The sequence below is a fragment of the Meleagris gallopavo genome, chromosome 5 (genome assembly GCF_905368555.1).
Source record: "Meleagris gallopavo chromosome 5, MGAL_WU_HG_1.1, whole genome shotgun sequence".
Classification (NCBI taxonomy): domain Eukaryota; kingdom Metazoa; phylum Chordata; class Aves; order Galliformes; family Phasianidae; genus Meleagris; species Meleagris gallopavo.
The window spans coordinates 31,959,679-32,103,857 of record NC_139408.1 but is presented as its reverse complement, the minus strand read 5'-3'; the positions used below and the strand labels follow the sequence as shown (position 1 = coordinate 32,103,857).

Here is a 144,179-nt window from a genome sequence, read left to right as displayed (position 1 = left end):
TTTGTTCCTCTAAGTGAATGAATTGCTTAGTATTTTTTCTGCTGCATAAAAGATCTGGTTTCTTCCATAGAAATAATAATCACTTAAGGACTACTGAATGTAAACTGTCCAATTCTTCAGAGTTACTGGAATTCAAAATCTTGAGAATATTCAGGATAATTTTATGGTGAGTTGCTATCTGCAATCAATGTATATTTACACTTTCTCCATGCTCTCCAAGCCATGTAATAAGCTACCAAGCAAAAAAACCCTCTGTCATCACTCCTGACAGCTAAATAATCCTAAAGATGACAGAAATAGCAGAACATCCATTATAGTACTGGAGTTCAGTTTAAAATCAACAGCAAAACTGGAGGACAATTAAAACATGTTTAGACTAGTAAGAAAATGTAACCAATTCTCCAGTGATTCGGTCTGTGGGCTTTTTCACATTCACAAGTTGTTTAATGCAGCTGGTCAAAATATTTCAAATAAACACTTCCGATTTTCCATTGTAAAATGCTGATTTAACAATATCTAAATCTTTCCTGGAATCATAGAACAACTCAAGTTGGAGGGGACTTTAAAGATTATCTATTTCCAACCCCAAGTGGAAATGACTGATTTTGTCATGACAATTTTTATTACATTTAACAAAACTGTTCCATTTATTAATTTTAAAATTTATCTCAACCTTGTGGTTTGAATTCTATTTTTACTACAGTAAATGAAAATATTTGGTCTTCATAACAAATAAAACTAATGTGACACAAAGAAGCTATAATATGAACATTAGTAAGTCATTACCTTCACTCTTGGTCATATCATATGATCTTTTACTGTACTCACTAGTAGTCAGACCATACGTAAAATCATATTACCATTACAAACTTATTCTTGTTTCATCTTTGGATTTTTTTTTTATTATTATTTCTCTTTTAATAGGCTGCTGCTTCTTTGCTCTGAGCACCCTGGGAACCAGCTGTTTTATTGTCAAGCCCAAGTGCCTATTCTTCCATAATTATGGACAGTAGAAAATGTAAAGTTCAGTGCAAGCTCAAGCCGAAATTGGCATAACATAGAACTAAGAACAAATTTACAATTTATATGAATATGCAAGATGAAAAAATCAGCCTGTATTTTTATGCTTTTTTTTCCAGTAGTGCTGAGTAGAACTAAACACATATTCAGAAGCTGTCCTCTGAAAGGAATACTTCTCGTTGCCTCATGTGTAATTGTCTTGTCTTGAAAACATTGCTCTGAAAAATAACACTGTACTGAAACATGTTTACCTGAAATGCATTTTGTCCTGCATATAAATACAAATAAGATATTTTCATAGCACTCTGCAAACAATCTCATTGGAAAAAGAAATGGGATATCAAATCCCAAAAGCTCATAAAACTGAGATTCCTGTATTTAAACAGAAGAGAGATGTAGTGGGCCAGTGTCAATTCTGCTTTGATCATTGGGTCTCATCATTGTTGTTTTCAAATTGTCCTAATAATTTAAAATATACAGAAATTACATTTGGGCAACAAAGTTTGCAAAAGACTAGATTGAATTTGAAACAGCTGAGTGACAAGAGAGAATAGAACAAACACCTTAAAACATTATATCTGTGTCCCTGGTTAGCTATCAGATTCCTGGGAAAACGTAATAAAGATTACTTGTTTAAGGAAAGGTTGTAGCTGTCATTAAGCTATAAGCTGTCATCAGCTATAAGGCATTTAGCAAGTGGTAATGTAGCAATCATGACATGGAGGATATCTAGTATATGATGGAGGTCTTAAGACATTTTCTCAGTGCTTTGTGAAGCACATTTGAGAACTAGTCATCTTACAACCAGTGTGGAAGAGGAATCACTTGGTATCGTCACTGGTCCCAATTACACAGCACAGGATGTTTTAGATGCTGCATAAATACCTAAACAAAGCTGCCTCCATCCTGATCATGTTTTCAGCCCTAAGTACAAGAGGCAAATGGGAACAAAGAAGATGGCAATGACAATCATTTTGTCAACACAACAGCATTACATCAAGCTGCCTAATAGTTTGTAAAAAATGTAGTTTGTAAAAAATGTGTTCACAGACTACCAATCTACGTGCTACTTTGAATACTACACACATACCATGAGAATATCAGTAAAAGCAAGAGAACCCTTACTGGAAAATGAGAATGGTAGGTCCTAGAATCTGATGAAAACACTGTTTTTACACTGATCCTTTCAGGCACTGGATAATAGCAGTTGCAGAAGGTAATGTACCTAACAACTCTTCAGTTTAAGTTCTTCAAACCAGAAGGTCAGAATTTCAAAGAGAACAGTAAAAAAAAATGATTTAAGTACTTTATACAGCTTCTGCCAGAAATCTGGCTTTGCTAGTAAAGCACATTATACTGTATTAAACTTTTTTTTTTTTTCCCCCACATGAAATATCACAGATCTTTTCAGACTCTTTTGTAGTTGTCTTCCTGTTTACTTGTCTTTGGTGATTTTTATTTTCTTTTCCTGGGGTGTAGAAATACAACTGACATTTCATTTTATTCGTGTTTTTAAGCTTAAACTCTTTCAGATTACTTTTGACCCACTACATCAGCAGTACAATTTTGGACCATTTCATTGATCTTCTCAGCATGAAAAGATGTAGACTGTGGAAACTGAACCATCTGCCTTATTTGGAAAACAGCAACAGCAGCAGAAAAATAACAAGGGCCAGCTAAACCTTTAGTCCAAAGAGAAAAATACAGCAGCAGCAAATGCAGTCCCTGCTGTGAGAGAAGACTTACTGTGTCTAGTTTTTTTGACTCCCTTTTCTGGAACTGATTTGTTACACAGTGAAGTTACTCCGTACTAGATTTACTAAGAAAATAGAGTTAATAGAACTGAGCCAGCAGTTTAAAGATCAACCAGTAGGTTTTGTTTCATTCTTTTTTTGTTTGTTCCTTTTAATAATAACATAATATAATATAATTTATTTAACTAATTTTCCATACCCTCTCTCCTCAGAGGGGGGTAGGAGAGAAATAGGAAGAGAAAGGGAAAGGATGAGGAAGAGAAACGGCCTTTTAATTTTGAATGGGGAAGTTACTAATTTTGCTACTCTTACAAGTACCGATGAATTCTATTGGTCATACTTGCTTTTAATTCTTCTTCTGAAACAAATAAAGATTTTTCATGGCACTGAATGCCTGAAGTTGTATCATCATTCATATTATTCCCCTGTCTACAGAATTCCATTTGTTTACAATCATCCTACTTTCAGATATTTTCTGAACAAAGAACTTATATTCATCACTTTTTACATGTTCAGACCTATATTCAAAACTGTAAGAAAATTTAAGACTCTTTTAGAACAAAATAATGACAATATTTTCTATATACATAGAGAGCGAGAGAGACCTTGTCCTCATTTATGCACTGACAATTTTTCTGAATGTGTAAATCTTTTGGAAAAAAATATGATGTCAGATTTACAGACATTTTCCATGAAAGGATCCTTATGTGTTTGCATAAGGGAAGATATTCAAGCATTTCTTCATAGCTGATAGGAAATGTAGGAAAGCCAGTTTGACTTCACAATTTTTTTCATCCCCATTACTGTTTGTTAATTCTTTAAAATCCTTTTAGCAGAAATGCTAAGTCATAGCCTGAAACTGTGATTGAGCAGCTGGTGGGAAGGCAGGGCCAATCCAAGGGAGCTCAATGCACCTGAGTGACTGGAAGAGCTGGAGCCAGGATCTGCCCCTTCCCAGACCTCATTTAAGGGTTGGCAGTGGGGATGAAACTTCTTTCACTAGAGATCCTTGCCTACCTGTGGTCCTCAAAAGTTAAGTAGCTTTTTTTCCTTCATTCCTGCATATGTGGTTAATGTGTTTGGGCTTGTTCTCATTTGCTGTAGCTAAACAATTTGCCACCTGGTTATTATCACTATAGTTTCCAGCACGTTATAGTGTTATAGTCCTCTAACTGTATGTTATGTTTTTGTCATGGTTTCATGATTTTTTCATTATCGGTATTCCACATCATAACATCATGCAATGCACTGGGGGTTTGACTGCTGATGCTCAAGTTCCGGGTGCCTGTCCAGCGGAGAAGAGCAGCTACGTTTCCCCAGGGGCTTTGCGGTCAGCGAGGAGATATAACTCCCGGCAAGGTCACCTGATGCTCTCTCTTTTGCCTGCGCTGCTTCGCTTGCGCTTCTCTGCCTGCGCTGCTTCGCTTGCGCTTCTCTGCCTGCGCTTCTCGCCTGCGCTTCTCTGCCTGCGCTTCTCATCTCAGCGTTGTGGTAAGGCCGATCCACTATCAATTTCACATTCTCTCTCCTTATAAAATTCTGTTGATACCATATTTAGTAAATTACTTTGTTTTACCTCAGATTGTTGCCACTGTTTTCAATTATTTCGGGGTCCCTTATTTTCTTTTTTTTCCCGGGGGCGCGGATCCGCGGATCCCTCCGCCCTTCTAGTCACGGAACCGGGCCGAACCAGCCCGTAAACCGTTGACATTCTTGGTGGAGAATGCGGGCAACAGTTGCTTTTTAGCTTTTTGAACAAATCTCTCTCTCCGCTCTCAGACAGCTTCATTGGGAAAGTTTATCTGTTTCACCAGTACTGTCTGAAAGCGTGACCTTGAAAAGTCCAGGCGGACGGCCAATACTCTAGGATATTTGTAAACTTTGAGCCTTGCTATCTTGTTTCTGTAAAAGAAAAAAAAAAGAGAAAAAATGCTTTCTCTACTGAAACTGCCTTTTAAGGGGCTGCATGCCACTGTCTCTTCTTTCTTAATGCTAAAAACATACTGGGCCTTAATTAAGTTCACCACTTTGCTCTATGGAGCAATAGGTATATATAGCCAATTGAAAACATGGATGGAAATAACTATGTGGCATCTGCATATTATGTGGCATACCATTCCAGAGGGAGCTGCTAATTTTACAGGGTTGGGGATTTTTAAGCAGGTTTCCAGCCTCTCCTTTGAATTCTTTATGCGGATTTTCAATGCTCACCTGATCACGTTATTAATCTCCGTGAATGTACTGCTCACCATTTCACTTATTATTAGTATTTATTATATTTTGAGGAAGTCTGCCCCAAAACCAGTAAATACTGAGTGGCAGGGAATGTGGAGAGGCCTGGGTGAGACTTTAGAGAGATGGAAATCTTCGGTGTCATGGAACTTTACTCCAGAACACCTGAAAGACCCTGAAAATTTAAACAGATATTTGAGACAGGAATGTCGTGGCTCAGGAAGATCTGAGGAGGCCCAAATTGTTTGGGGCCTGGCTAATGCTTACCGGGCCTTATTCAATACTATCCTGGAGAGGGAGAGAGTTTGTGAAATTGAAAAGGAGAGTCTCAGGGAAACAGTGCAAAATGAGCGAGAGAGTCTCCTGGTCGAGAGAAACAGCCTCCAATCTGAGAGAGATGCCCTCCGAATTGAGAGAGACTCCCTGCAATCCAAACTCAACAGTCTTCAATCTCAACAAGACACCCTCCAATCTGAGCTAGATACTCTCATAATCGAACGAGACAGGCTCCGAGCTGAACTGGAGGATGAGAGCATTGGAACTGACCAACCTGATCAACTACAGGAAGCACCACAATTGATGTCACTTGCCCCTGTAAGAGGACGGAAAATGAAACGAATCTCGACTCAGTTAGAAGAGAAGAAAGAAGAGGAGAGAGGTCCAGAGGAGTGGCTCCAAGATCCACAAGAAGCACCCCTAAGTCCAGGAGAGGGGCCCTCAGTAAGACCACGGTCACCGGCGCCAATGAGGGCAACAAGAAGTCCCGAAAGAGTAAGTGGATTGCGCTGATTACGCAGCGAGCGCGGATGGGGAATCTCAACCGTCCAGGAATCCTAGAGGTGATCATGGACTGGCCTGAAGGCAAAAAGTTTGGAACACCACCAGCAGAAGAGATATCACGTGCTAAAGAGGCCCCACCATATAATGAACTACCCGAAAATGAGAAGACATATGCCCTATTCACAGATGGATCGTGCTGTATTGTGGGGAAACACCGCAGATGGAAAGCCGCTGTGTGGAGCCCCACACGACAAGTTGCAGAGGCCACTGAAGGAAAAGGAGAATCGAGCCAATTTGCAGAGGTAAAGGCTGTCCAACTGGCCTTGGATGTTGCTGAACGGGAGAGGTGGCCAATGCTTTATGTTTACACTGACTCGTGGATGGTGGCAAATGCTCTATGGGGGTGGTTACAGCAGTGGGAGCAAAACAACTGGCAAAGAAAGGGTAAACCTATTTGGGCTGCTGACCTGTGGAAAGATATTGCTGCCCGAATAAAGAATATGGTTATAAAGGTGCGTCACGTAGATGCCCATGTGCCCAAGAATAGGGCTACTGAAGAGCAGCAAAATAACCATCAGGTAGACAGAGCTGCCAGAATTGAGGTGGCCCAAATAGATCTGGACTGGCAGAACAAGGGTGAATTATTTCTAGCCCGATGGGCCCATGAGACCTCAGGCCATCAAGGGAGAGATGCGACATATAAGTGGGCTAGAGACCGAGGGGTGGATTTAACTATGGATGCTATTGCGCAAATCATTCATGACTGTGACACGTGTGCCACAATTAAACAAGCCAAGAGAATGAAACCTCTCTGGGAGGAAGGGCGATGGCAAAAGTACAAATATGGGGAGGCATGGCAGGTTGATTATATCACCTTGCCACGATCTCGTAATGGTAAGCGTTATGTGCTCACCATGGTGGAGGCAACAACTGGGTGGCTTGAAACCTATGCAGTACCCCACGCTACCGCCCGAAATACCATACTAGGTCTTGAGACACAAGTCCTGTGGCGACATGGTACCCCAGAAAGAATTGAGTCAGATAATGGGACTCATTTTAAAAATTCTCTTGTAGGTACCTGGGCTAAAGGTCATGGTATTGAGTGGATTTACCATATTCCCTACCATGCACCGGCCTCAGGTAAGATTGAACGATACAATGGGTTGTTAAAAACTATGCTGAAAGCAATGGGAGGCGGTACATTTAAGCACTGGGAGAAGCATTTGGCAGAAGCCACCTGGTTAGTCAATACCAGAGGATCTATCAATCGTGGTGGTCCAACCCAGTCCAGCTCCCTACATACCGTGGAGGGAGATAAAGTCCCTGTTGTACATGTAAAGAATATGTTGGGAAAGGCAGTTTGGGTTATTCCAGCCTCTGAGAAGGACAAACCTCTTCGTGGAACTGTTTTTGCCCAGGGACCTGGGTCCACTTGGTGGGTGATGCAGGAAAACGGGGATGTTCAATGTGTACCGCAAGGGAACTTGATGTTGAGGGAGTGCAGTCAGTAATTCCTAGTGCGTGTGTTTATATTTTGTTTGTATATATTAAGCATGATGTAGTGATGTGGAATAAGGGGTGGAATGTCATGGTTTCATGATTTTTCATTATCGGTATTCCACATCATAACATCATGCAATGCACTGGGGGTTTGACTGCTGATGCTCAAGTTCCGGGTGCCTGTCCAGCGGAGAAGAGCAGCTACGTTTCCCCAGGGGGCTTTGCGGTCAGCGAGGAGATATAACTCCCGGCAAGGTCACCTGATGCTCTCTTCTTTGCCTGCGCTGCTTCGCTTGCGCTTCTCTGCCTGCGCTGCTTCGCTTGCGCTTCTCTGCCTGCGCTTCTCGCCTGCGCTTCTCTGCCTGCGCTTCTCATCTCAGCGTTGTGGTAAGGCCGATCCACTATCAATTTCACATTCTCTCTCCTTATAAAATTCTGTTGATACCATATTTAGTAAATTACTTTGTTTTACCTCAGATTGTTGCCACTGTTTTCAATTATTTCGGGGTCCCTTATTTTCTTTTTTTTCCCGGGGGCGCGGATCCGCGGATCCCTCCGCCCTTCTAGTCACGGAACCGGGCCGAACCAGCCCGTAAACCGTTGACAGTTTTTTATTAAAATTTCTAACCAGAGAAAACTGTTTTAGAGTTTATTGATGTTTCTTGTCACCTATATTATTATGTGGTGGTCTTAGTTTTTGTTTTTGCTTTTTTTTTTTCTTTTTCACTTTCTTTTTCTTTTATACTTTCACTTCTTTGACTTTTTTTTTTTTTTTTTTTAAACACATACTATTGTGAAAGAAATCATTGCAACTGAAAATGAAACGCTGCACTGGTTATATTCTGGACCAACATATTATGCTGAAAGATGAATAGGCTCAAATAGCATGGCATGAGAAACGAAAATATAAGCTTATTGCTGGTGTACATTTTCATCATGGAGAGCTTCTCCAGTATTTCTTTTATTTTAATACACGAACATGTGGACTGCCATTGTAGTAAAGGCAAATCCACCTCTGCGAAGTGGACTCCATCCATATTGGCACACCCTTGACCTTTTCTGGTGATTCAGAGTTAAATGATATACTATGGATTTAATGCATTGAAAGTAATATGTACTAAAGAGATATATTGTAACAAGTTCATTTCCTTTATTTAAAACTGTGTCTTAAATTACTGATAGCGTTCTAGTCTAAACTGGCAAGTGGCTGAGCACCACAGTCACTTGCTCGCTCCTCCCTTTTCCCAGTGGGATGGGGGAGAGAATCAATAGAACAAAATAAAGCTCATGGATTCAGATAAAACTATTTAAGCTAGGAAAAATGAAAATAAAATTTATGACTACATATATATGAACGTATATATCAAGTAATTGTTCGCTATCCCTCAGCTGATGCACAGCTAGCCCTCTGAGCAGTGGAAAAGTCAGATGAGCTCTTGCTACCTTCTAAACTCCTCCTGCTTGATACCATGTAGTATGGAATGTCTCTTTGGCCAGTTTAAGTTATCTGCTCTAATTCTGTTCCCTCCCAGCTCTTCCAGCCCTTCACTGAGAATGGCCTTGGTTCTGTATAAAACTTCTTAGCAGCAGCTAGAAACATCAGTACTTTATCAACAGTGTTTTCCTCCTGGAACCAAAACACAACAACATACAACACATTGAGGAAACAACTCCAACCCAGCTGAAATTCAGACAGTGTTGTAGTGCATCTATGCACCTGTGTCTTCCTAAACTTGTGGACATGGACATGTGTTGTTTACACTCACAGACTGAGCATGATGACTTCAGGAGACTGTTACTTTGTAGCAGTTTTTCTCCTGTTTTCTGGCCAGTAAGTAGTAATGCTTTTGCTTTGTACTGTCAATTTAAGTAACTTTATTCTGTATAGTACTCTGGGGGGGGAGGGGGCAGGTTGGAGGAGAGGGGGAAGAGAATAAAATCTCTCAGAAGTCACGAGGAGGCAGTCATCTTCCCAATTTCATTATGAACTGTTACACAAAAATTACATCAGTGTAATTGGACTAAACATCAAATCTCAGCCTTTCTGTGCTGCATCCAACAACCAAGTAAAAAAAAAAAAATAAAAATCCAGCATTCATCCATTACACTATACTAGTGTCATACTTTCCTTACTGACTCTCAAAGAGAAGTCAACACAAAACAAAATTACTCTTCCTATGATGATTCACTTCCATCATCAAGTTCTGATCTGAAAACCACCATCAAGGAACCCCTATAGAAAACTGTTACTTCATTCCTGGCATTTTTGGGACCATCTAGATGCAAAGACACTCCTCACAACAACAAAACCAGCCTAGTTACTCGCGTAATACTAAACTGACAGTGCATTGTATCTGTGGTGGCAAGGGTAAAGCAGAGCTGCTGAATGTACCTGATAGGTTTCATCTGGTATGGCATTTTCATCTGGTATGGTGATATTTCTGCTCTCATTTGGAGAAAAATAGAGAAGCTATTTAAAGGTATGGAAGTGAACTGTTAGCCAGTGCTCTGAAAATGAGGGTAATTAAATTGTGTCAGTTGTTTTTCAGGGAATCTTGTCCACTGATTTCTACATCCATGAATGTAGAGACTTCCTCCCCCCCCCCCCCTTTCCCCAGAAAAAGAAAATGTATTGAACTTTTACCCTAAGTCTACTAAAAAATTGACATAGACATCGACTGCCTTCTGCAAAGAAGTGCCATTCTCCAAAACCTTGACAGAAATTATAACAGTACCTCATATTTTCCTGGAAGAGCCCTCTAAAAATATTCTCTTCCAATAATTATTGAAGCAAAGGAAAATGTAAACAATTCCACAATTAACAGAAAAAACTTAGCATGATGTAAAATAGTGGCCACAGAATTCTCCTCATTGGTCTTTTCCATCATCTCAGCATTTCTTGCTTTATTCAAAAAAATGGAGAAGGAAATTCAAAATCCCTCCAGAAAATTCCCAGACATTGGAAGCTGGAACTGAAAGACTGCCACAATTCTCAATGTGGCATATAAGCTTTATCATGATTTTTGAATAATACACATCTATCTGTTTCTTTATGAATCTATAATTATTCATATTGAATGCAAGATGGTGAAGTCCATTTTTCTAGTAAAAAAAGTTGTGCAAAGCACAAATGCATTTTCTAGCATGTTTTCCCCCAAAGTGTTCTTTTTTTTTGTTTGTTTTCAAATCTGGGTCTCAGATGCTCAAATCTCTTGTTCCATAGCTAATTTTGTCCTCTCAGATGCTAAGCAGCTGGGGTCTTTTCTTTTAAGGGAAAAAACGTCCTCCTTCTGCAGTGGCAAGAAACGGCAGTCTTTCACACTCCTCTGTGCCCTGTATAACTCAGTAGTTACAGTTTGCATGACTAAATTCCTTAGCGCTGAGTTATAATCTTCATAATCCTCTCTGGTGGCCTGTGCTTTATGTTTCTCAGGAAAAAAATACAAGTATTGATGACAATTTTTCTTTTTTTTTTTTTCATTAATGTTACTATCCCGTATTGGTACTATTAACCAATTTCATGCTCCGTTTGCTTTCCAGGCTATGATACTGCCATGTTGATGTTGAGTACGCGTCTTTTTTTTATAGACTTCTATTTAAAACCTTTTGTATGTTTAGCTCCATGTGAGATGTGATATTGATCTATGAGAGTGTTTTAGAGCATCTATCATAAAAATTTCACCGATTTGTAAGACAATCCATTCTTAAATTCTCAATTTCCTGTCAATTCCAATTGTTAACGCAAAACACACAACCAGGTTACAATTATAGCACATATTTTAAAACATATAAGGAGAGAATTCCTGCTGATGTCTAAAAGCTTTCCTTCCAGCCTTAGTCTTACCTGAGCTGTGCAATTTCTCATCATAAGGACATAAAAATGAGTAGGCTGTTCTGTTTAGAATTCAGCTGTTATGATTAAGACAGTCTCCCTCAGACAGGTCTAAACACATTAGGATCTATCTATTCATACCAGATGTTAATTTGTATCTTACTTGCTCTTTATTAAGTATTCTCACAGGCTACCTAGTGGAAACATTGGTGTTTTCCAATGACTTAAGGTAAGATAAATAAAGCAGATCTTTTGTTCTGGTTAGAGGACAGGAGGAAGATGGAAGGACACAGGATGACTACAAACAGTTAAGTGACAGAATCCAAAAGATAAGGAGGATAATCTGTTGACATGAACAGGAACATACAACTTTAAGCTTGAGAGCCAGTCTATGAAGAATGCGTGAATGCAGAATCCACAATGCAGATATAAAGACAGAAGTATCACTTGGGCTAACTGCAGCAGAAAAAAAACTGTGCAAGAATCGTGATTCCACAGTAGACTTACCCATCTTTCTGGTAAAATGGCATTGTATATGTGAGTTTAAAATTCTTCAATTTGCTTAGCTCTGTGGGAAACTTTGCATGACATAGGTGACAGAAATGGGATTGAAAACTGATAGGCTGGCAAAATGGTGAGTCATGAAAAACTCAAGTTTAAAAATAGAAAATTTGGGAAAGCCTTTCTTGCATATACTTCTACTACATCTGTGCAGTTTTCTCTCATATTGTCTACACAGAATAGCCATTGACATTAAGAAATCATTCTTAGACTGAGTAGTAGTATAGCTGATGTGCTAATAATTGGTTGTGTGAAGCAGTTCAGTGAAAAACTGATTAGTTTTTGCTGCAGGCTATGGAAAATACATCTATGCTATTTTACAATTTTCTACTGCTTTCTTTCCTTATGCTTTGGGACACTTCAACATCAACCGTATCTTAACTAGGTACTTGCTGGGAAAGCAGTGCTGAACTTTTATGTAAGATGAGGTTTAATCATGAGACAATTCATAACTGACACTGTCACTTTGTATGTACAAATATCTCTTCTGAAATATTTAATTTCTCTAAATAATTAACAAATTCTTATGTAATGAAGTAGTTTCTGAACTTTCTTTTTCATAAAGAAAGCTTTGAACAGGATTTATGTTCTACCTGTAATGTATGTCTTTCCATGTGCAAAATACAGACCACAGTTCAAGTTACTATTCTAAATCATGAATAAGATGTTTCCGCTTCAGAACAGTAGGTAATTTGCTTGCCTAATCCCAATTTATCAGGAATAATTTGAATCAGGAAAGAGAAGGCCCAGACCAATTTTTAGGAAAAGAGGCATAAAGGATTCAAATTACTATTTAATATTAAATATTAATTAGTATTAATCACTTCAATTGAAGCTGAAGAAGATGTTCTGCAACCTACTTAAAAGGGGGAAAAATTCAGGCTTCAAAAGAGAACAATTTATAAAAAAATTAGCCCCATATATTATCATAATATTATGTATATCATATTGTTATGTTTATGTAAATTATATTCATATATTTATTTCAGGAAAGCAGTATATTCAGAATGAATTCACAGGAGAAGTAGTGCAGAAATCTAAACAATGTGGGTGTTTTTTTTTTTTTTTTTTTTAATACAGCACTCTTTAATCTTCATAGAAATCTTTGATTCTAACTAGATAAGGATGCAGTGTGTTTAATCTCTGGTAGAACAACTGTTTAAAATGTCTTTACCTTTTTCAGCATCACAGCATTAACATTTTTCAGCATAACTACTTTTGTTTTCTCTCTGTCTAAATTACTGTGTTTTTTTTTTTAAGAGATTATTATTTTTTTTTTTTACAAATAATCTCTAAGATATGTCACATATATTTAAAAGAAAAAAAAAAAGTTGAAAGTATATAGAAAGAAGAAAATACAAAAGATTTTGTGATGACTTCTTCAGAAGAGAAAAGCAAGAAAAAATTCCACCGTAGTGATTTTTTTTTTAATTTAGTCAAATCAAAGGCAACAAGTCACCTTCACTATTTGACAGTATTTTTTTCCATCTCAGAAAAAAAATGTGATACAGAGAAATACAGAATTATGTTAAAGTTCATTCTCTAAAGAATGAAACATTTTCTAAAGAAAAAAAACTTGTTTTTTTTTTGGAAGTTATTTTTAAAAGAATGTATTGGGAGACATTCACAAGGTGTCTGGATATGGCCCCGGCTGACTGATTCTTGGCAACACTGCTGGAGCAGGATGGTTGAATATGCTGGCCACCACTGATCCCTTCCTAACTGAACCACTCAGAGATTCTTGAAATCAGGCTCAAATGCATTTATTTTTGTGTAGTAAACTTTTTGTCCTTTATCACAAGTTAAAACAAGTCTCATTTCTGTAGAAGTCTATAAGATTTCATCTGTATAATAGAGTAGCATTTTTAACACGTGGCTTTCTTATGCTCAAAGAGGGACAAAGACAGGTGAAAAAATCAATTCATTTGAATTACTTGACACTTCATTTTGTAGACTGTTTTGACAGCTATGTTAGCCTAGAAGATAGCCACCTAGAAAACTAAAATTATGTAGTAGGAATAATACTTATCAGCCATCTGAATGCTTTTTTTTTTTTTTTTTTTTTTTCCCCCCCAAGCAAGTAGGCAGGTCAAGTTTGTTTAATGACACAGTGTTTCTACTATCTTTAACTTAAATATGCTTTAAGAGAAAATGTGTTAATCTCTCCACTTTCAGAAGTCTTATTCACTGAAATGCACATCAAGATTAACTCAAAATCTAGTGGTCTTAAGCTTTCTGAAGATCTGTACCTTGCAAATTCTATGTTCTGTATTTCTATACAGAAGAAAAATAACAGAATTGGACAAAGTATCCCAGAACCAGAAGTTACTGTTGCAAAATTCTAGGAGCTATTCCCACTTTTCCTCTGATCTTTTACTCAGTAACTAATTTATTAGTTCATTGCTAGATTATTGTTGCATACGAATGCTCCACATATATCTTATCCCACAGTAGGGGTCATGGGTAAAGATAATTGATCATGCACTATACTTTCCAGCATGCTGAAGAAAAGTTTTCTTTGATGTGTACTTCTTGTAAGTTCTTTCCACTATTTAGATAATCCAAATAAGTAGAGAATTATTCTTAAGAGCAAGAGGGATTTTTGATCTCATAATCTCATTATCCACTTCTTGCAGACCTGTAGTCTGTTATTAATACACATTTAAAATTTTATATGAAATGTAATAATACTTTACTTTAATATGTATTTAATTATTTATTTAAATTTAACAATAATAAATAATAAAGAATTTATTTACATTTAACATTATTTCATAATAATGGTTAATTCATATAGGCCTGTTAGAAATAAATGTCAAGATTATTTATATCCTGCTATGTAGAGAAATATGGAAAGGCAAAGTGACCTGGTCAGTGACATACAACAAAAATATCCAGTGCTATCTCATGTGACATACTTTCCTATACCAAATGCAAAAGAAAGAGAAATCCAGCTACTTTTTTTTTTTTCTTCACAGAAATGTATTTTCTCTAGAAATTTTAATACTGTTTCACTTCACTTCTCATCCTAACCCAGAAGTCCGTTCTCTCTTTATTGATCCTAGATCTCTCTCTCTCTCTCTCTCTCTCTCTCTCTCTCTCTCTCTCTCTCTCTCTCTCTATTTTGAAGGTCAGTGCAAAGATTTCAGTAGTTGATTCTAAGTATAATCTTATTTTATTTACATGCATAAACTAGATTTCCACCAAGTATATAAGATCAAGCAGTAATAAACTATTATTATTATTATAATAAATTATTTTTCTTCACTCTCTCAAATCAATATTCTTTCTCAAGAACTCATATCAAATCAGAATATAAACCCTCTTTTGCTCAGCTTCCTCTTCAATCACTTTCTGCAGAACTGAACATATTTCTTTGAAACAAAATATTTATTTGCATATGTTGGAGAAACACATAAGTCTGTGCAGTAATACTGCATGTAAATTCTCACTGTAATATTCAGCCAGCATTAACTCAATGCATAAAATTACCTTTTCACTCTCTCTTCACAAGAAATTCTCCAAGGAATGTTACAGCAATATAAAATTCAGGCTATTGGTGTTCAAATCTTATTTCTTGCTCTAATTGCAGTTTATTAACCAACTTGTTTAGTATTTCAATAAATGCTCTAGGGAGAAATGTAATGAAGTTGTGCAACAGCTTGAACTTTTATTTCTAATGCTCTGCTACATTTGTTCAGAAGTTCTATAAGGAACTGCAGTGAGTCAGATGGTCTCTTCAAAAAGAGCGGTTAGAAAAGTTGAAAACTGTATATTAAATTAGTTTCACTGCAGTAGTTTAGCCTTGGCTAAGGGCCAAACTACCACTGAGCTGCTTACTCACTCATCCTCCTCAGCAGAACGGGGAAGAAAATAGTATAAGTCAAAATAAAGAAAGGGAAATGACTTACCAATTACTGTCACTGGCAAAAGAGATTCTACTAGAAGAAAAGTAATTTTATTTATTGCCAGTTAAAATATATTTTGGTAGTGAGAAGCAAAGACAAAAATTAAAGCAAAATCTACCCCCTTTCCATGTTCAATATCACATGAGACCCCTCCCCCACTCAGAGAATGATGCGAGGTGGTTGGGAGAGAGGTACAGTCAGTACATTGTAGTTTATTTCTGCTGCTCCTTCGCTCTCTCACTTCTCCCCTGCTTCAGTGGGTTCAGCCCATAGACTACAGTCTGTGAGGGAAAAGTCTGCTCTTTTCTAGGGCTGTAGAAGTTTGTGCTGTGCGGTCTGTGCACCTCTTTCTCTGTTCTGGGGGCTTAACACAGGGCATCTCCTGTGTTCCTCCCACAGTGGCCACCCCTGGAGCCTCTTCACACTGCCAAAATCTTGCTATGTATGCCTAAAACATTCACTAATGCGTTGTTGTAGTTTTATGGATATCTTCAGACTAAGGATATAATGGCTTAAAAATTATTTTGAAGATCAAGACCCAGAACATAACATCTGACAGCAATTATGAGAACTTACCTGAAACAGCTCTGAAATGTACATTTCATTTGTAGTTTATATATACCATTGAAGAAATTCTCCATAGAGCAAATACAGCACAGTCGCCCTCAGAAATGCACCATGAGACACTGGTATACAACCAAAAGTGGCATAACTATATTAAAGCTAAGTGAACATCCTTCTTTTTCTTTCCTTGATTGAATCTGCTTCCTTGATTGATGTGCTGCTCTGTACTCTGTGATAGATAAAGCAGGTCTTCTCTAATTTGACTGCCATGTGATATCTGTTATTAAATGACAAAAGTCATTTAATAGAGTAGTCAGACTTGTATCAAAAAATCACACTTGAACATTTTCTCCATTTTTCTAGAGAGAAGTAAAAATGAACTGTGAACTAATTAAAGAAACTCTGTTCAGAGACACAATTCTTACTCTATTGCTTTCATAACTCATATTTTTTGTATTATGTATTTTCCTATAATTTTTCTCTATCACATGACCTTTATTCTGGGTATAAATAATCAAACCTTAATAAATTCAAGTTAACATTGAAACTTGCATGCGTAGCAGTAACTGCAGAGATTTAGAATTTTTTGTAGCACTGTTTCTAGAGCCACCAAGATACAGACCTGAATGTCTTTATTAATAGTGTTGGTTAGCAGCAATTTTGTGTTTTTCTGGGTATAATTATGGCAATTTCTTAGTAAAAGTACACTTTTGTGATTTTATCTTTGCATCTGTATTATTTAGCAGGGTTCGTACACTTTTGCTCTCTAGTCATTAGCATTATGTTAACTTGGAACTTCTGTATTTATGGCATAAAAAGCAGAGTCCTTTTATTATTATTAATTATTTCAGTAACAAACTTCAGAGAGTGATCCCAGAAAAGCTGAATTTAAAAGGAACAAAGACAGAACTCCATTTGTAACCCAAACTAATTTGGAAGCCTATTAAGTATCTTTTGCAATCCTTTGTTTGGCAGTGCTGGATTCAAGCTTCCACTGTAGCAGCTGTGGTTTTGTTTTCCTTTTTGCCTTTTTTCATTGGGAGGGGTGGGAGGAAAGAGGGGTAATGACTTTGCTTGAATGAAGATATTTGTTACATAGAAAAGAGCACTTGAATATCCACTTAAAACATTAAATGAAATAATGATGCTGACTGAGCAGAAAGTGCTTGAAAGATGAATAAGAGATGTATCTCTGAAACAGTTATTCTCTGAGGAAGTTGAGTAGGTTATGCTAGGCTGAATAGAAAACTTGCTTGAAAGAGAAGAAAAAAGCTATAGAAGTAGAAAGAAATTGACTGATAATGTAAAACAACAATTTATGGTTCACATGTTTTCTCTGATGTCAATTTTATATTGACGTATATATAAACGTATTCTATATCTTTAGCTACAAGGTAGAAATAATAGATCATGTTCTTGTTAGATTTTATAATTTGTAAGTCTTCTGACCAAAATGGAAGTGAAAATATACATAAGCATAAGGCAAAGAAAGATAAATTTTAGATTAAATTGATTAGAATCACTTAGATGTTCATTGTTGTTCAGTTAACACAGTGAGCAGTAACTGGCACAGATATTGGGAAAAGTATATTTGGTCATCAGTGATAAAAAAAGAAAAAACAAAAAACTCTTAATCTCTTACATCAGCACAAACTATTGTGTGTTTATGTGGTAAATTGGGTCACAGACCTGATCAGATATAAATGGAAGAGAGGAAGAGAGAGGGAGGAATAATTCTCTGTCAGATCAGATCCTGCATCTGATTCACTGCTTTGTTGCATGAACAACTTTCTGACACAATTGAGTCATGACAACAGGCAGCATACAGGTAAAGAGTGAGCAGAAGTGATTAGCTACAGCTGCTAAAGTGATTGATGAGAAATTCCAGTCTGAGAAGATCTAAATTTTCATTATTATCAATATTTATTTATTCAAGAATTATATATGAAAATGTGATGAACCTTCATTAAGGATAAGAATACATACCTACCTTAGTGTTAGATCTTTTCATTCTGCTCTATTACATGTTATTCTCTTGCCCTTTAGCCTGAATTGCGCTACTTCAGAGTCTACTTAGTGATACATCAAGATCTAAACTGGTAAGGTAATTTAAAGCCTTCCTTTTATCTTCTCATCTACATGTATTTACCTTGTCAGGATAACTAATGAACTCTGGCTTCTGCTAGATCACGATATTTCTTTGCCTTTTATATACCAGTTTGAGTCCAATGCTATGAGCAATAAGACAAAAACTTTTTCAAATGATTTGCATCTAAACAAAATTGATGATGGCTTTCTCATAGATTCTAATGGATTGTTCAGCTGGCAACAATCTTACATTAATTTTTTTACTGATTTCTGTCAGTTGCAGAAGCTGGAGGAATGTATCATGAAGCGAATTTCTGTTCCATGTATAGATCTGAACTACAGGTCATTGTTTCTATCTAGGGAGAAATTGATTGGCTTTTCCTTTTCTTCTTCTCTTTCCCGATAACATTTTCAGTGAAAGATTCTTTTCTAGCCAACTCAGCTCCAATGCAAAAATTGTGCAGCCTAATGCACAATCTATAATACTTTTCCAATTGAAATTTTCATTTTTCTTTTCTTGTGCTTTAATCTGACATGAGATCTTTGATTTATCAAAAAATTAGGAAATATTTTCTCTTCAGATAGCAATTTTATACTGCTGATCATCTCCTGAATTCTTTTATAAATAAATGAAACCATCTATATTTTGGTACTTATGTGCCAGAAACTGATGAAAACACTTAACATTGCATTTGTCTTCTCAGATTTCCTGCTGCAGTGAAAAGGCAGAAAAATATAATTGAACTTCAGTGTAGCTCTGTATTGCCTTCTGTACAAGATGACAGAAATGGAACTGTCTATCTAGCTCCACACCAATACTTATTTGGGAGCCTTGTTGTTTTGTGTGATAGAAAACAAGTTATAACTTGGGATTTCACAGATCAGAAAATGCCATATAAACAAATGGTGCATATGAACTACCATATCAGAGTTCTTCAGATATTGTCAAAGTAACTTCATGCACAAGATGACTTAGGGTACTAGTGTTTTCTATTAAGGAACATGAAATGAACCATGGAGACACTTTGTATACTTAACTTTTTTAACCAGAAGCAATAGTTTGCTTGTCTACTATAGCATACTCAAAAGATCAAATAAAATAAATCCATGTTAGAGAGGTCTATGCAGGTTTTTGTGCCAGAGGTTCATCCAGTGAAAGTATATTTCTGCATTGGTGACAAGTCAGAGGGCTTAAGGCCATGTGTACATTAAGAGGGAAACATTCTCAAAAATGCTATTTAGACCTTTAAGAAGAATGATATGCTTCTCCCTGTGCAGCTTGCTCCCTGATAAAAGATGAGAGAGAAGAGTATCTGCCCTTTCTGGCAGTGGAGAACCATCTTTTAATATTCTCATATTCCAAGCCTATTTTGTCAAGATTATGGCTGCATATTATTCAGTAAGAAATGTTTCTAGTGTCCTTTCCTGCTCCTTGTTAAAATCTATACAGGGACAGTGGCAGCTTAGCCCCCTAGGAATCCTAGAAATTAACTATCCTCTGCTCATAGAGACAAATGTATCAGCTGTAACATAGATTTTACGGTTTTAAAGCTTAAATGGAGAATAACAGTGCTGCAGCGTAGGAGTGCTAATAGAGAGCAGGTATAATTTGGACAATTTGGTGCTTGCATTTAAAAAAAATGTAGATAAGTATCTAGAACTTGCAAACCAAATTTCTAATATATCACAAAAATTGTCCTTCATTTAGGGAAAAATTAAAGCCCTGATAACTTCTCACTAATAACATTTTTAGAGAAAGAAATAATGACAAGTTCTTTAATTTGTTTCTGTTTCATGCACATTTACTTTCTTCCAGAGATTGTAAATGCTTTTTTTCTGAACAATGTGTGGCTGCTAGAGTGGGCAGTGACTCTGATACAAGGATGCCTGATTTGTTCATCTAGATGTTTCCTTACCAGGCAGGGAAGCATCCCTCCACCCTGTCCTCTTAGCTGCAGAAACAACCTCCACTCTTGCAGTATAGTCAGAACAAAGTTTTGGTTTATTGTCTTGCTCTAGTCTGCAGCTGCAAGTACCAGCTGTCTGGCTGGTATCACTACTCAGTTCATGACTACACAGCTCATTTTACTTTTCTCCATTTTCCTGGCCCTAATTTTCTCCATGTTCCTCTCTTCTTCTTCCAAAGTAAGTATATTCATTGCCTGAATAATCTCAGCCTCACTGAGGTGCTGTTCTTGCAAGATTGTATTCCTCTACAATTAGATGTGGCATTTGGACATTTCTCACATCAAATCACAGAATAATCTTGTTGAAAAGGTACCTCCAGAGGGCACTGATTCCTCACCCCCGTGCTCAGATCGAGCCTATCAAATTTCCCTAGCCCAAGCCCAATCAAGTCCTGAACTCCACAAAGGCTAAAGATCACAATCTGTTCTTCATATTAAAAAAGTATCTTTATATCTAATGGGCTTTTCTTGTTTCATTCTGCCTGTTGTGTCTCACCCCACTGCTAGAGCCAAACACCACCACCTCTGCATCCTCCCATCAGGGAGTGGGCAGCAGTAGGGACTTCCCAGAGGCTTTCTCTTCTCCAGGCTGAACAAATCCATTTCTTTTTGTTTCTCCAAAACCAGCAGGTTTTGAGTAGGTACATTCTATCCTCCCAATTCCCTGACCAACCCTGCAGTCCAGGGTGAGACATGACAATACCTTGTCAGCTTTTGTCAGTTCTGAACACAGGTATCTGTCCCAGATGAAACCTGATCAGCTGAAAATGTGATTGGATGCATAGGAAGGAGAGTATTCAGGCCTACGGTCTTTTGATACTTGAACTTCCCATTACAATTAAGAAGAGAATTCTATGTGTATAGGAAAGGAAGATTAGTTACAAAGCTATTTTTAAAATGGCACAGATCACATTTAAATTTATAATGTCTCTTGGAATTAAAGTATAAATATTTATGAGCTAGTGCTATTTATTTCTGTGGGAAATTAATTTTTTATTTAAATATTTCTGAAGTAAGACTATTTCCTTGGATAATAGAATACAAATGATTTAGTAAGTAATACTCATTTATAATAAAGATATGACACAATAGTTTGCAAATAGTTGCTTCCTCTGCTTTTTTTTCCTTGTTACTATAATTTGTAATCCAAGTTACCCTAAAAAGGGTACTTTGTAGTAGGATAAAGCTATTCAAGTGATAAGCAAAGCCTTTAAATTATGGGAAATATTAGAGCAATTTTTTTTGTCCGAACAAATCAAGTTTAATCCCATAAGGAGCCTGCCTTCTTAGATATACAATAAAATCAAAGGAGATATTTTCAAAACCTGGTTTGTTTGTTAATGCGTTTCCTTCTTCATGTTAATTGCCACGGGACCTAAAGAAGACACTTACACTGAAGTTAATAGCAACTTCTATTAATTTCTTACATTTTTCTTTTTTCCGAACTTCTTTTCCTCTTACGGAAGAAATTTTCAGTTTTAACAGCTAGTGTCATCAGTTTACAACTGATTAAATACTACTTGATTACCACTTAATAACTGATAGGAATTAGTTAATAATGTGTTAATCTTTGTTCATGGGCAATATCATTAAAGTATGCATAACCAAAAAGTTTACATCCATCAATATGGGGAATTGGTTTGACATTAGAGGATAAAATGTAATTTACTTCAAGTCTTGCTAGTTTACACGCTTGTGATGCATGTATTATATGTGCTTTACAAAACTTCAGTACAAAACTGCTGTTTTGTACTGTAGTCAAAGCTTCCAAAATTCCTGTTTTAGGCTTCTCTTGTTCTGTGTAAGTAAACTGAGAAAAGAGAATCAGATGTGAAAGTGAATAATCAATATTTCAGTATTGATTTTTAAAAAATTAAATAATGTATGAAGGATACAAACTTGTCCACATACACTAATAAACATGTTTTCCCAGAAGACAAAAACAGGTAACAAAAAAATCTCCCAGTGCTGGAAAACCTTGTTTCCCGTATAATTTTTGATAGGAATTTTCATCTATAGAAACTTCTCTTTTTACAGCTAAATTTAGAAAAATTTGCCAGTCAGATACTAAAGACCACAAAGAAGAGTAAGATATCCATTTTCTTTAAACACCCAGTATGACAGAGATGATTTTTGAACATGGACATAGTGGTTCAGAAGATGGCACTGTACCCCCTGCTGACTTTAAATGTTGGTGTGGTGTGCTGCTTCTAACAAAATTTGCTTTCCTCTTCACTATTGCATATAACAAGGAAATGAAAATATTGATATACAAAACTGTATATCAATGGTTTGCTTCTCATCTACTGATGTGAGTCAAGTATTATCCTATTATAACTCATTACCTCTCAAGCCTTTTCCCTTTATGCTTAGAGTATGTAAAATCACCTCCACTCACATTAAAAAAAATATAGGCAAAAGAATTTCAACTTGAATAGTTATTTATTTATTTATTTATTTTGTTCTGGTCAGGCATATGTGATACTGTGTTATATTCATTTTGTCCACAAACACGTATCAAACTCATTAAAGAGGGAATCTGCTAATATCACCTCATCTCACCTCTGTAAACTAATTTGCTATTGCTTTGCCTAATAAATGAATAAAAGAATATTTACAATATTCAATAGTTTTCAGAAAGGAAAGTGATTCACTTGCTAGCTGTAATGCAGAAAGTGAAAAGATGTAAAATAACAGATGTCAGTGCAGATTGAATTTATTTTTTCCAATATGCTTTTAAATGAATGAATGTGAAACTGTTAATACTTGTTGTATCTCAGGAAGTTAGTTATATTTACATGACTTTGATGTCTGTTTTAATGCTAGAGCTGCAGTCACATATGTGGGAGATAAATGATGTTTGGCAGTTTTCCAAGAGAATCTAGTTGCTGTGAGCTTGTCCTTTAGGATGACAGCTATGAGCTTGTCATTTAGGATGACAGACATCTTTCCTATTTATTTTGTGATTTCATATATCAGATCTTTCCCCCCCCCCCCCACACACACACACACAGTTAAATATTGAATGCAAGCATTTCTATTTGCACTAGAGCTCATAGTCAGATAAATTTTTTGGCAGTGCTATATAAATAAAGGAAGAACAATGTGTTTTTACTGGAAGAAAGGTATTCAAGTTTCCCAAAGTAGTCTTGCATTGTTAAATACAGACACATTTTCTCTTTGATACAGATAAAGAAATAGATGCTAGTGAAATGCATGAAGGCAATTTGAAAATCTGGTAAGATCCACTAATCAGCCTGCAGAGGTTATAGTCAGAAAAAATAACATTGTAAGGAGTAACATTCTATTACTCTGTATCTATGTCCTGAATACTGTGAAGTCAAATATAGTTACTTTAATGCCAGTTGCATTTTTTTTCCAAAGAAGCTGAGCTGAATTGCAGTTTTCTTCCTACATATCCAAATTGTCATCTTACTTCTGTCTCCAGAATCCTCATTAGTAAGGGGAACAGAGAGAAAGTACAGCTTGCTTTTTTCAGATCCCAGATGGAGTTTGTAAATCTGACAGGTGTGGAAAAGAAATGAGTGGGAAAGAAAAAATTTCATACTTTCAAAAAAAGACAAAAATCTGTCTTGAGAAAATGAACACTGGAAAAAAGCAGAGCTGTATATTATAGCTATCCTGAGTGCAGTAACACTTGAGAATATAATCATACAAAAAATAATTTTAACACCCAAATAATCTGCAACTATAGAATCACAGAATCATAAAATCATTAAAGTTGGAAAAGACCACTAAGAACATTTAGTCCAACTGTCAACTCATCACCACAGTGCCAAACCATGTCCCTTAGTGCCTTTAGCACTTTTAGGGATAGTGACCTCACTGCTTCCCTAGACAGACTGTTCCAATACCTCACTATTCTTTCTGAGAAGACTTTTTTCCTGATAATCAACCTGAACCTCCCTTGGCACAGCATACAGCCATTACTCTTATGTTATTACTAGTTACCTGGAAAAAGAGGCCAATCTCTACCTCACTACGACCTCCTTTCAAGGAGTTGTAGAGAGCCATGAGGTCTCCCAGGAGCCTTCTCATCTCCAGACGACAAAAAAAAAAAAAAAAAAAAAAAAAAAAAAAGAGTCCTAGTTTCTTCAGTCACTTCTTATGAGACTTATGCTCCAAACTCTTCACCATTTTTATTGCCTTTCTCTGGATATGCTCCAGGGCCTGTCTTTCTTGTAGTGAGGGGCCCAAAACTGAACACAGTACTGAAGACTCAGTCTTAACAGTGCTGAGTACAAGGGGACAACCTCTTCTTCCTGTTGGCAACGTTATTTTTGATGCAGACCAGAATGCCATTTTCCTTCTTGGCTACCTAGGCACACTTCTGGCTTACGTTCAGCCAGCTACTGATCAGCACCCTTTTCCTAAGTATGCATTGGTGTGTTGTCAGCATTATTGTCATACTAAATTCAAAACACAGCATCACGCTAGCTGAAAGGAAGAAGATTAACTCTATTCCAGGTGAAACCAAGACACTGGATCTCTTTCTGAGCCTGCAAGCATGAAGCCACATTTTTTCAGATTTGGGTAGTAGATAAAACTGCACAGGTATCAAACTAGATAGCCCTCCATCAGTACTTATCTGCTTGCTTGCCTTATACCTGACTGTTCTGCTTACCTTGAAATTAATTAGACATATAAATATAGTTTGTATAAATAATACTTTTTGCCCATGGTCATTTGCAGATATTGGAATCAACAGAAAGAAAACCAGGTTTCACGCTGAAAAGCCAAGTGTTATATTATAAGTCACTTCATTTTGGTGTTTCTCAATTGTATTTGAAGAGCAAAAGGTAAGGAATATCATGATAAAAAAGTTTGAATGTATGACATTGAAATACATACAAGTGAAAATCAAATTCCCTTTAATAGTCTGTGAACATATATAGACATACATCTGATTTATCTCCAAACCCAAGCTAAACAAATAAACTGTACTGACGGCAACAGTAAGTGGAGATAAATCTGATACAAAATGTGAAATAAAGAAAACTAGTCCCTGTGGGATTAGCAAAAGTGTTACTGTCTATAAGTATATCCAGGTTCTTATCTTTCAGAACATGAGTAATTATTTTGACTTTTCTGGCATTATTACTGTTTCAGTTTAAGGTTATCCACTAATAATGCTTCTGAAGCTTCAGGGTTTAAAATAGTGCCTTGGCATGCTCTGTAAACAGGAACAATCTGAGGTCTGGTGAGAAGATATTTATTTGTTTGTTTGTTTGTTTGTTTGTTTATTGGTTGGTTGGTTGGTTGTAGAATGCACAATTTTCTTTGGAGTTTTAGCTGGTTTTCAAGGCACACATGGTTATGAAGAGGAAGAAGTATCTTCCTCAGAAGCATCAAGATTGATTGTAAAGATCATGAAAAGCAGGTTGCTGGTATATCTCGTACTATTAATGTGGTGGTGTCTTTATCCAAATGAAGTTAAGACATTCAGTAAATTCAGAATAGGAAAAAAAATCAGTGTTGATGTTACTCTGCCTTCTGTAGTTTAGAGGTATGTCTACCTCCCAGGATCATAAAAAAATTCACCTGCAGTCGGCAATTAGTGGGATATAAACAAATTATTCACTCCATCTTTCTTCTTTTCCTGCAGCTTTCTTTGATTTTTCACTGGTTGAGCATGCAGTTATTACAAAGAATGAGCAAGTATTTTGTGTCCTTTCACATATGGGGGTTTCTGGAGTTTTTGGAGCAGTTGTGGAACTCTGAAAAAAATGTTGGTACCTCACAAAAGCAAGGAGCCATTGGTGCATCATTATAAGAAGACAGATTACATCACTCATGTATTTCCTTCTATCCTATTTGGAAAGAACTGGAGTGAAATCTCTGATGATTCATTAATTTAAATATGTCTGGATTAAATTTTATTTTATTTTAATTTATAGGAATTTCCCTATTAATTTACTTGTATATATGTAAATATACATAATGCATTTATGAGTATTTTAATATAAACATACACACATGTGTATATACGTATTATATAGTAATATTTATTGTTTATAAGGATGGAATATATAGCATACATACAGTGCGTGTATAAAGTCTGGCATATCAAAAAAATAAATCAGTTTGACTGAAAGAAAATTAAATATGCTTCTATTGAAACTAAGCAATCTACAGAAGTATTTAAAGATATTAAGACAGGAAACTTCTGTTAGCCTGTCACTTCTGTATTACAGTATTGAGCTGGAATTCCTTTTCAAAAATTTTAGTATTCTACTGTTTTATATAACATTGGCCCATAAGTTATCAGTATTATATTTTCTTCTTAAGAGTTTTCTTACAGCGTGTTTCACTTGAGTTTTCATGCAGGAGTCAAATGCTTCTGTATTTGGAGTACAAAAATTGCACAGGAAATCTGAAATACAAAGAATGTTACATGGGACCAGGACGAATGTCTATTTAATCCTGGCAATGGGTGGTAGCAAATGCATAAGGAAAGAGTATAAGACACAAGGCATTTAACTGGTACTTACCCTTCTTGATTCTGGCAGAATAGGTGACCTGGGGGTTTAAAAGTAAAAATTATTTCTTAATATCTACAAGTGCAATCATCCTGCAAAAATTTTATTCTCCTACTATGTTTTAATAGATGAAAAAGATTTGTGATTATTTTTTACTCATCAATGTTTTTCTCTAAATATTAGAGAATGTTTTTCCCCCAAAAAAATGCCCCCCACAGCTGTGAGCTCGTAACTGGTGAAAGCACCAAGGAAGACTGATATGTAAAAACCTATTTCTATAGTTGGATACTGGCTCTTGGCAAAGCTTCAAAATTCAGATACAGTTTTTTTTCTGACTACAAAAAACCTGCTTCTGGGTCAAAGATGTGCAAGTACTTTCAAGGAATACAAGACTCATGATTTTGATCTTAGTGGAATGCAAACTTCTACAGGCAAAATGCCTATTGCCCATGTTCAGGAAAATCTCTGAGACCATCATATTCACAGTGAAATATTGAATTCTTAGATATCCTCTGGGGAAAAAATATGCTAGCTGTGAAAATATGGGTCCCGCTTCTGAGATTGAAAAGCATTACAATAATGTGTTTAGAAACTCTGGAAAAATCTTGGGGACTTGTTATGCTGTATTAAATACAAATTCCTCAGATATTTATTATGTGTGTGTTTTTGTTTTTTTGTTTGGTTGGTTGGTTGGTTTTTGTTTTGTTTTGTTTTGTTTTGCAACAATTGGATTGAGAAAACAATTTTTTAAGGTAGCACTTCATACCTTGTTGTCTTCAAAGTTGCAGAAGGAAAAGGAGATTTTCCTGGTTGAGTCAAAGACTTCTAATTTCTATTCTCATTTTGCATCTTTTTCTTACTGTAATCTCTTTAGAAACAGCAATATTATGTATTCTTGCAGAGTCTCTACTTGGAAATTTGTTATCAGCATGCTTCTAAATTTTTAGGTTTAATACACCATTGAAATGAAAAATGTCCTTATTAATTATAGAAAATGCAGCCTGTGTAGCCATGGTAAAATGTCTTTCGTAAACCTGGAATCTAAAGACACTGTGTTGGGATATAGAATGTATATTATACATAGATAGTAAGAACTAACAGAGTTACACTGGTTTTGTTTCCAACCAAAAAAATATATGTTCTAAAAATACGCTTAAAATATTACTTGGGCAGCCTCTAAAGGCTTGGCTTTATGTTAGTTATCAAATACTGTGATATAATTACAGTACCATAGCACGCTAACGTGAGAAATGGTGGTTATCCCTGCTGAAGCAAAGGCAATGGCTTGTTAGATGCCTTGAGAGGCTTCACCTTAATTGTCAGAATAAGAAAATTACATCAGATTTCTTTATATATTGCAATGGCATATTAAGTATAATCCTTCTTAATATATTAGTTATCTCAGACCTAAACCTCCCTGTTTCACTCTTTTTAAGCTCAGTTTTCTTGATAAGGATGCTATGCTGTTTTGTAGCTCTAAGATGAAATTTGTTTTAGTCAATCAATTATTGTCTTACACTACTGGGCTGAAGGCCCAGATGTCCACGTCAGCCTGTTTCACCACTGCTTCCTGGTTAGCTCATGTGCTTGCTTCAGTCTCCTGTGGCGTTTGAAAGCTAAGACAGCAACTGTGGTGTCCATTTGACAACAGTGTCTGTTTTCTGCAGAATTAACCACGGAGTCTCAGAACCCTCCACTCTCTTTCCACTTCCTTCTGAACTAGCCTTTTATGAACCAAAAAAGCAACATAGGAAGAGACTGAAGAAGAACAACAACACACTCCTCCTTGAAGCAAACCACATTTCAGGTAGGTCAATCCCACACGACATACACAATTTCAGATTTTTCTCCAAACCTTTCTTTTTGCTTCCCACTTCCAGAATGGCCAAGACAAATCTACAAATTTGACAGCAAGGAGAAATTCATCTACATTTTTCTCAAAATGTTGTAAGTGTTTGGGACAAACTGAGCTCTATTTCTGTAGCATTCTTCTTGTTTTCTCCAAGTTGTTGGGCATAGTGGAACCTGACATACAGAGAGGTATTTAACATTAAAAAAAAAAAAAAAAAAAAAAAAAAAAAAAAAAAAAAAAAAAGCTGGGTAACATGGAAGTCTGGAAAAACATATAACAATGGGCAAATTCTCTTTACCTGGGGCTCTCCTGCAGGGATGAGGAGCCAGCTGACAAAACCTGTCTTCACTGCACTATGCAGACTCTGAAAAACAAAACAAACAAACAAACAAACAAACCCTGAAATCCACAAAGTTCTCAATGTACTTATTTTGAGCTGTCTTAACCTCAGAAAGAACACCAATAGGTTATCTGTATATAATATTGTGCACTATGGCAGTGTATTCTTTGTTATCTTGGGGAGAAAGCTTTACTATCACAAGCACTTGCATCTGCACTGTTGCAGAGAAGAATGTTAAAGACATCCAGATAAAAGACGCCAGTTGAAAAGAAAAAATATACTTTAGATTTGGCTACAGGCTGTAAACTGTAGGGGTGATATTTTTGAAATGTAATGTATTTATAAAACGTTTTGGCTGAATAACAAAATATATTTTTTCAAATCTTAGAAATATTTTTCACTGCTATACAAAGAAAACTTTTACTTCATTAAGGAAAAATTAATAGAAAATTTGAGGAAGACTGTTAGATGCAGAGATAAGTAATCTCACCATAACTGGCTAGTTACAAGAACCCAGTGAAGTGAAAGTACTCCATTCAGAGCAAGGCCAGTATACCTTGCAGAATATTTATCATTGACATTGATGATGAACTAGACAAAAGGAAGCTAGCTGCAGTGATACGCTTACTCACATAATACTAACTTTTAAAATTAGAATTGGGATATTAGCAAGAGCATATTATTTTATGACTTTCTCTTCCTCAACCGTTCTTTCTATTTTAGGAGTTTTTTGCCTGACTACTTCCATCTACACCCCTCGGTGGGAACCAAACTTTGACAAGAGTTGCATAAGAGGGACAGTTTTCTTTTACCTAAGGTGGGATGGTGGGGCTGCTTTTAGATGCAAAAGCTAATACAGCAAATATCTAATTTTTTTTTTTTTTTCACTAAGACAAGATGGTGTCATTGAATAATGATTTTACACAGCTTATCTAGATGCTGAAGTACATGTAGGTGACATTTACCTTAACTATCTGCCTGAGCTATGCAGGTTGTAAATAGCAAGGTACAGTCAGGTACATTTAAGAACCTGAGATGTTTCCAGTGTGTGAGCTGACTGAACTCCTTGGTTTTCCTCTTAACTAAGGTCAAGCCCTGTTTCTCCTGATAGATTCTGTGGGTCAAAGAGAAATAATGTAGTTGGAAAGTATACAGTTTTCAAAAATTGTCTGCCTGTCTAAACTGTATTTATATCATCTCCTTCTCATCATTATTATTAAGATGCCTCAAATATAACCTTTAACTAGGAGAAAATGTTTCATGTACATTTTATATTTTAAATATGAAACAACATAATGGTTTCTGCTTTAAACAATATCAAGGCCTACCATCAATGCAATGATGAAAAATACATTACTTGGCTTTCTAGGAGAAGAAAAATTTAAAAAAACAATTGGAATTTATTTCATTCAGACCAAGAAGTTGAATTGAATAAGAAAGCTCTTTCTAAGAAAGGAACGTAATTTTATTTGTACAAAGCCAATGAAATAATCCCCAAGTGCTCTGTTCAACTATTGCAGTAAATTGTCCATTCATGTCTGTTTTTAATCCACTTTACCATAAAAAAAAAACAAAACAAAACAAACAACAACAACAACAACAAAAAAAAAAACCCTACAGCTGTACATATTTTTAAATAAATTTTAGGAAAGAATATTTCTTATGTTCTAAACTCCTTAAATTTCATACTCATCCCAATGACCTTTAGCACTGTTCTCCACACAGCAATGATACTAACTACTTGGAGATGATAAGTAGAAAGGCATGTCATGCAAATTATAGATAATTTTCTGTTGCATTCCCCTTACCATATTACAAATCAGAGCAGGATGTCTGTGGTCAAGTCATGCATGTTGTCAGGCCAGCCAGCATGTGGCGTCATGGCCATGTGCTGTGCACTCCCCTAGTAATCGTAACCATTACACATAGATCTTATCTGCTGCTAAAAAGAAGCCTGCAATTAGTGGCCAAGCCAATCACACCTAATAAAATGCTAAGGCCTTCCAGTCCTACAGCAAGCACTCAGAACTAAGCAAGAACTTTCGTAACTCTTAATGCTACCAAACCCACATTATTTATTTATTTATTATTATTAAAGTGCATCTTGTTGGGAGTGTTAAGAAAATGTCACAACTATTCCAAGATTTCCACTTTCCAAGGTTCACTCATACTCCCTACTGACTTGCTATAAGTCTGAAAGCTTCCTGAGATGCCACTGAGATGTCATGAAAGACAGTTCTTCATCTCATTTTCACAAAGCTGTTTTTAAAGCGGTACATGTACACCCTGTGATAACAAATTCCAGTGCCTTTATCTGAGGAAGTGGATAGTCCTAATCTATACTAATACTTTGACATTCTGCTTTTACATGCACACACACACGACTCTCTCTATATAACTTACTAGTATCTTAATTAGATTTGAATTAATAGCTGTTTATTTTGGATTTATTCTTAATTAAACACTGTAATTTTTAGTTGGAGATGAATTAAGGAAGACCTGAGTTTGAAGTTAAGGATATTATTTTTAATCTAAACAGGAAATGAATAAACATCAGAAGATGACAGTGAACAAACTGCTTTTCTTGCAAACATTAATAATTTCTATTAATTCTGTGTAGCAAGTTGTAACAAAATTGTTTTTGTTAAGCACCACTTGAACACCGTCACTTGTTTGCAGCAGTATTTATTCAGATTATCTTTAAATGTTATGTTTGAATATTTTCAGCCTGCTTAGTTTCCCATGTAGTACTACAAGGTGTCCTGTACAGTCCTCATTCAACCCTCTGATGGACTACAAACATCTTGCTCATCACTCTTTTATCTAGCTACTCATCAGTGACAGTCCTAGGCATTCCAGTGGCTCAGCTGCACAGCTTTAATAGATTTCAAACTTCCAGGCCTGTGTGATATTTAATTGTCCTAAATTTAGAGGTCACGTTTCAGGGAAGTAGTTTATTATGTGAAATTTAATTTTAAGAATATTTCTTATCTTGGGCACGAACCATTTTGACAGCTTCATTTGCTCCTTGAACAAAGGCTAAGATTTATGTTTGAATACTTGAATGAGTCTTGGAGAACCACCAAGATGTGGTTTAGCACAGAAGTGAGGTTAATTTGTACCAAGGTAGCATACTTTGTGTAGGAGAGGCAGAAATTTGTGTAGGATTCATGTAGGAGAGGCACAAAGGCAAGACCATGAAGACAGTAAGCTCTCTGAAGCAGCCTGGCATAGTGCTGTGGGCATTAACCTCCCAAAGTATTCATTTACATCTACCAGATACCACTTGTCAGAACCCTAAGGCACTCAAACAATTCTGTATTGTTATTAAGAGATCTATTTTGGGGTTGTTTAATGTTACTTATGTGTGAAAAAAGTACTTACTTGCCTATACCTGTATGGCATGAAGGCTGAAGCCTGTTGGACTAGTTTGCTGTGTTACCTAAATAATACATTTATCCTCATGTAGGATCAGAACAATGGCTGAGCACAAGCATGACACTTCAATCCAACAAGGCCCAAGGACATTTAAGAAGGCATTTTAGAAGAACAGTACTTATCATTGTAAATGCTTAAACATAACCCAAAGTCTATCAAGATAATTTAGCATTACTAGTAGCAGTTAACTTACTGAAAGTAAATACCGTCAGAGTAAAAGATGATGGTAACAAAAATGAGGCACGTTCGAAAGTTTGGAGTGCCTGCCAAAAACAAACAAACAAAAAATATAAAATAACCCTAGACTTCAACTTTCTAATTTGAAGCACATTATCTGCAGAGAACCTATAGGGAAAAGAGAATAACCACCAGAAAATGGTAGTGGAAGTAAAAGAAGAATAAATAAAGAAATAAAAGACTTAAGGGCTGCTAGGTGTCATTTTGATTGTGCCCAAATGCACATTTATCTTTTTTCTTCTTGGTTTCTGGAAGCAGTAATTTAATGACTTCCTCATCTTCTATGTTACTGATCTGCGTGGCTGTGGAGACATCATAAAGTTCAGAAGACTCAATATTTACATAGTAGATAAAAACACATGTCAGGGCAATCCCAGGTTATCCTTTTAAAAAGGATAGTCATGGTCTTTTTGAAGGATTCAACACTACAACAGTCTTGTACAGTCTTGTACACTACAACTGTCCTTGCTACCACCTGACACTGTTTGTGGCATTGCCTCTCAGAGTTGTGGCCTGTGTTCCCTACTTCTCATGGCTGGATACCTGAGCACAAGCCCAAGGATGCTGGAGATACAATGGGTAACAAGGATCACACTAGAAAGGAAGCTGTCTTTTTTGGAAAAAATATACTCGAACGATAGCAAAAGAGAAGGACACTGGAGGATGAAAATCTTTGCAAGTAGGATGGGAGGCACTAAAGCATTTGTGGGAGGCTGCTGCCTACAACAAAAGTTGATCAGCCTGTTTCTACGACAGCTGTGCAAAAATCCATTGGAATTAAGGTGAGTCACTTGGTGGAGTCGAGAGCACATTTCATGAGCAGCCTGCAGGAGCAGCAGTATGATAGACAGTAATTAACTGAGAAACTGAGGCCACTGGGAACAACTATCACTATGTCACACCAGAAAGTAGCAGACAGAATGATGGGAACAAAATTCACACACAGCAATCACCAACCTACAGTGCAATGTCAGTAAATAACAGAAACTGATTACAGTTCCTGTTAACAATCATACAACAATGCAAAGTTGTAAACATCACAAACTATGCTACAAAAAATATTTAGTATGTTTAGAGTGTTTGTTTTCATTCTAAATTGTTGTTGTTAAGCATGGTCACAGTGAGTGCAGTGGTGCCAGAAGTGTGACACGGAGACTGGACACCTCAAGTCAGGAGCAGAGTAGAGGGGCAACATTTGTTTCCAGTTGCGTGGAAACTTTTTGTGCGTGGTGCTCTGTTACAATTTAGCTGAGGTCTGATGCTTAATAAAACACGATGGTTGTGCCTTTCAAGAAGTCCAGAGCTGCATCAGCCACTCTTGCCCTCCTGGCAGAAGGTTCTCTTCGCTGCTGTAATGCCGTTCTATCTTTGGACTATTTAGAAAAGCTAGAGCCACTCCTACACTGCTGCTATTCTTTGACAAGCCACGAACACATTTCAGTTCTTCTCGGCAAACTGAATGGCTGCTTTATAAACGCGCTCCACTTCAGAGCCTTGTCTGTTTCAACTCCCTCAGCCCTGGCTCTGCCCTTAAGCCGCCTCGGGACGCTCTCTGCCTAGGGTTCCTTTGTTCCCTCCCGTCCGGAGATCCAAAACTCCCGGCCCAGCGTTTCGCTTTCCCTTACTTCCCAAACCAGCGCCCGGCCGGGGGCCATCACCGCGCCCGGTTTGCGGGCGGCCCGGGACGGTGGCGGGCGGAGCCGATTGGTGCAGCGGACGCACGTGGGGCCGCCCTCACGCCTCAGCGCTGGCAGCGCGGCGGCCGCCGCCGCGGGGGCTCCGTGCGGAGCGGCGCGGGGCACGGTGCGGTGCGGCTCGGCTCTCACTGAGCTCCCCGCTGGACGCTCAACGGCGCCCGTGCCGCTGCAACGAGTAGGGGAGAGAGATCCCGCCGGCAGGAAGGTGAGCGGAAGGCGGCGGTAGTCCGCGTGCCACGGTGGCCGCTGGGGGGGTGGAGGGGCTCGGCTGCCCGCCGTGTGCGGTGCGGGGGCTGAGCCGTAGCCGAGCTGCTGGGGCTGGGAAGTCCACCAGAGGAGCTGGGGGGAAGTGGGCTGCAAGTTAACGATTAACTCCGCGCCGGTACCTCATCTCGCATCGCGCCGGAGCGCGGAGGCCGGCGACGTCGGTCGGGGGGCGGGTGCGGGTCTGGCAGCGCTGCTACGGGCGGGGTGGTGTTGCTCTGCCCGGCACCGACTCGCACTCATCACCGTCATTCCTCTCGGTGAGGCTTTCAGAGTAATGAAGAGTGACGAGCACCGGATAGAAAATGTAAAGTGTTTCTTCTGGTCTTCTTCAGCGTAACTGTTAGGGAATAAACCTTACAGACCGGGGAAACCGCCATCGCTGCCTTCCCTGCCTTCTGTTACAGCTGGCTTTGCTAATGGAAAGTAAAAACTTTGGTTGTTTGCCTTCTTTCTCCTGTTGGGTGGCACCGATGCTGGTGGAGCCTGAAGTTCAAGGGGATATTTACCATAATTTAGAGAAACGTGCCATTCATCTATCACATCTTTTTGTCCTCTGTCAGACAACTGAAGGAGTTTATGTTGGATGAATTCCTTCCCTTGTAAAAGCACTCTGTCTTTCTGTAAGTACAAGCTTTTAGTATGTTTTCAGCTTGGCTGTTTCTCTTTTATGAGTCAGAAATATCTTCTTATTGCTTGAACGGCATCCGCAGTCCCATGACATTCCTTTAAAGAGTCAAGAATTCTTGCTCATATGGTGGGAATCATCTGGCATCTCTTTGTGTTTGACATTAGTAAGGGCAGGACTGTGTCCTTCTTTGTTGTGAAATACTGGAAGATGGTAACGTGGGACCCTGGTTCTCCTACCATTGCCTCAGCTACTCAAAGCTGCAGCATCTGAGTAAGGGAGGGATCTTGGCATCCTGATGCTTCCCTCTCAAAAGAGGAGTGAACAGAGATTAGAGAAGCAGAACCTTGCTGATACTTTAAAAGTCATATTTTACTGTTTTGTTTTTTTTTTTTTCCCATATCTCTGATTTCCAAACTCCTATTAACTCTTGATTTTTTTCTGTAAGCATAGTTGTTGGTTTTAAAGAGTCCTTAAGGGCTCCCAAGCATAGTCGGTTCTGAAGGAACGAACAAGAAATAAATACCTGGGATAGTTTGACGGTGAATAATTGTGATGATCAGCTGGTTTGTGGGTTTTTCTTTCTTTTTTTTTTTTTTTTCCCCACCTCCCCTGTGAAATGCAATTTTACAGCTTCTTGCCCCTAAAAGACATGATTCTCCCTTAGGGCTGGTGATAATCGACCTGGTAAATTACAAGAGAGAAGATCTCTTTCAGCAAAGTGTTTTAGAGCCCTTTCACCTGGGGATTGTTGTTAGGTGTAGCCATGCCACGCTCATTTCCCTTCTGCACGTTCTTGATTCACATTAAAAATAAGCTTTAAAACTTGGCTGCTACCTTTAAAGATGCAATAAATACAAAGGAAAACAAAGACGCTTTTTGAGCAGGGTAAAAACACTGTTTTAAGAGTTAGCCCAAGTTGCTTTATTGCAATTGCTTCTCCAGATGAAGGAATTGCTGGGTGAAAAAATTCTCTGAGTATCTGTGGTATGCAAAGTAGGAGATCTTTTAGCCTTGAGTGTTTGCTTTGGAAACAGGTTATAACTCACACACCACTGATTTTGCATCTCATTTGATCTATCTTCACATTTCTGAGTGTACCCTCTATATGCAGACTGGATCTGAACACCTTGAGTTAGGGAAGTGTGACAAGAATGCAGTTGTGTATGCTATAGAAGGCTCAAGGATAAATATTTACGTTTTTTTTTCTTCCACATTTCTTCAAGTGTGGAGTCAGATATCTCACTTTCTCTTGTGCATGTGTGACTTCTTAGAAAGTAAGGATGATATGAAAATCAGTTAACTGTAAAATCCTCAGTATGAAGTTTTGTTCCCTCCCAACTGAATGTGTTTTTGTTACTTAAGCTATTTATACTGGAAGCTTACTTCCTTAAATAGGAAGAGTTCCTCAACAGATACTTTCTGTATTTGTACTGTTAATGGATTGGAGTGTAGATTTTAGATATACTTTTTTCAAAAAAGTGTAGTTTTTAAACTGTATGGAATATAGATGTCTTGTTTCTGTAATTATGAATTCAATAAATGGAATTCAATAAATACTGATTCTAGAGTGCAGTAACCATAGGTCTGTTTTTGGAGGAGATGAGCTGTCTGAATAGTAATGCATTTGTTCTCCACTTCTCTTTTCTTCTTCTGTAACTTAATGTTCCTTTTCAGTGTACAGCTGGTAAGCTGGCATTGCCAAGTTCTGAAAAGTGTTTTAGTAACAGTTTTGGAAGACAATGCATCTGGATAACATGATGATTGACTACAAATTAATTTCTCCTGTTTTTAACCAAACAGAAACACTCTAGCTAATGTGTATACAGAGACAAATCAAGTCCTTCAAGAAAACACTTAATTTTCTCAGTCCTTGATTGGCAGTTGCTGGCAATGTTGAGGATTTGAAAAATGGTCGAACTTGTACTGTAGCCAGATGTGCCAGCACATTCATTAATATACTTTTTCTATGACTGCTGCATGCAGTACTGCATTTACTGAAAATAAATAAATAAAAATCTAGAATATTATAAAATATGAAAAAATATGAAAAAATACAAAAAATATGAAAAACTACTAAAATCTGAACTGTGGAAAGTGAAATCCTGCGTCAGTTGTTCTTTTAAATTTTGGATATACAAATTTGCACCCGTTAAGAAGTGAGTGACAGTATAAGCAAAAAGTAGTTCAACACTGTATCAAGTAGCAGACACTTCTAGCAGACACATTGGTAGTGCATAGGGTTAGTATTTTGAAAAATACAATACAAACTCAGCATTTAAATATTTTCAATTTTTTTTTCCTGTGCTACAAACTGATTTGAGCATGTTCTATTAGGAGATTAAGATTATTTTATTCAAAACAATTTCAGTTTACTGGGGCCTGAATTAAGTGTACAGAAATTCATTACTGAAATTCAGGTTTTGAAGATTTAGCTTAACTTGTAGGAAAATTCAGGAGAAAGCTGTAGTTGATTTCACTGGATCTTGACCAGACCAGCAGGATATGCTTCATCAGGTGGTGGTGTTTTACTTTTCTATCTCCTATGAGTTTAGATAGGTTTCAGACAATGCTTTAACATGTTAACACGAGTCTAGGTGAGATGAATTTATCAAATGCTAGGTTATGGTATATTGTCTATTCTTTAAATAACGAAATCTAAGATGAAGGATTTTTCTTACCATGACAACTTGGATCTTAGGAGGTTCCTCATTTCTACTTCAGTCTGTGCTTAAAACTTGAGCCTTATATGTCAGGTATTTCCTTGCATTATGCTGAGAGCTTACACTGCATCACATAAAGATTTGTGGTGTCTGTGTTTCCTGTCTAGTCAGTGGAAATAGTCAGGAGCATTGAGGGCATGAATTGGAGCGTTGTAGTGCTTCACAGAGTAGTTATGGCATTACTTCATTAAGTAGCATGGACAGAAATAACTTTCATGTGATTTGGAAATAAGCCAGTACAGTTTTGTGACTGCACTGTGTTAGGTCATGTTGACTATTTCTCAGGGCAGCGGTCTTCCTTTATGCCTGAAGTTGGTGCTAAGTTCTTGGGCCTAGTCCTGCAGATCAATTGCTTGGTGATGTCTCTTGATGTTTGTGCTGGGAAAGCTTTGTGAAGGAAAGAGACTTCATTTATCAGTTAAGTTTGTCAGGATGATGTTGGGACCAGGAATTTATTTTTAATGCCTAAATGGGATTTTACATTTAATACTTCAAAATAAAAGTCAAGCCCGTGTCTCTTATGGTATTTTCAATCTAACCACTTATCTGACAGAAGAGTAATGTATCAGCTCGTAAAGGAATAAGAAACTAAAGCCTATATTTAAGGAATCTAGTAAATGTGAGCTAAGTACATGGCATGACTTAGATTCTCAGAAAAATTAAGTAAAAGTCAAATAGTTTCAGGTTCTGTTAAATTGTTTAACAGTGTTTCAGCATTTGAAAAAAAAAGTATGTAGTTAAAATATATCAAACTAGAAGCTTTTTAAAATTTATTCTTTATAAACTACTAATCTTAACTTCCTAAGGAGAGAACTTTAAAGATAACAGCTGAGAGCTGATGTTTTTGTTACTATTTACTTCTTTCCATAAAAGCAAAAAGAATACTTTATATAATATACGTACACATACATATTAGTTTTAGTCACAAAATAGATTTTTTTTTTGGTGATTGATATTTTTGAGAGAAGCGGTAATAGTTTGGGATGGGAGAATAGGTGCTCATGATGGGCCTTGTTAATCTTTTGTCATGGTTTCAGGTGTGCGTATATCCAATACTACTCCTAATTACTTTTGTATTAACCTACTGATTCGTTCTTTTTACAAAAATGGCTACTTATGCATGAGAGCGTACAGGTCCGGAATTATGTATAGTTTGATCCTGGTGTCACTCAGGGTTAATTACAGTGCTCTTGCACTGATATTAGGTGGGTGACAAGAAGGCTTGCAGCTCTGCTTCCCCTTCCTCACCATTTGTTTATTTGGGAACTTACTCTACTCTGAGCATATTCAGGTAAATCACAGAACTGCAGGGATTGGAAGGAATGTCTGGAGATTGTCTAGCCCTCTGCTAAAGCATGTTCCCTACAGTAGGTTTCACAGGAAAGTGTCAATGTGGGTTTTGAATATCTCTAGAGAAGAGGAATTCACAACTCCAGTCTGTTTGAGTACTTCATCACCCTCAAAGTATTTATTTTTTTTTTCCTCATATTTGCAAGGAACTTCCTGTGGTCTAGTTTGTGCCCGCTGCTTCTTGTACTGTTCCTAGATACCACTGAAAAGAGCCTGACCCCATCCACTTGACTCTTGCCCTGTGGATATATATATGCATTGGTATGGTCTCTCCAATTAATCTTCTCTTCTCCAGCTTAAGCAGTCCCAGGTCTCTCAGCCTTTCCTCATAAGGGAGAAGGTCCAGGCCCTTAATCATCTTTGTGGCCCTCCATTGGACTCCCTCTGCAAGTTCCTTGTTTTTCTCATACCGAGAAGCCCAGAACTAGACACAAGAGCTCCAGATGTGTCCTCACCAGGGCAGAGTAAAGGGAGAAGATCACCTCCCTCAACCTGCTGGACATGTTGTTTTTGATGTACCCTAGTAAGCCACTGGCCTTCTTTGCCACAAGAGCACAATGCTGGTTCATGGTCAACCTGCTGTCCACCAGGACACGTAGGAATTTCTCTGCTGATCTCTTTCCCAGCAGGTCACTTCCTAACCTATATCAATACATGTGGTTATTCCTCCCCAGGTGTAGGTCTGTACTTGTCCTTGTTGAAGCTTGTAAGGTTCATCTCTGCCCAATTTTCCAGCCTGTCCAGGTCACTCTGAATGGCAGCACAGTTGTCTTCAGCTACTGAATGTCAGCCACTCCTTCCAGCTTTCTATCATCAGCAAACTTGCTGAGTGTGCATTCTATCCCTTCATCCAGGTCACCGATAAAGATGTGAACAAGACTAGATTCTTTCCTTCAGTATTCAGACACCTCTTCCATTTTCCATGACTTCTGAAATACAATAGAGAGTGCCTTCGCAGTCATTTCTGCCAGCTCCCTCAACACTGGTGGCCCCTTAAGGGAGCACAGATTTGCGTGTGTTACATTTGCCAAGGTGACCTCTGACTATATCTTCCTTGACTGAATGTAAAAATAAAAAGTAACAAATTGGAATTCTCCAGGAATATCAGACATTTGTTTATTTGAAGTTTATTTCCTATGGAAACTTGTGAAGCAGTGCATTGTAAAGATGTTGAGCTATGTTGTGATTTAATGCTTATTTCAAGCAGCAATAGCTGATGTGAATGATGAGCAGTTATCAAATTATAATACTCAAAACCATGAAGGAACTTTCAACACTAACTATTTTCTGTGTGCAGAAGTAGTGTGGATACTCATTCAAAAGCTAACTTCATATATTTTGGAATTTTTCTTTGTTTTCTATTTATTTATTGTGAACAGTGGAGTAAGGTGTTGCCAGCAATCTGGGTTGCACTTGGAATGCTATGTGGGGCTTCCCTACAGACTTCTTCCTCTGCAGGATTAATGGGGCTGAGGAATGCAGCTGTGCAACACCAGTAATGCTGTCCTAGTACTCAGAAGTGTGCCACTTGGGATTGCACGAGCACTTTCAACTGCTGAGGCTTTTCAGTACATCTGTGTACTGAGTGGTTAACCCCAATTTACTGCTGAAATAAATGACATTAAGAGAGTTATTTAAGGTCGTGCTATACTTCCATGGTAAACCTGTGTTCATAATCCATTTTCTATTTCCGTCTTTGGAGATTGCCAATGTATAAAACTTTAGTTTTATCTTCTTAAGCAATTCAGTGAAAGACTTGAACTCCGTGTGTATTTGAAGCTGTAGATTTATGCCGTGTAGAATTTTACTCTGTTGACAATATAAACTTCTTCCCTTTTGCATTTTATAATAAAAGTCAGTTAGGTTTTACAGTAAAACTGGCAATGACATCTATGGACTATCATATTTCCTGCCTTCCTTTGAGTACATCTGTTGTGCTTTGCTCTGCAGATTGAGTACTTTGTGTAGATAACCTGTCTGTGCACAAGAAGGAAACATTTCACAGGTGCAGCTATAAAAGTCACCTATGTGAATGCTTAGATGTGGATATTTCTTAAGGACCTGATCCTGATATGGCACCCAGAGTTAAATAAGCGCATTTATTCACTTCCTGCTGTTTATAAACCAATAAATCCAGAACTGTCTTTCTGTATGTTCGTTTCACTGCGTGGATGTATTGCATGTTCTTGAAACATAGGCTTGTTTGAAATTCCAGATGTGCTCAGTTTTGATAAGAAAGCTCATCATCATTTTTGCCTTTTTGTTTCAACTTTGAAAGACCATCTCTTCCAAGATGACAGCATTAGACAGAGGTGACAGTTTCCTTGTGGTTTTGCTAGAGAATCTTGTTGTTCTGAAAGACTGAAAGAAATGTGTTTATATATGTGTGTGTATACGTTTGTGTGTGTGCGCGCGCATATACACAAAGTATATATGGTATACATTTGTATATATATTTTCCACTCTCCCAGCAAAATATACACATATATATACATATATGCGTGTGTGTATATATATATGAATGCATACATACACGTGGGTATATATGTATTTATATACGTGTATGTGTGTTTTGCTGGGAGAGAGGGAAAAATATAATTCTTATTTCATTGTATGAGCTTCCCTGAGGTCAGAAAAGCAGAACCTTGACTGTGATGCAATGTATTATAATAAGTTCTTCTGAATGAAGTGTTTTGGAAGAGACAAGGAGATACTATAAAACTTTGAGAAAGTACAGTTGTCTTCCCTACGAAAATGGTCAGTATGAAAAGAGGTGAGAATTCAGTATCTCTGGAACATGAGCAGACCAGGATGTGAGTAGTCTTTTTAACAATTAAAGTGTGGAAGCTGATGGAGCTGTTTATCTCATTATGGAACCAGTAGCACTGGTTCAGCTGTCCTCCTCAACAAAGATTATTTCCATGACCTGGTCATGACCGTGTGTTATTCTGTCTAATCTCTCTCGCAACATTTTCTGCTTTTATAACATCATCTATTCATTCAGCATTTCTTATAAGTTCATTTTTATCTTTCAGTCCAATTAATCTTGTAAGCAATGCATCTTCTGTGGAGAGGGAAATGTTACTTCTTTTCTAGTTCTTCCCTTCTCTGCACTTTTCACTTGTCTTTCCTTTCATAAAGTTTTTTTGATTCTTCTGAGAGTTACATTCCTTAAATGAGATAATGAATTTGTTAGTGATAATGGACGAAAGGCAAGTGTTCTGGAAATAACACTGTGGTACATTCTGTACCACATTCTTTCCAGCTATGCTGCACTATGAAAGGAAGATGTGAAATACTTTACACTCACTGAGTAAATAATATCTGTTAAAAACAAACACGTTTGAAATAGCAGAACTGGATAGCTTTTTCCAGAAAGTCCTTGAATGAGAAGCTGAAAAAAGTATGTACAGAATAAGAAACTGCATTTGGGAACGCAGAGTGAAAGGAGACCACTGGAGTTTAATGTGAGATAGGTAACTAATGGTTGCTTCTGTTGTACTGGAGAAAAAAGGCCAGTGTGTTCCAGTGTGGAAAGGAGAACGTAGGAGTAAAAGTTCACTAACAGTAAGAAAAAGACAAATTTGTGTAACTGAGTGGTTGTTTGTCTCCAAGTTGGGTGCTTGCAAATATAACACAATATGTATATCAATACCATGCAAAGTACTCTATGTCTAATAAAGCTTAAAATTGAATTAATGCAGATTCAAAGGCAAGAGAAATAGATCCATTAGTTATCTTCTAATTTTTGATTGAAAGTATAAATTGATTTCATTCTAAGATTGTTGGTATCACAAGATACAGGACATTGAAAGGCAGTCTCCTACTCTGGTTAGCTTATTTACTTGTTCAGGAGGTCTGAGCTTTTTAAAAGGCTTCGGATACTGGTAACGTCTTTTTCATAATTATGAATAGTCTATTAAGAAAATATCTATTTGTAACTATTATAAAATTATTTTAAAGTACAAGGGATGCTCTGAAAGTAGTGTTTCCTATTTTGTTATGTTAGTGGTATGGTGATTGAGGTGGAACCTTCTTGCCAATATTCTGTTGTATTTTGTTGCCATGTAACAGATGGCAGCAGAGGGACCCTCCAACAAAATGGCATCTGATCTGGAAGCACATATGAAGCAAAGATGTCATTCCTTCATGTGGAAGAAATGGCACCCATGACATTCATCAACACTTGCTGAAAGTTTATGGGGACAAAACTGTGCATGTGAGAATGGTAAGGTGGTACATTTCAGCAGTGGCAAGAGGAATGTGAAACATGAGTCATGTTTTGGATAGCCATGCATGGGTATCACACTGTAGAATGAAGAGTGTCTCAATAAGTTCACATGCATGAATCATTAGATCATGACCAGGGAACTGTGTATAGAACTGAATACTGGTTTTGATGAATTGGAAACAATGGTAGCATTATTGGAATATTGCAGAATTTGTGCCAAGTGTGCCCCATGAATGATCACAGCAGGATAAACACAGTATGCAAGCTTGTCAGGACCTATTGAACCAGTATGAGATTGAAGGTGAATATATTCCATATCATATCATTACTGATGACAAGATGCAGTGTCATTACTGTGTGTTAGAGGCAAAATGATAGTCCATGGAGTGGCAAGATGTGAATTCCCCACTGAGGAGAAAATTCAAGATGTGGCTGTTGCTGTGCAAAATAATTTGCACTGTCTTTTAGAATAGAGAAGAAGGTGATCCTTCAGGGTTTCCTGGAACCCAGACAAACCATCAACACTGACTGTGACATCATGGCTCGGGCTAATCTGAAGGCTACAACTTCCAGAGTCAAGTCAGCAAAGATTGCCTTTCTCTTGCAACAGGGTAATACCAGGACCAATGTGAGTTTGAATTCTGTGGAGCACATTGCCAATCTTGACAGGATTGTCCTACCACATCTATTGTATAGTCTGGATTTGGTATTTTCTGATTGATATCTTTTTGGGCTGATGAAAGATGAACTGCATGGGTAAGATTATCCTAGCAACAGCATGATCATACAGCTCTAAAAGAGTGGATCACCTCCACTAGTGTGGAGTTTGATGAGCATGGCATGCAGGCTCTTGTTCATTGCTGGTGAAAATGTATAGCTAATGGTGGTGACTGTTGAAAAAGATGTTTTGTAGCTGAGAATTTGCTCTGTCAAATAGTATTACTGTGCGCTTTGTATTTGTTGTAATTTCCATAGAAAATAGGAGTCATTATTTTCAGAGTAACATTCATAAATTAATAATTAAACTTTGATAAATTACGCATTTATCTATTTTTAAGATCTCTGCTTTTTTAGAAAGAAAATCAACATGTAATGGATATGAAGAGATTTTGTGTGGGTGCATTTTATATTTGATTTCTAGTTTGAAAACTAGACTTCAAGTATGAGTTGTTTCATGTATTTTAAAGATCTGCTATTATGTAGAGTATGATGCTGAATGCAAGGAAGTCTTTTTGCAGGACTCCACTCTTTCCAGTACGCAGAAGAGCCTAGAACTAATGTGGCCTTAGCACTGTTGTGTTTTGGATTGATAATATAAGTTATGGTAAAAGAATTATTTTTTGGGTTGAGTCAGCAAGCATTTTTTTGTTTTGTTTTGTTTTTTGTTTTTGCTTGAACTAAAAACAAAAACTGAAACAAAAGGCATTTTCTTAACACTATATCTTTGCTTAATTCCAGATGGAAATATTTCAATTCTCTTGTTGTTTCTGTTTTTCTTTCTTACAGTAAGCGAATTGTCTCTCTCAAGTATATAAATGGTGCTGAATTGTCAAGCTGATTGAGCAACTTAAAATAATGAAATACACATCTGTCTATTAGGGCTATACCCACAATTTTCTGATAACATCCCTGCTTGGAAAACCTCTCCCTTTCTTTCTCACTTACTGTGGAGATGGCCATATAAAGATGGCTTTTTCAAGAGAGAATGAGACATCACTAGGAATAGTAGCTAAAAGCAGAGAATGCATTTATCTCTGTCATTCTTAATCTCAAAATCTCTTTCATGTGGATTAAGAAGCAGCTATCATACAGATATATTTTTTGATAAATTAATATCCTTGTAATAATGAAATGAAAGCCTTTTAAGAAATTGTCAGAATAATATTTATATCATGCCATGTGCCTCACGTTAATAGGTGCTAGTTTTACTAGAGTTGCCTTTTCTTTAAAAGCTATCCAAGTGAAATTTTCTTCACAAGACAGAAGGTTATCTGATACTAGGTCCTTAAGACATGTTTCCTTGTTGTATGAGAGGCTTGTATCTTTGTTGAGACAAATGTATAGTAGGTGTTTTTGTTGCTGTTTGTTTGTTTGCTTTCATATTTTTTTGAGATTAGAAAAAAAAAATATATCCAAAAGATCTTTACCTTTTCTTTCCTCTACCAGAGCAATTTTAAAAATTCAGTTGACTTCTGTTCAACACATAAGCAGGGATTATACATATTTTAAAGTACTATAATGCTGATAGTATTCCACTTGTTAAAGCTTTTAGTGCTATTGGAACCTTGACTAAAACATCTGAATTTCTGGAAAACTACTTCAGCTACTGTAGCAGAGAATGAAGAGGAAAGTGTGCATAGATATGTGCACATATCAGATCCATTTATGGATCATGTTTAGTGATCTTCCTTTTGAAACTTCCATGCGTTGTGATTCTGTGAATCTGCTGCATTTGTTTTGCTGGATATAGTCTATTTATATTTTGGTTCAGCATTGCTCCTCAGATATCTATTCTTAATCTATGTTGCACATTGATACTCCATGTGAAAAACTTGATCTTTTTCAAAGCTTGAATTCTTACCTTCAAGTTCCTGTTGTGATTTTTTTTTTTTTGCTGTTATTTTTTCCATGAAACTGCTGTGAGCTGAAGAGTTAATCTGTTCCTGAAACCTGTCATAATCAAATCTTAGAAAATTGCAGCTATGAAACTTGTTTTAAAAATGGTTTCCTTTCGACTTCAACTTGCATTCACACAGTTCTTTATGCATCTCACTGAATTGTAATTGGTCTAAAAAATCTCTGTGCTGAGCCATTTTTTCTTCCCTTTCAGAAAATAACAAAACAGAATTGTTTTGCACAAATACAACTCCAGAGCTGAGCACATGGTACTCCTAAGTCTCAATTGTTCTTACTGCACTTGTGAGAAGACACCAAAGCAGTAAATAATATTATTGTGCAGCGGCAAAGGCAGCTCAAGGACAATAAGCATTTGAATTTGCTCTTCAACCTGATGTACATAGTCTGCTTAGTAAGGCTACATTAGTGTAGAATGGAAGAGCAGGAACTTTGTGGCAGTTCTAAGGCCAGTAGCGGCTTGAGTTTATACGTATGCCTTCTTCAGTTTTTTTGTCTTCGACTTACTGGTTCTCTAATACTTTGCGGTAACTGATGCATTTACAAAACTTAGGAGTACAACATACATTGGAATTCTCAGGAAACATTTGTCTTTTACTTATTCATGCTTGCATGTGTCAGAATGCAGTAGAATCCTCAATGTGAACTCAGAAATATAAAAGCATTCAAATAATATCTATTCATGAGCAGAGGTAATCTAAATTATAATGTATTTTACCTATGTTGTTGCATGGGGTTGCTGTGAAGCAATCCTTCCAAGCTGGGTAGTAGTAATGTCAAGATAACAGGAAGTTCTATACCTCTTCAGATGGTAAAGGAATACCTGTATTTTGGACTGGTGGTTTTTTGTTTTTTGTTTTTGTTTTTTCCTGCAAAATAAGGAACTCAGGTTTGAACTGCTGAAAGAACTGGGGCAGATGTAGTTTTCCTGGCTTCCTGACTACCAAGATAAGACTCTTAGAAGGGCAAGTCATTCTACCTGAGGACAGAGAAAACCTAGCTGTGTTAGAACAACCTATTTCTTCCTATCTGTCCATCAGACATAACTCTCATCTTCTTTGCATTGCAGGAAAGGAGAAAAGAGAACTGGGCAATCTGTCCATGAGAGCTACAGAGTCTATCATGATTGGATTTGAAAGCATTGTATGAAAAAAATCATTTAATCTACTGGCTGAGGATTTATATGGCCAGAAAATAGGGCCAAAGTCTACTCTTAATTCAGGTCTGGGGTGCTCTCCGTTATGAGAATAGAAAACAAGTTGTGTGGACTTGAAGGGATGGTGAAATTCCTCATCCAACATGTCTTTTATCTACACCCTTATGCATCCATATCTTGAAGTTAGATCAGCTTCAGTCATGTGTGCTGCCAGCTTCACTCGTATGTGCTTGCAGTGCTGTACATTTTTCCTGTTCCACCTCCTTAAATAAAACTCAGGAAAATAAGGCAAGTAACGTGCTCATTGAATGTATGTTGTTGGGTAATAGTAAGGATGTTTTATTATGTCTTAAAAAATCTGTCTTGGATGGTATTCATATCAAAATTGTCTTCTAAGGAAATAGATTTTTGATTCTCATTATATGAAATATTCAAAAACTATATCTACTAATATATTTTGATTGGAAGAAATAAGCTCAAATGCCTGATGAGTTAAGCATTTTTCCTGGAATTCAAGGTCCATAAGAAGTGGCAGATGGGGTCACTTCACTGTTACTTCATTTACAGAGTACACCCAAAAAGTCAACAGACTCAAAGCTGCATGAATCAGAATGATTAATGTTCCAGGGTTATAATATTCAGATCAAATACTGTTTTCTAATTATTTTTTTTTTTGCTATATCACCTGGATAGTTTACAAAGAAAAAGAAATTGTTGCGTAGTGAAGATTTTTAAATTGGGCGTTTTGATTAACAATCTATTGTCATACGTCAGTTAAAGTCATTATGTACTTTTTTCTATATATTCAGGTCATGCGGTGAAATTGGGGAGTTTGAATTCTATTGAAGTACAATATACAAGTAGTCCTGTACAGAACAGGATGTGTAGGGGGAAAAAATATCAGCAAATGTGTAGGAAATTCCAGAATTCAATTTTTTTTTTTTTTCTTTCAAAGGCTATGAATTTTCTCAGGGCATTCCTCAAATGTATATCCAAATAGTGAGGCCAGTAGTTACAGCTTGATTAATTTGGAGTAGAAAGATGTTGAAAAGAATGTGCTACTTGTGATGAAAAGCAGTTGTTTATTGTGGGTTTTTTTTTTTTGAGATTATCATAGAAATGCTAAAAATATGTTGATGCCCCCACAGACTTGTATGCATTTAGTTCTCATTGTGAGTTTTGTAATTATATGAAAGTCACAACTTTACTGTAAATGACAGTTTTTGAATCCATTTTCAAATAGACACTATTTGTGTTTAAATTTCTCTCATGGAGTTCTAATGGGTTTGTAGAATTTCTAGCATCTGGAAAAGAGTCTGTCTTTTTATAATGCTTGTCAGTATCACCATTTGTAGTCTGTACAGCATACCATCTACTTCCTGCTGTGAAAATGCTCAGCTATTCTAGCTTAGACGCACATGACCTATGGGTGTTGGATACCTCTATCCTATGCATACGACCTCCAGTCATGCTTATTTGTCACAAGTGTAGACATTGACCCAGTCGTTATATTGGAATGTGTATGTAACAGAGGAATGACTGACGGAGCAATGTAATTGTGATGCAAATAAAACATGTATTCTTCAGACATGAATGTTATACCTTGTAACTGTTAAAAAATAGTCATTTTCTGGGCTGATAGGTGTCTATCATTTTCATCTGTCAAATGTTAGTTGATATGATTATCAAATACTAAATAGAAATTTTTAGTCTTTTTCTAATGCTATTCAAACTAATTTTACATCATCAAAGGGACAGTATTTTCTGTTTTTAAAAGACAAGTTCATTAATTTTTATTATGATTTTAAGATACTTGTGCATATCACATAGGTACACAGCTTGGTGGTTGTGAGTTTGAACTCTTAGTAGTGGTGTCTCAAGTGATAAAAATGACATGAGTAGGTAAGCAGGATAAAAGGATATTAAACAGGCCTATGCATAGCTTGTTTTCCGTTCCCCACCACATTTTTTTTTTTCAATAATCATGAAGTGATTATGTGTTGTTGTTTTTTTTTTGTTTTTTTGGTTTTTTTTTTTTTTTTTTTTGTATAGAGAGATTTAGGAAAGATTCTTGACATCATCTCCTGGGAAAAAAAAAATATTCGGGAAGGAGGATACCTTGTGGTGTCACTAAAACATTTTAGACAATCACTAGCTATAAATGTGTGCTGGAGTCCTCCCCAGGAGGGACTCCATCTTTTAAAATGCTTTCCAGACCTGTCTTTCTCAATTTCAATTAGTTGAGGTCCTTCCTTTTCTTTTGCTAACTTCTAGTCCTACCCTAGGAAATAAGTTAAATGTTTTCAGAGTTATTCTACAATTAGTAATTCTTAACAGGTAGTTTGCCTAGCATGGATGAGTAAAAGCAATTAAGCAATCTTTTTATGCAACGGGAAAGGGCCAAGAAGAATACACTTGTTTTATCAAGTAGATGTAACAGTGTGTGTACGTAAAATGACTTATTCATTTTGTGCAAGTGCACACTGAAGGTTGAGCAAATGTGTGTGAAATAACAAAATCTTTCAATTCCATTGAAGTTATTGTGAAATATAATCTCAAAAAATTTAGTGATTGTTTTTTTTTCATAGATAAGCTGCAGTTGCATGTTTTCATGGAAATGTTTTTATAAATAACCAGCATTTTGAGAGGTTAATTGAACAATTAAGGTATAGACTGTCTTATCAGTAGTTACTTTTACTAGTAATCTGTGAAACTACATGTTCAGAGAAAATGAGTTCTGTTCATCCTCTGTTGCAAGGATATGTATATGTGTACGTATACGTTTGCACATACATTTGAAGAAATTTAAAAACTAGAGTCTTCTTGACTTTCAGAAGATTACATGTACTGAAATAGAATCATATTGAACTGTGAAGCGAGACAGTTTCTTGCATAGCTCTTCTTTATGACCTGCTCAGTGTATCTTCTAGCATGAGGTTATGCTTGGAAGATAATGATAAATATTGATAAGGATTATTGCAGTCTGAACTGTTATTTCTATTACACTTGAACAGTTAGTGCTTTTGAATAAGAAGGGATTTTTGTTGACACTAGTATGATGTCTCAGGCTCTGTAATTATACTGTTGCCGAAGTGGGCATCCATCTCATCATCTTGATTTAGAGTGCCATGACTGACTAGACATAGTCGGTCCTTTGCTTCATGTTTAATCTGGATTTCTTGCTAATGTCACAGAACCCTTTTTTTTTTTTTTTTTTTTCCTTAATGTACTCCTTTTATTGTGTCATTTTTCTGTCTCACTATATCTCAGCACAGAATTTGTCAGAAACTCTAGGAATATTCTTGTGATACTGATGGGTGTTTTAAAGAATATTGTTCAGTTTTCTTCTGTACATTGAGGCTTTCATACAGGAGGCATCCTGGCTAAGAGAAATAATGTAGTCTTTCCCAGTCAAAGTCAATTAATTTTGTGGAAGTCTAGCAACCATCTCTCTAAAGAGCTGTATCTTCTGATCTGAGGTCCTTATTGCCTTTCTTAAACACAAGTAAGCACAAAGTCTTTGGTTCAATGTTGTAGTTGCCAGGTGCATGACAGCTGCCTTCCTTGTGTTCAGTCTCTGTGCTAGGTAGTCTGTTATGTAATTACCTTTTCATTTGAAAATTAAAAACAGCTTATGCTATCTATTGCTGCTGATTAGGAGATGATACAACTGTGCAAGCTATGGTTGGGATGCGCATGGAGTAAGTTTCCTTGGTCATGTTTCTCTGCTGTTGTTGGTTTTCTGCCCTGTAGTGGTAGCCTCCATTCTTATGTGACTTGTAGACTGTTACTTAGTTACTTAAAACTTCCTGAAAGTTTTTTTTTTTTTTAAAAAAAAAAAAAAAAGCAAATGCTGTTTGCTTGATTCCTTCATGTATTTTTCCCTTTTTCACCATGAGGGTGTAAATAGCTATGCAATGAAAGGATTAAGTATAGACTTTGGATCTTTCTTGCTTGTTAATACATTTACTCAAGATGTTGCTAGTGTACCTTATCTTTGAGCAAATAGTTACTGATTGTTTAGAGCCTTTCATCAGTTCAGCAGCATCAGGATGAGGTTATTGAGAGGAACCAGGAACAAACACAGCCTGGGATGGTCTGACAGTGCTGTGGGCTCACAGGCAGCCCTCTCTCATAGCCACACAGATACGGGCTGTAGGCTCTGCTGGGGTTAGTGTGGAGACCTAGGCCTGAGAAGGGTAGGAGGAGCCCCGAAGGAATATGGTCAGGGACAAAAGGGCCTTTCAGGGACCTATACAAGATTTTGGAAGCTAAATTAAGAGAACTGTTCAAAATGCCTATTTTAAATATGAGGATTTTTTACATGGGGGGGAAGAAAAATTAAAGGATGGCAAAAACACCAGTGGCTATCATATATGTCAAAGGCTGAATTGATGGGGTATACATGTGTGTGCATATGTATGCATACAAAAAAAAAAAAAAAAAAAAAAACAGAAATCATGAATGTATTTATAATCCTTTTGGACAACATATACTGAAAAAAAAAAAAACTATGATTTATTTTACTAGTACAAGCATCCTAAATTACTGTTCCTTAACAAGACTTGTTTTTCTGCTGATGGTACTATATAAATAAATGAATGTGTAGAGAAAGTTTTATGAAAGTATTTTCTCTGGAGTATGTGAATAACATATTCAATTTGGGAGAAATGATTTCTGATTCTCTGTAAGATAGAGGGTAGACTAAAAATGGCATAATTTTGTACTGCTTTTTACATCCATGAAACTAAATTCATTTGGAGTTGATTAGGAAAGATAAAACGGAAATGTGTCCTGACTTTAGAGAAGTGATTTTGTCATTTCTCTGGATGTCACATAGTGATCTACTGACGGAGGTGCTGGAGATGCTTCTAAACTCTCTATGAAATAACTGAGTTGTACAGTTCTGTATTTTTGTATGTTTGCCAGATGGCTGACAATGTAGGTTGGAGTGTCACGGTTGCACATTGCTTGCTTTGTTACAAAAACAGAAAATCATTTATAGTAAGAAAGTGGTGATTATGGTATTGTAATTATATTTTTAATATCAAAGTAAACATACGTTTTACAGAGAAATTATTGAATGTTTATACAGTATTAAATTTTTAAGTCACCAATTCAGATTCCATCTGTTTGATCAGACTTATTTTTCTTAATATGGGCATCTATATCTCTTGTCAGTGCAGGCATGCATGTGTTATCTAGTTGCTGAAGAGTTTATACAAATTAATGTTTCAGCTATATGAATGCATGTCTCCTCTTGCCCTGAAGATTTCACTAAGATGTGAGGATTTAGCTTCTGCTAATATTCTAAAGTGCCAACTTTTATTCACTGAAATGCACCTTCATGTTGTAAAAGAAACCAGATAAAAGAAGGGGAAGTATTATGTTAGAAAATAATGAGCCATATGCAAAAGCCGATACAGTGATGACAGAGGGTGGGAGAGGAGATAACAAGTATGAATCATAAGTAAATATATCTCTGCTGAACTGGTTGTTTCTGGGATTCTGTGCATTTTAGGGTTGGACAAAAATAAATTTACAGACGGTAACAGTTACTTAAGCTAATGCAAATCCATTGATATTATTCAAATGTGTAATGAAAAACACTTTCAAAAAATTAAGAACTGCTTCTAAATGAAAACAATCCTGAAGATGAGAATGAGTCATGGGTTTGGCAACTTTGCTTGTCTCATTGTGGTGATGCCACATGCTTTCCTTTGAATTGAATTGACTTTGAAGAAAGGAATCTGCAGAGTTAAGGGTGTGGTTTCAATACTGAGTTAGCAGAGTGAGCTGTAGGATATTGCAAGAAGTGGTGCATGTTCTTAGCAATTCCACTGGGCTGACACTAATGATGTGCAGCTGCAAATTTTAGCAGAGGACTAGTATTCTGAAGAATCAGCAAAACACTAAGAGATTGAGGAAGCCGACCACTTTATTTGACATCATCCCACAGTTAAACTAGCATAAGCTGGTGCTGGCAAGCAGCTTTTGGCTGAGGACGAAACTCAATTGATTTCTTTGAAACAGTTTTTCTTACCTGTAATTGGATGTGTCTGTCTTTGAGCAGTTGTATGGCATAGTGGAGGCTTGGATTTGCACACATGGAGGATTTTTATAATGACATTTATACTGTAGGAAGAATATTGTATTTGAGATAAGCCTGCATGAATATGCTTGGATTCCTTTTCTAGGTTGACCAATAAAATGGGATACATGGCTGGCAGTTTTCTCCTGCATTGTGTTCAGGAGCCTTGGTTAAAGACGCCAACTTTTTCTTCATATTTTTCTGGCAGAAATCATTTGTTGGATAAAAAATTCTAAGAATGTATGAGATATGTTCTTGTTCTTTCAATTAGGTGCAGTTTTATCTAAGGATGTTGCCAAGAAGCTTATCTTTTTTTTTTTTTTTTTCTTTTTTAGATGGCTTTTGTCAGTAAACAGTTTCAAGGTTGGAGATGGTGTTATAAAGAAAAAAAACTGTTTGAAGCTCAGAACTGAGTGCGGGTTTAAGTTGACTTTGGCACAGCATTATTGCAGAGGGTTTGTTGCTGTGGAGTTTGTTAATAATTATACTTACGAATTCGATGTGGGGATGTCCTTTGATCAGATGAAAATGTGCATTTCTGAACTCAGTGTCCTTTGGTGCTGCAATTATCTTTGTGTAAACCTATGAAGATACATTGTGAGATTACATTATGTAAGACTGCATAGCTGTGCACACTGCTTAGAGAGAATGTTAATTATTCACAGGTAGATCTTGAGTGAAACTAAGACTGGAAGGATATCTGATACATTGATTAGTCTGGGATCAGTTTACTGAGCGGTGCGATTTATTTTAAAGCAGCCCTCCTGCTTTGCACAATAAATGGTTAGATGCCTGAAGGTTATAAATATAATTTCTATATGAAAGAAGAAGAGATTATTCCTAAACTTCTGAAATTAATGTTGTAGGATTTTGTGTTGCGTGTCTTGTTTTATGACACTCCTTCTACCCCTTAGTCAGATTTATCACTGTTTCTCTACCTTCTCATGATATGCTGTGCTGTCATTGTTCAGATATGTAAAACATAATTCCTGAAAATGAAAGCATTAAGACGATGGTATTTCAATTTCTTTCTTCTTAAAGATGTGATAGAAGGAACTAAAGAATGATGGGTTTTAGTTTTTGGCTATTTAGGTTCCAATTCATGTCTCTATGTGTTGTAATACTTGCTATATCAGAATTAACTGTAAAAATGTTACTGTGCATTGTACAGTTATCCATATGTTGATTAATATACAACTTCTCTTCAAGATATTTTTGACTAAAAGTTAATAGTTTTTGCATATTCTTAACCCAGATGAAAAATTTCATGTATTCAAGAAATCATCATTAAATCATGGAATCATAAAATGGCCTGGGTAGTAAAGAACCATAATGATTATCTAATTTCAACGCTCTTGCTATGTGCAGGGTTGCCAACCACTAGAACAGGCTGCCCAGAGCCACATCCAGCTTGGCCCTGAATGCCTCCAGGGATGGGGCATCCACAACCTCCTTGGGCAACCTGTTTCAGAGTGACCATTCTCTTTGTGAAAAATCTCTTGTAATATCCTGTGGAATGGTTATATACATACATAGTACTTTTTTTTTAAGTCAGGTTTACAAGGACTTAACATATGACAAGATGATTTCACTCCATTGCTTACATGTCTAATGGAAAGTCACCAAATAACTTTCTAAAATAGAATACTAATTTATGAGCAACGATCAGTGGTTGAAATATGAAGCATCAAGGAATAGAAAAAGCCATTAGTTTCTAGCTTTCTCTGACTTAAGCGAGACATTCATTTAAAAAAAAAAAAAAAGTGGAGAAAAAAAGTGTGTTGAAATCTACAAGGGCTATTTGCAGTAGTTTTTCCGTGAATTCTGACAAGTGCAGAGTTAAGCAATTGAATACATTTGGAGGAGGGGACAGGGAGATAGAATTTCTAATAATTTCAGAGATGGTAATATCCCTTGAACAAAAGCGTTTTTTGTAGTTTCTTCCATTTGTAGGCTTTCTGAAATTTTTCAAGCTTAATTGGGCTCACTCATTTTTGGAACATATGATACTTTCTATTGGTGGATTCATGGGATTTGTTGTTGGAAATGTCTTCAGCTCATGTTACCTGCCAGAAAATCAAGTTAAGTGCCAGAAATTACCAAGACACTACCAACAGATGCTTTACTACTACTGGATGGTTCTTCTTTTCTCTCAAGTAAAATGCTGGTATAATACTTTACAGAGATTTTATTATCACAGAACTGGGTGGTGGAATAAATCTTCTGACATTGGACAATAGTTACTGATACATACCAATATTAAAATATATATATAAAATGCATATTTGCACATCTATTTTGAATGATAGAAAAAAAGATTTCTACTTACCTGAAAAAATGGAGTCACCTTGGATGTGTGATGTAGAAAACTTCACATGGCATTATGTCTCATCCCACTGTATTGCTCTGTCAGTGTAGACACCTGTAAATGTGGAAAGGCAGGCTTGGAACTGGACATGAACTTAGTACTGGAGAAATAGCCTGAAAGTAGTAAACACAAAAATCCCTGGTTAAGTGGGAGTAGTGAGTGTCTTATATATCACATGAGAAACTAATTGAGTAGTAGCATTTCTTCTGAAAAGGATTTGAAGAATGTAGCCTATGACAGTACCAGTTGAACATCTTTTGCTGATCTTCCAGAAAATATTCACATATGGCAGTTTCACAATAAATGGAAAGGTTAACTGTAAAATTTATGAAATATATATAAATAATATAATTATATTATATATATTATATATAATATAATATATAATTCTTCCAGTTGACTTCACCTTAAAGAAACTGTGAGTCCAGACTTGAGGATGGTGGTTCAAAAAAGATATATGCCTATGAGAGGCAGTCTGGAGAGGCTAGGTGTCTAAAACCAGAAAAAATCCATGAGGAATGACCAAATAAATTGAGTTCAGTCTGCAAAGAATAGTCTAAGGGCAGATGCAATAACTGGCCTGCTATGCAGAGGTGTTAGTTCTTGCTGTTATGAATTTCCTGATATCTTGAAGTAATAAATATTAACTTTCCAGAAATGCAAATGTGATATCTATGCTGCTCTGTTATAACATCTGGCGTTTCCTAGCTTCTCTGTGAAGTTGTTTGTGAGGTTAAAAAACATTTTCATGGGGTGGTGGGGGAGCGAAGAGGGGGAATTATTTGGGAATTATTCCAAGATCAGTGTTCCCAACCAGTTACTGGTTGCTCTTTAATAAACCAGTTCTTGTTTTGAATGGTGTTCATACTTCCTCAAAAAGTTGTGACTTTCTGTTCTGGGACCCTTCTAATGCTAGCTCCTGTTAGTGTTCCCTAATCTGCTCACTTTTCACTCATAGAAGCCTGTGTGCATCCCTCACTGGGGCTGTCTTAGAAGCACACCTAGCTGTCCATACTGGGCCCAGGGAAAATTACATTTAGGTAGCCCTGTTCTTCTCAACTGTAATTAAAATTCTAAGACAATCTTTTATAGTTTGAGGGGGGAAAAAAAAAAAGCCAACAACTGCCTAACTCCTAGCTATCTGTTAGGAGCAGATGGCTTTTTTTTTTTTTTTTTTTTTCCTGCAGTCATTTACATAAAGGATTCCACTACAGAAATCTTACATCTCTTACGTTTGAATTTGAGTTGTTTTCTAGCTTGTAGTACCATAGGTTTATGACCAAAAAATTAGAATTTTGTTGTGAACAAGCATGGCAGATCCCATCATATTATTTTCTGAGGCATTTGTTTCTGGATCTGAAATTCCTTTTTTTTTCTTGTTGTTTTTTGGGACCAAAACAACAAAAATTTTGATCTGGAAAACACAGTAACCTATCTGCCAGTATGTCGTCTTATACCAGCTCTTTTATAGGTTTGCATATCTCTGGGGGAGAGTTTGGGACACAAAGTGTCTAAAGAAGCTGGTGATGCTACATTTTCTGCTTTTGCTACCATCTAGCTTGGTGATGAAGGGAGGGGAACAAAACTTAGGAGTATTCCAATCATTTAAAAAATAAATACAAAAATTCATCATATGACAGAGGCCCTGGATAATGTAAACTCATGGTAGGAAATGAAAACTCTGTATTCCATTCCCATTTTTTTTCATGAATACATATTCATGAGAACTCCAGATGCTTTATAGAACATTTTTAGAATGTTTTTAGACTACAGGTCCATGTGAGTTGCACAGAACTCAAATCATTTTACTTTGGGATGAAAGTTTATAAGAGTTGCCTGTGACCTGAACAATTCCTTCCTGCACTGGGTAAAGAAACATGTCAAATACTGATATTTTAGTGGCCTATTTCTTCTATCCATCTTTACTACTCTATATTTCACCAAATTAAACTTGATTGGGTAGATAGCTTGCTGTGTAAGTAAAAACACACTTTACGTGTCTCAACTGCCACTTAAGCAGTTGGCTGCACAAATATATTCACAATGTCTCAATTTTCATATTTTGAAATTAATATTTATTCGAATGAACAACTCATCAGTGAGAGCTTATTTGAAAAAGCAAATTGGGAATGTGACTGAAAACAAAAACTCCAGAGAATGAGTTTGTTGAGTTTGCTTATTTTGTTTGTTTGGTTGGTTTGTCAGGTTTGTTTTGTTTTTGTTTTGGTTTGGGTTTTTTGCTTTTTTCTGTTTGTTTGGAAAACATTTCTTCTCTTGTTTCTTATGTCACTTTTTTGTGAGTTTACTACTCATGAAATTCAACATGTTGAGAATTAGTTTCCTCAGTTCTGCCTGTCTTCCATTACCTCAACAGATATTGTTATTTTCCTTTACGCTTGCTCACATGGCCCTGTGAAGCATCTGGATGCAGAGGTAAGTCAACTGCTTGTTGGAGATGTGGCAGAAAGCAGTCTGAACTTTTGACTGACCAAAAAAAATAAAAACAAACCAGTCCTTATTTATTGTTTTGAAGTGTATGGAATCTCTTAAGGTATTTTCCTATCTTTATTTAAAATGTTTTTAGAAATTACCTTTAATCCCTATCTCTTCCTCCCTTTTCAAGATTGTGGACTGGTTGGCTATTTCTAGAAGGAGATTTTAGTGATACAAAGGCCATGGAGGTGAATTGTAGCAGAGAAGGATTTGAGGTGATGCAGATGGGCAGAGTGCTTCAGGCATCAGAACAACTATGTACGAGAAAATTTTTTCTGTCTAATACCATGGATAAAGCTGTGAATTCAGGCATCCCATTCCATAAAATTGCAGTGGCTAAAGTAAAATGGAATTTTCTTTCTTCAGACAATAGCATCACAATAATTTAAGTGAAATCAAGTATGTAGAACAAAGTATGTGAGACAGGGAATCTGGGTTCCCTTTCAATATTCATACATTTACTGAAATGTTCTACTCCCCTTTTCTTCAGAGAGGTAACACTGGGAGCGTGAACTCACTGTCTTCTGAGTGCTCAGAGAGCCTGTAATAATACTTTGTACTTTCAGAGCATGTTTCCAGTTGTTTTTAATTCTTCATAAATACTGAAATGAATTCTTCTATTTACTTTTTGAGGAAATGTGAATTTATTCAAGATAACTTGGACAAAAGTACCTTTGGTGCTGAGGACGAAGCAGCTGATACAAGGACTGTCATGTAAAAAATGGAAGAGCTCAGAGGGAAAAATGAGGTTTTTGGCACATTATATCCAGGAATAGGGTGTTTAAGGTACAATGTGTAGAGGTCAGTGCTTCAGTCCCTCAGGGTTATTCTGATTCCCACAACTTCTGGGTGAGATCTATGTAATAAAATTCAGAGAGGACTTAATGAAAGAAAAGGTCAACCTGGAATAAATTGCCTAATGTTTTAGAGCTGTGTATTTAAGAGTTAGATTCTGAGTCCTGTATATAAATATGAGTCCATCAAAGGAACCACCTCTGTAAATTGATCCATAAAGAGTAGCTATTTTTATGTATTTCTTATTCATATATTCAGGATGTTTGAGTCAATCTCTACATCTACAGGAAGTCAGCATTTGGAAGTTGGAATGATGGCTTCAATAACCTAAATTGTATTTTCAATCTCTGTGCACAAAACAAGCAAAAAACAAACAAACAAACAAAAAAACCTGAAAAATAAGCAAAAATAGCCCCACATTGATAACAGGTATACATGTGTTAATAATCCAGGCAATTTTAGGCAATTTTGTCTATCTTCTTTTTTCCATCTCTCTAGAAAAGATAATTGTAGTAAAAAATCAATATGCAGTATTTAAATTATTTATCCATATATAAATATCTAAGTTATGACTAAAAATGAAGACAAGAAGCTGCGGGAGGCTGTGTGCTTTAGTGTGTGGATTTTGTTTGGTGATTTTTTTTTTAATTTTTTTTTTCATTGGTTTAGTCTGTTATTGCTTTTGGGATTGCTTGTTGCTTTTTTTTTTTTCTTTGTTTTGCTTGTTTTTTCTCAGAAGCTGAATTTTCCCTATTAAGTCTTCAGCAGTATCTTGACACTAAGTCAAACACCAAGAGACTAAAGATGAATTGCTTTTCTGGTGGTCTAAATAATTTCCTATGCCTCATGAAAGGGTTATATTTTCACTTGTAATTATTGCTTCTCTTTAAAGTTCAGTAGGTTTCTGATGGCTAAAATAACTTGAACATTCATTAGAATAGCATAGGGTGTGGGGGAAGATACTTGCATTTTGAAGTATGTGAATCCACGTGCACCCATGGAAAACTGGTAATAATTTTAATTCCTCATGGAACTAATGCCGAGAACATAATGTGTAAATAAATCTGCAGGTACTGCGTGAAGTTTTGCATGTACAGACAGTTTTTATGAAAGAAAAGGTACTTTTGTTGGAAGATTGGAGAAATGGAGACTCATTCATGCGTTTCCTGTTTAGTAGCAAAACAAACAAACAAAAGAGTACTAGAATGTTTTATTTAAAAACAAAGGTTAAAGTCATTTCCATATGTATCCACTAGTAAATATGTAAGTCTGCTTACTTACATTTAGCTGCTGATTTCTGACTTAGTTTCTGTTAATTTTTTTTATCAATAGGTGTACCTTAGAAGTCTATTAGTTAGTAGCATGGTTAGTTTATTTTTTGTTGGACTTTTTTTTTTCTGCAGTAAACAGTCTTTTGTCTCTAGTGTTGGTTCCCACAACAAATTCAGAAATCACATCAAGTAAGCTTTATTAAATTAAGCTCATAATTCTGGCATCTGAGACTGTTGCAAGTAAAGTATTGAGAAAAGAAGGATCGAAAAATTCTAAGCACTGAGTGCATACTTTGTCAGGGGTTCCAACTGAAATGTTGGGTATCTACGACTGTTCTTTGTGTACGATTTAGGGTGGGTGTATACAAAAATAGCTTAATCATAAAGCTAAAAAAAGCATGCAGATACAAACTGCAAAATTTTGTTATTCCATGTCATGTTGTCTTTGTTTCAACTGAAATATGAGATCTGCCTTGTGATACCATCAAGCTGGATTTTATATAAAAGTTGGACTTGCGCTGTTCATACATAAAAGCTCCTCCATTTATCTGCCAGATTAAACATATGTATATACACAGTGAGATGCATGAAATTCAATATGTTTTGTATTTATTTTGGGTTATTTGGTAATTATTCTAGTTTCTTAGAGGAAAATCTATGAAACAGAATTTAAGTAGTACTTCTTGTTTCTCTGGCCTGCCTCCTGCTCAGCAGAATCCTATTAGCTATATACAGAGAGAGTCATCCTTGAAGTAAATCTTGAAGTATTACATGAAAGCTGGTGAATCTATAAACAAATAATATTTAGTGCTGCAACCAATTTTAGGTAAGGAAAACTGAAAATAGGGCACCCTAATTTTTGTGCAATTATTCCTTTCTTTATAAATATTTGGTCTTAATCAAGGAAGCTTTTGATTCACATACAGTCTTTGAAATCACACTTCACTGTATGCTGCATGAATCGCAAGAAAATGTCTGAGGACAGCTGCAGCGCAACAGTCCAGTTGTAAAACTTACAGCATCAGATTATAGCTGTTAGAGAAACCTTTTTTTGTAACTCAAGTATATCTTTACCTGAGAATTTATTTTGGCTTTCCCAATGTTCCATTAGTTAGAAGTTTTTTAAGCATTTGAAGGCCCGAGATTGAAGTTATTTTTGTAATGATTATCAGTCTTTATCTCAGCTAGAAGGAGCAATGTGTGACAGAAGTTGTAGTCACGAATAGTGGCCTTGAATTTAAAAATAAAAATTAAAATTAAAAAAATATTCCTAATGTACCAACAGCATGCTGCTACAATATACACTTCCATAATACAGAAGAGCAGAAAAAGTTTGATATGATAAGCAGAAGAAATACCATGATCTCTTGTAAGTATCTAGATGGTAGATTTATTTTTATTCCTTTTCCATGCTGATATATTTGTTGTTACATGACAGGTAAATTTTATAGTATTAGTTAAAAAAATCTTCTCTCTTCAGAAGCCAAGCATTCATTTTTCAAAATTTTTTCTTTGAAATTGGTCTGGAAGTTTCTTTTGATAAAGGACAGTTTAAAATAAATTGATTTTTTTCTAAGGATGAAGTAACTTCCCTCTATAAGCTCCATAGGACCTTCAGAGGGACAGACAGGGTAGGAAGGGAGGGGGAGTTGCCCTTTATGTTAGGAAGTGGATAGATTGTGAAGAGCTGTGTCTGAGTAATAGCCTTGACCAGGTTGAGAGTGTATGGGTTAAAATCAGGGACTGGTCCAGTAAAGGATATCTGGTGGCTGGAATCTACTGCTGGCCACCTGATCAAGGGGAGCCTTTGGCAAGGCCTTCCTGCTTCAACTCCAGAAAGTGTCGCGCTCACAGGCTCTTGTTCTCATGGGGGATTTCAGCCACCCGAATATCTGCTGGGATAGTGGCATGGCAGGTGGTAGACAATCCAAGAGCTTCTTGGAGTCTGTTGAGGATAACTTCCTGGTCCAGGTATTACACGAACTGACCTGGAATGAAGCCTTACTGGACCTGGTGCTTACTAATGCAGAGGAGAACATTAGAGATGTTAAGACTGGAGGCAGCCTGGGCTGTAGGTGATCATGCCCTGGTGGAGTTTGTGATCTGGAGGAGTGCAGACCAGGTGGAAAGTAGAGTCAGAACCCTGAACTTCGGGAGGCAAGCTTCCTGCTACTCAAGGAACTTCTGGATGGGCTTTCCTGGGAAGCTGGCCTTAAGAACATGGGAACAAACAGTGCGAGTAGCTGTTTAAGGACATCCTTCTGTGAGCGCAAGAGCAGAAGAAATTGTGCAGAGGTGGGCAACCAGTATGTCTGAGCAAGGACCTTCAGCTTTAATTGATAGAAAAGAGGGAAATGTACTGGAAGTTGAAGCAGTGTTGTGTAGGAAGAATACAGGGATGTTGTCCGTGTATGTAGAGATAAGATCAGGAAAGCCAAGGCACAGCTGGAGCTGAACTTGGTAAGAGATGTGAAAAATAACAAGGGATTCTATGGGTACATAGACAGGAGGAGACAGACCAAGGAGGGTGTTCCCCCATCTGATAAATGAGGGTGAAGAACTGGCTTCCTTAGACATGGAAAATGCTGAGGTGCTCAATAAGTGCTTTGCCTCGGTCTTCACTGGTGATCAGGCTCCTCATGTCTGCCAGGACCCTGAACCTCTAGATCTGGGTGAGAGAAGTGTATTCCGTCCTAGTGTTACAGTGAAACAAGTCAGAGACCTCCTTGTGAAACTGAATATACGTAAGTCCATGGGGCCAGATGAAATGCATCTCAGGGTTCTAAGAGAGATGGCAGATGTGGTTGCCAAGCTGCTTGCCATCATATTTAAAAAATCATGGCTGTCAGGTGAAATCCCCAGTGACTGGGAAAAGGGAAACATTCTTCCTTTCTTAAAAATGAGAGTAAAGGATGATCTGGGGAACTACAGGCTGGTGAGACTCACCTTAGTGCCTGGTAAGATCATGGAGCAGATTCTTGTGGTTACCAGTTAAGGCACATAAAAGATAAAGAGGTGATCCACAACAGCCAGCATGGCTTCACCAAGGACAGATGTTGCCTGACCAATCTGTTGGCCTTCTATGATGGAGTGACAGCATCAGTGGAAAGGAGAGGGGCAACAGATGTCATCTACCTGGAATTCTGCAAAGCCTTTGACACGGTCCCTCACCACATCCTTCTCTCTAAATTGAAGAAGAACAGATTTGAAAGATGGACTGTTTTGATGAATTAAGAACTGGTTGACTGGTCGCAGCCAAAGAGTTGTGATCAGTGGTTCTATGTCAGAGTGGAGACTGATCACAGGTTATGTCCCTCAAGGCTTGGTCTCTCTCAAGACCAGTGCTCTTGAACATCTTCATCAGTGACATAGACAATGGAACTGAGTGCACTCTCAGCAAGTTTACAGATGATACCAAGCTGAGCAGTGCAGTTGATACATTGGAGGGAAGGGAAGCCATCCAGAGGGACCTGGGCAGGCTGGAGAAGTGGGCCCATGTGAACCTAATGAGGTTCAACAAAACCAAGTGCAAGATGCTACACTTGGGCCAGCAAAATCCCAGGTATTTATATAGACTGGAAGAACATCTTGAGAGAAGCCTTGTGAAGAAGAACTTGAGGATCCTGGTGGATGAGAAGCTGGACATGAATCAGCAGTGTGCACTGGCAACCTGGGAGGATAACTATATCCTGGGCTGCATTAAAAACTGGGTGGGCAGCACCCAGAGGGAGGTGATTGTTCCCCTCTACTCATCTCTTGTGATGCCCCATCTGGAGTACTGCATCCAGGCCTGGGGCACCCAGCATGAGAAAGATGCAGAGCTCTTGAAACTGTTCCAGAGGAGGGCCACTAAGATGATCAGAGAGCTGAAGCATCTCTGAAGAAAGGTTGAGGAAACAGGGCTTGTTTAGCTTGGAGAAGAGAAGGCTCTGGGTAGAGCTCACTGGCCTTCCGGTACTTGAAGAGAGCATATAAGCAGGAGGGGAAATGACTGTTTACATGGGTTGATAGTGATCGGACAAGGAGGAATGGTTTTAAACTAAGACAGGAGAGATTTAGGTTAGATATTAGGAGGAAGATTTTTACTCAGAGGTTGGTGATGCACTGGAACTTGTTGCCCAGAGAGGTTGTGGATGCCCCATCCCTGGAGTCATTCAAGACAAGGCCGGATGTGTCTTTGAGCAGCCTGGTCTAGTGGTTGGTTATCCTGCCCACAGCAGTAGTGTTGAAACCAGGTGATCTCTGAGGTTCTTTTCAACCCAGGCCATTCTACTATTTCCACAGCTGTACAGTTTCCACAGCTGTAATTCTGAAACTGGGGCTTACTATTATATAGTGTTTTGTTCTTGAAGGGTTTTAATTACTTCCTGAAATAAATAGGTTATTAACTAGATTTGAACTAAGTTGTGAACTGTCACACCTCCATGAATATGTATTCTGGAAGCAAAATCATAAGAGCTTATCGTAAAGAGATACCAATAAAATGTTGAGACTGAAAGCAGTGAGACACTTATTTGCTAATACTATGCACACTAACATAATGATTCCATGACACTCTTGGCTTTATAATCTGATCTGACCAGAATTTATCTGTTTTCCAATGATAAATGTGTGGCAAGTATCATCTGTTAGTATTTTCCTTCAAGTAGAATTTATTACTTCACTGGTTGAGATATGAAGGTTATCACTTCGGACAAATGAGATCCTCATGTTGGACTGTCCTCTAGGAAGTTTGATGGAAATGCTTGGAAGTGCCACTTGTGTAATAAAAGATAAAATATATATCTTCACTCTCCAAGTAAGGAAAAAGCTGAAGATGGTAATGTGGGAGCTTGGTACTAAGAAGTACAGATGATTCTTAGAGGGGATCAGTGACACTTATCTTAAGACTAATGTAAAGGAAGTAGAAAATTTTTAGAATGGAAAATCAGAGTTGAGAAGTTAGAAAGAAGCTTGTTCATTTGAAACTTTCCAGAATCAACAACCATAGGGCAAATGATTTCAAAGGTGTACAAGGATCAAGAAAAGAGAGATCCACCAGTTACCAGAGAGAAAATTAATGAAGCTTTTAAGCAGAATGAAGTCAGAAGGTGTCCATCTGAGAAGACTTTGGGTCACACTGAAGTGCTAGCATGCACTGCTTCTGCCCAAAATAGGTTTAGTTAGATTGAACTGTGCATAATAAGAAGTACCTCAGGGACAACACAGATATTTAGAAAATTCTACCTCAAAGTACACAAAATTCTGTTGTAAACACTTTAATGCATTAAAGACTTTATTTGAAGGGTCAGAGTTGCAAATGCCTTTATAAGATAAAGGGAATAGTTTTGGTCCTAATAGTTTTTTATTTTGATTTTGTTTTAGAGAGTGTCAGTCTGCTATATCTGATCTACAATGAATGCCAAATCTGCAATCAACAAAGAAATTTTTGCCCCGCATGATGAAAGGATGCTGGGAGCTGTCCAAGTTAAAAGAAGAACGAAAAAAAAGATTCCTTTCCTTGCTACGGGGGGTCAGGGTGAATATTTAACATATATCTGCCTGTCAGGTAAGATTAAAAATTTTGATATCCAGTTGTCTGTTTTAGTTTATCTTCAATTAATTGATTACATGTTACCCATAGCTGTGCATTGGGGTCTGACTTGAATCTTAGTAACGTAAGCAGAGAATTATAGCATTCGGAATGCAGGCTACTAATATTTGTGCTGCATAATAAATAGATTAGGTAATTTCTTTGTTTAAAAAATATTCTCTTACAGTATAACTGCAGATTATGAAGAGAGAATATTTGGAAAAATCTTTTCCTATCAAGTTTAAGATATTTCTTGGAGGGATAAAATTTATGTTGTACGTGCTTTTTAAGCCCTGAAATTTCTGATTTGAAGCAAATATATTTTCCTCTTACTTTCATAATTACATCTGTGTCAGTGGGTCCTTAAAAATGAAACTTTCATCCAGAATATTTTTAGCTTGTTGATATACAGAACCTCTGTTGGTCTTCAATCACTTGACTTTAAAAAAGGTGAAGGAGAAAATAGATGCTTTGAAGGAAAAAATGATGTAAAGACCTGTTTTGAGACATCACAGGTTACAGGGAGTAATGACCTATTTGTCACTAAGCTGTTCACATGAATCACGAGTTTCTCCGAGGTCAAAACAGTACTAGTGACAGTCTGAATTTCAGTTTTGTAGAACAGGCTGGGTAGTAGTTGTACGTTTTGCTACATACTTTTTATATTTTCTAATGAAAGCAGTGTCCAGTTCATTTACTTTAGTATATATATAATATATATAACATATATATACATTGAATTAAATCCTCTGTAGTTTTGGTGTCTGCCAACTAAGTATGTGTGAATATATATGGTATCCTAAGGTGCTGTAGTCATGTTTTTAAACATCAGTTGCTTCCTTAGAGGGTATGCATCTTAATGGAGGTAAAATCAGTAGTCAGAGGACAAGTGCTCTGTGGAGATCAGTAGATTGCCACTGTGTTTGAAGTAAATGGAAAATAGAATTTAACAAACTGTCAAATCTTTTTTCACTGCAAAGTAAAGTAAAACTCTCAAAATGTAGAATTTATAGCAACCACAGAATCGCTGGGTTTTGAAACACGGTGCATAGGTGCAGAATTTATATTTTTATGTTGCCAAATAACATTTGTGTATGTATGTAAATATGTGTATATTAAACATGAGCTGCACAGCATCTGTACGCTCACACTCATTGCAATTAGGCAAAACAGACTTAACATTTTCCACTTGCCATTTTCCCCCTTTACAATAGTTTAAAGAAAGGGTTTGGGTCAGCTAGGATTTTTCCTGGATTTGTGGTTGGGATCCTCTTAGGATGTATGGGTTGGAGGTTTCGATTTCCTCACATAATGAAGAAAAAAGAGTTCTAATTTCTGACTTGTTATGGAACAAGGCTCAACTCGTTTTCTTTTTGGTGGTCAGTTTTTAGAAGTTCAATTTATTTTTCCTGAGTGGTCTTATTTAAAATAATAGTTCTATTTTAGGACAATGCAGACATGTTCATAGTGCACATGTGACACATCTATGTTCATGAATAAAGGTTAGAGGCATGAGCTATGCTTACAGTTTTATGTAGGTGAATTTTATTCATCTGATTGTTGGTTTCTTAATTTATTTTATCTTTTTACCATTCTGAGGAACTTAACTTCTCTGCTCAGCCATTCTCATGTTCATGTGTAGCAGCCAAAATGGACTTAACGATGTTAAATGATCTTAGATGCATCTAATGTCTTTCTGCAACAGGACGATGTGTCATGAGTAAGACCTCAAGCAGAGGTCTTGATTTCAGAATAGTTTCTCATTAATGACAATGAGAAGTATTCATAGTTTAAAAAAAATTACTGTGTGTTGGGTACTAGAAATCTGCATAATTATATTAGGAGAGTCGTATGTGGCATGGTGTTAGTGATGTTCTGCAGGAGTATGAAACAAATTTTTATTAAGTATCATAGTAGTCTATGGTACCAAGCATATTGTACGACTGGGAATTTCAGTAGATGACAACAAGAGACTGGGTCTACCAGTCTGTACTCACATTTGAGGGCAGATTTAGAATTCTAAAGTGATCAAAAATATGATCAAATGCAATAGGATCAAGCGCAATTAGTCAAGAGTAATTGATGACACAAAACTAAAGAGTAGGTAGTAATTGTTTCTGCCACTACTGTTAAAGGAAGTTGAACTAATAACGATCTTAGTTGCAGCAAGGAGTTATTTATTTTTTTTAATTTATAAGTTACTGTATGAATGGCAGTTCCGCTGTATCCGCAGTCAAACATGAATTTTATCTTGGGGTTGCTGAATATACTAATATACTCTGTGACCATCCATTTATCTGTGATTTAGTATTAAGTGTGAGAAGCATTGGTGGAGAGCTCTGAATGTTAGTTTCCACTTAACATGAGTGTTACTGAGTGTTGCAACAAATCTGTAAACCTTTCACTCTTGTCCAATTTTTTTTTTTTTCCCCAGGTTTCTTTATATTAGGTAGTTAGTGACTAAAATATCTTCATGTTCTTAGTTTCCTTAAACTGATTCAATCTGTCTTTTGCTAAGAGAAATTTGATAAAGTTTAAAGCTGAATTCATCAGTTGAAAGAATCCGCTTAAAAACTAACTTTTTAAGAGACTTATAAATGTTTGGGAATACAAATGTGTCTTGCCTAGTTATAGTTTAATTCAAGATTGAGCGCAGAAATCTAGATACCAGACATTGTAATAGCTGCTTTTACTTTCTACTGAGTTTGAAACTGAAAAATTACACAATTTTTTATATTTAGTTGTTTTGTTTTCTGTGTTGGATTGAAAATAGATTATAACATAGTTGTTGTCTACCTGCTTTTTTGTAAATGAGGACAGAGACCCTGAGCAGGGGCAGTGCACCACCCTCATCTTTAGGATTCCAAGACAATATAGCTGGTGTACTGAAGCATTAAAATAATCAAATGCTAAACAAAGCAAAATGGGTGAGTAAGGGAGGTTCTTCCTTCAAAATTGCATTTGTTGTATATATTGGAGTCTGTATTTGAATTGGTTAGAAGGAAATAATCATTAATGCTCCAAAAAGGTGTACCTAAATCCTGACAGTTATGACTGAAGGCAGGAAAGAATGCTGGTGCAAAACTGCTTACTGCACTTGTGAAGACTGAACAGTTGGATTACCTGCAACCTTCATGCCCTTTGTATTTACATGGCTGACAAAGACAGACGGGCAAGCATAGCCAAGGGAGATCCTAACGGAGTTATTTAGCTGCAGAACTGCAAGCAAGGAGTAGATAGATAAGAAAAACGGAGGTGAGATGTGTGGTTGTAGGCAGAACAGTGAATGTAAAAACTGGAATTATCATTATTAAATATAGGAAATTATTTGACATAGAGAAAAGGCAAGAAATTCAGAGCTGAAAGTGGGAATTTATCACCTCCTCCACACTAGCAGACCTACTAACGGTTATTGGATCAGATCTAAGTTTTCATTTTATAATCATTGTCTCATATAATTCAAACAAATATGTTTAGAAAGGCTCTTAAAATTATTTAGACTGTTAACTGAAGTATAAAATACTTAAAAGGTCACTTCAGAGGTATAGCATGTAGGCAATATTTTCTGAAACTAGTTCTGTGTTATTTCCTTTGACATGATATCATTATGATTTCTTAGTAACTTTGAATAATAAAAGGGGTTTTAATTTGTTATAATGCATTGGAAGTGTTCCAGTTTGTGCGTATGGAATTGGCATCGACCTTTTCAGAACTGAAAGTCTGTTGCAGTTGCAAATAACTGAATGAATCAGATAGTTCCTTTTGAACCTGAATTCTTATGTGTCATAACTTAGCTGTACCATTTTCTTTCTTGTCCTTCTTGTTAAAATGTTGGAATTTGTGTGTAAATATTAAAAGATAATATTGTTTAAAACTTAGGGTGGAAACTTATATTTTTTTGTTTTTGTTGTTACTGTTCCTCTCTTTACTGTCTCCAAATTAAATTAAAAATCTTGTCAGTTCAAGAATTTATTTTTAGTGACTTCTATGTGAAACTGCAATTTTCTGAGAATAATGAAAGAAAATCAAAAAGAAAGGGGAGAGGGGGAAGGGGGAGGGGGAAGGCATAGTATACCAAAATTAGGTGTACATGCAGGGGAAGAGCATATTTATTTTTTCTACTTTCACTAAAATTTAACCTTATTGACCACATCACGTTTTTTCTCAAACAAAAAGTTAATAAGCTTTAGAAGAGATTTGTAGTTACCACAGTGTGCGGGGGTGGATTTTTCCCTTTTCCTGCTTCAAAGTATACAGAGAGACAGAGATACACTTGTTAGCTTAATTAGTTCTCTGAATACCCTCTGTTTGAGCTCTTAGAACACTCTTCAGCTAAAATCTAACCACACCACTTGGTTTCACTTTTAATAATAGCTTCATATTCTGTTTTTGTCTCCACCAGTGATGTTATACTGACTCCGCCAGTGGTGGTATAAAGTTGTTTTTCAAACATAAACTTGTTATTCCTTTCAAAGTGACTGCTCATGGAATGGAAAGTTACTTGAAAATGACATATATCCCTCCTTCCTTTGAAAGTAAGTTAATGTGGCTACCAGAAATTGGCCATAATTTAATGGGAAATTCCAGGGCAGGTTTTTTGCAATTGATTTTTTCAGTGTGATATTTGAAGTGAAAATTGAAAAGTAGTGATAAGGCATTTTTGATTAAAATAATTCACTTTCTTGTGTGTTCTTACTTTTCATGTCAGTTTTGATCCTGTGCTGAAGTTACCATTCCCTAATTTATTTCTTTAATTTTTTCCTTTTCCCATTTTCAGGATCTTATAATGAAGAGAATTCTCAAGGTTTCTTTTTCAAGAAACTAGAGTAAATTTCATTTTTTCACTTTTTTTCCAGGAGAATTTTGTAGGTACTTTGTCATATGGTGTAAAGAGTTGTTACCGGTTATTTTTCTAGGGATATTTTCTCTCTATTTAAACATAGTATTAAGGAGTGAGGGTAATACTACAGTGTTGATGGTCCAGCATAGGCCACTCACTCTGGAGGGGTAACTGGCTTGCTTAGGTGTCAGGCTTTCCGTTGTATGTTTCATTACTTATGCGAAGTAGAACATAATTTATCTTCTGCAAGTTCTGTCCAACCTGGACAGCTATTTGATGGCTACTGCGAATCAGTTGTAGTGGTTGCTATAACCTCATAGGCTTAGATTAGTACAACAGGCTGAACATCAGGTCTTGTATTGATTATGTGAGTTTTATTAGGGAAGACGTTTTGGGATCTGTACTCAGTGCAAGGGCTGCCAGTTACATACAGTATCTATAAGGTAAAGAAAAGTGTGGCTACCATTACCAGTTCTCTGCCTAAGATTTTTGCGATTTTATCTTAAAATATCTGTTAACTTTCTGTTGGTCTATGAAAAAACTTCTCCAGAGTTCGATTCTTATTGATTAAATCAATGATGCAGTTCAGTAGTGTGAATGGAGTTGCATTTGGTGGTTTTCCACACACGTGTAATTCAGTTCCAATTCAATGGCAAGTTCTTAGCATTTATTCTGATTTCTGTGCACTGATGTTCATGTGTCTGTATAGTGAGTTGACTATCTGCTTACAGAGGCTTTTTGTCTGAAGTCGTACAGCTGAGCTAGTGCAAGTGCATGAATATGGCTCTCTGGCCATGGGAAACATGAATAATTTCAGTTGGCTTCTGATGTTATGAAACAATTAAGACTCACATTATATTTGTGGAAAAAAATGAAGCACAGTGATAAAGATACTATAAGGACAACTTTTTGTTTTTTTAACGGTAAGATCAGTGAATAATTAGCGTAGGCAACTTTGAAAAATTGTTGTATAATCTGTCACTGGAGACTTTAGCAAGAAGTTGTAGAATTGTGACAAGAATTGCATAAATATGACAAGTTTTACATATAAATGAAGAAGATGCTCTATGAGATCAGTTGGGTTTAGTTCTAGATCAGTAAAAGTACTGTTTTCTCATGCATAAGCTACTGGTTATTATTTTCCTAATTGTATGGCTTGATATGCTTAGATGTAATTGTTGATATATGCCCCTGTAAAACATGATGATAGGCTGGTGCTTGTATTTGTTGCCAGGCAAAGTTAAATCCACTGATGGAGTTAATTTCAACAGTTTGTTGCATATTATACAAAGAAAAATGAAAAGCTTACTAACTCCTGTGGAATTAATATTAAAGCCTTTTCTGCATAACAAATTCTAAGTGGAAAACATGCTTATATCGCCAGATACACAAGAATGATTAAGGCTTTTCACTAATCCATTTCCCCCTTATTAATTTTGCTTCAGAAAGGAAGTAGAATCCCTTTTAAAAGCTATAGAAGCTAATATGCCTCTTCAATATCCTCACCTTTTATTTACCAGGGTTTCTTTCAACCTTAATTAGCCACATCAGGAATTTGGATGAATTTTGACATTTACTCATGCCTCTACTTTTCTGTTTAAAATAGCTAAATCAAAATATACTGATGATTGTTCAATTATTTTAAAACTTTAACTAGAAATGTAGTTATGCAGAGGCATAATGTTTTCATTAATCTGTCTATGGAGTAAACAAAGGCCATTGCAGCTATGTTTTACTTGTAAGAAAAATAAAACATCCAAGAGATGTCTCAGAACTTCTTTAATATGAGCCTTTAACGTTGCACTTATTTTGCTTTGAGTTGAAGTATTAGCTGAGAGGGTTTTATTGTGGTTTTTTTTTCTTTTTTTTTTTTTCTTTAAACAATACTTAAACATCAGTTTTGTAATGTGCTTAGTCCTGCAAATGGAAATCTTTCATAAACTAGAACAGGGAGAGGGAAAGATAAAAATTGTGAAAAGCAAATGAACAAAACAACACAAGCAAACTTCTCTTCCTCCCAATTCTTCCAAGGGAAAGTTCCTAAGCATCACTGTCATATCTTGGTTATAGCTTTAAGACGAAGATTTAATTATTCAGTTACCTTTAGGATAAATGTATGTCTTCAGTGTTGTACTGCGTGCTGGTATTCATTGCTCATACTGGCTATTAAGTTGGCCAAAGTAGAGTACTGATATTTTTGTATAACTTGACATGATTTGACATTTGAAACTTGACATGATTTGATTCAGGCAGTGGACGTGTGTGTCTGTATAGGCATATATTGAATATATACATGTGTATGAAATATAATTCATACTCAGCTACTAGCCTCTGTGCTTGCTGAAACTAGCAGAAATTGTTTGTAGTAATGCTGGCTGATTAGAGCTGGTGGTGCTCAAACATAACCTGTGTCATGTCATGGAAGACTGACACTGCTGACAAGGGTAATGTTAGTCTCAGAACAGCTTTCCTGTTCCATGACAGCCTACTGAATTTGCCACAGTGTTGTTATTGCAGGTGCAGTCAGTGCTTATATGAAATTGTTAAAGTATAATTGCTTTCATCTACTTCTAATTGTGATATTGTGATAGATTGTAATACTGAATGCTGTTCTTAACTAAGCCTTTTTTTTTTTTTTTAATCAGAACTTTTAATCAGGATATTTTTTATATCCTAGCTCTTTGGTACTCAAAGGGGTTTTTAGAAGTCTAAATGCCACTTTCTCTTAAGGCTTATGACAAGTTCCATTTTATAAAGGGAATTTCCAAAACGTCCTCTGAGAGTCTTTGAAAATCTTTGAGCAATAAGATCACATAGGTGGACAATTGATTGTTTTTGGAGTTATCTTTCTGTTCTTCATTATTGATCTTTGTGTCTATTTAAAATTAGAAAAACAGGAGTTTTTTTTTTTTTTTTTTTTTTGACAGAAGGACTAATTTATTGATGGTATTCAGAGTAATACCCTTAACATATATTGATGCTCTGAACTTTTCTGATTGTGTGCAGTTGTTCAATTTAATGTAACCAAAACTTTGCATAAAATGTTTGTTTAGGTGGAAATCCTGTTTTAGCAAGCCTACAGAATTGTCGATTTGAAAGCATATAGTCTAGGATTTGTGATTTATTTCTTTATTTATTTTTCCCTTAAAAGTGAAGGAAGAATGTTTATATGCTCCTGTCAATCTATCTCTATGTACGTCATCTAATTTACATGCAGGAAATATTTTTTTTTTTTAGTTTTAAGCTGCATGTTTACAGTCGTGCTTCTGATTACTGCTTGTTGTTTCATAGTCTTGCCAGTGGTTTGTTTTTGCACTTTGATCTTTTATTTTATTCTATATAAATTTTTCAAGATAGAAATATAGCAGGTAGGTAAAGCTTGGAAGTTAACTCTCATGTAATCACTTTCAGTTTTATGAGGTGATATGTTGATCTGGCAATCTTGCGTTACTGCCTCTTATTTTATGGAGAGTTAAGTTTTTTGTGTTGTTTTATCCTCCAACTCATGCACACGTGCACTTCTTGGAAAGATTTCCAAAACCCCAAAATGTGATGTTGCAGGGGAGAGGGAACAAAGCAAATAAAAAACCTGGATAAAAATCTAGAAATCTGTATGAGATAAGTAAGGAATCAGACATAATTTTGCAATAATAAATAGGGATAGACTTAACACTCACATATAGGAAGTGTTTATTGATGCAGTAAAGTTATGTGTTAAAAAAAAAAAAAAAAAAAAAAAAACGAACCAGCCCGTAAACCGTTGACATGAACAAACTTCACAAAGTTGTATGTTGGAGGCCTTATGTTGTCCTTTTACTAACAAAAGAAGCTTAATGAGGTTATTCTTGGCTGGAATTTGTAGCCTTTCCATGGGGGCATCCCAAAATTACTAAACGTCTTACAGAAAGTAATTAGATTGCAGAATTCCTTTCCTCCATTGCAAAAGATGATGGCGAGTGTATTTCTTTATCCATTCATTGGAATTATTTGTGGTGGGTAGATTTGCATTCCTAAGGAGATGGAAGTAGCTTCCCTCAGTGAACACAGCATATTTTGCTGCACTTTTTTTTTTTTTCTGCTCAGAACATGACAGATGCTTGCATCAAGTTTACTGGCAGGTTAAAGTGTTTGAATGTCATGCTGTCTTTGGAAGTAGTTTGTTCATTCTCTGTCCAAATGAGTGTGTTGGTTTTTTGTTTTTTTGTTTTTTTTTGTTTTTGTTTTTTTTTTTGGCAGAGTTTAGTGTTATCTTATATGTGATTAAAAAATAAGAAAAAAGAAAAAAAGAAAAAGAAAAAAGCAGAGCTAAAAATAAGAATGTAATCTACAATGTTTTATAACTTTGCCTTCTACTTCGAATATGGCAGCTATGGAAATATGACCTATGCGAGTGTCTTCTGATTGCTAGTTTTTGTAGAAATCATTCTCACTTTGCAATAGCAATTCAAATTGTGTTTTGCTTTTAGGCAGGATTCAGTTTGAACAGTTCTCCGAAGTTTCATGGTACTGGAGTTTAGCATTACTGCACTCTGACTCATCGTGATACAAATTGAACAATTTGTATCATATGGAGTAGGAAACATCTGGAGTTCTCTCCAGTTGTATTTCAGAAAATGTTTCTGTCAATTACTATGTAGCTTTCCTCTGAGTTGTAACAGCTAGAAGCTCTCTTTCTCCTAGACCATTAATTGCAGTGTTATGAACTCATATAGGTAAACATCAGCTTAAAATCTTATCCTGTTACTGTACTCTAAGCTGTAGGGACTAAATCCACTAAGTTATTCATAATTGTTCTATTTGAAGTCAGTACCATCAAAAAATTTTCCGTGTAGAGCAGCCCATAAGAAGTACTTTAAAAAGAAATTGCTAAGCCAATTAGAGCATTGCATCAAGCTCCTCTGTCATTAGGTAGGCTTTCATTGTTGCTTTGTCAAAGATGAGGAATGTGTTAACTAATAAGTGAATTAAATATGAAACAGATCAGGATTGATAACTTCATCTGCTGTTGTGATTTGATTGTGACCCAAGGTCATCCAAACTGCTGCCACCAAAGCTTACATACTAATAACGAACAGGCTAGTTATGACATACTGCAGTATTTAGAGCTAATTCTTCCCAATTCTCCTCTAGTGGTGTAATATCTGAAAATTTCCAACTAGCAATATATATATTTATGCATATATGCTATCTGAAATAATTGTCCTGTATGTACGGAGCCAAAGCTCCATTTTACTTACATTAAGATTTTTACAGAAGTTGTTTTGTTTAATCTGATTATGCATGTCCTCATAAGAAGGAAAAAAACAACATATGAAGGGTGGGGAGCTGAATGAGTATGAAGTATGCAAAGTTTTTTGGCCTTGTGCCAAGGAGGAGCTGCCCATTTGTCTAAGCTAAAACAATCTCTAGTACTGTTTAGCTGGAACTGCTTCACAGAGAGAGCCTGCCCCACCCTTTCAGTGGCTCTTTTGCTGTGTTTTTTTAGAGCTCTGCAGTATGTAATAACCTTTTGTAGCCTCAGGGGAATGATTACGTTACAACTGTACTGCAGCTCAAATTTTCCAGTGTTAGTGTTAGGAAAGAAAAAATCTAATTTTCTTCCTATGGGGAATTTCACCTATTTCACCTATGAGATGAAATTTTCCTCATAGTCTTTGGACTTTTTCTTTTATAGAAGCTTAAATATTTACCTTATCTTTGAATGGTCCTTGTGAAACACAGATCGGTTCTCTACAAGCAGCTTTTTTGAGATGACTACTGTTAAATTACAGTACACGTGAATATAATAAAGCCTGAATTAAAAAAATTGCAAAGCTTTACAGATATTTCATTTAGTATGTCAGAGGGTAGAGTCTCAAAAAACAAAAACAAAAACAAACCCACACAAAAAAAACTTGAGCAATTTTAAATGGAAGCCTGAATCTTGATGATTTGGTCTCCTTGAAAGTTGTTTGACACAAGATTTTCTTATTCCTGTTGAGATGTTTAAGTTAATCAAGGACATTAATAAGACTTAAGGTAAACTCATTTTCAGGGGATTAATCTGAGGTATCATTTTAATCTGAAACATAGTCATCATGTATGTAAAATTCCTCAGGCAATTTTATGCTCCAAATGCAAAATCTGGTTGTTTGTCTGTATTGCCTCCTTAGATGTGTCTTCAGAGGAGACACTCAGCTGGAAGGGAAGCTGCAACATAAGCTTCTTGCTGGATGAAATAACTACTAAATGCTGTTCATGGATAATATGATATTAGCCCCTGCTGTGTTAGTTTTCTTAAATCTCTGCCTCTTGTCTCTGTGTAGTAAGAGCTATTTTCTGTGACTGGATCATTGACTTGGAAGGTAACAGAATTTTTAAATCAAAGGATTATTCTCTTACCAATAACTTTGGTTTCAAGGCACATATACAATATATACTTTTCCCAAAGGAGAGGAAAAAATGAAACTTTAAATAAACAAATATTTCTAACCTCCAGTTATTATGTTTGTTCATCCAATATCATAGCAGATTACTAAAGAAATCTTGATAGCTCTAACAGTAGGTTATCTGAAATTGTCTAAAATTAAGTCTGAAAAATTTTGCTTGCCTTGTTTGTTTTTGGCACCTAAGATTTTTTTTAAAACCTACTTGAAAATAAGAGCTAGGTAAAGAACTTATGAAAAACTTCTCAAATTATTATTATTATTATTATTATTTTGTATTTAGGTATTACAATCTTTTTTTTAATAATAGTTTTCTTAAATTTTCTTAAAGAAATTCTAATTTAAGTGAATGCAGCATACAAATATGCACAAATGATTCTTTAGCTGTATCGTCTACATGAGAGAATTTTGATTACTTACCCATGGTTCACTGTGTAATGCAAACTAGTTTGGAAGCTAAAGAGCAGAAATGATCTTCAACTACGGAGAATGTAAAATTTGAAAAGGCTTGAAGAGATTGTGAAATTTATCATGAATTGGAGAAGAAAATGTCCTACTTACAGCATTTGAAGGATTCTAAAATTATAGACCATTGTATTTGTTAAGATATTAATTTGTTCAGTTAGACTCTCAAACACTGATATTTATTGCTTTATACAAAGATAAGCTTTTGGTTTTCTAGCTAGACACTCATGTAGCCTTCTAAAGTATTTTTTGTGCAAACATCAAATAGCTTATTTTCTTAGCAAGAAGGAGGGCTAAGCTTTGCCTAAGGAGGCAAATGATGTGTACAATATGATGATGCCATTTTGAAAGACAGATGTTTAAACCTGTACTGCAATCCTGTGAGACTAAAGCATTTTAACATTAACATCCCGTGGTAGTGGCTTTTTTTTTGCATTCCAGTTCACGAGGAAAAACACAGATTTCATTCATGCTCTAATTGTCTTTTAAATGGAATAAAAACTATCTTTTTTAGTTGTGTTTCACTACTTATGTTATGCTAATTAAATAGCATCTCAAAAAATTAATGTGTAGTGGGGCAATTGTGTTATTCAGATTGTCTGTCTGCTAAAATTACTCAGAAAAGCAGTGTAAGCAAGTAGAATTATTGCCAAGAGTTATATTTGTCATTCATTTAGATAACACAGTCTCAAAATCTTGAGTCATCAATTGTGTTATTTCTTAATACCTCTTTGAATTCAAATCTGAATACAGAAAATCTTGTAATTAGAGATCTTTACAGAAATTCCACAGCTGGAGACTGACAGCTGGAGAAAAGTGTGTGTGTGTTGCTGAACAAATGCTGTACTGATCTAGAGACATTCTGTGTTGGATATTCTTCTGTTTTGTTGAATTTTTGCATGACTTCTGATGTCTACCAGGTAAAGACCATTCAAAGTTTAAAAGCAGTGAATCCTGGAAGTATTGTAAACAGCTTAGTTTGACAATTATTTGCTTTTTCGAATTAAAAAAAAAAAAAAACGGGCAGTGAAAACTTGTCTGAAAGTTGAACTCTTAGGCACTATATGAAAATTGTCCTTTTTTTTTCCCGTAAGTACAAACTTTGAGCTCATATATTTACAGATGACATTGAGTGAGAATTCCATGTCAAGTTCAAGACAAGGTTTATTTCCCCTGTCATTTTGCACCTGATCTGGTTAGTGTATACCCATTTGACTAAAAGATTTGGGAGAAATTGGAACAACAATGCATCAAGCAAGACATGTTCCTCAAAATATTTCCAACAGTAGTACAGCATTGTTCTTTAATCTGAGGAAAGGAGGGGATAAGGAATGGTCCTTCAGATACTTCTCTAGTTATACGTTAGGTAGTCAATACCATGTTTGTGTTAGAGGTGTATTCGTATATGACTCTGCTAGTCTTTTATAAATGCAGTACCACTTTAAATCCTAACAGAGTGCCTCAGTCTTCCAGAGAATGGACTTGTCTAATGAAACTTCTGTTCCCCAAGGACATTTTTTATAATCAAGTTATTAGTTGTAGTACAACAGATTACTGTGAAATCCATTCTTTATTAACTGAATCAAAATATTAGCGTTCAGGTGTGTAGTTTGTACAATAACAATCTTATTTACAGTGGACTTACTCTTAAATCCATTTTCTTTTAGAAAGTAAGTTAACAGCTATCAGCAAGTTGAGAGACTAAAGTTTGCCTTAGGAATTAAACATGTTTTTGATAAAAATCTTGCAATGACATTCTCTCAAAAGACATGAAGTGTGTAAATATGTTTTCTGAAGCAGGAAGAGAAGGAGGAAAGATTGCAAGGTGGGCAGATTTCATAGGTTTTCTTTTTGCATCCTTCAGTTCAATTTCTATTTTCCCTTTTCTAATCTTGTCTGTCCATTGTTAGGCAGCGTAAGTTATGGATGTATTTTTGTTATCAGTCAGCTTTGTTGTGCAAGCAGTTAGCAATAGCCTACACTATAAAAACTTAGGAGGTAAGTTCTCTTGAAAAGCAGGAAAAAAATGTGGGTTTATAAACCTTGAGAACTGTGGGAAGTAGGAGGGATGATATTTTAATGGAATTTCAACAGTCCATGTTATCTTTTTTGTTGTTCTTCCACAAACTTTTCCGAACTCAGGATAAGAATCTGTGAATGTTTTAAAAGAAAGATCAGTCTAGGGAATACTTCTGTGATTTTAAATTTCAGCCCCTTGGATCTCTAACTGAAGTTCCACTGAGTTTGGAGATAAGAGGCTTAAGGAATAGCAGAAGTTAGACAGGTTTACTGCAACTTTACAGAAAGATTTTATTGCGATAAAAAAGACAACTTGCTGGAGAGGAAGGAAAATACATACTTCTGCAATGAAATTCTATCAGCATACTTCAGTAGAGCGATTTGTTTATTTCTGAGACAAGCTGCAGGAAAAAAAAAAACAGCAAAGAAATGAACTTGGCATCTTCTCTTCTAGAGAAAGAGAAAACTCCATTGTTTCCCATAAAAACCAAGTTTCAAAACCTATTTTGAAATTCTTTTGCTTTGAGGTAGACTTCAGCTGCTTACTGTATAGCTTACTTCAAATTCCCACAGAAGTCTGAATGTTATAGCATATATCAAATATTATGGCAAATTTCAATTCTTTGAAAATAAAACCTCATTTCTTTTCATAATATTTAGTAATTAAGCACAACTATTGTCTTCAGAAAGAGAGAGTGTGGCGAGACTACATCAGCTGAAGACAAAAAAGTGAGAACAAGACAAAACAAAAAAATCACCCTCCTTCCAAGTATGTTTTATATTTGTTTCCTTAGTGTTAGTTTGGAATGTATCAAAACACCTCTCTTTATTGATATGCTTAACTGTATTACACAACTGTATTATACTGTTCTTGAGGGGAAAAGTATCAGAAGACACAGTTTTTTTTCCAGGAAAACTTTGAAGATAAATGAAAGTGGCACTGACATTTCTCAGAATAAAAATAGCTGTCTAATTTTTTATCATGATTCTATTAGCCCATTAATTGGAAAAGTCGATTGAAGGACTACTAATTCAGCAGGCAAAAAGCCAGATGATCAATCAAGTCTATTTTCATGAAAATAACGTATGTAAAATTTAAATTGCTTTAACTTTAGTGTTAAACTATGATATGAATCTATGTTGTTATACTTCAAAAAGAAGAGTTGTTTCTTTCTGTGGCTGCCTACTTTTTTTTTCCTGTTGTAAATAGTTTGCTTGTAATTTTCCAGCTAATAACTGTTTAAGCTCAGTCTTTGTCATATGCTTAATGAATTTCATAGACCGTTTTTCCACTTTGCTTGTGTACCTGTTCAGACCTTTTTGTTCAGTCCACTTGCCTTCTTTTTAAAATCTACATGACTTTAGACATCCCTGATCACTCAATTAGGGGATTTAATGTGATTTCATACTATCTTTCCCCTTTCTGCATTTCTAAAATGACTTCAAATGCTGGAAAGTATTCGAAAAGTCTTGTTTCTGTAAGTATTTCCGATAAAAACTCTTGTGGAAAATTTCTTTTTGTATTCTTATTCATGAATAACTTTAGCAAGCATAAAGTTGATTATTACTTGCATTTTTATTTGTTTGTTTGTTTTTTTCATGGCTAGGTAATAAGATTCTTTCTGCTAATATGTATATTACCTCTTTCTAACTGTGTTCTGTCAGCTGCTTGTCTTCGATTATCTTGGACTGCAACATCTTGGAGAAATTTATATCACTAAACATAGTTTCTTCTCTACAAGTTAATTTTCATTTTAATTTTGTGCACTTGCTATCTATATGTGGCTATTCACTAGTAACAAGCCATTGTCAATTTGCCTCTATTTCTGTTTAATTTAACTTCTAGATGTTGAACTTTATAGAAGAAACTGCCTTTAAAAAGAAAACAAACAAACAAAAAAAAACAAAACAGATATAAAAGTATCATGGTCATGTCAACCTCTTTAAATTCCAACCCAGACTAGATATAGAGGATATAGAAATACAGAGGATTGGGTGGCCAGCAGGGAGGGGAGTTGATTGTCCCTCTCTACTCTGCCTTCGTGAGGCCTCATCTTGTACTGCATTTAGGTCAGTGGCCAATACGAGAAAGACAGAGAGCTTTTGGGGAGGTTCGAGAGGAGGGCTACAAAGATTATTAGAGGGCTGGAGCACCTGCCCTATGAAGACATGCTGAAGGATATGGGCTTGTCCAATCTGGAGAAGAGAAGGCTGCGGGGTGACCTCATTCAGCCTTCCAAAAGGGAACCTAAAAACAGGAGGCCAACTCTTTGAAAGGGTAGATAATGGCAGAACAGGGGGAAATGGTTTTAAGTTGAAGGAGGGAAGATTTAGGTTGGATATCAGGGGGAAGTTCTTTACCAAGAGAGTGGTGAGGTGCTAGGACAGGTTGCCCAGAGAGGTTGTAGATGCCCAATCCCTGAGGGTGTTCAATGCCAAGTTGGATGGAGCCCTGGGCAGCATGGCCTAGTATTAAATGTGCAGGTTGGCAGCCCTATCTGTGGCAGGGGTTTGGAGCTTGATCCTTGAAGTTTCTTCCAACCCAAGCCGTTCTCTGATCGTCTTTTAACTTCATGTGATTATTCCACCTCTTTTCACCTTTTTTTTTTTTTTTTTTTTTGCTTTGTTTTATTTTTTAAGAAATCCTTCCTTGTCTTACAGTCAGACATGCTCATTAATTCTCAATACTTTATCTGCTCCATTGGGGCATATTTTGATTTTGCTTCTCTTTCCTTCTATATCCTGCTACAGCTGCAAACCCAGACTTGTTTTTTAGCACTTCCGTGAAAATTTGATATCCTGACATTTGACATTATTCTCTGCTCAGAAGGAATCATGTGGAGTTTAGAATTCCAGTTTTATTCTTTCTGCACTCTATGTTCAGCCTAGATGTCTTTCTTGGGTTTTCTAAACTCCATTCTGTGTTTATGAGCCTCTAATATAAGGCCAGAAATGATTGATCAGTTGACTTGTGTAATACTCAATTATCTCAATCCAAGCATTTTCTCATGAGTTCTGTACAGGGGATCATATAGTAGAAAGGCAAAGAAATTTTTCCTGAAATATGTTTTGACCATAAAGATTGATTTTTAAGAAGTCTGGAAAATCAAGAAGGAAGAAGTTAGGAATATGGTAGATTTATATGCATAACTCTGAACAAGTTGTCATTAGGATATATTTGCGTGAATGGAATATTGGAAATAGATTTGTTAGATTGTCTTAAATCTTTGAGATTCAGCTATTAACTTCTGCTATAGCTAGTTCTGCTTGCTTTTCACTTGTTATTTTTATAATGTAAATAGGACTTCTATTAGCTTTACAGTTGTTCATGCTTTCATTTTTTTCATATGAATATCAGTGCAAATAATTCACTGCTTCTCTTTTGCACAGCGCTCTCCATAAATACTGACATGTATACATAAAAAAAAAAAAAAAAAGAACATTACATCACCCATGTTTTGAGGTTTCAGTGAAGGACACATGAAAGAATACGAATTCATTTCCCTCTTGATGTATTCAAGTTCATGTGTTTTAAAACTAACTTCAGATCTAGCTCTTCTATTTTTATAAGTAATCTCACAGCATTTCTTTTAAAAGCTTGCAGATAAAAATTGAATAATATGGTGACTTATTTTTTTCCATAAAACTCTTATCCTTGATGGTGTAACATCTTAATAACAGTTTGTCAAAAATGTGTCTATACAGAAAATTTAATTTTAGAAAATGCAAATTATTTAGGCCTTAAAATGCTGCAAAATCAGATAATTCCTCCTACACTATACCAGGAATACATCAATTTGAGGGCTGATTTAAAATTAAGTAGTTTACATAATTAGGTAAAATAATTTTATTTTTATTTTTTTCATTTTGAGCATTATATGCTTACCTGAATAATCGGGCGATATTCAATAAATTCTAGATTTTTAGCGTAGTAGACACACATGCAACTTTGTCAAGTTACGTTCTGACCATGTGCTTTATCTGTCAAAGCAAAGTGACTCAGAGTACACAATTTCCTAGAATAGGAATAAATTGAGTGAAATGTCCTTTATTTTAAGATGCTATTTTTACTGAGCCAGTAGTTTCATGATGTAGTTAACAATATTCTTGAAACAAAGACAGTTACCACTAAGTTGCTAAGTGACTGTAAATTTGCATGAGGGGGAAGTATTACTATAAAGACTAGACAACCCACTTTTAATATTTCTAGTTTAAAACAGAGAATTTCTGACTTCTCAAGTTCAGTCTTTTGACACTAATGTGGCAGCAACTGATGCAAAGAACAGTTTTGTCCTCTTGGACTCTAGGTATGAAGAGATACGTTAGAACACTTGAGTCATAATGTGACCCACTGCAGGATTACCTTGCACAAGGAGCTTTGTTTCCTTGTTACCCAAAGAAGTTGCCTTCCACTCTGAAATAGGAAGGCCTTCTTAGTGTTGTAGTAATTTTATTGGTCTGGAAATGCTCTGTGATGGTTGGTTTGATTTTTTTTTTTATTTTATTTATTTATTTTTTTAGCACTGTAAAGCACAATATTTATTAGAAGTCTTGGGACTACTCATGCCTTCTGATAAGCTTAGAGTTTATCAATCCTGAGGAAGGTACACCTGTGCCACAGTTTTTCTCACTTCCACTTTTTGGCACATCTTTGTGTAGTACCAGTATGTAGTATCTCTGTGTAGTCTGTTTTAGCTAATGATACTCATAGTGATTTTATTGGAACAGAATCTGTAGTAAGGGAATAGCAGACATAACCTATCTTACAACAGAGAAAAAGTCACTGGGAGTGGTGGTGGCTACAGAATATTTAATATCAGATTAAGCAAATCATCAAGATACTATTTCTGGATATTTCAAACATTTTGAGGGTTTGTATAATTTTCTTCACATCTGTAGTACGAATATGGATGTGGTATGGATGATAGAAGTAATAACTTAGTTTGCACTACATTTGGTGTTGACCACAATGAATTGAACAAGAAGATGAAAACAAACAAAGCTGATTTACAAAGCTGATATAAAAACATGCAAACTCTGCGTTGGTAGTAATGATGTGCAGAATCAGACTCTATAACAACAAAGTAATTATAGAAGCAGGAATTTAATCAGTGCTGTACATACGTCAGGTGCAAGGGGGATAGCTCCTCCTAACTTGCACATCAGGAAAAAGCATGCTACAGATATAGGCTGAACTAATAAATAATCAATAGTTTCCAAGAATTCACATACATATTAATTACATTCCCGAGAACCCATTAGCATGTGGTTCCCCCCCTCCTTCCCCCCCCCCCCCCCCCCCCCCCCCGCATCTGCATAGTGAGTCATGAGGGTCTCCTCTTGGTGGTCGTGGGATGAAGAATCCTCATCTTTGTTGTGAAGGCTTGTAGTTTTTCTCTCTGTTAACTTTTGACCCTGTGGGAGGGGCAGTCCCCCTCAACCCAGTTTCAGCTTGCTCTGTGGACATCTAGTCATCTCACTGCCAGATGTCCTCAGGCTGTTCTCAAACCCTTATCTTTACGGCCTTCATCCCCCTCATTATTCCAGACCCTGTGTCTGCCATCACTTATTTTTCTAACAACTTCTACATTCTTGCTTCTATAAACTATCTCTAACTATCTTCCCCATCCTTAATTCCTGTGAAGCCTTTTTCTCACTTGTACTCTTTTGCTACGGGACCCTTCTCACCCTTCAGTAGCATCTAGAGTCTGGAAAGAGTCATAATATTTGAACAGCAAAAGATGTTTATGTACATCTCTAAGAAACTGGGTGCATTTTGAAGGCAAATATTAAGTTATATATGTATGTTTTTCCTTTACAGAAGAGTATCTTTAGAACAGTTTCATTTCTCTAAAGTAAGAGATTTTTCTAAAACAACTATGTTGTTATCCCTTGATCTTTTGTCTTCTACTCCTAGTGTTTGACATACTGCTGGTGACAGTATTAACGGCTTCTAAAGATTTCATATTTTTTTTTCCATCTTCGGCATGTTAGTTGTTTGATATGCAGTGTCAGTGGAAATTGGTGAGGTGCCAGAAAGCATAACCCACGCAAAGGGGAGTGGAGAAAGGGAAAAGAGCTATGGTTCATATCTATAGCAGCTGTATCCTGGTGATAGTACAGCTGACGTGCATAATTAGATGAATACTACTATATCCAGTTCCACCAAGTCTTATTTTATTTATTATATGCAGTATCTGTATTGGCACAGAATGTCTTTAAAGTTATTACACAGCTGGATAGTTGTCTGGTGTTTCATTGCATTGTGTTCAAACTTGGTTATTGCCGTTCCACACAAGCTGTAAGAGGGATAAAAACACCCCATATCTGAAAAATATGTTATTAGTTTTAAGTTAAGATATTTATATTTATTTTGCTAGGAAACATTAGCCTCTTCTTGATGTAACTGTATTCATACAATCCAAGAGTCTAGAAGTTAATATTTTTTCCCATCAGAAATTCCTAATCTGAAGACTACTGAGCCACTACTTCATCTAGCTCTTGGGATATTCATTATACTCTGACATACTGTCTAGAATATCTTTAAAGATTAGAAGGCTTTTACTAATTATCTTGTAGGGTCCTGTTATTCTGGTTTCTATTTCACAGTAAGTTAAGAAGCATTTACATTCAGTTATAGACTGTATATAAATACTAAAAACAAAAACAAGCAAAAAAAAAAAAAAAAAACACAACATATAACCAATCACAAACAACGACAAGCCCTACATCCTGTTATCTGGAGTCTCCATCTCTGTGATAACTACACAGTATCTGAGGTCTTGTAATGTTAAATTTTGTATGTAAGATCTCTCACACAATCTGTAACCTCAATCTAAAGAGAAGCATTGTCTATCATACTTCAGTAATTAGATTCAATAATTTTCTGCTCATTCATTGCTGTATTTTTTTAAATCTGTAGGGCCATCCACATGATAAGCATTTTGGGCTTTATGTTATCTGTATTATGTATTCCAAAAGATCTCTGCTTGTGACATTTGTGTAAACTTACAAGATGCAGCTCCTGCTTGTGCCGTTAAATCCTGGTTATTATATTTTCATTGTAAGGGTTAAATAAAAATAGCAAAAGGACTTATACCTGGGCTATACAACTGCAATTTGTGTAGCATTATGTGGTATGTTATCTCCAATATTAAATTTCAAAATAATTTATGTAATACAAATACACTGTGAATTTGCTGTGTTACTTATAAAATTACAAAGTTATAATATGGCATTCTGGTTTAATTGTCAACCGGTAAAAAAAGAAAACCAAAGCAAATGGTAGTATTCGGTGTTGGGATTTATTACTTGTTCACAGAAAATCTACTGAACAAAAGAGTTGTTCAGTAACAAGCAAAGCCCTATCTATAATACTAAGCATTTTCTAATCACATTAGAAACAACTGTATCTGATAATTGTTCAGTGTGAAAATTGCTCTAAATTTCATATGTGGAAGGCTAAGAAATTCTAGAAATTTTAAGTATATATTAAGATTGTTGACTTTACACTAACAACTATGAACTGGAAAAAATGTAAATAATGATCAGTCAAAGATCAGCTTGTTTCTACTCTGGGTACTTGAACAAGCTGGTATCCTGCGAAGAATATGATCTTTTGAATCCATGTTTATTTGCTTCATTTTAGAGATTTATGTACAACTCATGCAGCTCTTTACCTTTTTCAGAGAAAGAGTATTAAAAGAGATTTTGTGGTAGTGAGTTGGAATCTCAGAAACTTCAAGCAGTATTCCTGTATTTCTGCATGTGATTCACTGATCAGTAAATATTCTAGTTCTTGAAAAGTAGTAAATGGACTGTGTGCTCACAATCAATGCACACATTATACAGATGTTCTCAGGATCTTGGTGTATTTTTCAATCTCTTCATCTCACCCTAGCAACAAATGTATGGGAAAATGTTTGAAGACTTTGGCTTATGTTCAAGGAAAGCTTCCATGTGAAAAGAGAGGAGACTGTATCTGAGGAAATCAAAACATAGGGAAGACCTGTTGATTAGTTCTGCTCTATTCTTAGTTTTCTGGAAATTGATAATGTTGCAATAATAGCCTTGTTTAATAATTTTTAAAGAATTGACCTGCAATAAATGTCAAATATTTATGTAGAAATTCTTAAATGCCTACTGTACTTATAGTGGTATAGAAGTTGAGGACACAGTACAAATCAGACTGGATTATCATTTTTATTTATTCTGCTAGACTAGAACTTTTTACCTCTCTTTTTACTCCCCCATTTTAAAATCATGTTGTATCTAGGGGATACTTTTTCTTCATATATTAAACACAGTCTTTTAATCAACATCATAAAGCTACTACTCAGACTATTAATCTCTAACAATGACACATAGTATTTGCCACAACACTGGTATAAGTACTTATTATTGTTAACTGTTTGGGTGAATTTGATAATATATCCAGTAGCATTTTTTTTTTTTTAAGCTTATTAAACTTTAGTTATCTATTTCATTTTGATACTGTTTACTGCAGTTATATCAAAGTCCTAACTGCCAGTACTGGTTTGCTAAAGGTACTTTAATGTTCTATAGTCAAAATTTTGCAATAGAAAGTAGCTTCTGTCAAATCCAGTAGTAAAAGTTAAATTAGAAGCTCCTCTTGAACAAAAAGTGTACCAAACTATAGCTCCAAACTTGACCATTCACAGGAATAAATTGTCCCCATTTTTAATCTAGTGTATTAAGATGAAATAATATTATATTCTTTGTTAAGTGACAGAGTTCTTGTTGCTTTTACTTTTCTTTACTGAAATAGATTCAATCAAACATTAAATCAATACGAAGGTTGTCGCTCAAACTAGAACTTAGGATTCATAAGCCTGATTTTTAATCTACTTACTCATCTTCTGTAGCATAGATCACTAAATACCGTGCAGTAATTTGGATTTGAATTGGTTTTTAGTCTTCTATTATCCAATTTAATTCAGATGAGATGATTTGGAACAGTCTTGGTCATGTAAGACAAGGAATTTGCCCATTAATGTAACAGGGGATGTGTCTGAATGCAAGGAACTCAAGGAACAGGTGTGAAAGGAGTCTTCAGGGCCATTCTCAACACTCATGACCTCAAGATCCACAAGGAGAGATACAGGCTGGATGTTAGAAAAAACATCTCTGAAAGAGTAATTAGGCACTGGAGTGGGCTGCCCAGGGAGGTGGTCAAGTCATGGTCTCTGGAGGTGTTAAAGAAATGTTCAGATGTTGTCCTGAAGGACGTGGAATTATTGGAAGGACTTGTTGGTAGGAATTATTGGTGATATGTGGATGGTTTGACTGGATGATCTAGAATTACCAACCTTGGCGATTCTGTGATTCTGTAAGTATCACTCCTGAGATTTTGGTGGCAGCTCAAGAGGTTCCCTTCTCTCCCTCTCTGATAGTAACGCATTTTGTGCAGTCGTGTACTCACGCGATTGAAATATATTTCATTTTCCTGCATATCTTCAGCTTGCTCACTTCAGTCTGATTCTTACTTTGCCTATGAAACCCAGAGTATGCAACATAGCGCATTATGAGGCAAGGTGAGAACTCAGTTGATAGCAGAGTCTGATATGAGCCATGAAGTTATCAAGCTTCTAACCATTCTCTGCTGTCTCTGCTCTGGAGTTTTTACTCGGTTTTGCTACATAATATGAACAAGCTGATTCCAATTATTTGTTTAGAGTTATATTTGAGATCAGTAAGGTCAAGTGATGTCCTTGATAAACTAGTTATATATAAATTAAAAGTAAAATAAAAATAAATAAAAAAAACAAGTTGTAAGTTGTAAGAACAAAGCAAAATTTATGTGACTGAGATATTTTGCAAGCAGCAAGCAGTAGCCATTACCATTATTTCAATATTTTCTTCAAATATGTTTTTACAAAAGACAAGAAAAGCAGTTTGTGTTGAGTCACCCTAGGGAATTTGTCATATACACTAATATGTGTTTGGAGGAAGCTAGGGGATGCAGATGTCCATTAAGTAAAGATTGTTAGGAAGCTGCTTAGCATTCTCAGCCTCAGAAGGGTAGATCACAGTCCAAATAAGTGCTCCATGCTGGTGACTCCAGCCTCTCAAAGATGATTGTGTCACATTGTGAAGATGATATCTGTCATACAGATATTTAACCTTATCAGATTTGTGTGAAATGTGATTTATTTCCTTAATCTATTGTTCTTTATTTGCAACTGATATAAGATTTAGTATCTATTGACATTGTTTGTAGATGATTTCAGGTCTTCATTTTTATATTTATTGTAATAACTTAACTAACTTAATGTAGTATTTATTGTAAAAGTGACTGTAATATCTCCATCTTCATCTTCCTCAGGAGAAATGTTGTTCCAATTGGAAGTATTAACAAATTAGAGGAGAACATATGGCATTATTAGTTTTGCTGTCACATTCTAATCCTTGTGAATATCTTGTGGTAGCATGCAAGTACAGAACTGCTTCTGTCTTAAGCAAAAGCGTTGCTTCAGAATAATGTCCCTCATCTTGTGTTTACACGTGAGCGCGATGCTAATGTGTGTGCTCTGTGGGTATTAAAGAAATCCATATACATAGCTCACACGGGAAGTAATGCCTCCTATTTATTTCCATGGAAACTACAATAGATACAAAGAGCACAATAACACTAACTGATAGAGGAAATTCTCAGTTACTGAACATTGTTTTTCAGCATAGTCACCATTAGCAATTTCTTCAGCACTTAACAGGAGGCTGCATGCAGTGCACATAAAAATCTGCATGGCTGTCCAGAACAGGCCTTGTCTTTTATGTCACTGTCATTGCTCAAATACACCACCCGCTGCCACACTGTGCTTTCATCCACTGTTTGGTCCCCATGTTCAGGAAGTGTCAATAGGCACCATTTTTTTCCACATGATGGAATTCAGTTACACGTCTTTGCTTCATGTGTACTTCCTTGTTAGATGCTATTTTGTCAGACTACCCCTCTAGTACTATCTGTAGCATGGCAAGAAAATGTAACATAATATTTATAGGAAGGTTCAACTTCTACTGCCATACTACAAACATCCACCACTGACATTGTGGGCTAACTTAGCAAAATAGGAGGCATTACGTAAGAAACAGCCCATGTATTTTGGAGGTCTTTGTTACTGTACAGAGACTTTCTGCAAGGTAGAAGGCCATTTAAAATTAAATGAATAGCTTTTCTCTGTGGGCAGTTTGGAAAACACAGAAGGGTGGAAGAGTTTCTGTCTATATTTTCAGGTCCCTTTTTAAATGTCTAGTGTAGGGAGATAATTGCATTTCATGTTTGTTCAGAAGAAATTGATGTGGCTCAAATATTTGCTTGAAGGTAATCTGACCCGTTGTTTTTCTTCTACTTGTGTCAGCCATGTACTATACCTAGTATTCTGGGAATAAGCCATCCCAATTGATTGCAAAATGCAACACTATGAGAAATACCTTTGAAATATACCTTTAAGATATAACTTAAAACAGGAGTTGGTACTGTACAGTGATCTTTGAGAACTTTGCGATCTATTTGAATGTTTCTTCAACCAGTCTGCTCATCAGTACCATAGCTGCTTGTATGTTTCATTCTGTTGAGTTTGATTACGGAGACTGAGAATGTAAGATAAAGCCCTTTCAAAGTGTATGGGGCTGCTCAGCTCTCTTCTCCTGTAATTTTACTCCTTGCATCTTTTCAATCCAAGTGCCTTAGCCTTTTTTCCCTGATGTTATTTGTAGATTCTATAGCTATTCAGTTTACTCTGGATCACATTAAATTTCTTGTGTTGGCAGTCTTTGCAATTATGCTGCATTCTGTATATCTCTGATGAGGCTAAATTGACTTCTAAAGAGCCTTTGAAGGCCTCATTACCATCCATTTCTGTCCTGAGATGCTATAATAGTCACATATCCCTGAATTTCTAGCACTGCCAAATAATTAAGTACTTGATTACCTGTCCTTTTGCAGTATAAATTTTCTGGGATAATGTCTGTATCTTTTTGTTTCAGATAGCATATTCTTTACAGCTGTGATAGGAGGCAGTAACCTTGTAACTGGGATGCAGAAGTAACTGTAGGATAACAGTTAGACCAACTGATACAGTAATGTACTGCATACATGTAGCTCTTTTTAAGTGGCAAACAAAAGTGCTTTTTGGTTTGTAGATAGTTTAGGATTTAAGTTTCTTGTTCAGATAAGAGCAAAACATTTCAGTGTCCTCAGACATCGGAGGAGGACAGTGGAGTTCACTTGTGTGAGAGTAGCTCTTTGTCAGCAAATATTGTAAGCAACTGTTGCAGTAGTTAAACAAGTCAAATTACCCATATTAATTACTTTAAGCCAGATTGTCCCAAACATTCTGTTGTCTCATTTATCATTTTATGTATAGATTCTGAATTCTAAAGAGAAAGCTGCTGCTTTATAAAATGTAATGACAGAAAACGTGCCAGGAAAGGAAGAGCTCTTTAAAAAGTAAGTATTAAAAAACAGTGCAGGACTATTTTTTTATTATTTGCTCTTTGATTCCCGAAATTTTTGTATGAAGACATAAAAGAGGAGAATAAGCTCAGTTTACCTCTCCCATTTCTTTACCCTTTATTTACTTATTTTCAAGGGGAAACAAAGTAGATTGGCTTTATTAAAGTGTTTTATTCAGCAGCAAAATGCTGTTCTGAGTTTCTTCACTGAAACTGTAATGTTTACAACAGTTTACAAGCTAGGAATAATTACTAAATGGAAGCTGTTGCAGAAATGCAATAAATGTTTCTCATGAAGAGGATGAGCCTGAAGAATAGGTTGGTTTTTATGTTTTGTTTTTTCCTTTTTAGGTGTTGTCTTCTTCCTACTATTCAGGCATACTTCAGCACTTTAAGCTAATTAATGCTGGTAACTTTTTTAAACATCTATCTCGAGAAGATTTGTTTTATTCTCTCTTAGATCTTGGTCTGAAGGAGCTTAAAAATTAAAATGTTTTTATTAATTCCTTTCTCTTTTTTAAAAACTTTCTTTACATACATGGATTTGTGACTTAAAAGCTTCCAACCAGTTTTCCAACTTAGTTGCCATGGGAGGCAAGGGTCACGCCTGCCAGTAGTTGTTGAAAATATGTTGCTATTGTAAACTTTCAATTGTAAAATAAATCTTTATAGCATGGAACAAACTTTTCGACTCTTTTAAGCAAAATTAGAAAGTGAAATAAATGCCTAGAGAACTTGCAACTTACCAGCCTTCTGCATTTTCATTTTTAACATTTGTTGCTTTTCAGTTGTGTTTCCACTTCATTATATTCTTCTGGAACTTATTATTGAATAAACAGATTGAAAAGAAAAAAAAAATTACTATGAGTAGTTGAATTTTCATTGACAAATGTATGCATTTGCAGGAATTCATCTGTGAAAATTAATATTTTATTTTACTTCCTCTATGGAATTTTTCTTAGTAATAGAATTTCCTTAGGAATATTTCTATTGCACTTTTATCTTTTATGATTAATTTAGTAAATAATATTTCTGACTTTCCTAGAACGAAAGAGTAGGGAAGGATGTCATGTCTCCTTAATTGAGGAGAACAGAGATAGAAACCAGATAGAGATGTAGCATTTTTAACTTGCTTTGAATTTCATCTGTCTGCCTTTTCAAAATGTGTGCTCATCTGAAAGAAACAAAACATCTACATCATGGTTCATAGGTGAAAATCTTTTGTAAGATTTCTCCTATTAGACAATCATATTATTTTTTTATTAGTAATTGTAAATCACTGTAATAAAAACAAGGTCTTGGTATATAGTGTGTTGGGGTCTTCCAAGCTGAACAAATCACACAGTTATTTCTTCCTGAAGCAGGGCATGGTTTGACACTCTGTCCTTGAAATCTTTCTCAATTTAAGAAAAAAATATTGTTAGATCAAGTGTATAAAATGATGACCTAGAGCTTTCGTCCCGAAACATCAGCCAAAAGTGTGAAACTCTAATATTTTTTGCTGGTGATGACTGGCTATGAAATGGAATGGAAAATGAACATATAAGGAAAAACAGATTATGCTAAATCTTCCTCTCTTCTTTTCCTTTCATCTTGACTAGAGAAGCTTGTCATGATGTTACTGCAGGTCTTGGATTGGAAAGTGTTACAACTCTGAACTTTGCAGACAGAAGTGATATATGATACAAGTGCACTGTTCCATTAAGCACCGAGAAACTTTGATATACTGGGCTCTAATCCCAAACTTTCCAGTTCTGGTTCCTTTTCACCACTCAATATCTTCAGAGCTTCAGAGAAGGCAGCTAAGAAATACTGCTTTTGATTTTGTTTTATTTTCTCCGGGTCAATGACGTGTTTAATAACTTGCGTGGAAGTGTGCAATAAGCAGGTTTATATTGTATGCTGTAGTGGAGTTTGACTGAATAACTTAGTCAATACTTACCTGTAAAGAAGGATCAGTCTGTCTCTGGTAAGTCTGTGGTGTTTGCAACATAACAATGCTGAGAAGGATCCATCTAGCCATGTTTTCTTTGACGCTAGTTCATATCATTGTATGCACATATTCTCCAGCTCTTATTGAACTTTATATTCTTAAGTTCATATTGAATTTGTTGTGAGCATCCTTTTTGTGAATTCATAATCATTGTTAGTACTCAGTTTTTGTAGTGTTTTTACATCAATAGTTCCACAGTTTAATTATGAGATATCTCTTTAGTCAACTCTGCTTTTAGTGTTTTAGTGTATTACGTAAAAACTGGGATGATGGCACCTACAAAACAGTCAGTTAGAAAGGGAAGTTTCTATCAAGATAAAACTAAAATTTCTTTATCCTTGTTTCTGTAAGTATTGCCCAATGTACTGCAGCTAGGTCATAAGCTTCTTGATTTTCTTTTTCAAATCTTATTAGTTGAGAGTGGCAAGATTCCAACAACATCATGCTGTCAGCAAGTTGGACTTTATTTTAACCTTTCCAGATCAATTAATTTTCCTTATAAGGAAATTCAAGAGTAAAGTCTAATTTATTAAATTTGATACTTTAAACTTAGTTACAATTTTTTTTTGTATTTATTCTGAAACTATTGGTTGTAGATAGTTTTCTCTTGCACGTTTCTGTACCTCAGTGTAGAATGGATGATTTGAAGGTAGTTTTCTTTAGATTAAATGTTGAAACAGGCATAAGAAACTGAACTTGATTTCTGCAGCAAGTGTACTACTGATCCTAGTTTGCTGTGGATACACACTGTAAGCAACTTCATTTCAGAAATCCAATTTTCAAGTAACTTGAATGTTATTTTGATCTGGCCCTGTCTGATTCTTCTAGTGCATGTTTGGAAGAAACAAAAGCATTTTCAGTTTGAAGCATGCTTCCAGAAAGTTTCCTGTAAGACATGTACAGCACTAGTATGGACTGGAAAAACAATACTCTATGAGATGAGCAAATGTCATGAGACAGAAAGCTGTACTGTCAGATTTCGCTTTGGAGGACGTGCATTTCTTCAGGGGTGACTGTATTTATAGATCATAATTTCAAATGTATGTTTTTAGGAAACCCTTGGGAATTTGTTGCATTTTTTTCACCATTCAATCATTGCCACACATTTCAATCATTGCCATTATCAAATTTTCCTGACTATATGTTGGTCAGGACCTCATTTCTTACCACAGAGGAGCTATAATTTAGTCAGAAGGATTAAGTATGGGGCAATAATGAGCAGTTCATCCATTTTAAAATAAATCTTTCTAATTGCAATGAGCAATGATTATATAGCGACAATAGTAGGAACAAATCTGCAAGGTATTACGATGCCAACTGTGCTTGTTGCTTATTTTCTTTATGTTCTGATACATGATGAGTCATGTAATGGAATAAAGGTTGATTATTTTTGGCCGTCTTTCTGCAAAAATATATATATACTTCTGTGTGTGTTTTTTTTTTCCTTATCTTGAGTTTTCTATACTATCCATTCACTTGCACTTTTGCTGGTCTTTTTACAGTAGGAAGTGGATCAATTTAGGTCATGCAAAACACATTTTAAAGAAAAAAATTCCTGGCTATCTACATGGACAGATGAGACTTCCTGAAATGTTTTAATTCACTTCACCTCTGAGATTCATTTAGAAAAGGTTTATACTTTTTATTTTACATAGGTGCTCTGAGATTCATTACTTTGCAGATGACTTTGAGTCTGTTGAAAGAGAATTGGACTAACAGTTCAGATGCTAAGTATTTAATTTTTTGTTTGTTTGTTTCTACTCTCACCCTTACAGTGAAATCCTGTTAATAGAAGTGCATGCAATATTTATGTCTCAAGTAATTTAAAATACTATGCAGAGCAACTCAAAGCTATCTGCTCATAACACCTTCAAGTAATATCTCTTCTTCTCTTGCAATTTAAAAGTCCTTTTAAGACTTCTAAGCATAAGATATAAGAAAGGATTAACATTTTGTTTTAGTGGAGTAAACGCATATTTATTCTGTGAGATTACTGGTTCTTCTTGTTTGTTTGTTTTGTTTTGTTTTTGTCATTTAATGGACTTCATTTAAATAACTGACTTCAATTAAAATAATATCTGATAACTTAGCATTGCAGTTTTTGGCCCACTTGTTTTCCTTCCTGCTTGACCTGTTCTTCAGTCACCTCTTGTATTCCTTCACAGATGTTTGTGAATTTTTGGGTTGGTTTCTGGGTTTGTTAAAATTAATTTCTTTGTAATAAAAAATGGTTAGCACACCTTTTTTTTTTAGTTGCTTGTATTGAGAACTGAATGTCATACCAATGTGAATGTACATAGAAAAGTGTCTATCAGTTCAAATTGTGAATATGAAAGCATTTTTCCACTGCAGCTCTTAGGTTGTTGTATAGCAAGAGATAAGTATTTTTAATTGAAAAGTTTAAATAGAATCCTTTCTTGCACCTGCTGTATCTGATGTATCTGCTGGGCAGTCTCTTCTACTAAATGTTAGGTGATTTAGTATAAAATCAGAAAAAAACCCACAGTTCTGTAAATCATTTTTCTAAAAACAAACACTTCTGTTGCCACAGTTCTTTTTATGGAAGGAACTATGTAGGATCTTAAAAGTCATTGGACAGTTTATTTCAAAACACAAAGGTTGTCAAGTTATCTAAGCAAACATAATTCAAAAATTATTTCCTAATACAGTACATTTTATGAGATACTGAGAATGAACTAGAACTTTAGTTTGTCCCTCAGGACACTTAAACATTGTTTTCAGGATGGTGAGGTAATTTCTACTGTACTCACTGCATGCAGATGCACATCTGTTAGATTGTGTGGGAATTATGCCAAATACCATTTATTAAGAGAAATACTTTTGTGATACAATCTTCAACTAGTTGTCTGTGACTGCTTGTTGTTGAAATGACTAGAATGTGATAAATATCTCAAGCCTCCTACATGAATATACACCATAGTCAATATCTTCAGCCTTGATTTCCAAATTGGATTGAAGTGAGATTTTCTGAAGTACGCATGAGTGCTTGCAAAGCTGCTTAAAGTATCTTGTTCAGCAACAGTTGTTTACGATACTGCCCTCATTTTAAAGAAAAGAGAGAGAAGAATATTGGAAATGTAGGTGTTCCAGAAGAATACAGAAGGGTTCTTCCTGACTCTAAATAAAGTCTGCCATTCTTCCCACTGTTAACTGCATCTGCTTACAGAACTGTGCCAAAATGGAGAGCAATTCCTTTGGTGTTAATACCTTAAGCTATATTGCTATCATATATGAAGAATACATTAAACAAGCCATTAATTTATTACTACAGTGCTTCTACTTCCCTAGCTTTGAAAAATTTGATAGGAATGAAAAATGAAAGGCTGACTTTTGACATGTTCTGAGGAGAGGGAATTAAAATGATTTATAAAGATATGGATTTACATTGTTCTGTGAAAAGTAAAGAATGGATAACCAGGTATAAAACTAAAAGAAGGGGCATTACTTAGGGGAATCTGTTTGTTATTAATGCCCTTTTTCATAAGTTTGAAAAATGTGTAGGTATTCACTTAGAATATTTCTTCTTATCTTGCACAACATAAAATATTTGTTATCATATAGATATTAAAAACCAAAACAATTTTTTTTTTCCTTCAAAGACACAACTAAGCTGTTTTGACTAGTCTTCTTGGAGAATTATCACATACATTTAAGTAACCATCTTTTGGGATTAACTCATTTTTAATAATATTTTTTAAATTTATGGTTTTTTTATTCAGCAGATAGAGAGAACTTGCATATAGAAAGAGAAAATGTTACTTAAATTATAGTGTGAAAAATAAACAGCTAAATAGCTATTTATTTTAGAAGAGATAGGCAAGGTAGGAGGAGAGGGAGAGTTTCCCTCTATTCTTTTAATATCCTGTATTGTTCAGGTAACTGATATGGAATCTCTTCCTCTTTCCCACGTTTTCTTTTGGTCAAAACTTCTTTCCCGGGGGAAAAAAAAAAAAAAAAAGCCTCAGTTTTTTAAGAAATACATGCAGAAATGAGCTTATCAAAACTGTATGCAACACTACAAAAATCTTAGTGAGACTAGGTATTTTCTGCTGTGAGCAAATATTTCTTTCTTTACCTGAAATTCATTCTGGAGGAGGCAGTGTGTGTACTTAGTATCACTGTCTCCTCAGAGCAGCTGCTTGCCTTAGATAGCTGAGGTGTGAGAACCATAACAGATCTCAGGTTTGCAGGAAGTTGTACAACCACAGTGATAAGGCTCAAAGTTCTATAAGGAGGAATTTAATCTCCATATTAAATCAGTATATTATTGAAATTACTGTGTGAAAATATAAAATACTATAAATTTTTGTATTCAAACTCAAAGCTGAAATTGATAATAAAGCTTACAACTACCATGTGAAGCTGACCATAAATAACTTTCAAGAAGTCCATGTCATAAGGTGATATAATGTATCTGGTTCATTATTTAACACATAAATATGTTGGAATGCACCAACTTACTTAAACCTCAGCTGCTATCTGAATGTTGCAAAGCTACTTTGAAAAATTTGGGATGTGTTGTTTTCTTTGAGACTCTATACAGTTAGAAGAAAGTGATATGTTGTGGGTTTCCTTAAGCATTTGAGGCTTTCCCTGAAGTTACTCTTGCTTTATTCTCTGAATATGAAAACTCAGACTGTAGGATGGGGAAGCAATTAGAGGCATAGGAAAGTCAGTGTTGTTCTGAGGTCAGAGGTCAGAAACTCCAGATCATTAAACTAACTGCTAGCCATAGTTTACCAGAATTCTGCCTGTCAGAATTTTAGTCAAGGAGCTTTCACAAGTGTATGAAGAGGTTGCTTCCTTGGAGGCTGAGAGTGGGGCTTGCTGAATTAGACTGAATTGCACAAACAGAACTCTGCAGGGAAAAGGCAACTTCTCTGTATGTAACTCTGGAGAACTGCAAAGTATGGAGGAATAATGATTTCTTTCACGATCTGTTTGTAACCTACTTTCTATCTTTGGGAATGGGCTTGTAAAATAATTATTTTTTTTAATTGTGCCAATAATATTAATAACTCATTTTATCTATTTCCTAATAAAATCTGGAGTCACCTTAGACTCTCTTGAGTGCATTTTAAAGGACTTATTTTTTTTTCCTGTCATTAATTGTTAACAGATATTTTTACACAAATTTCATTACTGGTTATTCATGAGCTGGGGGATAAACATCCACTGCAACTCTACAGGATGAGACAGAACATTACATTGGTGGGTAGTTTTGGATTGTACTATGCATATATACAGTACCTTCAGTAAAAGTAATATTTTAGTGATCTTACCTCATTTGCGCTACTTTCTTTTTCTCAAGACCAAGAGACACAGAAGCAATAAAATGTTGAACTACTTAAAAAATTAATCTCTAAGAACAATAGAGCACTTGTATAGTTTCCAGGTATTAAATAAATATAACCTTGTTGTAATGTGAACAGTTGCAACAATCACTAACTGCTTCAAGACTTTGTACATTGATTTATCCCTTCAATAGTTATTTCAGTCACTAAGGATTTTAGATACATGCTACAATATGATTGGAAATTTTGTGAGGCAAAAAAACCATTTGTCCTATGAGTACTAATTACCTTAAGAGTTTAAAAGTTATTTAGCATACATACTAATCCAAATTTTAAGACCATTCGAAACTGAACTCAGATATCCAGAATCAAGACTTCAAGTACAGATGTTGCTTAAGACTTTATTGCAAGGCCAAATATTTCAACGTAAATATTTAAACAGTTATCACTTCTTGTTATTTTGTCATTTTCATACAGGATAGACATGTAAAGATATTTTAGAAAGTTGACCAAAAAAATGAAGTATTCTGGACTGCAGACGAAATGAATTTAGACCATTACTTTCATCTTCCTTAGCTTTCAGCGTGAAAAGTTATATTGATTAGGTGTTTAAGATTCCAGCCACATGTTGTACAGAATTCTAACTTATGTCTGGATTTCAAATAAGTGTGTTTCAGAGTTCTTCAAATCATTAAAGCAGTGACTTTCTTGACTTTGTCACAGTGGGATTTAAAATTAATTATTTCTGCCTCTAATTTTCTTTTGAAAAAATATTTCACTTAAATGCATCCCTCTCAAATTTCACCCATGTATTTGAAATAATGCTGTGATGTATTTTTATTTGTGATACAAAATAGTAGTGTCTTCAGTTTCAGAAGTAATGCTCTTTCTGGCTCATTGCTTTTTGATTATTTGTTAATCTAGTGATGTGTTTTCATCTGTGTGATTTGGGTTTGTTTCTGTTTGTTTTGTTGTGGGTTTGTTTGTTTGTTTGTTTTTTTAAAGTAAAATAGTCCTTAATTTGTTCCATCAGTAATTGCTGTAAGTTGAATTCTCAGACATTTTCTTAATTTACTAATAAATGTATGTTCCCTTCAATTAAATGTATAAACAACTCTATTTTATTGAATCTAATAAGAATGCTTTGTCCACACTACAACTTGATATTTTGAAGGATTAATATTCTATTAGAAAAAAAAATCAAGCACAAAATGAAAAATCACTAAAACCAAAAAATGATTTTAGTACTATCTTTTATTAAGGTAAAGATAAAGATTGTGAGAAATTCAGTAAATACTTCTGTACGTCTTGTCTGGAAAAGTGTGTGGCTAGGTGCATGTAATTGCTTCCAATTTTTTTCTTCTTATATTTGCAATTTAAGGCATACTCAGTGGCTTCTCTGGAAGCGAAGTTTGCAAGGCAGCTGGTGAGAAATGCTCTTCCAGATGCCAGGGATTCTGAGCATCTGGAGCATCTTTAATGACTGAGTGTCTTTAATGACTGCCATACTACTGTCAACCTGTCACGGGATAAATGAAGATTTTTAAAGCATATTTGGTAGTCTTTTGGGTAGCTGCTTTTAGAATGTTCTAGAAATTCCAGTCTTTTCCTTAAATACTAGATAAAGAAGGTAGAATGCAACTAGGTCTGTTTCATTGCACACAGTAATTACAAGTGAGAGACCTAAAGGGAGAACTGCCAGTATTCCAGGAGTGTCACAGTTCCTGACTTCAGGCTGTATTTCTATTTAAAGCAATGACTGAGATGCTCAAGATTCTTCTGTAAATTCTTCTGTACAACAAAGTCTCTTCAAGACTGATTGAATGGATGATATAGAACTAGTCATCTCATCTAATCAAGTTGTTGTTTTTTTTTTTAAACTGTTTATCTCTAACAGGAATCGTTGAGAGTAGCTGAAGAATAGGCTTTCACTGAAAAGTTGAAGGAAAATCTGTTCATTATTAAAAGGACTATGTAGAGAAATGTAAATAATTAGATTATTCAAATAAGAAATAGGAATCAGCTGAGCAGTCTACTGAGTTTTTGACATCCTGTGTCTCACCGTCAGGTCTGTAAAATATGATATTTCACCTTGAAATAGTAAATGAGCTCCGTTTTCAAAAGTATTAGAAAGTATATCATGTAGAAGCCTTCAGAGCAATTGGTTGAAATCAAATTTAGGCTGGTAAGCCTCACAATCAATTATCCATGAGATTCTGAAGGAAAAAAAAATACCATTTCATCACACATAAGTAATTGTTTTGTCTAGTTCTTCCTATTTTTGAATGTTTTGTTTTGCAGTACTGCTAGCATTAATCCTATATGTGCCTTACATATTGTATGCACAGTTTTTTCTTTTAACAAGTAGATAATTCAGCAGTAGAATATTGCCTGATATGTTTAGAAAGATAATACCACAGAGATGCTAAAATTAGGGCCACTCTTAGATAGCTTTCTTCTATCAGCCTCATGTAGAAGATAAGCAGAACTAATCAGAACTGAGCCCAGTGAATTCAATTTGCCAAAATTAACACAGGTGTTGACAAAAAGATGTGAGTAAATTTTAAAAAGGATTAATTTAGAAAGCTAGTGACCTCAGTTTGTGTTGTGCTCATGTAATACTGTGTCTGTTTTCTACTTCATGGTCTTGAAAACTTGCAGTAAAAGCAGAATCTGTCTATACAACGTACGTATAGGTATGGTGCCTGTCATCTCTGCTTTGTTTAATTGTTAGGTTTTGTTTTTTGCAGCTCAATTACAGAGTTGAGCTGTTTTTCTTGCAGAAAAATATTCCAGTACAGCTTGAAGTCACTGAACTCAAGGTAACTTTTTTCTTAATTCAGAGTGGTCCAATTGAACCTACAGACCATTGAGAAATCAATTGATATTTAATACTTATCTCACTTCTAGTTTTTGCATTTCAATAGCTCTTATCTAATTTTGCTACTGATATACTACATTAATTTCCTCTCTTTAAGAGCTGACATGGTTCTGAATCATGTACTTTACAATTTTGATTCTCAGTGTTTTCGGCTGTCGATTAAGAGACTTCTGTTCTATATATAATATATAAATACATATATATAAATATATATATATATATATATATAATCTGTTAATTATATTCTCATGAATAGTCCAGTCGATATACTGAATCCATCTGTGTTTTCTAGTCTGAAGTAATTCCATATAAACAGTTATCTGTCATGTGAAATGTTAATATCTAATTATTTTTTAACCTACTGAATTTTTCATAAATGTGAATTTCTTTTTAAAAACAAGTTCTCATGAGGATTCTTGGGCTTTTACATCCACAGACTCAATTAAAAAGAATACATCTGAGATATTAAAAAGATTTTTTCATATTAATATGAATTTGCTATTCCATTCTAAAGTACCTTTAACATCAAGTCACTGACCTGTGCAATAGTAAACTTTCATCCTAAAAAATTTTAGCTTTTTTAACTCGGTGGAATGTTGATCACTACATCAACATTTACAGTATATATGTCCTCTGAGTACAAAAGTTTATGCAGTATATACTTTCAGATTTGTCTTGTTAGTTTTCCTGAGAATGTGGGTAACAGGAGCACACAAAAAAAGCCAATCTTACTATTTAAGACTTGATTATTTAAAAACTCTTTTTTAACTGCCAGCATCTGAAAGCCAAGAGAAAAGTGGCCTTTCCCAATGCTACTCTTTATGGAGGATCATGTAAACTGAACTGAATATGTTTTATTGTGAAAAATGAGTGACAGACCAGTTTTAATAGATTGTGCAGTACAGTGCTTCTACAAATTATCTTTTCACTGGAAATAGCAATGTCTTTTGGAAATCACATAAAAAACTGCAACAGATAAATAATACGAATATAATAGTGAGTGTGATTGCATTAAGTGCCTAAAATTGGTTTAAAATTTTTTGTATGAATTGAAAGTATGTGTAATTATACTCACAAAAATGTATTTGTTTACAGAGAAAGTCTACTGTATTTTGCCTGCTGTTGAGAATTTAGTGTTAACTTTTTGAATACTTAATGATGAGTTAAGGATGTGCTATCTTTACTATCTAATATTAACTTTCTCTTTATTCCCAAAAGCAGAACTATATTCTATGATATTGGGATTTTTTTAACATATGTTTTCTTTGGAATATGTAAGATTGTTCTTATTTATGATACCTAGTATTTGAGGAAAAAAGATGGAATGATTTTTAGTTCCTTGATTTTTATGTTTTCCACAGATTCTCTGTGGTTTTGTGGTTTTATTTTCTTGCTGCACTAAGCGCATAAACTTTTAAGAGCTGTTGAATGTAAACTGGGAACTGAATGTCATAGGTGTTGGCATGTTTTGAAAAGACTAGAGAAACCTCTATGGTGGGTTGTTTTTGTTTTTTTTTTTTCCAATCAACTGTCAGTATGGAAATCAGCTTAAAGTAACAGTTGAATAAAATTAAAGTAATATATGAAAATATGCGTGCATGGAATTGCTGTGTTTGTTCTCTTATCTAAAAGAAAAAAAGTGAATGATGAGATAAATGAATAACAAGCTGTATTTGAGAAACCATGGCTAGTTAGGATGGGAAAATGAAAATGCTAAATTGTCTGTAAAAATTCACAAGGAAAGAGCTTAGCTTTCATTCTGGTTTTTATAAGCTGTTGGCAACTTAAACTGTCATGAGCTGAAATGTGCCTAATCTTGAGTTATATAACGGTTGTTTGGAATTGTGTCATCTTTCATAAGGAATATACTTTTCACTATGTTATCTATGAAAGAGAATGCTTTCTAATGTCAGAATTAGCAACACGTATTTAATTTTGGGGGACATTATAGAATTATACATATATACATATAATGATAGAACCGTTAAACCAACTAACTGATATATTGAACTAAACAGAACATTTCTGAAAAATTCAGCCCATTACTGTTGTGTGTTTTTTCTTTTATGTGCTTAGTGACAAACAAAAAACCAGCGCAAGCAACTATTACAAAGGTCAAGCAATTTGAAGGCTCTACATCATTTGTTAGGAGAACGCAGTGGATGCTTGAGCAGCTTCGCCAGGTCAACGGTATTGATCCTAATCAGGTAAGTTTGAACAGTTCTAGAAAATGGAATCTGAGCTCTTATAACTGATTTGTGGAATAAGCATCTTTCATTATTCAAAAGGTAAATGGAAAGATAAGAGACAGGTTTAAGTGCAAATTCTCAAACAAGAAATAAATTGGTGGAGTACATGAAATAGACTTTAATGGGAAAGATGAGAGGAGGCCAAAGCTCGTAATCAGATATTTTCTTTCTTCCCTCCTGTCTCCCATACTCTTTTTCCTGCTCTGTTATTTCTTTTAAAGAGAAAAATAAGAGCTGTGTTTGCCTTGTCTTCATCTATAAGCCTCTTGGGTTCCATTTTGGCATGCAGCTGTGTTGTAAGGGCGGTAAGTAGAAGCAAAGAAAGGAGGGGTTACTGAGGTTCAAGTTTCTGGAAATACTGTGAACCTTTCCCCAGGACAGTCCACTCCTCAGATCCCTCCACACTGATTATCCTTCTGTACAAAGGGCTGTGGTGTACCTTAGCTGCCAGTTTCACAAGACCACTAATTTAAGACAAAAATCAATTCAAACAAACAAAAACCCACTAAGTAGTTTTGGAATTGTTTCCAAAATTTTTGCCTCAAACATACGCTGTTTTCTTTTTTTTGTTTTGTTTTGTTTTTTTTTGTTTTTTTTTTTAATGTGGAATGTGCAGTCTGACTTCAGTTGTTGGGGAAAAATTGTACTAACATGTTTATAAATGCAAATCTTCAGTAGTCATACAAACAGAATTAGAAGGTAGCAATGTGACTAATATTGTGTGATAACAAAATCATTTACTGTGTTCATTGTACAGCAGAATGTTTATGGTTAACCCCACTTGGTTTCTTCAGGGTTGTGCTCTGATCAAACAAATAAGCATCTTAGTGGTGCACTAAATTTAGTACAGTCCTGCTAATAAATATTAAGTTCTTGGGCCACTGCTAAATGAAAAGCAGGAAGCAGAATTTTATTTGGATAAGAGGGATGGTGAAAATGAGAGTAACGACATAGATATGGATATAGATATTTCACATAATCTGCAAAGGAGCTCTGTAAATAGCATCTAGAAATACATTCAATGTGAAAGTCCTATAAAGTTCTTCAGCTTAGACATTCCTTTCAGACTTATTTTTCTATAGTTCAGTATCATTGATTCAAAATAATATTTACTGGATTAGTTTACAAAATGATTTTTAGCGAATATTGTTAAGCACAATAGCACCACTGCTTTTATAGAATCCATCTATTTTGGCAGCTGTTGCAAGGTACAGAGCTGGAGGTTACTTGGTTCTGAAAGTGATCTTTTGTTCTTTTATCCCGAGATCTATACAACACTTTATGATAATAAATTAAATACAATGGCTAGGGCTTACTGTTTATTTTCTTTCTTTGGGTAAATATAGTGACCAGAACCACATTTTCTATAATGCAGCATGAGAATATATTTTGGACTGAATGGCTAAACATATTAAAACAAAAATCCTTATGTTAATATAGAAGGTAAAAGTAGCTATATACCTGTAGTTAAGAATAATTTCTTATCAGATTCCAACTTCTAATAATTTGGTCTAAAATATTCTTGTTTTCAGATATTTCTTTTCTTAGCTGAATACTCCTCATTAAAAATACATAAGAAAATAATTCCTGCATGTGTTTTTATCAAAAATATACAGGAGAAAAAATAATCCTGGGGTGATCTGAAGTTACGTGATCTTAATGGTTTTTTTTTGTTTGTTTGTTTGTTTTTTTCCAACATAATTGCTTTTTAATTTTTTTCCAAAATCATTTTGGAAATCTTTTTTCAAATCATTCATGAAACTGGAATAACAGTTGTGTATTCTTTCTTCTAGGATTCCCCAGAATTTGATTTACAATTTGAAAATGCTTTTGACCAATGGGTAGCAAGCACAGCTTCAGAAAAATGCACATTCTTTCAGGTTCTTCATCACACATGTCAGCGATATCTTACAGACAAGAAGCCAGAATTTATCAACTGCCAATCTAAAATTATTGGAGGTAAGTCAATTGAAACTGGAGTATTCTGAGAATGTGGACATGAAATGATGGTTTGCATGTGAGTTATTCTGTGTTTAAATGTGCTTATCTATACTTTGATATCATGAGTTTGAATATGCTAATTGACAGTAATGAAATTGTAGGTTTCACCATCAAACATCTCTTCAAATTCTTCCAATGTCTTTGTTTCTCAAATACTTAATTTAAGAGGTAATATTCACTACTCATCTTCTGAGAAGTCTCCTCCTACCCACAGCAGCAGAGGACATCTCTACAATATAATTTAATACAAGCATGCCCAAAAGTGCTTATTACTAAATTTCCTATATGGATTTTGAAATTTCATAGAATATCCTGCGTTGGAAGGGACCCATAAGCATCACTGGGGCCAACTCCTTTAATTTGATTTTGGCAGAAATCCGTGAAGGGTTTTGTTACATTTCACAACTCATTTGCATCCTAGAGGGGATATATCAGGTTAAAAAAAAAAAAAAAAGTAAAATCTGGTCACTGCGTGGTAGCTTTACCATACACTTCCCAAATAATATAAACTACTTTGGGGGAGGATTTTTATTTACTTCACTAAACATTGTTTAGGAAGTTAAACCTTTAGAGGGTAGATTTTAGTTGTTTCCTGATTTCTGAAAATAATCTCCTTTTTATTGGCTCTAGAACAGAAAACTTAAAACCTCTTACACTTTGTCTATTCTTTTCAGCTGGAATACAATGTTATTTCTCTCTTTCTGAAATGAGTCTGAAATTTGAGGTTGCTAATCTGTATAAGAGATCCACTTAGGGGTGGGTTTGTTTGTTTTCGCCTAGTAGACATGAAGTACAACTATGCTGATTCTTACTCAGTTCTTTCTAGTAATTCTCTTCTACTACAACTTCAGCATATTTTCCTGCCTGCAGTGTAAGAACTGAATCTTCTTAAGATTTAAGGCACTCACCTTAAATGCTTTTTTTCTTTTTCTTTTTTTTTTTTGGTGTGGGGTGTTGCTTTCTCTTGCCATCTCTTTGTTCTAAAACACCAAAAGTAAACTTGGAAAAGGAGGAATTATCTCTAGAATGTATTTTAGCTGACCACAGTGATGTTACTACTAATTTTGCAGTCAAAATTTTTCTGTCAGTCATCCTTTTTCTATTGGTGTCCTTTCAGACTAAGAGAAGAGACACTGAATTTTCTTCTAAGCTTCCTTTCTTTCTTCCTATTTCACTAATCTTCCCATCATTTTCAAAAGCTTTTGGTTTACATTATATTTAAAATTTCAAAATGTATGTATCTAGTGGAAACATTCTTCCTGCACTGAGTAAAAACAAACAAATGACTGTGATAGCAACTTTGAAACAGTCTGAAACCTGTAGTATCAGATATCTTTATGGAAAATAGTGAAATATGTCACAGATTTCAAACTCATTGTGACTGGAATATGTACACTGTATATACATATACAGTGCATATACATATATACACTGTAGCGGAGTATGCAAAAAAAAAAAAAAAAAAAGTATAAATGATATATCTTCACATAAACTAAATCCAGTTCTGAAACCCTAGTAGTTAACCAAAACAATAGATTCAAAGCATTTTGAAACATCAGTGTTGTCAGTTTATAGATGAAGCATATCATGTTACAGATCAAGCATGTCACCTTATCTCCTGTATGATGGCAGCCCTTGTATTTTAAGTGATACTCTTTTGTTCTTTCTGAGGAATGTACACAGCAATTTCATACTGGATTGTTAATTTATTTTCTAATACTCCAGTATTATTTTTAATTATTATTAAAACATACACTTGTGTAATGTTATGGATATTTACATTATATATATAATGTGTATCTTGTAACTATTGCTTATTTTCAGATAACAAAAAACAACAAACCACTGAACTTTTTCTCAGCTGGAACCAAAGATGAAAGTAGTTTTGAAGGATTTGTTTACAAGCTTGCTGATTGAGTCTTGTGCCTTCCTAAAGGGCAGGAATGAAGAAAGTGAAATTCATGCTATATATGTTTCTGCAGAAATTACCTAAGAGCTTAGTTTTAAATGAATTGTTGTCATCTTCTGTGAAATGCAGACCCTCTCTATTTACTTCCTCATTTTAACTTGCCATACACACAAAACCTTGCTTCCAGTAGCCTGAATCTTCATCTCCCAGGCCATGTTTTGCTTTACTGTTTATTGAGTATAAAGTAAGGATACAGTCTGTGGAGTTGGTCTAGAGTGTTTTCTGTAACTTGATTAATGATATTAGTAATTACAGTGATAGTGTGATCAAGTGAAAGTTTTGGGTGCTAATTCTTAGAACAGAGCAAATTCAAATTTGGAAAGACTGTAAGTAGAAGATACCTCCCAGTGTTATCTTGTATTAAATATTTCAAGTTCCTCTCTTGGAGGAAGAGAGCTATCTGTGCCTTACATTAGGTTTCTAGATAATGCTTTGTAGAAGAGAAGAAAGGCAGGCATTTATTTGGGAGGAGAGAGTTGTCTTTTTTTATTATTATTACTTATTATAATAGGAACTGCTTTTCAATTCTGTATGTTTCTAATGTGTGGGTAGTAACACTGTAATGCATCTAATCTGAGGTATCGTTGTGTTACACAGATTGTTAGTAACAAAACTAAACAAAAACAAACATAAATTCCAAGACTATAATGATAAACAATTGCTGCCACCTTCAGACACATACTAGAACTGCAGAAGGAAGGAAGACAGGTGGAAGTAAGGTGATGATCTCGCAATTTTTTTTGTTTGTTTTTTAAGCTTTGTCCTATAAGCTGTAGTTATTCTGTCAAATTAATTAAAATATCCTTAGAACCCAAATAAATTACATCTTTGCCTGTGTAACCTTTTCTCTAGGACAACTGACAAGAATTATTAGTGGATCACTCTTCTCTAAGAATATATTGCCAGTGTGAAATGGTAATGAGTTTCTTTTTTTGTAAGCTATTGACTCATCTTAGCTTCAGATATCAAGGAATAGGACTTCATGATGTTTTCATTAATTCTTTGGGTTTAATTGAGGATGAAATTTCTACATGAAAAAGCCAATTTGAATTCAGCTTTTCTGTCATATCTTAGAAAGCCAACTGTGACTGGAAGTTTCAGAATGTAGATTTCACAGAAGTTTTGCAGTTTGTTAGTAAACTGTCAGCTTTAAGGCAAAATACTTTGTTTGTGTTATCTGGATACCTTTTATGAATTAGAAGAGATGCTCATGAGTGATATATGGTGGAATAAGCCATTTGAGACCGAGTAAATGTGTATTGGCTTCCTTCTTACTGTTCAAATTGAATGAATGACTTTAGAAGACACATGAAATTAGGAATTAGGATGGGAAGGAAGACTGAATCTCCTGATCTCTTTTCTTTCAAATATCTGATACTTACTGCTTTAGCTTCTTACCCGATAATCACTTAAAAACTGTGTTCTTGACCATGTGACCCTTACAGACTTGTACTTGTAAATTAATTCCATTACTGTGAATTAATTTGAAAGCACTGTGACAAAATTTATCTATGTATTAAAAAAAAACTATCACTTGTTTTTAATAGTATTTTGTTATTTTGAGATAACTGAGCCAGAATGTAGTTCTGTGTTTTTCATCTAATTGATAATAGTAAATTTTCTGGTCAGTAGACTTTTTTATTTGTATTAGAATGTTATCTAATATCTATTAGATGTTAGATTGAAAATACTAACTTGGAATTGTCCTGATTTATATGAAAATATTAAATTCAAGTATAAAACTAAGTTTAAATTTCTCAGTTTGGAAAAGAGTAAGAAAAAGAGTAACAAGGAATCGATTCAAGTTAAGAATTCCTTTCTTTATATCTGATCCTCAATGTGATAACATCCTGTCCCAGCATCGATGCCAATGTTTAAAAACATCAACAGAAGTACACTGGAAATATAGAAGGTAATTTTTTAAGAAATGCATCAATGATTTGTCAATTTTACTTTTCATATTTGTGCAATGTATTTTCTAGTTTTTAACTGTTGATTTCTGATTTCTGTATTTTTCTAATTTCAGCAACTTTTGCTAAACTTTTGATTTCAGCAGAGAAAGGTGGGGCATCAGAACTATATGATAATATTGAACCCTAGAAGATAACAAAGTTTCTGAATGTAACTGTTGAAAAATTATAAACAGTATCCGATCTTTTTAAATTTAACATTTATTATTAATAAGAAAGATTAAGACAGATTAAGGTTAGAAAAGAAAAAAGAACATAGCTTTGGCAAACCATTTAATGTGCTGCTTATGTAAAAATATTGAAAGGATTAATAAAATAATGATTAATTTCATCTGTAATAATGTACAAAGTTTGGAAGCACTTGTTCTGCTGGTCAAGAAAAGTAATAAGTATTGAGCCTTAGGAGAAGGCTTCATTATGTGTATTCATTCTAGTTTACCTACTGTTGTAGTAAGACCCCTTGAGAAGGCAGTAATGTATACTGGTAGATAAAGTAGTAGTCAAAGCACTAACCTGATCCACTGTGACAGTTCTGTTTTCTTACTTGCAGTTCTTCTTTCCTTGGTAAAGAAAATACAGTTGGCTTACAATGCAATTCTACTGAACTGCTATATAGCGTTAGTAGTGCATTCCATCATCTTTGAGCTCTATGCTTGTTTTTATTTTGTGTGTCTATCTCTGCTTTTGTCTTACTTTTGTGGGTTTTTTTCCTAAGAACCTGCATTTAAATTTAAATTATTTTCTGTTGTTGCTTGCAAGTTTCTATAGTATTGGTTGGGTTTTGTTTGTTTATTTGTTTTTTTTTTTTTAATTAAAGTTCTGCCTGAAAAATACTTCTGTGGAAGAAAATGAGCAGCCTATAAAAATAGAGTTGACAGAGAAATCAGTTGCTGAATGTCAATCACAATAGAAATCTACAGCAATAAGTATGGTTCCACTGCTGCAGTTCAGTGATCACGAGATACCATATATCCAGCTTAAAATGTTGTTATATTTCAAATGAAGTACAACTGCACAGACTTACAAATTAATGGTATTATTGATAAGAACTTTGTAACATTATTGCAGTATTCCTGGGAGCTGATATGTATATCCCTAAAGAAAATTGCTGAAGAGAAATTAATTTGATGGCCATTTCAGAATGCTCAGTTTGCTATGACGGTAATTCTCCTAGGATACAATTTATTGATTTTACATCTTTGTCTTCAAAGTATGTAAACTCACTCATAAAATTCAAAACAGATTGCTTTTGCATAACCCTCACTCAGTGTAGACAATGCATTGTATTTCTTCTGTGCAGCTGATGGAACCTGACATTTTGAGAGAGAGGAGGTTTGATAGGGAGGAATCACTGCTTTGATTTCCAGGGGCAGAGTCTGATCAAATCTGAAATAACAATTCCTAAAAATACTTAGCTTTACTATTTTTGAAGGTGTACATTAGCAGCTAGTCCAAACTACTGAAAGACCAGTTATAACTACTAATCCTGGTAAATCTTGTGCTGTTATCAGACTATGAACTAATTTAGTAAAGTCATTGGTCTCATCTCTGTATTCCTTTAGAAATGTTTCTTCGTTGAAAGGATATGTAATTGATGAATTTACACAGCGTTTTCCATATTCTCTCCACTGCCAGACCACTGACAAGATATAACATCAAAAGATTTCTTTGATTCTTTAGGAAGGCCTCAGTTTAAACGTGTGTGTGTGTGCACCTATATAAACAGTGTCTTTTGTTTCCATCTTCTCTCCTTCCCTCCATCTAAAGAACTAATGTTGAAATGATGCTTTATAGCTAACTATGGATTTCAACAGGAATTTGGAGTCCTCTCAAGTGTTGACTTAAACTTGCACTTAGGGAAGTCATTGTCATTCTGACTTGATCAGGTCATATATTAGTATAAAGTTCAATAATACCTTTCAGATTTCCCCTGCCACCCTGCAGGAATCATATAGTTTCCTCTTAATTCACTGTGAACTTCAACTCATTTTATTTTTTTTTTCTTTGAATTATATACTTTAGATGTAATACTGAATTAGATGCACGTATTAAATATGATTGGTTGTATCTAAAAATCTCTACTTCAAAATAGCACGCAAGATTTATCTGTGTTTTTCTATTCAAAGCTACTTTGAACCATCGTTGGCATTAAAGAGTAGTAAAAGATTTGTTTGTCAAAAGAAGTTACCTACCCCACATCAAAACTGTGGAAACCAATGTAGTAATTCTTAATTTGAGAGTACTTCTTATTCTGATACTTACGCTACTTTCCCATGCAGAGTCAGATTTTTACAGAGGTGAAAACACTGATCTGTGACTTGAGAGCACAGAAATTTTGATGTAATATGATCAATACAAGCTAAAAGATGTGAAATCTGACACCTTTGTGCTAGCATTGCCACCTGCATCTGAACACCCATGTGTTTGCTTAGATACTGATCTGCCTGAAAATTCTTGTTTTCTGTTCAGACTTCGGCCTTTTGTTCAATATGAATTTTCTGGCTGTGAACTTAGAACTTACAACTGCAGATTCAAGGAAGACAATGGAAAAGTCCAGTTGTTGTATAGGGAACCTGCAAATGTGCAGCTAATCTTGGGAACAGTTTTCATGGAAATTAAGACATTCTACCAAGAAAATCGGCAAGAGTAGTATGAGACAGTCCAGTGTTTCTATGTCTAAGATTTTGCAAGCCACAGTGAAGAATTTAGATACAGCTTCTTTGGGGAAGGGGAATCATTTCTTAACTGAAAATTTAATTTTTCAGCATATTTATCTCCCTCAAGACCTTCATTTTTTTATTGGATATTTTAATGGTGCAATGGCCTTTTGTCTTGGATGATGAGTTCACAGACAGTTAGCAAAACATGAAATAGTGAAGATAAAGTCATTCTTTTCAATTATAATCCCTGTTTCCAAATTTATGTTGAACTTTTAGTGACTTCAGTATATAGTGGTGAAAATAGTATGCATGGGTGTAAAGAGTAGATATGTCGTGTTACAGTTGGTCTTGTTCGTGAACTTAAACTAATCACTGTTACTCTTTTAACCTTACTTTATTTAGTAATGCAAGTCCAGTTTTATTGCAGATCAATAGTAAGCATAAATAGCTTATTAAAAAGAAATATGTTGTTTTGGTGTAGTAGAAAGAGCTTCTTAATTACTGTAAATAATCACAATTATTTCCTTCTCAGAACAGAAGGTAACTGCTAAATACACGCACAATTAAAAATTAAATGCCTGTGTTTACAATCAATGACTGTAAAGTCTTACCAGTGATGTACATATAAAAATCTGGGTTGAAATGAAATATTTTTTTGCATGGTTAATAGAGAATGTGATGAATTTTTTTATGAATGTATGTTAAAACAAATCATGCAAACAATAATGGTATCTCAGGACACAAATTAGTTCATTAAATCGATTGATTTCCATGTTGATTGATGATAGAGTCTGTATATCTTTCAGGTACTCTGTATGCTGGATTAAGAATGCACTTTTTTATGTATTCTCTGAAATAGTTTGTTATCATAAGAACCAAAACTTAAAAATGAAGTTGGCAGGAGCTTCAGTGCTTCCTGGAAAATGTTGTTTCTTCAGTGTCTCTTCATCAGGAAGTCCTCCAGGATAACTGGTCTAAAGCACTCATACAAAGACAGCTGCCCTTCCACTGTTTCTGCACCTTTGGACTTGACGCATTATGTATAATTACACAAGTCATTAACTGAATTTTCTAAGGAAAAAGAAGAGTTTAATTCCAGAAGTTTAAGTTCTGCAGCAAAAATTCAAAACAAAATGTCTGATTTGCTTAAAAAATAAAATAAAGTTTAAAAAAAGGATTACTGAAAACTGCATAGCTATTAATTGATCTGAAAATCTGAATGTTAAATTCCTTTTCAGATGAGAAGACAATTTCAGATAAGACAAAATATCATAGCTATTAATACATACATAAATTTTTCTATCTCTTTAAGCCAATCATTTGAGCAACTGAAAATAAATTTGTAGTATGTTTCTGCGTTTTTAATAGCAAATTTTTTGTTGAAAAATACTGAATTAAACCCAGTATCCTTCTTGATAGTTTTGTATCAAAATTGACATAAACGTACACATTTTGCTTATATTAGAAATTAACATTAACATGCTATTTTAGATCATAGTCTGAATACATACTTTTCCTATGTTATCTGGCAGTATTTATTTGCTCCACTTTGTAAGTCAGCAAATACTACTACATTAAAAAAAAATAAAAAGCTCTGTTTTGCTCTTAATAAAAGAGCAGTTTCATAAAATGGTAAATTATGAAAACTTTTCTACTCTCTGTTCAAGTTTATTTGAGAACATCAGTTCACCCGTACCAGTTTTTTGGTGTTTTTCTCCTCTTGCAAATGTTACAAAATCTTTCCCAAGACGTTATGTGAGAAGTTGTTGAAAGCTTTATGTTGAGCAAATTCTGCATCTGACCTGAAGATCATTAGAAGTCCTGAAATCTTTATAAAGAGGAAGGGCAAAAAAGTTAATGGCAGTTTTTGCATGTCTACTTGTTTATTTTATGTATTTTTTTAAAGTGGTTCTGTGCCACTTTGGTTGTTGAAATAAATTTATTTCAAATTGGTTGAAATAAATTTAAATATTTTCTTCTCAGTAGGTGCAGTTCAGGCAGTTTTGGTGTTCAGTCACAGAACTAACTTGTCCAAAAATTTGGAATGTTGGTAATCAATTCCTGTAAAACAGCTTGAAAGTTTTGCATTTTATAGGAAGAATTTTATGTGATAGCAATGCAGTTCATAGGAATGTTTCTCCAGTCAATCTAGTACAAATGTTACTAGTTAGAGATACTAATGTAAGAACAAAGCATAGTCAATCATATCAGAAACCACCTATGTGTGCTCTAGAAATAAACTGATGGAATTCAGTGGACTACTTAGATATGAGTTTCTGTGTTGCTCATATACAGTATAGGATTGTTTGTTTCTTTGTTTGCCTACATTTCAGGTCAGCAATCTGTTAACTTCTATTCTCCAACAAGTTTTAAGGCTTTAGATGATTATGAGTTTTATGAAATTCTCCATATACTTTGCTTCACTTGAATTCAGTGGACATTTTCTGTCTGCACAAAGCAACAGGCAGAGTTGAGAGCTTTTAAAAAGTCTTATCACAGAAAACCAGCACTGATTTGTACAAGAGGTACAAGAGGCCTTAAATCACTCCACAAAAAAAAAAAAAAAAGGGAAACTATTTCCAATGCAGTATTGCCTAGTATGCCTGTTTACAGGAAATATGACCTGAACAAAAGCCAAAATAAGCTTCCAAGAAAATTAGTGGAACTGGCTTTAAACAAGCAAGCTATGAACAAAGTAGCAACTGACTGAGAAACTTTGAAGTAAGAAAACATACACAGTGATTTGATTGATTTTATAACCAAACTTCTCAGAGGCTAAACAGAGACTGCTGGAAAAGATGAACTTCCACTTATGTCTTAAGAAATTGCAGCTCACAATATTCTTAGATATTCATGTCTTTAGTTATAGTACCAATTTTATTTTCTAAATGCTGTTACTTTGTTCTGTGCAAAAACAAAGAATTCTGTAGATGTTCCATATCTTATACACATTTAATTTTTAATTACTAATGTGTGTAGCATTAGCAATATTGATAGACATATTATCAGGAGGTCTCAGATTGGTATTTCATCTTCCACGAATCAGTATATGGTAGATTGTCGGGTCCCTTCCATACCTTCATATTGTGATAATAGTTCTGGTTTAGTTAATCAAAATTGCAAGGTGGTTATTTTTCTCAAGAGTTTATATGTGTGTAGTTTGCACTGTTGTTTCGTAGGCTATCTGGAGCAAGCTCTGGTTTCACTATTCAGTGTTTGTTTGCTGTTTCTAAGGAAAAAGGTATTATCTGCTTGGTTAGACTCAATGAATCTTTTGTTCTTGATTTTCCTAATGAAACTAGTAGCAAAATAATCATTCATTGTAGTGTTTGGGTTTTGTTAACCTGTGGTTATTCTTAAGTAGTCATACCTCTCAGATTGATAGTAAAGGCAGTTGGTTTGTGTTGATTTAAAGCTGTCTTTATATGTCCATAAGAACAGCAAACTCTGTTATAACAAAAATTTACTGTGCTGCTCAATTTTCAATTTGAATGTTCAAATTGCTGTTGAGCTAATTTTATACCTTTACCAGCATAAAGAATTTAAATGTTATATATTTGTGTTTAATGCTGTGAAGAGACTGTGCGAATACAATATTCAGAAGCAGTTCAGAAAAGTAGCACTGATGATGTGCCCAGTAGTTAATACTTTACCTACTCTACCTGTATTGATTTTCTGTCTCTCACAGTGACTTTGTAGATGTCTGGACAAGTAATTATTGTAATGTAGATTAAAATTTTAAAGCTTTTGCAGTTCTATTAGAAGATATCACAGAATTCTCATACCAACAATTTGGAGAAAGCCGATATTTTACTAGTCCTTTTGCTGAAAAGGTAAAAGGGCAGAATGCACATTTTTGTCATATGTGTATTTTAATATATACTAGTTCATATTTAAAATGTGCAACACTGTGTGAGGAGTTTTCAGTTTGTAATGTAGTACATATCATAAACATTCTTCAGCAATTCCTCCACCAAAGAGAATAAGCTCTTCTGTTTTATCCCCCTCTACTCTGCTCTTGTGCCCCATCTGGAATACTGCGTCCTAGTGTGGAGCCCCCAGTACAAAAAAGACAGAGAGCTGTTGGAGAGGGTCCAAAGGAGGGCCACGAAGATGATCAGGGGACTGGAGCACCTCCCCTATGAAGACAGGATGAGGGAACTGGACTTGTTCAGCTTGGAGAAAAGAAGGCTGTGGGGTGACCTCATTGCAGCATTTCAATACCTCAAGGGAGCCTACAAACAGGAGGGGAATCAACTCTGTGAAAGGGTTGACAACTGCAGGACAAGGGGAAACGGTTTGAAGTTGAGGGAGTGAAGATTTAGGCTGCATGTCAGGGGGAAGTTCTTTACTGTGAGAGTGGTGAGGTACTGAAACAGGCTGCTCAGAGAGGTTGTGGTTGCTCCCTTCTATTCAAGGCCAGGCTGGACAGGGCTTTGAGTAACTGGTCTAGAGGGAGATATCCCTAACAATAGCAGAACTAGATGATCTTAAAGGTCCCTTCCAACCCAAACCATTTTATTATTCCGTGAAACAGTGTGACTGTTTCAAAAAAAGTTACTCTATATTAAGATGAGAGTGTTTGAAAGAAGTTGTGATTCATTAGAGTAAGTTTCTGAAATAATATAAGAGTATAAGGCTAAAAAAACAACTCATAGTTAACCTGTGTCCACTGCTTCCTTATACTCTCCAAGTATTACAATGTAGTATGGTGTTTTTTTATAGCTTACAAGTAATATGGTTTCACTGATTACCATAACTAATCCCACTATCCAAAATGTGACTAGATGATAAAGTGGCAAATGACGCATTCACTCTAGGACATTATAAATTAAAGCACTTGAATTTAATGCAAAACATATGCATATATATATGTGTGTGTGTGTGTGTGTTCTAACTGTTTATTTTGATATTGCAGGAAACAGTATACTCCATTCAGCTGCGGACAGTGTGACAAGTGCAGTACAGAAGGCAAGTCAGGCTTTGAATGAGCGTGGTGAAAGACTAGGTCGAGCAGAAGAAAAGACGGAGGAACTGAAAAACAGTGCTCAGCAGTTTGCAGAAACTGCACACAAGGTAAGATTTTGGTAGAATAAGGTTCTCAGTAGGTAAAAGTCATACATTCCTTTATTGAGAGGGTAGGAAGGTCTTGAAAGAATTGCAGTCAGTCACTGTTTATGATCTCTTTGCTTTCTCACTATCTCACTCATTGGAGATAAGTTCTGTCCCTCAGGGGTCGGTGCTGGGAGGAATACTCTTTAATATCTTCATCAATGACATTGACTGTGGTGTTGAGTGCACCCTCACCAAGTTTGCTGATGACACCAGGCTGTGGGGTGCAGTCGACACACCAGAAGGACAGGATGCCATCCAAAGGGATCTTAGACAGGCTTGACAGTGGGCCCAGGTGAACCACATGAGATCCCTTCCAACTCTAAGGATTCTGTGATTCTTTGTAACTGTTCCTTATTTTAGTGATTTCTGCTTTTTAACTTCTTCTGTGCATGGATCTGTAGCCAAACTCCTTGGAGAAGAGATCAGACCTTAAGATAAAGGGTTACAGTTGTATTATCCAATTATTTCCATCCCAGTAATTACAAAAAAAAGGTACTTATAACTCAGAAAAAAGTAACTTGTTTGATGTACTGGTAGCTAATGCTAAATTAAGACATGGTATTTTTGGTCAGATTAATTTCACTATCTCCACTTTAAAGCACTTATATAATTCTAGTTAGTACTAAGAATATAAATTTTTTGCCTTTTAGCACATCTTCCTTGGGCTTCCAAAACCTATGTACTTGTTGCATGAGTCTGGTTTTCATCGTAAAAGAAAGAAACTGGCCTACATCTTGGTGGATAAAAGGCTTTTGGCTTTATTGTATATATGCCAAACAATCCTTTAGGATGAGTTGCGCCAGAGGATGCACAAGTTGGATATTAGGAAGCATTTCTTCTCACAGAGTGGTAGTGCATTGGAATAGGCTGCTCAGCAAAGTGGTGGAGTAACCACTGGAGGTTTTGAAGGAAAGTGGATGTGGCACTAAGGAACAGTGGATAATAGTGGTAATGGGTTGACAGACTAGATTGTCTTAGTGGTCTTTTCCAACTTCAGTAATTTTATGATTCTTTATTACATTTCTAGTAATTAGTATTACATTTCTAGTACGTTAGTGCTAGAAATCTTGGATTGTTCCTTTTCAGATCTATACAAATTTCTCTCTTACACAGTCATGAACACAGAGCAACTTCCTCAAAAAAATAATTGTCATCTTTTTGAATGCAAGGATAAGTCTTATTAAATATAATATGGTTTTTGCAATATTTTTTCTTAAAATATTTTCTGTATTGTTTCCCTAAACCTTAAATTGCATATAAGAGGTGCAGTAGTTCTGCAATTCTGCATCTGTTATTTCACAAAAATGCGTAGACAGCTACCCAGCAGTGTATTTTATTAGGAAGACTTGATTTTTGGCAGAAATGGAGAACAATTTTAAGCAAATCAGAGTTTTTGTTTTGATTGCCTTACAACAGCTAAAGGTTGCCTTCAGTAAAGAATAAAAATTAAAATTGTCAGCCCATAATTAATTTCATCACTATAGTATTATGACTGAATAAGAATTTCTCTTACAGCTTAATTTGTGCATGTCTGGATGTTACTTTGGCTATGTCTCAAGCTATTTTAAGATATATGCAATATCATGCAGATGGTAGAAGATTCAAGGCACGGGAGTGATCTTTCTAGCTTGTTTAAAACATATCTTAGTCACTTGATGGCTGAAAAAAAAAAAAACTAGTTTGCACCAGCACCAGTATACTATACAGAGTGGGCTGACTTACGTAAAGTCTTGAACTTAGTTCAGGGTAACTATCAAATTCTCCTCGTGATAGTTTTTTTTTTTAACCTTCTTTCTCTCTGAAAAATTGCCTATGCTGGTGACTACACAGAAGGTCAGATTCTGTATAAAAATATTTGCTGTCAGATTTGCTTACTAAAGTATAATTTTCCTGAAAAATCTCTGATTTTTAGGGTGTTGAGTTGAACTTTTTATATGTTGAAATTTAATCCAGTATGTCTCTACAAACCAGAGTTTTCAAAAATAGTGCTTGAGTATAAAAGGTTTCTATCACTTCAGTTTGAGTCATTTATTGATCACTGTCAGGAAATTAGGAAATTTTAACTGCATGTACTGATTTTGCTTTCTAAATAGCTTCCTAGAGGGTTCAATCATCTCATCTTTCTGCAGCATGCTGTTATCTACAGATATCATTTTTATATTATATGAAATTTAAAACAAAGTTCTTTACTTGATTTGGCAAAATCAGTTTTTCTGCAGTTTTTATATGGCATTCATCTTGCTTTAGCTTTGCCTTATCCCTCTTATTACCAGATTTCAGTCCATTTTTTATTACTTGGAATTGAAATATTCAGTAATTGCAAAGGCAGAAAGACAATCCTTTTTCATCATTGTGTAATGGCAGAGCTGCTGAACAACTGTTTAAATTACCTGTATAGAATTACACATTGGACTTAATCAAATAATTTGGTATTACTTTTATTACGTGTGCCTCCATTTCTAGGCTCTTGCTTATACACACAGCCATCATCATGTAAAGCAAAATAATAGAACACTGGGAAACACAGCTCTGAAAGCAAATAAATCCTTATTTCATTTTTCTTTTTTTTTTCTTTTCAGCTTGCAATGAAGCACAAATGCTGAGATACTGCCCGAAGTTGAAATATTCTCGAAAGAAACTGAAAAGCCTAGGTTCAGCAATTTTTGCAGGAGATGAAGACTTGTGTGTGTTTTTTTTCCTTCCAGTTCAGTGGAGATGCATTCTTTCAGTTTCCGTGCAGGAAAAGATGTTGCTTTTCTACCTTTTTGACTTACATTTTGTTTCTCTTTTGTAATACTGCGACACAATCTTGCAGTACTTTGTACCTCTATTTCTGTTTATTACAGGAGCTAAAGCGTACAGGGGAGCTGGACCAAAGCTGACGAAGTTGATCTGGATTAAAACAGTAATATTCTTCCCCAGTACTCCTTCCTGGTATTGCATAGAAGAATATTTTAACTAAGTGCAGACATGCATGCAGAAATAAAATCCAAAGAAGGGGTACACATTTCTTGAATTTATGAAGCATCAGCAGAATATGAATGTTGGAATTAAACACATGAGGATTTAACTGTGGTGTAGGATATTGCCTTGGGAAACAGAAAACTTGTTTAGCCTACCCAGTTTTGCATGTGCCAACACCAGCATTCCGAAGGTCGTATCTGAATTTCATAGGGGAATCTGTTTCCAGTGCTGCATTTTGAATATTTCTATTTTAACTTCCAGATGGATTCTTTGAAGAGAAAAATGAAAGAAACATACAGTGAATGTATGTGTGATGTTTCAAAATTGAGGAAAAAAGAGAATGATAAATCTATACATATAGCTGTGCCTCAAAAATAATCTAGTGTCTAGCAATCTGGTGTAAAATCATCTCATATTATTTTTTACCTGTGCTTCTCTAGTTAAAGAGGGATGTAAAAGAGAACGCACTGTTTTCCATGTCATTGGTTATTCATGAATGTTACAGAAAAAAATTTAGGGAATACTTTTCAGAAAATTGATAAGAATTATCTTCTTCTTAGTTGATCATCTGATTTTTAAAATAGATGCTTTTAAAAAGTGTGTATTGGTATAGTAAAATCATACCTTTAGTTTGAGCATCAGTTTTCAGTGTACATTACCACCGGAAGTGTGACTCCCTACTTCATTCTGTATTCACTGTATGCAATATTCGTATTATATTCTTTTACAAAGATAAACAGGTTACTCTTTTTTTTCCTTAAAGCTGTTTTTTAATATTTTTATAACATTCAAACATGCTTCTCAAATTAAGAAACAGAAATCTTGGCAGAAATTTCAGTCTTCATCTTCTGGAGATGCATGCACTTTAAAAGCAATGCACCTCAGAAACTTTTGTCCTCATCTTACTGGAGAGCCAGAGAGCTGGCATTAAATGAATGCACTTTGGTTTTCATTTTCAATGTAGAATAAGATATTTCCATTGTTAATGACACTTTAAACAATCTAAAGTCCTCCAAGCAGTGCTTGACAAAAGATAAAATCTTCTGTCAAAATTAAGAATACTTTAATTACCACAAGCTGATGTAACTGAAGTTCTGTCTTGGAAATACTCATGTTATAAAAAGATATTTGTCTTTAGGAAAACTTTAAGACATGACATTCTTATAGCTACATTCAAAATGTACATCTATTTTTTAAATAATTTAAGCTGTTTTCTATGATGCTTGTTATTTAACTGTACACTGAAAACTGACAGAAGGCATATAGTTGTCATCTATGTAGTACCATACAATCATTTATACAGATTTAGCATCATTAAATTGATAAGAATTGTCCAAATTCAGATATAAATAGATTTTCAGATTTTACATGAATTTCTGCTGAAAAGGTCAAGGTCACAGTTGCACTGCTAAGTTCCAGATCTTTTGTGAGTTCAACTGCTCTAAAACACTGCTTTAATCCCAATGACAGTTCTTCAGGATTTTTTTGTATATTCTCCAGTTAATAGTATTGTGTTATGTATCATAACTCAGGACTTTTATCCAGCCATAAAAAGCCATTTACTATCAAAATTCTAAGTAACATAGTGTTACCAAATGAAGGAAAAAGGGTTATTTATGTATTCACCTTCTTCTTGCTGTTCGTTTAACTACTAGATTTGGTAGTTTGTAGAAAAAGAAAACAAAAAAAAAAAAAAAAAAAGAGGTGTATAAATGTCCATACATAGATAAATCTTATAGCATTGCAATTTGCTCCTGGAAATCAGTTTGTAGCATATACAACATAGTATTATTAAATAGTGATGTACATAACATATACTATAATTCAGGTTAATGTTTCAAATAAAAGAATGTATTTGTAAATTGTAACAACATCAATAGTTTATCTTTTTAAAGTTCTGCAAAGAAAAAAATAATCATTGTTATAGTTGAAACTGCTGTGCTGCAAATTCTGTCTTAAAAGACTATTTTTGAGTCTAGAAAAAGTTGTGCATTATGTGAAATATTAACAAAAATGTGCTCCTGAAATGTTGGTAGGTTTTCCTATGATTTACCAAAATTGTAATAGTTGCTGGTATCTATGTAACCAATTCCTCAAAAGTTCTCAGAGATGTAGCAATTTTGTGCCATTCTGGGAAAACAAAAAGTGGGACCTGCACTCTTGTGTAATTATTGGAAATCCTTTTTCTTTTTTTTTTTTTTTTGGTCATTAAATACTTAAAATGTGGTCAAAACAAAACTGTCCTTGGATTATTTTTGTTGTCTACTTGAAAAACAAATGATTTGTAAATAACGCTCTCTTTCTTCTTACTCTAACTTTTTGTTCAGTTCTGCTGAAATGTAGTTCTTCTAGTGTTCACTGGAATGATGAAATCTGTTTTTATAAAGAATACTGTGATAATAATTCCTTAAAAAGTAATGGGAATTAAGTAGAAGGACATTTCAGACCCTGCTTAACACAAGTAATTATTCTACCTAAATGATACAGGATAAAAATAATTGTTTATTTTGTCTGTTTGCTTTAAAATGCTTACTCACAAATTGTTATTGCTTTCTTTCACCAGTCTACAAAAGAAATTCACCTTGAGTTATGGGAATACAAAACTATGAGGGTGATGTTCTATAAACACATAGAAGCAACTCCATATATTAAAATGAGGGCTGCTTGTAGAATTATATCAAGTATGAACTGACTCTGCCGCTATCACTTTTTTTTTTTTTTTAATAATACCTTGGGGTTCTAAGATCCTAATCTCAAAATGCCCTGTAGTCAAATATAATCAAATGATTGAAGTACATTTTTAGGAAAAAAAATTGCTAGAATGTTTGTCGTCTATCTGCTATTCAATGTCATATACATGCTTGATGTCCAAGCTGAATGAAACTTGCAGTAAAAGAAATAGTTCTCTGGTGGATCAGAACAGATATTAATCAGACGAGCATTTTTTTAATAATTCCTATTGTAATTCATCTAGTGTAATGCAGCTCATTATTGTAAATGTATCCTGCAAGAATAAAAAATATTTGGTTCATTGTTTGAACATTTTTAAAATCAGTTTTACCACACTGACTCTTTTCTGAATCTTAGTATTTTTCATAAAAATCACTTACGCTGGTGAGCGGATATGAGTAAAACCTACTTGGTATTCACTAAGCTCAAGTGAGCCAAACAGTGCCCAGGGAAAAGAACAGCAGTGGTAGTGATTAGTGTGATTGGTGTTTTCTCACAAGTCACTGGGGTACCATGTGTGATTTAACCAGCTTTTTGTTGCAAAATTTCTTTAGAGTGTTCCTGAGTAGTTTTTAAAAAGTATGTATGGAGAAATGAGTACCCTAGGTCATCTGGATATCTGTTTTTGTTGCTTTCCCATGTGCTGTTTTTCAGCATTTCAGACAAGCTGGAAATAGGTCTGCTAAGAAGCGGAGCACTCAAACAGCTTGTCAGGTACTATTCTTCACTGAGACTATAAACAATTGTAGAGCTGCCAGTGTCTAACTGAAATAATAGCTGTACATACAGGATTGTAAGACAAATGGTTGAGATAGTTACCATTTATCTGCCAGACAAGGTTTCATTCCTCTTAGCATGCACTCATGGGGAAAGCATTGTAAACTGTTAGTTGTTGCTAATTAACTTATATTAGAGACCTCAGTAGAAGTGATTTTAATATAACACTGTTTTATATTGCAATGGCACTATCAGAGGAAAAGGAGGTGGAAAGAGGAAGGATATGTTTTCACATTCCTTGACTGGTGATGCTTCATAGGATCCTCCCCTCTGTTTTTGTGTGACACAGTAAATGTACGAGGTTATTTGTGGCTTCCTCTACAACTCTGGCTGTCTTTCCTTTTTCCTGCTTTTGTACAGTCTTCCCATATTCAATAACAATTTTCTGTCCTATTATCTCACTTGCAACTCCCTCATCCAGAGAGATAGCTCCACGGTTAACCTCTCATATTTTAAGACCATCACGTAGTAACATCTTTTGCCCTCCCTTGTCCTTTTGGTGTTTAAAACCTCCTGTTGCGTTATTGGATGTAGCCTGTTAGTGTTTGTAGGTGAAGAAGGTATAGATATGTACTAGAAGAAGGTATAGATATGCACATAAAATGAAAACACTCAACGAGGCCAAAGTTAAAGTATTTCAGAAGGTCTGAAAGGATTTGGGAGGACAAGATTTAATAAAAGTCAGAAGATCATAGTGCTGGGCTACCCACATAGATACCTTGTGTTATTACAGCTTCACTTTGGAAAAAAAGCCTTTAGCAAATTTAAGGAAGAATCATCTATCTTGAATGTATGTAGGTTGCTCAGAAAGTAATGCCTCCTATTTATTTCCATGGAAACTACAACAGATACAAAGATTATGAGAACACATTTTGGTAGAGTGAATTCTCAGCTACAAAACATTGTTTTTCACCAGCCAGCTCAATAAAACAGGAGATGTTACTTTCAGAGCAGCCTTCATAGCATTTTTTCACCCTTCAGTAACAAGAATTCAAAGAGAAACATCAACTTTATTTCACATACACATTAACCTTACAGAGGTAAGTGTTCTATTCCTGTCCATTGTTTTACTATAAATTAGAGATCTGGAACTGTAAAACCCAGATCTCCTTATTCCAAGTACAATATGTCATAATTATAAATGTTATATTTATCTTTGTGGTGAAAGAATCAGAAACAAAAGTAGACTTCTTGCAAGCACACTTTTTTTCATCCTGCTCCAGCAATATAATCTCTTTGATAGTGCACAGTGTACACTGTCTGTGAAACTCAACTTGTGGCAAAATCTTTCTTAGGGAGAGAGTCCAAGAGGTAGCAACACTAGAGAAAAGCTGGGCTGAGAAAGCATCACTTATCTGCTCGAGTTTTACAAGCTCTGGAAGAAGCTCTCAGCTCTCAGGCTAAAAACATTTGTATTACTGCAATGAAGGAACCCAGTTTAAAGTATTTGAGGGAATGCTCTGTACGTCCCTTTTGTTGTTCACAGGCCTCAGCAGCTGTAAGGAAAAACTGGCTGCTCTCTTGTGCTCAAGCAACTCTTACAGTTGCTAGTTTAGTGTAAGGAACAAAAGCATCTGTGTGTCAGACCAACACAGAATGCACTGTTATTGTCAACTTTCATTAAAAAATGCCCTTTAGAGGCACGTGAACCCTCCCTTCTAATAAGCATGGAAGATATAATTCAAGAAAAAATTAAAAAAATTAAAAAATATTAATATTCTGTGAGATTAGCTGAACAATTCATATCACAGACAGTGATGTAGTTATTTTGAAGAAATGAGGATTTACTGGATTTACTGTAAAACAATGGCCCTGAAAGGACTGCAAAACCCTGTTTGAGGGATGATGTGACAGACTGAAAACAGTGTGATTCATGATTGCCAAGAGAGAAATAAGGCAGTTATGCAATGTTAGATTTCCTAAGATAATGCAGAAAATTTACAAATATGGAAGGGGAGAAAGCTCATTCTATAACATTGAATAAATCATCATTCTCTAACAAACAGCGTGGAACTATTCTCTGATGCACTCATAATTACAAGAACTGGACCATTTTCAGGTTGCATATACTAAGCTGCAAGCAACTTTTTCCTTCTTAATAAAATGCTAATCTAGTGTCAGAGGGTTTATTTTTCCTTTCATTTGGGTTACACTTATTCTCACCCATCAAAAACACAAAACACTAATCTTTGGCCATCTTTTCCATACAAAACACATCTTTGCAGTGTTAGTACTTTGCCAAGGAACTCTGCCAAGTTTCCTTGTCCTGTAGTGGGATTATGTGAATACCTTTCAGCATTTTCTTTCACCAAATCTGGAATTTTTTCATTCTGAATTTTGTAAAACTTTTACTACTTGAATGACATGAGTCTCTTATTTTCTATTTTATTATTCTTATTATTTCTTTGACATCAGTTTCTGTATGTTTACATTGTAAGATTAGCTCATACTACTAACTATATGCCTGAAATGACTTACCAATCTAGGGTAGTGTTAGCAAGTTCCAATCAAACACTGTATTAAACAAGACAGGAATTAATATTTGTTATATAGAGTTTAAATTTTGTCCTTTTCTATTTCAAAGACTGTAAAGAAGCAGACTGGTATTATGCAAGACAGATTTCTAGATTTCCCTGATGCGACTAATCACACTTGCAATTTACTTGGGGAATAACTGTCTAAGGAAAGTAGCTTCAGGATTTTTCATTCCAAGGAAGTCAGTGTAAAACAATGATGGAAAAGTCTGGGGAATGGGTAGTAATAAAGTGTTTTATTTTTTCAAATTGAAAGGAATGAAGAGAATGATTGGTTGGAATCTCCAAAGAGTGCTGAGCAGAACGATCTAGGCAGTGATAATAAGTAAAGGTTGCTTTATATCAGCTCAGATGTAGCCTTGTTTGCATAAGCTTAGACTTCCTAGACAATTTTTATGCTTTGTCAAAAAATGCTATGTAGAGTTACAGGTTCCTGCCAAATCTGCAACTTAATTGCTTCTACTGTTTCTTTCTCATTATCCTTAGACACATAGAAAAAATGAAATTCAGACAGAATACTGAAAATCCTTCTTCTAACACTGGAGCTACATTGAACACCCACATTCAACCACACAAAACCACAAAAGATTTAAGAAAAGTAGTCTTTTCTTAAATCCTGCTGATGGATAGACCATGGAATTGTACGCCATCATTTTGTAGCAGAATCCATAGTCCCACCTTTGGTTCTGTGATTTCTGTGAGGCTCAGACAGCACATTAGCTGTCTCAAAATTGTATTTATGGAAATTAGCAGGCTGTCCAGAAAGACTGCCATACATTTAATATGAAGCCACTAAAATAAAGAAAAATCTATTGGTACTTTATGTACTTTTATTAAAAAAAAAAAATTAGAACATATGCAGAGTGTAAAAACCACATTCTAATTAATCAAGGTAGAAAACCCACTTCAATATATGGAAATACTTGTTGCCAGATATACCTATTGAATGGCTTTTTCTTGATTTCTATTCCAAAGCCAATTTTAAATCAGGAGAATTAAAGTTATGATGAGCAATACATAGATTTTTTAAATGACACTCAAGGCAGGGTAATCAATGTGTCTTAATGGATCAGTTTGTAGTGATAATTAATCACTGCAGTCAGTTTCAGACAAATTTGGATTAATGTAATATCTCAATGAATTTACAAACAAAACAATGCTGGAATGACATCAGCATGAGGGAGCCTCTGTGTGGGGGATTTGTTTTGATCTGTTTTAGACAGCTTTTTATTCCAATCTCCATAGTTGTATATTCACAGTTTTCTATGAAAATAACAACTTATATATATAAATAACTCTCACTCATATACTGTCCCCAGAGCTTAAAACTGACTGTGAGCTTCTACAAGACTCATTCACACCCACCTATCACCTGTTCATGTCTTTGTATGGAAAGGAAAAGAATTCACAGGTGCACAAAATGAAAACACAGATTTTGTTACACATATGCACACAACTGCATAAAACATACCGTCAGTGCATCAGATTTCTAATATGAAATATGGTTCTAAAAATGACTTATTTTTTCACATGAAAATATGCATTTTTCTGAGACATTTTGTACTCCAATTTCTTATTTTTATCTCAGCAAATGAAAGATGAAGTTACTTGATCTAGCCAGCTGTCAAAGAATGAGAAAAATTTCTTAGAATATTGTAACTGAGAGTATTTGTTCGGAAAACAAACAGTTGGATCTATGTCTAGTAATGTGATAAAAATTTCATAATTCGTACGAGTCAAACTGTTACTTTTGATTTCACTATTTCCTGAAGCAAGACTCAAAGACCATGCAACCGTAACCAGGGTTAGAAAATTTTACCCCTATGTAGAACTAATTGGTGAGGTCAAATAGAATTTTTTTCCTCCTATACTTCTCCAACTATACTAATCCAGTTGTTTTTTGTTTGGTTTGGTTTGGTTTGTTTTCCTCAAGTTATCAGGAAAAGGAATTTCTGGAAGTCAAGTTTACTAATAAATATCAGTAACTGCATAGTTGACAATTGCTCTGAAAAATGGTGACTCCAGGAAGAGCAAAGATTTTTTTGTCACTTACTTTGTATTACTGCAAGGTAGTAATAATATCTGGAGCATGGAACACTTCAGTCAGGCATTCAAACATGACTGTTCTTTCTGAAAAAGAAAATGAAAATTTTCTGCTGTATCCTTGCTGACTTGGGGGAAAAAAAGTGTGAATTTATATGTGGATTTATTAGAGTATTACAGTTGTCTCTTCAAGCAGTTAAAACTGATAAACAGCTGCACTGTACTCTTTTTTTAGTGCTGTTTTGAAAATTGCCAAAGATATGCTAGACAATTCTAGTGTCTTTTATGTGTTTTTGAAAAAGCTGTATCTCTCCTGAGTCAAATAATTAATGTATAAACTGTTGCAAAAGTCATCTGTAGTTAAGAAAAAAAAAAGTAATGATACAATACAAGTCTTTAAATTTGTTTATTTATTTATTTATTTAATTTCAACTCATCTCATGGTCATGCTGTTTTAGATGCATTTCTTTATCACTTGTTTCAGTACGTATTTTGCTTTGGCTTATAAAATGCCATCTTCTCCATGTAAAATGGATGTTTTCTTCATGACGTTCTATAACAGCTAGGACCCACTTCTCTTTTTTCTCTGTTACAACATAGAGAGAACTTTTGCTAAGAAATGAGAAATCTGGGCTTTTTCTTGCTAGATAATCTTTACTGTAAAACCTTGGGCTATGCTATCAATGTAAGATTTTTTTTTTTTTTTTTTTTTTTTTGCCTAATGTCATGATACAAAGATTAACTTAGAAATTCTAGTTGTTTGTTAAGAATAAATTATCACTCATTAACTTCATTCTAATTTTTCATATATTGTATTTACTGTATTAATTACTAAAAAAATAATAAAAGATCAATTTCTTCCAGTTTCTCCATCAGAATTCAACTTGTTCTATTTATTTCTGAATTACAGCACTGTATTAACTGTCCTTTAAAGTGAGATTTATAGCCAGTTATAAAGGAGGTATTTTGCTATTTTTCCCTAAACATTCTTCGTATATAATGTGGCTCCTTACCTTGCTATAGTGCATAACTACTATTGATTACTTCCTTTCTGTTTCATTCTAGTTCTGTTCAGCACTGAAGGGCACACGCAGGAATTCTGACAGATTGATCAGCATGTGCAGGATGCAGTTTAAGGAAGTAATAGTAATGACCTTCTACTGAAAAGTCAAACCAAGTTGCTGTGTGAAGTGTGTTCTTTAATAACCTGAACCATGATTTTCATATTTTCTGTATTTTTGGAGGTAACTGTGGCATGTATGTAATATGCTGTACATAAATACTAAGCAAAGATTCACAAAGGACAGTTAATCATTCCTGCCAATTAAATAAAGCAAACAACCCGAATTTTGAGCCATTACTTTTAACTTCTTTTGAAAAATGCTTTTGATAGAAATACTACAGGAACACAATTCAAAAGAATATCAAAGTTATAAATAGCTTAATTTCAGTGCTGCACACCTAGCAGACAAGGCACCTGGCTTATTGAAAGTAGTAAAGGAAGACAGAGTTGGTATTTTCTATTGATAAAGAGTTCAGTGTGGCAAGTCTCAAAAAGATTTTGGGTTCAAAAACTTAGATATTAAGATTGCATTTTGAAGTGAAAGAGATTACTAAAATCTCAACAACAAAGAATATTAATGACACATTCCAAGCAATTTAAATAAAAGATGGAACGTCAATATTGTAGCAGAAAGAACATTCAAGGCAAATGTATTATTTATTGAACTCAGTGGTTTGTGAGTACCATACAAAAGAATATGAGAATGTACATAGGGATCTTCAACTTGTCATCCAGCCTTACATACACTGAAAATGCAGACATTAAGAAAGAGGGATAAGAAATGATTGGAAGTTGTTTGGTTACTTCTGTCCTGAAAGTATCTTAGAAGTGTGCTTGAGCTGATTTGGATCAAGGAAGAAAAAAGATTGAAGAGTAGTGTCTGTACTGTCCTTTAAAAATCATCACGCTACCAATTTCATGCTTTGTAAGATGAATTGATGGCTATTGGGCACCTGAGACTTCCTGTTTAAAACAGAAAAAAAAAAAAAAAAAAAAAAAAAGGCCACAAAGCATTCTATTCCTTCATTCAATGTATTTCCAACTCATCATATACACAATTTATATTTATTTCCCAAGTTTCCATTTACCAGATATTTTTTCCTGTTCTTTATACTTTTTTATCTTTCTCTGTGGTAGATTCCACTGATAAAGTATTTGTTTGTGTCCGTTCAGAGACAAAAAAATTGTACTAGACTATGACCTATAAAGGTGTGCATTTTTATCCAGTTTCCTTGGATTGTATGAGTATCTCTCCAATAAATCTCATCTACATTTCACACTGGACTTAGAAGAGGATGTATGGACAGTAACAATCACCAAGATAATTTATTGAACCTTTCTATCTGTTGTGATGATTTTGATGGGCACCATCAAAATGATTTTTAATTCCATGTGTGTTTTATGCTACTCACATCTTCAGGAGATAAAGTCAGAAGAGCAGTTATTATTCCTATTTACATGGAGCAACATAGATAACAATGTATACTGTAGAATGAATAAAATTAATTTATGTACAAATTCATCATTTTTTACTTAATACACAATCTTGGAAACATGAAGATCTTTGAAAATAACAATAAAACGTATTTGTGTAAATGAGTAATAGTGCTAGCGAACTGCACTAATATTTTACGCATTGCTTATAATAGGCATTTGTATTGGAATACATGGGAAACAGAATAGTTATAGAGTTAATGAAATGATACCAAGTAACGACATGAGCTTCAGTTCAACAAGTCATTTTTTTTCTCCTTTCCCACTCTAGATCTGTTGGTTTCATTTCAATTTTTACTGCGTAAACATAGGAGATGACAAATTTACTGGGAAAAAAGGTGAAAAATAGGAGTGCTTCCTTCTCTATAACCCAGTATTAAATAAGTACACCCACAAAATACTAAAGAAATACACAATGAGCAAGTCACCTACAGTCCCCCATATCCAAACGGATGTGAAGATTGATTTCCAAAGCAAAGTGATTTTCATTGCTCCACGGAAACCCCACTGAAGTTTTCATTGACCTAGCATTTTTCTTTTTATTTTGTGTGTGTGTGTGTGTGTGTGTGTGTGGAATTCTGTGTATTGGGGAAACTTTTGTTGAGATGGCTGTACAAGATAAACAAACTTTTTGTTAAAGTCTATTTACTTAACTGTCTGTACCTTGTGAATGAGGTATTTTCTATTTTTCAGTTCTGGAAACTGAAAATCCAGCAAAAATAACAGCCAAGATCACTGTTGCTTTGCCAATAGGCAAAGATGTTGATGAACTTTACAGAACTTTCCTACTAATTGCCCCAACCCTATCTGTGATCAGGCAAGTACACCAAGAACTAATTTTGTGAATAAAGCAAGGAATATGTTGCATCTACTTAGCAGATCTACTCTTTACACAGTTTAATAGTGATAGGACAAAGAGGGATGAACTAAAAGAGGGGAGACTTGATTAGATATTACGAGGAAACTTAGAGGGTGATGAGGCATTGGCAGAAGTTACTCCAGAAATGCCCCATCCCTGGAGGCATTCAAGGCTATGCTGGACGGGTTCTGCTGAACCTGGTCTAGCAGTCAGCAGCCCTGACCGCAACCAGGGGTTGGAACTGGATGCATTTTAAGGTCTCTTCTAACACAAACCTGTCTATGTTTGATGATTCTATGAGTCTGTATTGACATGTCACTGGCTTTAGTAGAAAAGACTTCCAGACTTGACTAGAAACGTTGATGTATTTTGCTGTATTATGCTGTTGCAAAATGTTTGCCAAGCTTCTTTAAAGTAAAGAATCATAATAGCATTAGAATAATGCTCTCCAGATGAGCAAAGATACATTCATTGTAAAACCAACTGCTTTTATACTAGGAAAGTGGGTGTATGAAGAAAACCATTACTGTACCACAGAGGTGTTCACAACGTCTTAAACAGAATGATGCATAGACTACATGGTGATAATTACATGCTATAGTATCTTAGGATGCTTAAAGATTCAGTAAGGCATAAATTAATGTGTCATATTGAATGACACATCCATTCCCCCTATTGTCTGGGGACAATGAAGAGTTATTTAATGGTCAGGTAAGTTAAAATATTCTGTCAGAACATTCTTTACAAACCTTTCTTATGTTTTCTGAAACTCTAGAGGAGTCAAAAACCAACCTTTGGAATTTTTTCTATTGCTACTAAAAGGTGACCTTGGAGTATTGGATCCAACCCATGCTGCTGAGTTGATTGTTGCCATTCTCATGCACTGCTGAAACTTGCAGCAATGTAAAAATGCTGTCATGTGTGGCAGAATTCCCTATATGCCATACTATGAAATAACATATACAAAACCTATATAATCTGGAAGCTGTAAAAGCTAGACGAAAAAAAAAAAAAAAAAAAAAAAAGGAAAATGTGTTTAATTTGCTCATATTTTGGGCTCATTAAATTGTTTCAATGATTAGATTTGGAATAAATAACTACACCAGTTCCAAAGCATTTCAATGCTAGAAGCAGTGACAGTGCAGTTCATAAATTCAAAGCTAGATTTTCCTGTGGCATACTGCCCTCTTGTGCATCAGTAACTTAGTTATGGAGATAATCTGAGAAGCTCATTCTAGTTGGACATCAGTGCTGTGAATATAACAACCTGAAAAACATTCCCAAGAGCATGCAGTATGTTTCATTGAATTATAAGTGCAAATAATAGAATTGCATATGCTGTAGATTACTCACATAGGTCTGCTTCTACAATAATTTCCTTCTCCTGAAGTTTCACTTTATGTCAAGTTTCTGAGCCAGCAGAATAAGATGTTAGCTGTAATTAGGATTTTTTGCTATTTTCACGACATCTGATGGACTGGAGAATCACATTAGAGAAAGGTGATGAAGATGTAATAAATTAGTGGAAAAGCAAAAGATTCTGTGTAAAGGAAGTAGAGACTTTTGCCAAGTACTCATTTCACTGAATTTCAGAAAGAAAATTGTAGATAGAGGTGCAGTAGTGTAATGTAGTAGTGCAATGAGATGGAAAGTACCATGATAATAGCAGTGTGGAAAAGCCTTTAACTGCAGCAAATGAGAACAAGCCCAAATGCAGCACCCACAAACTCAGAAATGAAAGAAAAGTGCTTCTTATCTGTGAAAAGCCTCAGTTAGGCAGGGATCTCCAATAAGATATACCCTCACCTCCACTGCCAACACTTAGATGAGGTATGGAAAGGGCTAGAGCCAGGGTCCACCCCTTCTGGTTACTCAGGTGCATGCAATGCACCTGAGCACCCCTGGGTTGGCCTGCCTTCCCACCAGGTGCTCAATCATTGCTTCAGGCTGTGATTAATATTTCCGCTACAAGTACTTCCCCAGTTTCTCCAAGTGCATTGAACCCTATGATCAGAAACTCTGATTACTGAGTCAGTTATCACGATCATAATTTATGTGCCCTGAGGATTTTTTCTGAGCTGTTACTCCACTAGAAATAAGTTATCAAGACATACTATTATTAGCCATGACTAGTCCCATCATTTTCCTTGAAAGGTAGGTCTAAAACCTATTAATCATTTTTTTTGGAAGTTTGTTTCTTTCTTTGGTAGTCAGCATACTTTTTTCTTTCAAATGAATCATTCTGTAATACTATTTCTATTTGATGTATATGAGTAAAAATTATATTCATTTCTTTCATCTCTTCCATACCTGTACTCTCTTGCACATATGTAGAGTTTTTTTGCTAAAAGTTTTGCAATATTTGTAGATGGTTGATACATCCTCAATTAATCTTTTTCTATATGATTCTATGTCAATTGACATATTAATTCTTTATTCAATAAAGATGTTATATTTCTTCTTTTCAGTGTAGATTTTAAATCACTTTTGGTTAAAAACTAATAAAGAAAACTTCAGAGCAGAGAATTTCCCATCTTAAATTCAACATGAGAATTAGCAAATACCTTTTAACACAGGCACTTCTTTATGTACTTATATATAGTTTATCATATTTTTATTACTGTTTAATTAATGACTGAATTAAATGTTGCATTAGTGACATTTTCTATGACTAGAGAAGCATTTTTATTTAAAATAATGATTTTTTGAATTTGTTTTACAACTTGAAAATATTATTAATAATATTATATTAATATAATAATATAAAATAATAATATTATATTATAATAATATTCCCTTTCCCAAGGGAAATTTCTAAACCTGGCATAAAACCTGTAAGGAACAATGTGCTAAGGCAGGGGCAGCTGTAGGTCCAGTCCAAACAGAAAGTTGCCTGAGGCAGCAGCAGAGAAAGTAAAATCACAATGGCAGCAGAACAGCTTCCCCAAGCACCATCTGGTGTGCTGAGATTTTAGTGTCTTCCCAATCTCAGTAGTGATAAAACACATCTTGTTCCCTGTCCTCCTGGCCTTGGTTCTCTCTCTTCCTCCTCCTGGAAGACAAAGGCAATCTGACTAAAAAAAAAAAACATTCTTGCAAGGAGCTCTCCCCTTCACTGCTCTTTTCTCAGAGCATCAAGCTGAACTGGATCAGAGTCCAAGCAGATATTTTTTTATTTTATCATCATTCATTTTTCTTCACTGCTAATAGAACTTGAAACTTGTCCGTGAGAAAATCAGTTTATTGATTTCTGTATAACTGAACTGGGATGAAGTTAATTTTCTTTAGAGCAGCTTATATGGTGCTGTGTTTTGGATGTATGACCAAAACAGTGCTGATTAAAACCTGTGTTTCAGCTATGATTGAGCAGTGTTTTCAGCAAGTAGACTAGGGGTTCACAAGAAGTATGGAAGGTGACAGCCAGGACAGCTGACCCAGCTTTAGCTGAAACTGAGTAAAAGTATAAAGAGGAAGACTGTACCTAGTTGCTTTTTGGAAGTTACATTAAATAGTTACTAAGAATGCAGAAAACAAAGAGTTTTGATAGTCAGAAATGTAAGGAAGGCATTAAAGTTAATAACCTGAGTCAAGTCAACAGTAATATTTGTTTTAAACAGTATACTTCAGAGAAGAAACCGTGGCTGAATACCTGTAGGAAATGTTGCACTTCTATTTCCAACAGTTTGAAATCTGACAATACTCATAGCCTTCATATGAGAGGGAAAAAAACAACAAAAAAAAAAGTTCTTCTGAATATTAATTAAACAAAAGACAAATTCTGAGGGAATGTTTGACACAGATAGATAGATAGATTATAAATGCTGTCCCTTGCTGAGAAAAGCAGAAACTAACTGTTAAATACAGATTATTAGGTTTTTTTTTCTTTTCGCTGCAGGCCAGTCAGTCCTCACCTCTATGCCTGGCAAGATCATGGAGCAGATCCTCCTGAAGGTACATGGCAAAAAAAGATGAGGTGGTGGGAGGTAACCAACATGGCTTCTCCAAGGGCAAATCATGCCTGGCAAAACTGTAGGCCTTTTATGATGGAGTTACAGCACCAGTGGATAAAAGAAGAGTAACTGACGTCATCTACCTGGTTTTGTGCAAAGCACTTGACACTATCCCCCATGACATCCTGGTCGCCATATTGGAGAAAAATGGATTTGATGGATGGACCACTTGCTGGATAAGGAATTGGCTGGATGGTTGTATTCAATGAGTTGCGATCAATGGCTCAGTGTCCAAGTGGAAATTAGTGATCAGTATTGGGACCAGTGTTATTTAACATCTTTGTAGGTGACATGAACAGTGAGATCCAGTGCACCCTCAGCAAGTCTGCAGACAATACCAAGCTGAGTGGTGCAGCTGACAGTCTAGAGGGAAAGGGCTCTATCCAGTGGGACATGGACAGGCTTGAGTGATGGGGCCATGCCAAACTCATGAATTTCAACAAGGCCAAGTGTAAGGTCCTGCATTTGAATTGGCACAATCCCAAGTACAATACAGGTTGGGCAGAGAATGGCTTGAAAGCAGCCCTGAGGATTTGGAAGTGCTGATTGAAGGAAGATAGCAGTGTGAGCTTGCAGTCCAGAATGAGAACTGTATCCTGGTTTGCACCAGGAAAAGCATGACCATCAGGTCAAGGGAGGTGATTCTGCCCCTCTACTCTACTCTCGTGAGATCCCACCTGGAGTATTGTGTCTAGTTCTGGTGCCCCAAGTATAAGAAGGATGTGGAGTTGTTGGAGCTGGTCCAGAGGAAGGCCATGAAGGTGGTCAGAGGACTGAAACACCTACCCTACAAAGACAGGCTGAGAGAGCTGGGGTTCTTCAGCCTGGAGAAGAGAAGATTCTAAGGAGACCTTGTAGCAGCCTTCTGGTATCTGAAGGGAGACTACAGAAAAGATGGGGAGAAAATTTTTATTAGGGCAGGTAGCGACAGGATAAAGAGAAATTATTTAAACTAGAAAAGGGTAGATTTAGACTAGATATCAGAGAGAAATTCTTTACTGTGAGGGCAGTGAGACACTGGAACAGGTTGACAGTGAGGCTGTGAATGCCCCCTCCCTGGAACAATTCAAGTATAACTTGGAACAGTCAATACAGTCCCGGCATTTAGATCTGATGACTGTGGTAAGCACTCCAACATTTTTATAAGCCATGTGTTTTCAGTCTCCTAAATTCATATTCTAACTGTGGAAATTGTGTGTATCACATGAGATTTTCATAGCTGATTTCTCAAAGCTAGAGCAGAGTTGTGGGAAACCATCATTAAGTATTACGTGGATTTAAAATCATAATCTGGAGTAGTTTAGCATAACAGTTCTACTAGTAGTTTCTTTAGAGTTTTCTCCAGGGGGCAGGCAAACGAGAATGTTAATAGAACTACTTATGTGCAAGAATTATACCAGTATTTTAGTTGGAAAGTTAAAATGCTTACCTGTCATTGTTCTGGTCTGATTTTCAACTCTATTGTTGATGTGAGTAGATTATGTATTTGTATCTTTCTAAAATTAAGTTTCCTGAGACCTGTGTGTTATACACTTTGCCACCTCTGGATTTATCTCAATCTTCTTTCCAATTGAATTCTTGGCATAGTCATGGTTATTTTCTCCTGGCACAAAACAAGTCTGTTTCCAGCCCAGATACATGGGAACCCACAGTGTTTGCAAATCACTGAATTTTACCTTTTTCTATCCAGGGAATTTATAGATATTTTTGATGAGAATTGCCATTTGTCATCTCTCTTTTCCAAACTTGAACGTTATAGAAGTGCAAATACAGCATCAGCTCATTTGGATTCAAAATGCTTTAAATAAATTCAGGATATGTACATCTGGAATTAGTTCATTACTATGTTGATGTTTTAGAAATATTTATATTGAATATTATGTTGCGTGAATAATGTATTTTTCTTAGTGGTGAGAAAATGATTTTAAATTATGAGATCAAATTTAGAAAGATTTACAAAGCAGTAAGAAAGGATCTATCCAGCTAAAGTTCTATTTCAAAATATATTTGAAATAGAGTTCATAAGTATTTATATATTTATAATTATATATATATATAATAATTATATAATAATTATATAAGTATATTATGAAAAGTATTCTAGGGAAAGAAAAGAATTGTATAGTACTTACATTTGGAGGCAGTTGTAAATTAGGACAGACTACAAACCTGAGAAAATACAGAGAGAAATTACTGCATATAGTTCAAGAAAACTGGGCAGTATAAGAGGTATTAAAGACTCATTTTAGATAAATGCAAAGCAATACTTACAGAATACTTGTAGAAAGCAAAAAAAAAAAAAAAAAAAAAAAAAGCAATATTAAAAGCAATATTAAAATAGCCGATGACAAATCAGGAAAGTTGAGAAATATTCTTTAATAGATAAAGTCTCTTGAGCAACAGGAACCCTTTCAGTGGTTCCTCCAGATGTCATAGGTGGAGATTTTTTTTTTTTTTTTAAATAGGAGTGAAACGAATATCTTCCTGATCTTCATCATACCTGATGACAGTTGTTTTTCTTAAACTTAGATCTAGACTTAAGAAATGTGAGGACCTTTTGATAGCTTAATTATACAGAAGAAAAGCTGAGAGATATGACTGCTTAACCCAACACACAAAATAAATACTGAATTCATTTGAATTCTATTGAATTATTCTCTGTAGTTAGGTTTTGAGATTTACTGCTGCACCATGTAGATAATGGATAACTACTGGTAAAAAATTATATTTTCTGTTCTTTTCTTTTCCTATAAAGCAATAAGAAGGCAGACATTATAATATGTTTCCTGGCAGCTTAGTCATTCTTTTTAATCTCTGACAAATTGAGTACTCTGGTTCTGCCTAAATAAGACATGATTCCATGTCAGAATTCCACATACGCTGTTGATATAATAGACAACACTGAGAATTTTAGTTATTGATGCATGTTTTAGGAGGGGAAGGGAGAGAGAATTTTTTTCTTTAAAAGAACAGAACAGCTTGTAAAACCTGGTGTTTTAACTATGACTTCTAAACTTCTAAATATACACACAGTATTTCACTCAAGTTAGGTAATCTGAGATATGTTGGGATATATCAGCTCCATAGCTTGGCACTGTGATAGTTACACTCTCTCTCTATTCCGTGCTGGTGGCATTTTGGCTCAGTCATGGCTGATTAGTGACCTAATTAGACAAAAATATAAAATTACACAGAGTCATGCCTTGCCAGGAACTAAGCTGACTGTCCAAGGGCATGAATTTCTGTGCAGATCCTATATTCTTAATCTATTTTCCAGCAGCTGGGAGATCTGGAGAGAAGTAAAGGAAATACTGCGTCATAAAAAACAGTGGCACAGTAGATGTCTTTATATGAGACAGTCAGATGACTTACAGTGCAGCAGCGATCAAAGATTCAGCATCTAATGAAAGTATCATCCTTGGCTATATTACTTATGTGGACTGGGGATTTCCTTGCAAAGAAGAATGCCACATTATTGTCACATTCGCCTTTATTCAAATATCTGAGACTGGAGCAACAGAATTTGAAATTGCTAGATTCTCATGGGATAGTATTACTTTGAAGCTTCTAGTGCATTGATCTTACTTTTTCTTCAGCGATGACTGCTTCATCATTGGACATCTCTGGAAATAATTTGTGATTAAATGCCAAAAGTGGCGATTACATCCTGAGGAAAATTTTTGTGAGGCCACTAGATGGAGCCAGATATATTGTTTGAATTAAAAATAAAATAACTAATAACAAAAATCTAGACTTGGTTTTGGTGGAAGAATGCCTATAAGCCTCCTTTAGATAGACTTAATAAGCCTACAACTTCTCCCCTCAGCTTTTTCCGTGATCCCAAAGAAACCCAGCTCTTTCAGCTCCTGGTGATAGGGCACACTTTACAGTCTCTCATATCGGTGGCCTTCCAACAGTCTTTCTCCAATTTGCCAATATCTCCTTGTGCTGAGGATCTCATGCTGGGCTCAGTACGACAGATGTGACTTCCTAAGTACCAAATGCACAGTAAGGAGCATCCACTGATTTTTCTCTCTAGTCTTAGACTATACTGTAGCTAAATAACTACATTAGTTTGCTAGTATTAGGCCATAATTCAAGAGGAGCATCCTATAAATAAAGCTTGAGACAGCTCTCTTTCTAGAAACCATGAAGTTCCTCCAAGTCTTATGTTTATGCTATCACAGGTTGGATTTGTTTATTTGTTTTTATTTTTTTGTTTGTTTGTTTCAAATTGCTGCCTTTTTAGAAAGTCAACTCTAAAGAAAAGTAGAAAATTAAGCTAAACAGAATTTCACCTTACTAGAGGGTATAATCATGATAAAAATAGTTATTAAATTTGAAAGCTATGAATCTGAAAGGTGAAGGTCTACTTTTGTCTTCCAGCCTACTGAAATGTTGTGAATACTTGGCTGTGCTACAAGCTGTTCTCATTACAAACTAGCTGGTAGCTGCAGGAGACTGTCCTGTGGGAAGTGACCTATAGATGAGGGTTAAAATTTTAAGCCTGAATAGGGTCATCAAGATTCAGCTATGTGTAATGTGCTGAAATAATCTGTGCAAACAAAACTCTTTACCCAGTCAAAACATGCACCTCATTCTCCACGTTTATTGTCAGTCATGTCTTCAATTTTTTTTTTCTGATATTTTTTTGTTCTCGTTTTGTCGTCGTTGTTGTTTTTCAGAAAATGCAAGCATGTTTTCCAAACTTCCATCCCGTTGGCAATAATATGTCAGTTCTTCTTAGGACAAATGTGTTATTTTGATTAGCCTGATACCATTTTAGAAATGCTGCTTTGTCCTGAGGCTCAGTGTAGTCTTCCTTATCTCAAGTGTTAAAAATGCCTCAGCAGTCTTTTGCTCCTTCAAAGCCCTTGCTTTATGGCATTTTACTGAATTTAGGAGAAAATTTTAAAAAGTATGTCATCTTCACTTTCTTCCTCTCTCTGAGCTCTCAGTTTCATATTCAGTCCTAGGTATTCTTTGTGCTTTTCTTCCTTCAGTTGACAAAATAGTCACTTTTTACTATCATGTAAAGTTACTTAGCCTGTATTATCGAGAATAATCTAGGAGTTGTCTCATATGTCTGTATATGTATGCAATTTTTTCTTGATTTTTATTATATATCATAGTATCAGATTAAAAACAAACAAACATCTGTTCATTTATTTCTAACAGTCTTAGGAACAGAGAGCTCTCTACAATTAGTACTTCCCAGATTATCACACTAAACTGAAACAGAGAGAACAATGCAGAGTATGTCTGGATTTTGACATTATAGTTAAGCTATATTTACAACATTAAAACATTGTTTTGATGTCCAAGGACTTGTAATAATGCTAATTGTGTAGCAGCAGAAAATGGCCATGATAAACACAATAAGTTCTTTTAAAGCCTCTTTTTACAGTTCTCAATGCAGAGAACCTGCCTAGCCATCTGTTTCCAAGACTACTCATGTATAATACAGCACAGCCTTCGCTACTCTGAAAATTTCACTTCTCTTGTAACTTTATTATCCAAACAAAACAGTTTTGTCTCAGATTTCCCAGATAAAAAAAATCTGTCTCAGATTTTAGATAAAAATAGTAAACTAAATTAAATCAAAAGCTGAGATGATGACAGATTGCATAGGACAAAGTGAGAGTAGCAGTGTCAAAATGTGAAGAACACTGATATTTTGATGGGCCTTGGAAGGCCAATACTGTTGGCTAAAACACTTAAGTTGTGCACACATCCCTAGCAATGTCATGCAACTGTCATAATGCAGCATCAAGACTTTAATTTAGACCTTTTTAATAGCTGATGTCAGGGAGCAGCTTGCACTAGTAAAGATCTTCGTTCAAAAATAAACTGGGATCATATTGTGCTGCATAATGATATTAAATTGATGGAAATCAAATAAACAGTGCATCTCACAGTTTTGCTCCTTAACACTGAGAAATCTGGCTCTTCTTTTTTGTACGTTTATCATTATACTGAGTGTCACAATTATGCTAAAATACTGCAGAGGGCACTAATGGTGCATATGAGCAACTGTTGAGCAAACCCACGATTTCAGCTACTTTAAATTAGGACAGCATATGTCCACAAGTATTTATTCATTCACTACCCTCAGACTTATTTGGTCTAAGGCCTGGTGGTACAATTAAAAATAGAAATAAAATAAGATTCTGAGGATTGAGCAGTTCATAGTTCTTGTATATTTCAAACTTACTAAAAAGAGCATGGCAGAAGGACTTAAAAAAACAAAACAAACAAACAAAAAAAACCACCCCACAATTTAAACAAGAGGTACATTTTAAATCTTTGAGCATCTTTCTCTGGGACGATTTATGTTTTAGATCTCATCATTCATATGAACTCATGCCAAATTATGATTTTAATATTTAAATGACAAAACTACTTTTAAAAACTCACTTGAGCTTTAAATAGATACATTATACCATAGAACACACTTGATTCATTCTCTGATGATCATTCAAAGAGAAGGTTGTTTCTATTTCCAGATTTGTTTCTGAGTAGTACTTTGACTTTAGGCAAATGATTACTTAGTTTCTGTATGGCTGAAAATTGGGTGTGATTCCTTGTAAAGAGATTTATAATTCTAGAACAAAATGCTTTATATTCGTGTGAATAGTTTTAGGAAAATATTTCAGCATTTATGGTCCTAGAGACTGTATCTATTTAGCCTGATTTACGTTATTTTTAGGCTAGAAATTTTGAATGGCAAAAGGAAATTTTGACCCACTGTTTAAGGAGTTTGCCTCCCAATTCTTCCCACAGAGAAAAAGTAATCTCCTCACAGATACAAAGTAAGCAGCCAATGCCGAAAGTGCCAGTCCTGGAGGTATTTGGTGCAACCAGATGCTTGCCATCCTATTCTCTTGGTGCCTAAAGCGAACCCCTACCCCATCCATTGCCCCATCTATGATTAAAAAAATAGGAAGACTTTCCTGGTAGGGAAAAGTTCAAGGAGGTATCTGTTTTTACTAACTCCAAGGAAGTTAGTGAATGATCTGGTCATATTCTCTAGATTGCTGGATATTACAGAACGAGTATCTAGCATTAAAAATAAATAAATAAATAAATAAAATTAAAGGAACAGAAGCTGAGAGTTGAAGATAGATCATATCACATTAGATGTATTTACATTTTTAAGATTAACTAGATACTGGAGTGATATGTCAAGGCAGCTTCCTCTTATATTAATGAATGTATCCATTTTTATCTCTGAGAGCTATTCTCTTCTGAGGTTAGAAATAAATTCAGAGAAATTCTGTACTGTTCTAGCAAAATCAGTCCCATCTAACTTCAGATCTAGATCTAGGTCTTCCATCTGATCCTAAGAAAGGGTGTACAAAATATTTTACAAGTCCATACCCATGCTTCTCTTGTGGCTTATGTGAGGTTTATTTTATTTCACTGGCTCCTGACTGTCATTCATAAAACTTGCAGCATTTGCTATCCAAATAGCTTCCAGCTA

General features: G+C 35.3%; 1 protein-coding gene and 1 long non-coding RNA gene across 7 annotated transcripts; one reads left to right on the top strand and one right to left on the bottom strand.

Annotated features, from left to right (window-relative positions):
- Nucleotides 1–26,278: 26,278 nt before the first annotated feature.
- Nucleotides 26,279–37,977, bottom strand: LOC146544304 (uncharacterized). Its single transcript, XR_014883608.1, has 4 exons — nucleotides 37,844–37,977; nucleotides 28,857–28,922; nucleotides 26,719–26,746; nucleotides 26,279–26,600 (listed from the first exon to the last, which is right to left on the bottom strand). It is a non-coding gene; the product is annotated as an uncharacterized LOC146544304 (long non-coding RNA).
- On the top strand, nucleotides 34,105–124,237 carry STXBP6 (syntaxin binding protein 6). Of its 6 annotated transcripts, none has more exons than XR_014883607.1 (7): nucleotides 34,110–34,475; nucleotides 65,639–65,822; nucleotides 104,335–104,465; nucleotides 106,301–106,466; nucleotides 109,330–109,392; nucleotides 110,337–110,389; nucleotides 118,026–118,167. XR_014883607.1 is itself a non-coding variant. In XM_085225137.1 (7 exons), exons 3-7 carry the CDS (start codon nucleotides 65,669–65,671, stop codon nucleotides 120,823–120,825), a joined length of 633 nt encoding a protein of 210 aa, XP_085081263.1. In that variant the 5' UTR covers nucleotides 34,203–34,475; nucleotides 58,090–58,148; nucleotides 65,639–65,668; the 3' UTR covers nucleotides 120,826–124,237. The 6 variants fall into 6 exon arrangements, 5 of the variants coding, with proteins under 5 accessions (XP_085081266.1, XP_085081263.1, XP_085081262.1 ...); XM_085225137.1 differs by lacking the exons at nucleotides 109,330–109,392; nucleotides 110,337–110,389 and adding exons at nucleotides 58,090–58,148; nucleotides 120,802–124,237 and having other exon boundaries at nucleotides 34,203–34,475; nucleotides 118,026–118,183; XM_085225136.1 differs by lacking the exons at nucleotides 109,330–109,392; nucleotides 110,337–110,389 and adding an exon at nucleotides 120,802–124,237 and having other exon boundaries at nucleotides 34,213–34,475; nucleotides 118,026–118,183.
- The last annotated feature ends 19,942 nt before the right edge of the window (nucleotides 124,238–144,179 follow it).

Coding starts and splice junctions, on each gene's coding strand:
- STXBP6 (XM_085225137.1), top strand. CDS start 65,669: ATGAATGCCAAATCTGCAATCAACAAAGAAATTTTTGCCCCGCATGAT. Junction 104,466..106,300: donor ACGGTATTGATCCTAATCAG/GTAAGTTTGAAC, acceptor TCTTTCTTCTAG/GATTCCCCAGAATTTGATTT. Junction 106,467..118,025: donor CCAATCTAAAATTATTGGAG/GTAAGTCAATTG, acceptor TTGATATTGCAG/GAAACAGTATACTCCATTCA.